The 144,179-nt window shown below is 33.7% G+C and overlaps 6 protein-coding genes and 3 long non-coding RNA genes across 14 annotated transcripts; 4 read left to right on the top strand and 5 right to left on the bottom strand.

The window, feature by feature from the left end:
• Nucleotides 1–9,289: 9,289 nt before the first annotated feature.
• On the bottom strand, nt 9,290–10,278 carry LOC127719016 (uncharacterized). Its single transcript, XR_007990101.1, has 3 exons — nt 10,263–10,278; nt 9,891–9,941; nt 9,290–9,355 (listed from the first exon to the last, which is right to left on the bottom strand). It is a non-coding gene; the product is annotated as an uncharacterized LOC127719016 (long non-coding RNA).
• A 9,525-nt stretch (nt 10,279–19,803) lies between these two features.
• LOC127719140 (ankyrin-3-like) lies at nt 19,804–22,551 on the top strand. Its single transcript, XM_052225164.1, has one exon. The coding sequence runs from the start codon at nt 19,842–19,844 to the stop codon at nt 21,852–21,854; it is 2,013 nt and encodes a 670-aa protein (XP_052081124.1). The 5' UTR covers nt 19,804–19,841; the 3' UTR covers nt 21,855–22,551.
• An 894-nt stretch (nt 22,552–23,445) lies between these two features.
• LOC127719028 (uncharacterized) lies at nt 23,446–26,718 on the top strand. Its single transcript, XR_007990112.1, has 2 exons — nt 23,446–23,504; nt 26,080–26,718. It is a non-coding gene; the product is annotated as an uncharacterized LOC127719028 (long non-coding RNA).
• A 19,278-nt stretch (nt 26,719–45,996) lies between these two features.
• Nucleotides 45,997–48,959, bottom strand: LOC127719139 (lactosylceramide 4-alpha-galactosyltransferase-like). The gene is made up of 2 exons (XM_052225163.1): nt 48,515–48,959; nt 45,997–46,460 (listed from the first exon to the last, which is right to left on the bottom strand). Exons 1-2 carry the CDS (start codon nt 48,957–48,959, stop codon nt 45,997–45,999), a joined length of 909 nt encoding a protein of 302 aa, XP_052081123.1.
• Nucleotides 48,960–54,344: 5,385 nt separating this feature from the next.
• On the bottom strand, nt 54,345–72,900 carry LOC127719018 (uncharacterized). Its single transcript, XR_007990104.1, has 3 exons — nt 71,866–72,900; nt 57,887–58,012; nt 54,345–54,566 (listed from the first exon to the last, which is right to left on the bottom strand). It is a non-coding gene; the product is annotated as an uncharacterized LOC127719018 (long non-coding RNA).
• A 2,363-nt stretch (nt 72,901–75,263) lies between these two features.
• On the top strand, nt 75,264–95,635 carry LOC127718993 (uncharacterized oxidoreductase YtbE-like). Of its 5 annotated transcripts, none has more exons than XM_052225083.1 (7): nt 75,264–75,393; nt 88,680–88,881; nt 89,274–89,402; nt 91,325–91,432; nt 92,704–92,922; nt 93,339–93,486; nt 95,335–95,635. In XM_052225083.1, exons 2-7 carry the CDS (start codon nt 88,691–88,693, stop codon nt 95,392–95,394), a joined length of 855 nt encoding a protein of 284 aa, XP_052081043.1. In that variant the 5' UTR covers nt 75,264–75,393; nt 88,680–88,690; the 3' UTR covers nt 95,395–95,635. The 5 variants fall into 5 exon arrangements, with proteins under 5 accessions (XP_052081043.1, XP_052081042.1, XP_052081041.1 ...); XM_052225082.1 differs by lacking the exon at nt 75,264–75,393 and adding an exon at nt 75,421–75,496; XM_052225081.1 differs by lacking the exon at nt 75,264–75,393 and adding an exon at nt 75,427–75,511.
• LOC127719138 (uncharacterized) lies at nt 77,835–84,143 on the top strand. The gene is made up of 5 exons (XM_052225162.1): nt 77,835–78,164; nt 79,365–79,460; nt 80,547–80,646; nt 82,228–82,980; nt 83,920–84,143. The coding sequence occupies exons 1-5, from the start codon at nt 77,835–77,837 to the stop codon at nt 84,141–84,143; spliced, it is 1,503 nt and encodes a 500-aa protein (XP_052081122.1).
• A 6,993-nt stretch (nt 95,636–102,628) lies between the features above and the next one.
• LOC127719137 (tereporin-Ca1-like) lies at nt 102,629–105,375 on the bottom strand (the record flags this gene model as incomplete). Its single annotated transcript, XM_052225160.1, has 2 exons — nt 102,629–103,228; nt 105,115–105,375. Coding segments are annotated over 2 exons (666 nt in total), but the record flags the coding sequence as incomplete, so codon positions are not given.
• Nucleotides 105,376–109,945: 4,570 nt separating this feature from the next.
• Nucleotides 109,946–131,526, bottom strand: LOC127718984 (tubulin delta chain-like). Of its 2 annotated transcripts, none has more exons than XM_052225063.1 (12): nt 131,349–131,526; nt 129,469–129,564; nt 128,266–128,318; nt 127,394–127,472; nt 126,034–126,092; nt 121,920–122,061; nt 120,301–120,453; nt 116,540–116,635; nt 115,838–115,910; nt 114,432–114,576; nt 113,122–113,282; nt 109,946–110,041 (listed from the first exon to the last, which is right to left on the bottom strand). In XM_052225063.1, the coding sequence occupies exons 1-12, from the start codon at nt 131,441–131,443 to the stop codon at nt 109,973–109,975; spliced, it is 1,221 nt and encodes a 406-aa protein (XP_052081023.1). In that variant the 5' UTR covers nt 131,444–131,526; the 3' UTR covers nt 109,946–109,972. The 2 variants fall into 2 exon arrangements, 1 of the variants encoding a protein (XP_052081023.1); XR_007990075.1 differs by having other exon boundaries at nt 109,975–110,041; nt 113,122–113,298.
• Between the last annotated feature and the right edge of the window lie 12,653 nt (nt 131,527–144,179).

Below are 144,179 nucleotides of genomic sequence, written 5' to 3'. Positions count from 1 at the left end.
TTAAAACACTGACATATTCAATAAATTGTCATTTATAGTGGTTAATTATTTATATATATTTTTTATTACAGTCTCACTGACAGTTACCTCAACAAATTTAGACCCGACTATATGTATGGTTATGTGCGTTTTTTTGAAAATTGCTCCATTATTCGAATAACATTGTATAATTAGTTTGATATAATATATTTCTGTTACAGGATCACCAGCAGTAACTTCAGCAGATTTAGACCTGACATTAATTGTTTGTCTACTGCGCAACATACCTCCAGTGTTGGCTGCACCTGTGAATGGATTTGACAATTTACCTGCTCTCCATGACATAAGCGACGGAGCAAACATTGCACGATTGAAATATTATAAAAACTTTCTGGTGTCACATTCGAAAGATGGTACATTATCTAATCCAGACTTTGTTAGAATATGGATTGAATTAGAACAGGTATTTATATTTGTCTGCTGTTAAAAACAAAGGAGAAGGTATTGACGAGCTTTCATATTTCTCTTGGCTATTATTTGATGAAGTCATCATTTTCCGTTGTCATATCGTATTGCTATTTCAAAGACTTTCCATAAGCACGAGATATTACCATGGACACAAGTTATTTTTTGTTTTTGGCTATTCATTTTCCAATATATTCCTTATACCATTATTTTCTTTTCATGCGTTGAAACAAAACCCACTTCCATATTGACAGCTTATTTGGCAGGCTAGACAAAGTGATTTATCGTACCTCCTATACATTTCTAGGAATATGATTTGTTGAAAGCAACCGCGTGGAAACCGTATATATTTCATATGGGGTTAGTAGGCGGGCCTTATTTCAATACACGGTTAGTAGTGGTGTTACGTCTCTTTGTAAAACCAACATGGTGTTGAGGAAACATCAAAAAGGTTTCAACAGACGAAGAAATTGAGTATGAACGATTGAAATAAATTCATCAAACACATTTAAAGCTAATAAGTTGTTATTGTTGACATTTGTTTTTGGGAAGTAGGTTCGTAATACTAAGTATTAAAAACGTAATCACTTTGATATGCCACGAGTCTAAATACCACAATTTAAGATATTCGGTAAGATAAATACGTTAGATAGTGTCCTAGTGACCTAATAATTTCGCTTTTATCCCATATGGAATTTACTGACCCAATATATATCGTATTAGGTCACTATCACACTATGTAACTAATAATATTGCGTTCAATTGAACACTCAGTGATCTCGTTGCAATTGTAAGGGGAAATAATTGCTTTTATCTTAGCTACTTTTTTATGCTGTTGACAGCAACAATTTTACACTTATTTCACGTACTGGTGGTAAAGTTTATTCTGGGTCTTGGGGAATTTTTATGAAAACTTAATTTGTGTTTGCAAGAGTTGTGAACAGGGAAGATATCCTGGTTCAAGTTCCTGATTTCAAGGCTCTTACTGGAAAAAAAAGTTTGTGCTTAATACCAAGAAACAACAGAGATTGTTTTCATTAGTGAGAATAAAAAAGTAACAAGAAATATAGAGATATACTTTTAAGATGTATCCTCTAGGCAGTTCTTAGCAAATCTAATGTAACAGTTGTGATTTGTCAATGTTCAATTATGTTTATTTTTATTTTTCCTAGAACACAAAACAGAGTCTCAAATTTTGAAAGCTGTTTCGCCTTTGAAACATGTCTCCAATTATGAGAGATAAGGATGATAAACCGTGAAACACTACGGCAACAACTTTTTGAAAACTGTATTTCGTATAAGAAATATTTTCAAGTTCAACCTGTTTAATTCCTTGTCCTCAGTTTATGGATGCGTTCAACGAATTGTATTGTTTTAGTACATTACTCAGATACTTTAAGAATAGGTGAACTGTATTTTGCATAATTGGTAGATATGCATGTTTATCTGTTATAATTCATCTGACCTTGACCTCATTCTCGTGATTTTTTTATGGTCAACTGCAATTGTGTGGTAAAGTCCATTTTCAAGTTACCGTGAGGACTAGGTCATCCATATTTGGGTTTATAAAATGAATGCTAAGTGAACATAACATGGCAGGTTGAATTTGACGTTGATCTCAGTTTATGGTTCATTGGTCAATATTGATGTTTCATAAATTAGTTCCTTTTATATGCAGAGACTACTAGCACTGGTCACCTTTATTTGATGGATATAATGAGTGTAAGGTGTTAGTTTGCTAGCTACTGATTTGTTGTATCGTGACCTCAATTTCATGTCCATTAGCTGATATGAAGACATTGTCTTGTCTGTGACAAAAGATCTAGAATACGAGATATAGGGATACTAATCTGACCTGAATGGGTTTTTTTTTATTCTGTATACCGATACCTTCTGCCGTGAATGTTCTGTCTGTCGTGTGTCCATTTTCTTTGAGATCATTTTCAGGATTAAGAGACTGCTGTAAAACAAAACATCAATGTTTTTATCGCTTGATTTTTTGGGATAATTGAGAGTATTAAGAACACAATATTTGGTATAAGCAATTCTCATAAGTTCTTCAAGTCACTGTGCATCTAATGACATTTGCCTATGTTCATGTATCAATGATAAAGTTTCAAGTTTCGTCATGTCATCTTTCTCTCAAAAACTAAAAGGAATAGATCAACAATATTTGAAATAGTTGTAAAATGTGCATGACTATTAAACAGGTGTTATCTGACCTTGACTCCATTTTTATAGATCATTATGATGTTAAATTCAAGTGATACTTTATGTAACTATTTATCTTAAAGAAATATTAATATGAAATGAATACTAATCAGTAATGCAGTGGATTCGGCATTTGACCTTATGCCATTATTTTGCATCCGTCGTCGTTGTTACTTTTTTTTAATCTTTTTTTTTTAATATTAAACACATTTCTACAAAACTGGATCTGTGAAATTCAATGCTATCTAGTATAAGTTTTGTGCTTTTATTCCTGTTAGTCAATCAAAATGGCCGTCATGGCCAAAAAAGAACAGAAGGATACTATATATAGAAATAAGAAGATGTGGTATGAGTGCTAATTAGACAACTCTCCATCTCAGTCAGAAATTGTAAAAAGTAAATAATTGTAGGTCTTTGTACGGCCTTCAACACGGAGCCTTGACTCACACCGCACAGTAAGCTATTAAGGACACAAAATGACTAGTGTAAGACAATTCAAACAGGAAAACCAATGGTCTAATCTATATAAATAAACATGAAAACGAGAAACACTTATGAACCACGTCAACAAACGACAACCACTTAACGATATCCTGACTAAGGACAGGTGAATACAAATGTATGCATTAATTGTCTTATGTATTGAAAACCATGATAGATAAGAACAAATCTGTCGGGGCAGAAATGTTCATGATCTGGCTACATTGTCACTGATTTGATGTCTCTTAAAGTGGCTCATTGGACGAATTCTTCAAAGTTTTTGCTCTAAAATTTACGAAAAAATAATAAACCATTACATAGTGACCTTGTTCATTAGCATTGTTTAGTCAGGTTTCGTGTTGAAATCAAGTTTCTTAAAACTAAAAACAAATAGGCACATGGACATAAAGAGTGAGTCATGTTTGACACTTGTGTATTTCATGCTGTAATTCAGTTCTAAATCGTTCTTATTTTTCAGGCCATCACAGGTATTGATAATTCACAAGTAACTGTTGTAAATTTAAAAGATGCAGAAACAAAAATGCTGGATAGCTCAGTGGCACAACTGCTGTCAATTCAAATACAACTCGACACAAAAGTTTCTAATTTGCAAGATGAGTTGGAACAAATTTCTATACATATTGAGAAAGATGTTCAAGAAAAAAAGGAACTAAAAATGATAGCAGATGATCTTGATGAAAGAAAGACAATAAATCGAGAAAATCTAGAATTAGACGTTAAAGAATGTGAAGAAAATGTAGATAGGGTATATGCACGACAGAATACCATGGAAGAACAAATGAATGAAAGAACGGAAATAATTGGAGAAAAGCTAGACAAATTATATAATTTACAACAGCTTCTTGCTTCACAAATTACTAGAATTGAAACCATTGTCAAAGAAAGCGAGAAGAAAAAAGAAACCTTGGTAAATGATGTGCAGTCATTGTGCAGTCAGATTCAAGATAATATCAGCAAAACTAAGGAAAGAATAGACACACTTGAGACAAAATCAGAAATTCTTCAGGAAGTGCAGAAAGACGTAGACAACCTTAAAATAAAAGCAGGTATATAAGTATGATTTCAACGAAATTCACTTATAATAATGGGGACTGTTGAAATATCCAGGTACTCCATATTAGTTTCTACACATACACAATGCATATGACAATAAAAAAACAATCAACTTGACAAACAGTCAAATAAATGCATAACGTTGATGTGTTTTTGCGATGGTTTTCGATTTCTTTTTGTTTAACGCTGGTATCTATGATGAGTTTATTATGGTCATTACATAGCTATAGTACTTCTTTGGGTTGAGAAAGAACTTCATTTCTGAACATGAATAGTGGATGAACAGTAAAATAAGTACAAGTTCGTTATAAGAATAGAAAAAGGCAACAATAGTTTGCTTATTTTTAATTCTCGTAAATTAATAAGGAAAAAACAAATCATGGTAAGAAATATAACCTGAGGATGGACTCCAAAAGGCGCAGAACTGGGTGCGTTTACAAGTAAGCGACTCCTGCAATGCTTGTCTCACCAGTCGAGCGAAATTATACTTAAAACAAACTTCATTTCGACAGTCGATTTTATTTGGATGAAACATTTAAAATCACTTAGGCTGTGTAACATTGTTGATTAACTTTAAATATTTCAGAATGCATAGAGGCAGAAATGAAAAAACAAGATGAAGATCATATTCCAAAGAATATTCGAGGTTTGATCATTTTAATGTTATCTAGTCTTGATTGTTAGAAAAATTCCATTGATACCAAGATGTTAATGATAGTCTTGTTATGTCAAGTAGTATCTCAACTAGAATCATTCAGTTAGTTTTGACCAAATATAATAATCATTTATCAGTTATTTTTCTTATAACTTACATGTATATACTAGTAAATGGTGGGTTAAACATATCCCACTTCTATAACAGTTGTTTATAATTCCGTTATAGAGACAAAATTGGTCGAGCAACCCAAAAAGACATAATAGGTTAATATGAATATAAACATACAACGCCGGATTTGTTTTAGTTATAACACAAGGTGATATACATTGTATAAATCACAGACTTTTAGATTATGTGAATTTTATCTGTAAACAAAATTGTTATTTTCTAGCAATACAATGTTTGAATGCCTCAATATATACTAAAATATTTCTTAGGGTGTGATTGCCTCGTTAAATTGATTCCAATTGTCTAACACCTTGATATACCAAAGTGCCAAAACTACTGTCGGGACCTATGTAAACACATTTCCGATTTTGATATGGTTTATACATGTGCACTCATAGATGAGATCCTGCTTTTCAAAGAAAATTGAAACTGAAAAAAAAGATGTTGCAGACATGTTATTTCTATTTTAATGCTGACCATAAAACAAAAAATCTATATAGCTTGAAGCACTCATAACATTTAAATGAAATAGAATTCCAGGAAATTGGATGAATAATCTTGGCGCATGAACATGATAAAGTTCAATTAAACAGGAAAACATTTAAGCTAAAGTTTATTCCGTTATTTGTACACTTTGAACGCATTGCTCACAAACTTGTTTCTTTAATGATGTCCCACGTCAGGAGCCTGTAATTTATTGATTGTATTGTGTTGCTTTTTGTCATATGTTTTGTTGGTTCATTATATTATTATAAATCCTTTTAAACTTGTTTCATATTTTGTCATTCTGAGTCTTTAATAGCTTACTATACGGAATGGGTTTTACCTATACTTTCTTTAATCGACGTTACTTGGTTTCAGGTGGATAGTTATATCATTTGAAATCATTGCACATCTCTGTAAATTATACAAATTAAGTAAAAACCCATCAGAAAATAGCCGACTTTCAGTTTTATATCCGAGACGCGAGTTTTATCTACATGTAACCCATATTGTATATATTAGACTCACCAATCAATCTGCTCAAATACGAAGTTGTAGAGCATTCAAAACCAAAACTATGACATACAATTGAAAAACGTGCCGGACTATGGTCACATATCTTTCTTAACTATTTCCTTGCGATTCATACGATAGTCTGATTAGACCGTTGGTTTTCCTGTTTGAATTGTTTTACACTAGTCATTTTGGGGCCCTTTGTAGCTTGCTGTACTGTGTGTGCCAAGGCTTCGTGTTGAAGGCCGTACTTTGACCTATAATTGTTTACTTTTTTACAGATTGTGACTTGTATGGATAGTTGTCTCATTGGCACTCATACCAAATCTTCTTATTCAAATTTCCAATACGCTAATATTTTGACACTTTTTTGGGATAAGTTCTTGACATAACTGCTAAATCATATATACGACTGAACACATTTTTTTAGATATGTCATACTCAATTGAACAACAAACATAATTTTCTTTTTTTTTTCTCTTAGTGACCATATACATTGAAATGTTATCGCATATTCTAATCCTTTTTACAAAACATAATTAAACATAAAAAGCCCTAGTAGTTGTCATTGCAACCACGATATTTTATGTGGAACACGATACATTTTGATAGATCTCAAATGCAAGAACATTTTTACAAAGTGTGAACCAATTCTGTGACATGTCATCACCATTTTGATGATTACCAAGAATTACTCTTAAAAACCTCCCTTGTTAATAAAATTTGGTAATCATGTAATAAAATATTATGTTTCATAATTTCATTTAGAATATTTTGTTGTATAATTTGAATAAGTTGGTGATTCATGCAACATGTACAATTAGTGTCTCCTCCATGACAATAAACATATAACTCAAATGTTGATACTAGTCTGATATTCAGGATGGCTGTCACTGTTGGACACAGTTTAACATAGAACACTTTGGAAAAAATCAACTGAATTATTGGGTCAGAAAAACAGTGTCAAACATTCAAACAAACTATCCACACTGATATATGTCCACACTTGTATAATTTGAATGATTAATTCATATGGTGGTAAAATTTAACAATCAGGGTATTGCGTTGTTATAGCCAAACGTTGAGAATAAAAGGATAAAAAAGCAAATATTAATCTTAATCAATAATTCAGGCAATCCAGTGTGTCTATAACCAATGCCAAATATAAAATGTATCTTAATTTCAATGACCAGGAACATTTAAACTTTTAAGAGAAAACAAAAAAAAGTTGAATCCAAGATACCCTTTTTCGCATAACTTTGATGGAACCGTGTTTCGCTTTTCGCTTTTTTGATTTTAGAAATAAAAAAATAAAAAAAACACCTCTGTTTCAATCTATTTTTAGATTCTATTATTGTTACTACTAGAGGGGGTATGTGTATTGATGACCTCGTTATCAGATTGACAAACTTACCAACACATGCATCCTATGTATTTTAATCAGCTATTAATCATTGTTTTCGAACCATATTCGAAAATCTATTTAATATTCTTATATTAACAATTAATTGACATGGATATACGTTTCTTTGAAATAGTGATTGGATATTGTTTATTTGATTGAGTAATGATTATCTCCTCAATTATCTCATATCCAAGTGTGTGCCATGGGTAACGCCCAGTTAAACAAAGACCTTCGCCATATGATCCAGAACTTTCGAAACTGGAATTAAACTAGACTTCGTGCAGAGCTGAGAACAAAGAACATTAAATGCCTAATTAACGCTAGGAGAATGGCTTATTGGCTTTAGTTCGATTTTTAAAACCTTCGAGTGTCGATAACATAATCTGCGGCCATGACAGCATGTTAGAAGTAACATCACAAATGACAAGTGCGCAATCCCACAATGCACCGCAAAAATGTAAACAATAGCACATTATGGGGATATAGAACGGCAATTTAGTAGACTTAGCGTGTAAACTTTCGTCCAATGTTTAAATCTACAGCTTTGAATAGTAAAATAACTGTTTTGTCAAACAATATTCCAAAAATGACAGTATCATTACAAGTTTGCCCGTACTCTTAAGACCGCCAGTTTTGGGTCGACCAGTTTTAACTACTTTTGTCGGCGGTAGTCAACAATTCCAAACACTACTCCTGCTACATCAGTACTAATCACAACTCCCAGCTCTACAGGCAACTATTCGATTGTGTCGGCTCTTCAACGCTTCAGGCACTGTCTGTGAATAAGCATGTTCCTACCGCCCAGGCTCGGGAAGTCAGTGATCGTGATACAAGATGATACATACGAACCTGTTACGGTTATTCTGCAGAATCACTGACTTTGGTGGAAACTTTTCGCCTCAACGTAGACAAAATATTACAGCAGCAACCCTATGACTTTATTTAACCAAAGAACATATATTTACGTTATTCAATGGAGAAGCCTCCTTTTTTACCGAGCGGAATTAGTAAATCACTTAAGTATGAGGTCAACTCTGTACCAGAAGAAGAAGAAGAAGAGGTCGTCATACGGTAATCATCAGTAGACAGGTGTGAATTCAGTAGTTCAAGATATAGTCGTTGCAACTATATATGAATTCCGCAAGTCCTTCCAAGCACGATCATCACTTGTCCAACAGCACCGTCGGCACTCTTAGATCATACATAAAACATTGGGGTTTACCATACTACTGCAGCAGGGAGTGAAGAACAGCATGGAGATTCGAGGACACGTTTAGGATATACATATATACGTCTGCACTTCTTAAGGATATGCAACTGAATATATTGTATTGGTGGAAACTTTGCCTTTGTTAAGTATAAGTATTATTTATGTATTTTAATGTGTTTGGATCTCCCCAGTTTGTTTGTTCTCTTAGAAAAGATTACAGGAAAGTAATCTTTATTTAATGTCGGGTTGCTTATATACAATAACAAGGAACATGAGCTCTTAAAAACGACTGCTATGATAAACAAAACATACATCTTCTTATATCTATGTAATAACAGCAGATACATAGTATAAGTAATAATATGTATTATATGTATTATATTGTAGCACATAGTAGCACGCATTATTTATATCTCTATTCTAGATTACTCTACACCTTCCGGGGTCTCCCCAGGTGGATATTTCGTACAGTATAAGTAATAAATATGTATTTATATGTATTATATTTCAGCACATAGTAGCACACAGTATTTATATCTCTATTCTAGATTGCTCTAAACCTGCCGGCATCTCCCCAGGTGGACATTTCATACAGAAAAGTAATAAATATGTATTATATTTCCGGTCGTTCATTCTATTTATATATATTGCACTACACCTGCTGGATCGCCACAGGTCATTCATTCTCTTTATATATATTGCACTACACCTGCTGGATTGCCACAGGTCGTTCATTCTCTTTTTATATATTGCACTACGTCATTCAGTCTCTTTATATATAATGCACTACACCTGCTAGATCGCCACATGTCATTCATTCTCTTTTTATATATATTGCACTACACTTGCGGGATCGCCCCAGGTCATTCATTCTCTTTATATATATTGCACCACACCTGCTGGATCGCCACAGGTCGTTCATTCTCTTAATATATTGCACTACGTCATTCATTCTCCTTATGATTATTGCACTACACCTGCGGGATCGCCCTAGGTCATTCATTCTCTTTATTTATATTGCACTACACCTGATGCATTGCCACAGGTCATTCATTCTCTTTATATATATTGCACTACACCTGCTGGATCGCCACAGGTCGTTCATTCTCTTTATATATATTGCACTACGTCATTCATTCTCTTTATATATATTGCACTACACCTGCTGGATCGCCACTGGTCGTTCATTCTCTTTGTATATATAACACTACGTAATTCATTCTTTTATATAAATTGCACTACACCTGCTGGATCGCCACAGGTCATTCATTCTCTTTATATATATTGCACTACACCTGCGTGATCGCCCCAGGTCATCCATTCTCCTTATATATATTGCACTACACTTGCTGGATCGCCACAGGTCGTTCATTCTCTTTGTATATATTGCACTACATCATTCATTCTCTTTATGTATATTGCACTACACCTGCGGGATCGGCCCAGGTCGTTCATTCTCTTTATATATATTGCACTACACCTGCTGGATCGCCACAGTTCGTTCATTCTCTTTATATATATTGCACTACACCTGCTGGATCGCCACAGGTCGTTCAGTCTCTTTATATGTATTGCACTACGTCATTCATTCTCTCTGTATATATATTGCACTACACCTGCTGGATCGCCACAAGTCATTCATTCTCTTTATATATATTTCACTACATTTGCGGGATCGCCCCAGGTCATTCATTCTCCATATATATATTGCACTACACCTACTGGATCGCCACAGGTCGTTCATTTTCTTTATATATATTGCACTACGTCATTCATTCTCTTTATATATATTGCACTACACCTGAGATCTCCACTTATATCTCTCTGGAGTATTGTAGGACTGCTGGGACTTCCCAGGTCGTTTTTTCTTTTCTTTTGTTTACAGTAAAAATACAGATACAGGTACAGATACAGATACAAATATAATAACCTATCGTATTTGGATGCAGACTTCAGAACTATATAGCACCGGAATATAAAGGAAAGTAATACCTTGATTCCTGCCATCATAGTATTAATGTGTTAAAACGACAGTCACGCTACTATGAACTTTTGTTAAGCATTAAGCGCAACAAACTTGTATCAAATGTACAAGTTTGTATCATTTCTGAATATGGGCATACATGGTTCCATGAACTGTCTTCCTACTATCAGAGAGAACCATTTGATATACTTAATAACACACTGAAAGAACCAAAAAGAATTGCAATTATATATAGCTATGATTTGATATCATTATTTGCTTGTCATAATAACTACACCACATCAGGGATCGACCGATTACCTTTTTTTTCATGGAAAAGATGAAGCAACTTACATGTAGGCTTCTATGAACAGGCCAACATTACATCAGCCTACAGTGTGTGTACAACTTGTTATCAACAGGAGTTTTCCCCACGTTTCATAGATAATGTTACACTGTGCAATTTAACAGCTTTCGTTGGTTCCCTTTTGATGTAAAATATTCACTTCTGGAATTAGGGATGCAATTTAAATTGCCTAGTGATCAGTGATGTTGATACCAGTGTAGAACTTTACTTTTTGTAAAAAAGAATAGAATACCAAAGACTGATTCTTTTAGAACAGGAGTGAATGTAACAATTAAAGAACAGTTTTGAACCAGTTGTGACCATGAATAAGTAAAAAAAAAAAAGAAAAAAAAAACTTTTAGAATGGGAGTCGTATAACTTTTTCCTCCATTCTTTGAAGTGACTTTAATGCAAGGCGTTTATTAATTATTTTGACAACTTAGTTATGCCTTGTTTATAACATAAGCAGTTTCGATGTCATTCTTGAGACATGGTCCAAAAAGATGTTTGTGTTTAAGATACAGCAGGACTGATAAGAAGTTTATCTGTAAAGATCATGATAAATGTATCTTTGAGTCTTTGTCATAGTTTTCATATAACTAGTTTATATTTTTATATGGCATTATTTCTTGGGGGCTTTCACTCATTCATCATTATGAATTCATTCATTTGGCCTTTGTAATTCAAAGTGTATTATACTCCCCCAATTCAATAATACATCAGATGGGTTAATTCCTGACAGGTCGGTAATTTCTCTAGTCAAGTAGCTCACACCTGCCGGGATCGCCCCAGGTCACATTTCATACAGTTAAGTTTGCTGCAGGGATCTCCCCATCATAGTTATGTATTTATGTTAAACTTTTTTGTACAAGTATTTACATAACTTGACCATTAGACATTTTCAATTTACATGTATTTTATTAGGTTTAAAAAATTTAAAAGTTAAATTTTTAAATGAATGAGTAGCCCCAAGAAAGCCAATAATGTAACATTTTAAGTTATAGAAATGTTTATTGTTATGTAATGGTATTTAATTTAGATAATGATGTTTAGAATTATGTTATATAATAAAAATTTTCACTAAAAATGTGTTGTGTATAAACTGAAAGTGTGTACCCACTGTCAATTTACATTATGGTTTATCTATTTTTTTCGTTTCTGCTAATTACCGGGAAAAAAAACATAAGTTAGAGTGATGATTGTACAGTGTATATACTTCTTGACAGGAATTCACTGACCATGGCATTACTTGGATCATTGATCATTGCTAACTTTTGATAATTATTCAATACCTCGAGTCAAATTAGTAATACATTTAATAGATCAATACATGTTGTAATCATAGTAAAGTGTGAAAGAGAAAGTCCATATAATAAAGTTGTACTTGACTAAGCCCTCTTTTTTCATTGTTAATCATTCATCACCATCGTGTTGATGGTAAGATCAGTTCTGAAGTATTCTCATCTGATCAGTTCATTTCATTGTAAGGTATGCATGGCATAGATATCATTTTAATTGATGTTTTTTTTTTATCAATGTGTCTGTGATTAACATAAACATAAGGAGATGTGGTATGGTTGCTACTGAGAAAACTATCCTTCAGAGTTCAAATAAAGAACATAAAAGTAATTAGAGGTCACGGTAAGGTCTTCAACAATGAGAAGATCTCATACCATATATTAAATATGTATCTGAACGCTCAACCCTCCCCTTATCTTGGACAGGGTTGTTACAGCACTACATAGGAACATCCTGTAAAAATCCGATGCAAAAATCTTAACTCAGTAAATGAGGGACGAAAGATACCAGAGGGACAGTCAAACTCATAGATCGAAAACAAACTGACAACGCCATGGTCAAAAATAAAAAGACAAATAGACAAATAATAGTACAGATGACACAACATAGAAAACTAAAGACTAAGCAACACGAACCCCACCAAAAACTGGGGGTGATCTCAGGTGCTCCGGAAGGAAAAGCAGGTCCTGCTCCACATGTGGCACCCGTCGTGTTCCTTGTGTTATTACATATCCGGTAAATAGTCTAATTCGGTAGGTCACATTCGTGAAAAGGGAAGGGTATTGTAGTTACGACATAAGGAACAAATCCGATATCATCTGCGAAACGGTTATTCCATAACGGTCAGCCAACTCGTGATGGCTTCCGTAAAATTTACGAAGTGATGATTTCAACTTAACCATTTGGAACTCTTGGTTTAATAGCTTCCATGTGAGCAGCAATCCTCTATCAAGGAAATCATGATAGGAAATACAAGCCCGGGAATATCATAACAATTGGGAGATATATACTCCGTATGCAGGGCTGCTGGTATGTTGTTACATAGAAATGGAAAGTTCAGAATTGGGTAGCTGAAATCATCTCTTTTGTCGTAAAGTTTTGTTTTCAACCGACCCTCACTGTCAATTTCTAGATGTAAGTCAAGATATGAGGCAGACGTAACTGTATCTGTAGTATCCTTTATCTCTAGTTCGATGGGATAGATTCGTTCAACATAGTCACCAAATTTTGTATTATTTAGTGAGATAACATCATCTATATAGCGGAACGTAAAGTTAAAGGATATTGCTAACTTCTTATCTTTCTTCCTAAGAAGTTCCATTGGAATTCCGACAGTCTGTTGAAAAGCACGTCCTCCAAACGTAACAAATATGTTGTCAATTAAGAAATCAAACATCTTGATAATGTCAGTTTCAGAGAATTTTTTGTTTGAATCAGAGTGATTCTTTACAAAGTAGGATTTATCCCGGTATAAATCGGTACGAAGCACAAATAAACCAACTAACATCAAAATTAAGTCAGTTTTTCTATTCTTACAGGCCGGCTATCGTAGAAACAAATATAATGTTTAAGGAAGGGATGAATCATTCTTTGTGAAAAAACAAAAACAAACTTGATTGAAATAAAAGATACTCTGAAACTGACATTATCAAGATTATTGACAGTTTTCTTTAAAACATAGTTTTTACGTTTGGGTGATGTGTTTTAAACGAGCAATCAGCTTTCTCGTGGGCATTGTGCCCGTCTTCTAAATAGTCTAAATTTGGAAACATCGAACTTGAACTTAAAAAAAAAATTTCATAGATACAGAACAGTCTGTATCATATCTTGACTTACATTTAGAAACTGACGATAAGGGTTGGTTGAGAAGAAATCTTTACTACAACTGAGATGTTCTCAGCTTCCCAATTGTGAACTCTCGTTCTTGCTGTTCCTGTAGTATATACCTCCCAGTTGATTCTATTCCAGAGCTTGTGTTTCCTATCATTTTTTTTAAGAACAAGGGTTGCTGCTTTCATGGAAGCTATTGAACTAAAGGTTCAAAGTGGTTAAGTTGTTCCTTGGAAGGTTTGCCGGACACCCTCACGAGTTGGTTGACATTGATGAAATGTCTGTTTGACACATGGCCGCTGATAAGTTACATCTGTCGTAACCTCAATTCCGACCTATGTTCCTCACTAGTAACATCCCTGAATCTATACTTGCAAGATCAACACAACGGGTGTCATAAGTATAGAAGGAACTGCTTACCCTTCCGGAACACCTGAGGTTCATGTTGCTCAAGCTTTAGTTTTCGATGTAGTGTTTTGTGGATTTGTTCGGTTTTTTTTTCGTAAGTTTTAGTTCATTGTCATGTCCATGTCGGTTTCTCTACGGCTATTAGTGTTGACTGTCCCCTTGGCATTTTCCGCTTCTTTTTTTTCATGGTTGATTTGTCAATATTTTGGGAGTAGCGCAGTTTGTCAGTTTGTAAATTTAGACACTATTAAGAAACTAAGGATATAACTCCTTCAGACAAAGCTGACCTTAAAAGAACTTATTTGTTATCTAAAGGTCCTTTTTGGTCAAACAGTTCTGGAAATGTTTCGTTGTTTATCTTTAGCTTTCAAATATTCGATTTTGAGCGTTCCTGATCAATTTTGATCCAAAAAAGCGCTTCGGAGGCATGAAAGTGTTGTTTTCATTTTTGTATTATTGCGAGTAATTACATTTGCCAATGCAAAACTAAAAAAAAAGGTGTCTTTTTTTACATTTTTTAATATAAACCAATTAGTCAGTAACGCATCAACTAAAAGACACTTAGATAACATTCAAGTTTTCAACAACAAGACATTACCTGTCTGACATGGTTCATAAGAACTCAGCTTTCACTGGTCGTTGATTAATTTTTTATTACAGTGATAAGTTAGTATCTTCGTTTGCTTTAGTAACATGCTAATATGGGGACGATCATTTGATATTCAAAAGGGGGGAGGGGGTGAAGAATGTGTTGACATTGTAGGAACAGCACATCAATAATATTGCCCAAAATTGGATGATGTAAAAATACTGTCTGATTGGCATGTCTGTATGATACATGTAATAAAATTGACCTAGCAATTCTTGGTTCATTTATCTACTTAAAGTTAAAAGTTTGGATATGTTCTAATTGTCGGAACTACAATCCAGTCCCCTTTCACCCGAGTATGACATATCGAATTATTTTTGTTTTTGTTTTTAGAGGTATAGAGGAAGGGTTGAGATCTCACAAAACATGTTTAACCCTGCCGCATTTTTGCACCTGTCCCAAGTCAGGAACCTCTTGCCTTTGTTAAATGTGGATGTTTTTTTTTAATTTTGCTTCATTTATATCTTTCGAAGTTTAGTGTGACGTCCATTTTCACTGAACTAGTACACATTTTTGTTTAGGGGCCAGCTGAAGACCGCCTCCAGGTGCGGAATTTTCTTGCTGTGTTGGAGACCCATTGGTATCCTTTGGCTGTTTTCTCCTCTTTGGTCGGGTTGTTGTTTCTTTTACACATTCCCCGTTTCCATTCTCAATTTTATTAAAATCGGATGGAGCAGATTCTGCTTACCCTTCCGGAGCAACTGAGATCACTCCCAGTATGTGGTTGGGTTCTTGTTGCTCAGTCTTTGGTTTTTCAATGTTGTGTTTTGTGTACTGTTTGTCTGTTTGTCTTCTTCTTTTTTAGTCATAGCCTTGTCAATTTATTTTCGACTTATGAGTTTGAATGTCCCTTTGGTATCCTTCGCCTCTCATTGGCTTTGTTTTTCTTATTCTAAGCAGACGCAAATAGTTAAATTTTACCTTCGACTTTGATGTGGTCCACCTTCACACATTTTTCATAGTTGAGTTATATTTCATGCAATGGAATGTTTTATCGACATGATTTATTTCAATCTTATTTCAAAATCAAAATAAAATATTTTAATTACCTGAAAGTTTAATACTAGGTTATCTTATATATATAGTCTGACAAATAGCGTAAAGACATAGCCAGTTAATGTAAACGGTATTTTTAACGACCATTTTGTAAATGAACAAATTCATGGATATTTTGATAATACTGAACCCCCTCTTATTTGTTATATTTACAAGAAATCTACCCGGAAATTTGTGTTTAATTATAGCCAAGTCTGTAAAGATGTAAATATCAGTGAAAATACACCTACGTCATGTAATTGTAGTAATTCCGAATACACTTATGGCCCCATTTCCCATGTTATAACAGGAGTCCTTAACATCGTTCGCGACCGAGAGTTAAAATCATTCCTCAGTAAATATCGTTCCCCGTCAATTATTAATTGGAATGAGTGTCGTAATATCATCCACGACTCACTTCGTGCTTACTGTTTGAAATGGATAACACGGGAAAAAGCTGACAAAAAATCTTTGGACTCTTTTTTTAATTCAGTAATGAAGATAGTTGATATACGTATACAACATTTTAAAGAACATTTTACTCTTAACAACAACCATAAAAATCCTATTTCTTGTATCAAACATAAACTAAAAGAACTAGCCAAGGAATTTGTTTTTGTCCCTGCTGATAAAGCTGCTAATAATATCATTATAGTTTGACGTTAATTTTACATTGAGGTTCTGCAAAAGGAAATCACCAATTCACCATCATTCCAACTGACTTCATTTTCAGAAAACAATATCTGTAACAAACATAAACTATTAGCTACAACTATGTACTGGCTTCCGAAGCTACACAAATCACCTTACAAATATAGATTTATTTCGTCTTCAAGTCATTGTTCCACTACTAAATTGTCTATTCTACTTACTAGTACACTTGGTACAATCAAAAACCTGATAATAAATTGTTCAAATAAGGCCTTTGAAAATAGTGGAATTAATTACTTTTCGAGTGTCAAAAACTCGTTGGAAGTACTTGATAAATTGCATGCATATATTGGTGATTTTAAATCTGTTCAAAGTTTTGATTTCTCTACCCTGTATACCACTTTGCCTCATATTCTTATTAAGAAAAAATTCACACACCTAATTAAATGGGCATTTAAAAAGTCGGAATGCGAATACATATGTTCAAACTCTTTTAGGTCATTTTTTAGTAGCAACAAACAAAAGAACTATGTCAATTGGACATGCTTTGATACTATATCTGCCCTTGAATTTTTACTTGATAACATTTTTGTTCGCTTTGGAGATTCCGTATATCGTCAAGTTATCGGAATTCCAATGGGGACTAACTGTACACCACTTATTGCGGACCTATTTTTGTATTGTTATGAGTTACAATTCATGACTAAAATCAGCAAAGACCCATCGAAACAACATCTTATACAAAAATTTAACAATACTTTTAGATATTTGGATGATATATTGGCTCTCAATAATGACGACTTCAGTATGTATGACCACTGTCCTTTGCTCGATCTTGATATCTATATCATTAACGGGAAGCTTAATACAAAAATTTATTATAAAAGAGATGATTTTTCATTTCCTATCGTTAATTATCCATTTTTAGATGGTGACGTTCCCTTGTCACCAACTTATGGTGTTTATATATCTCAACTTGTACGATTCGCTCGTGTATGTAACAACGTATTAGATTTTAGTGAGAGAAATTTATGTATTACTGAAAAATTATTACACCAGGGTATTCGATATCATAAACTAGTCAAAACATTTACTAAATTTTATCATCGGTATAAGGACATCATTCGTAAATATAACTCAACATGCAGACATCTTATACGTTCGGGTATTTCACATCCAATCTTTTATGGTAATATTCTTTACAAAGCACAAAAATGTCAGTCTTCACCTCAAAAGCTAACAAAACCTTTAAACAGACTTATTAAGAAGGGATGTTGTTACGATACTGTTGTCAGTTCATTAAAGATTGCATATTTTGGCTTTAATATTGATTCACTTATAGGGTCTTTGCATCGGAATTAACACATTTATTCTAAAACCAGTTGTTGGCATGACACGGGTTATGTTCTTCTCATATATTTTATGACGGTATAATACTAAACCGCTAACAGGAGGGATTGTGCCTGATATTATTATGATGACGACATAATCTTTCAATCAGTTTAATTGAGGTCTGGAGCTGGCATGTCAGTAACTGCTAGTAGTCTGTTGTTATTTATGTATTATTGTCATTTTGTTTTTTTTCTTTTGTTTCCTATTCTGACATCGGACTCGGACTTCTCTTATACTGAGTTTTAATGTGCGTACTGTTGTGCGTTTGTTTTTTTCTACATTGGCTAGAGGTATAGGGGGAGGGTTGAGATCTCAAAAAACATGTTTAACCCCGCCGCATTTTTGCGCCTGTCCCAAGTCAGGAGCCTCTGGCCTTTGTTAGTCTTGTATCATTTTTAATTTTAGTTTCCTGTGTATAATTTGGAGTTTAGTATGACGTCCATTATCACTGAACTAGTATACTTATTTGTTTAGGGGCCAGCTGAAGGACGCCTCCGGGTGCGGGAGTTTCTCGCTGCATTGACGACCCATTGGTGGCTTTCAGCTGTTGTCTGCTCTATGGTCGGGTTGTTGTCTCTTTGGCACATTCCCCATTTCCATTCTCAATTTTATGTAAAAAGAGGTTTGTTAGAATGAAACTGCATTTCTTCTTTGTAGTCAGATATACATTGTTTTCTTCAGTTTATGGTCAAAATTATATTTACAAAGTTGAACATCAGTTGTTATTATTTCGTTTCTTTGTAGCTCAACATAGACGAGAAATAAGAGAATGGGAGCAAGACCAAACTACGTTTGTAGAAATCAGAGCAACACATCACATACTAGGATTATTATCCTTAAATAACTGTATTGTTGTGACAGGGACCTTGGGTTGTGGTAAATCTTCAAACATACACCATGCTGCCTTACAATTACGTGACAGTTTTAGATATGAGATAATACCGGTTTTAACGGGGCCAATAGACATTATAAATTATTATGATGAAAACAAAAAACAAGTCTTTGTTGTTGATGACATCTGTGGAAAAGAAACAATCAACAATCAGACATTGCAGATATGGAGAGATTTTGCAGACAAGATGAAGAAAATATTTACTGTTCGAGAAAAAGAAGTTGCAAAAACAAATGATGGCACTGTTTTAGAGGTATCAAGTCCAAAATTACTTATTTCTTGTAGACTGCATATATATAAAGAACCCCAATTTCAACGTATTGCATTACTCACGCAAAATGAATGCAATTTACTCTCATCAGAGTTGTGTTTGCTACAACAGGAAAGAATGCTTATGTTGCATACGTACCTTCCAGATGACGTTATTGCCAAAGTGAAACTGAAACACGTCCTTGAGAACCATAATTTCTTTCCCTTGCTTTGTAAACTGTCACAAAACAAAACATCGGAAGAAGTCGACAAACTTTTTACTGCTCCTTTGGACAGGATTAATAGAAACATAAAGAACATTATTAAAGAAAACAAGGAACAATGTTGTGCTCTTGCTCTGTGTATCTTATTTGATGATGGATTCAATACAAATTGGCTGAAATTAAGATCAGTTCAAGAAAAGAACAAGAACAAACTTGAAGACATTGTTAAAGTATTTGACATAAACTTAAGCAACGAAATGCATAGAAATTCGTTAAAATCAGGGTTTTCGACGTTACATGGCACATATTTAAAACTGAAGGACCAGGTGTATAGAATCATACATGACAAAAACTATAAAATGGCAGCCGTAATCTGTGGACAGCACCTTACAGAATGTTTTATCAAATATGCTCCTTCTGTATTTATTCGGGATCATTTCATCTTTGACTCTATACCAGATATTAATGAAAATGGTAATTCAATTGTACTATTGAAAGACCAAGAAGAAGATTACTTTGAAAGACTGTTATGTGACTTAAAAGAGAGTGACATCACAAGTACATTCCGCAATAACCAGTTAATATATCAGTCATTTATTGATAAATTAATCAGCTTTTTTGGAAGAAGTCATGATGCAAAATCAGTATTAAAAAAGCTTGACAAATTAGGTTGCAAAATAAAAATTGATGCTGATAAACATGAATATTTGTTTCAAACACACTTTTATACAACACCTTTAATGGAAGCAGCATCAAGAGGTTACCCAGATATTGTTCGCTTTTTGATAATTAATCTTAAATGTAATGTGATCGACACAGAGAAAAAGGACATGTCACCTTTGTATGAGGCATCAGAAAGAGGACATTCAGGAGTAGTAAAACTGTTATTAGAAAGCAATGCTAACATACGTTATTGTAACAGATATGGGCAGTCTTCATTGTATGTGGCCTGTGAAGGAGGACATACAGATACAGTACAACTGTTACTGCAGTACAATGCGGATGTCTCTCAGTGTGAAAAGAATAGAATGTATCCTTTACATGTGGGTTGTAAGAGAGGATATACAGATATAGTGCGAATGTTACTGCAGTACAATGCTGATGTATCTCAGATGAACAATAATGGTGATTTCGCATTGCATATTGCCTGTAAAGGAAAACATACAGATATAGTGAAACTGTTATTGCAGTTCAATGCAAATGTCTCTCAATGTGACAGTAGGAGAGAGTCTCCATTGTACATGGTCTGTAAAGAAGACCTTAAAGATATAGTGATACTGTTACTGCAGTACAATGTTGATGTGAATCAATGTAACAGCAATGAGGAGTCCGCATTGTATGTGGCCTGTAAAAGAGGACATACAGATTTAGTGAAACTGTTACTGCAGTACAATGCTGATATCAATCAGGGTAACAATCATGGAGATTCTCCATTATATATGGCCTGTGAGGGAGGACTTACAGATAAAGTGAAACTTTTACTGCAGAATAATGCTAATGTCTCGAAGTGTAATAGTTATGAAGAGTCACCCTTGTATGTGGCATGTAAAGGCGGACATACAGATATAGTTGAAATGTTATTGCAGCAAAATGCGGATGTATCTAAGTGCAATAGTTGTGGAGAGTCCCCATTGTATGTGGCATGTACAGGAGGCTACACAAATATAGTAAAACGGTTACTGCAGAACAATGCTGATGTCTCTACGTGTGACAGGTGGGGAGATTCACCATTGTATGTGGCATGTAAAACAGGACATACAGATACAGCAGAACTGTTACTGCAGAAACATGCTGATGTCTCTCAGTGTAATAGTTGTCGAGAATCTCCATTGTATGTTTCCTGTAAAAAGGGGCATGCAGATTTAGTAGAACTGTTATTGCAGTACAAAGCTGATATCCTCAATTGTAATCAAAATGACGAATCTCCCTTGTATGTGGCCTGTCATAGCGGACACATACATATAGTAGAACTGTTACTGAAGAATAAGGCTGATGTGTCTCAGTGTGAACAAAAAAGAGGACAGTCACCTTTACATGTGGCTTGTCAAAAATTTTCATTCTATTACCTTCGAAAGGATCACTATTGGTATAAGGACAACTATACACGTTATATTGAAACTATTAAACTATTACTTGCATGGAATGCAAATATTACACTGTGTGATTCAAAAGGTCAGACACCACTTGATATTGCCTTCAAATCACAGTGTATGGCATTTGTAAAACTTTTTGAGGACAATCTGCAATTAAAAGCATCACAATCAAATTAAACGTTCATCAATTTGAATTTCATAACCAGGAATTAACAATAACAATGTAAGAATAGTTAAGAAATAATTCATCAATTGTATCTGTGAAAAGGACCTATGTAGATAATATAAAATGTTGTGCTGATGAGTTTATGTATTTTTTTTAGAATATGTAAAGAGTGCACAAGCCTGGTGTTGCTTTAACAAACTAATCAATTTAACATCATATAAAGATAACTTTATTAGAAAATATAACAAAAAATATTCAGAAGAGTTTTTTAAGATTTATCTTATCATAGATACCAGGATTGAAATTTTGTATTTGCGCCAGACGCGCGTTTCGTCTACAAAAGACTCATCAGTGACGCTCGAATAAAAAAAAAGTTAAAAAGGCCAAATAAAGTACGAGGTTGAAGAGCAGTGAGTAAAAAAAATTTTGAGACAAATTGGCAATTAATGTGCAAGTCTGTTTATTTAAAAATAGAAAATAAGTAATTTATTGCATTATTCATACTGTTTAAACAACATGAACAAATACCAAATATTTGTTGAGGTTCTAACACATACATTTTTTTTTCAATTAAGCCATTTAAGGGGAGATAACCGAAACAGTAAAATTTCTAAATATGAATTTTAAAGAAATTTTTACCATTTACGTGTAGCAAGAAAACAAATTTGGTGACACCATTTATATTTTTCTTTTCTTAAAGCATATCAAAAAACCTATCTTCGCATAATTAATTTCAAAAGTTTGTCTCATTGATTGTCTATTTATTCGCTATAAAGTGTTTATTCATGAATAATATATGCACATTTAGACAATTTTTCACGCCTTGTAGTTTGACAGATAACACAGTGACCCGTACTTTATATTATGATATTGAAAACAAAGCATGATAAAATCTATATTTTGGCAAAGTATCAGAACATTCTATCGGAGGAAGCCATACCGATGATCCACCTTAAAGATAGTTGTCTGATTGGCAATCATTCCACATCTCCTTATGTTCATAGTAAAAATTGGTGTACAACAAGAAAATACAAAATATTCACATAATATATAACACGGAAAGTTGCTGTTGTAACTCGTTAAATATGAAATTGTTTTTTTTTTTTTTTTTGTGAACACCTTATATCTTAGTGTAGTTATGGCAAACTTAAGAATATATTTTGAAACTTTTAATTTTCACTAATATTTGGGCAAAAAGAGGCTTTGTTGCCTACTCCTTTGACGTTGTTAAAAGTGCATCAATTGTTTTGGATTTTGCAAATTATATTAAAAAAAAAATAATTCAAATAAAGAATATATTTTTTTTTATTCAGCAATATATTGCTTGCTGTTAACAATTTACTTCACTAGTCCAGCGTTCTAGTGAAGGGTCTCTTTATTTTTACAAGAAATCCAGGGTTTCTCTCTGTTTATCAATAATACATTACAATTCATCTGAACTATGTTATAAATATTTCATTTTCAATCGTAAATAAATAAGTATATATGAAATTCTTATTTATCAATTTGTATCATCTAGCTTGTTTGGAAAGAAAAAATTTCCGGAAATAGTTCACATTTTCCGTTATCGATTTCCTATTATTGTATTGATATCTCTTCCTGGTTTGGAAATTACCAGTTTTAATAGTGATTTAAATATGATTAATATAAGCTATTCACAGGTAAAAATTTCAATATGTTTGTTTCGATTCTGAAATAAATTAGTATGTAAATATTTTCATTTTTTAACGATAAAAAAAACTGAGGATAACAAATACCGTTATCCACCACGCTTATCGGTGATAGGTAAAATTATTTCTCTAAATCAGTTCCGGATCTAGAATTTTCATATTTTATTAACCTTTTCCTTTTTATTTTTTGCTAGATTATACATTTTCAAACATAAAAATTATTACAACAATTTGACAACTTTATCAAGTAGACATTTATTCTTAGTATGTTTACTAGTTGCCTGCATTTTGTAGCTGTACATGAATTCTGCTTTAAATACAGAATATACATCTAAAGATTTTGTTTTCTGTTCAGACATATAATTTGCCTTATATATACAAAAAACATTATAATTGTAATCAAATAATTAATTTCATAGTATTGCTCATCATTTATTTTATAACCCCATACTAAATTTTTTAATGTTAGAATATTATTATTAATATTCAGTTTTTCTAGGAGTTTTTTTACTTTACTTTAGAAATAATCAAGAAAGTGGCATTTAAGAAACATGTGATCATAATCCTCTGTGGTGTTGCAATAATGACAATTTGAAATATCGCAGATCTTCCACTTTTTCAATAAAACTTTACAAGGTAAAATAAAGTGTAACAATTTTGCACTTATTATCTTTTAAAAAATGATGAACAAACTTAAACATATTACACGAAAGACTATTAATGTTTTCAATGTTAAGCATTGTCTTCCATTTTTAAAAACCAACAGGTATTTCAATGTCCTTCTGAGTAAATATATTATAAATTTTTCTGGTGTCTACATTTTCTAAATTTTCTTTTTTATTACAATTAATATTAATATGTATTGCATAGGATGTTTTTACTTTAGTTTTCTTTGAGTTTTCCTGTTTTAAAATCTTTAACCATTCTCTCGGAAAAGCTTTCTTTAATTGGAAAAATTCTGACATCCAGTTACTTTTTATTGTAAGCTTTAGTAAAATAACATTTCTTCTATAATACCATTTTCATCAATGATGTCATTAACAAAGATAATATTACTATTTATCCATTTTTGGAATAAAAGGCATTTATTTATTATCTTAATGAAATGATTTCCCCAAATAAATTCTTGACGTATAGATCTAAAGTTTTTTGGCTGTTGTACTTTTTATAAGTTATCCATGCTTTAACTATATTCAAATAAAATTCTGGCAGCTTCTTTAACTCTGGAATAGAATCAGTGTTATCAATATTCGTGTGAAAGATAAGGAAATCTTTTCCAAACTTATTAAAATAAAATAGTGGAATAATTTTCCAATTTTTTAGATCTCCAGTAATTAACCTTTTGATCCACCCAATTTTGATAGATTCTATGTATTTATCTATGTTAATCATTTTTAAACCCCCGTCTTGTTCACCAAAGCTTAGTACTGTTCTGTTAAACCTTTTCTCTTTTACTTTTCCATAAAGAATTATAAATATTTTTTTTTAAATTTAACAATATATTCTTTTTCAATATGTGAAACACATCCTTAAAAGGTAATATTTGGTATAATCAATGATTTGATAACTGTTATTTTACCTATCGTTGTTAAATGTCTTTTATCCAAATGTTTGATAAACTTTTCAGACTTTTCAATTTGCTTTTCTGCATTAAGTTTTTGACATTCATTTTTGTTACAACCGAAAAAAATTCCTAAACATTTCACTGGTTTGTTTGTAAAGTTGATGTTTTCATATTTTTCTTTGCAATGTTTGTGTTTTCTATCAACTTTTGTGTTTTAATTAGATTTTTTAAACTGTTAACTGGTTTTTGTGTTTTTTTTATTTGTGCTGTAATTTTTTCTGTCAATATTTGATAGAGTATCATTCATATCTCCAGCAACAATTACCATTCCTAAACTATTTTCTGATATCATATCCTTTACTTTTTTGAAGAAAAAAAAAACCATTTCTGTTTTTTGGTAAATTTGGAGCATAAATATTCACTAAAGTATACATGCTATCTTTAATTTCTATGTAAACCAAAATCATTCTCCCTTCTTTGTCCTGAAATTTATCAATAAATTTATATTCTATTTGCTCATTAATATAAATTGACACCCCTCTTGATTGTGAATTACCATAGCTATGATATATGTCACCTCTGAATTCTTCATTTAAATCTTTCTCTAAATTAACAGTGAAATGGCTTTCTTGTATAAATAAAATATTACAATGTTGATGCTTGATCCACATATGAAGCCTTTGTCTTTTGTCTTTTGATCCTATTCCCTGACAATACAATGAACATATATGTATAGTTTAACTCATTTTTTGTCATAAGTGTCATAATGAAAATACAGTGTTTACTCAAATCTGATGTTAACAACATAATATTAATAAATGCATAGTCAATATGTATTTTTGTAAATCTATACATTATACACCTTCTACGTTCACTTGTTAATTTAATAAAAAATATATCATTATATAAGTGATACATATACAATCTGTAAATTATCATTTTAATGTGTATCTCATAATATTGTGACAATGTAATAATTGTTGTTTGATTATCTAGTTTCAGTCGATGTTCGACCTTGACTTTAATAATAGGTTGACACAGTTTCACCTCATCGAACTGACGTGATAAATTTAAATACCACATGAAGTTTACAATTGGTTTGATCGAAAATTTATGTGATAGTGGATTTGTAAGATTTTGTAATCCATGTGTTATAGGAACTTGAAATTTGCACGTATTATTCATGGATTTACCTAGGAATACTAGTACTGTGTAAACACGTGTTACTATATATTGCCAGTCGTTGACTAAAAATAGAATTGGACTTTCCCTTGCTATACATCTTGTGCATAGCGAAGACTGGTGAGACATACTATCACGTTTTATAATAAATGTGTTTTCAGTGGATATTTGAATTATTTTCACAAGGAAAAGTAGATGTTGGAAGAAGTGCTTAATTATTAACTTCACATCAAGAATAGTGTTTTTACCAGAAAAAGCAGATTCTATTGTGCTATTTATAGCATACATGTACCATAATAACAAGTGACTGGAAGGAATATTTTCCTTTTTCACAACAAACATATATTTGACTTTCAATTTGTCATTTCTTTTTAGATGTATGCAATCTATAATCACATCACATTCATGTTTTTGTTTTTTTTCAATAATTATAATAAAAATAATAAAACTTATATACATTTTGTACATTGGTTTTTAAATATTATAATGCATAATTTTGATACATCTATACTATGATACAGTCTTGCACTACTTTTTACTTTTCTTTTGTGCAGGACCTGTACGTTTGTGGTATTCATCTGTGGGAGTCGTTGCATTTCTTTTGTTGGTTTATTTGTAGGCGTATGATTTTCAGGGTTTACATTACCAGGTGTTCCATGGAAATATTGGCTAATACCTCCTTGTGGTGTATTTCGTCTTGGGTTTCTTATCCCCGTTTTTTTTCTAGGCCCTTTATTTTTTTCACCTTGAGTATCTTCTGCTATTGAGTGGGTTTTTTTTTTATCTTTTTTGCTATCGTCACTGGTATTTATGTTTGTGGATGTCTGGTAGTGGAGCAATAGATATTTGGCGGACTGCGTTTTGGTTTGGTTGCAGTACAGATTGGGATTGCGGCTCTTAATTTCTACTCCAGCTTCATCGCCATCTGAATTTTGGTCATGTGTATCATCAACTTCACTAAGAGGAGAATCACACTCTGCCTGCCGGTGTCCCTCTTTATGACATTGACGATACACCCAATCGTTCGGACATTGTGCATATTTATGCCCCTTCTGAAGACATTTATTGCAAGATATTTCATAATGTCCTGTATATTAATCTTGCCCTTGATGTTGAAAGGGAACGAACTGTGCGCCTCTCCTTGTCGACCTCTTCTTATTTTCATATGAATCGGAGTTCCTTCAGACACTTGTCAAAAACAAGAAGATCAAAGAAGCCAGGTTATTTAATTTCACTTTCAGATATATTGATGATGTTCTTTCCATTAACAATCCGAACTTTTCTGATTGGGTTCCATTAATATATCCAGCAGAACTAGAAATTAAAGAAACAACAGACACAGCTTCCTCCGCCTCATTGTTAGACTTATACCTCGAGTTTGACATACAGTCATCTCAGTACCAGAATCTATGACAAACGAGACGATTTTAATTTTGAAATTATCAATTTCCCCCACCTTAGTAGCAATATACCAACTTCACCTGCATATGGGATATACATATCCAAACTTATTTGGTATTCAAGAGCTTGTTCACACTATACGGACCTCATATACAGGAGTGTGCTCCTTACGCAGAAACTGCTCCAACAAAGTTATGAGGAGGACAGATTAAAAATGACACTCCGTAAATTTTACGGACACCATCACCAATTGGTTGATCCATACGATGTGTCTTTGTCAAAACTAACTAAGGACATTTTTACCACGTGTTAGATTGTGGTTTGTCATTACGTCGTCTGATCTTTTAATTACCGAACGTGACTTATTCCCGATTGTGACTGTTTTGCTGAGTGTGAAACCGCATTGCTATAAGACGTGTCACGGTACCTTTCTATCCCAAATTCATGTATTTAATTTTGATGTTATATTTGTTGTTCTCGTCGGATTTTGTAAAATGTCTTAACATATTTTCTGTTATATTTGTGTGTTATGGTATAGATAATTAATCACCCCCTTCATTTATTAGATTTTAGTTTGGTTCAACGAAATTTATACGATATATTTGGTTTACGGTTTGATTCTGAGGAAACACTGACATAGCTGGATGATACAATTAGTTATCTAATTACTACCACAATTTGTTATTAAATAATATTGTAATTTTCATTGTTATTAATAAATGTAATGGCAGTATTGCAGATCTGGTCTTGGGTCAATCCTGATCCTATCTTATTTTTGGGAAATATTTTTACAAATTCATATGTGACGTCATTTTGTGTGTTTTTTTAGAATTTCAAATGTGACGTCACTTTGTGCGTTGAGGCTTTAGCTAACTCGGCTGTGTATTTTTATATGTTGGATTAAGTTGTTTTATGTAATGTATCCGTTTTTATTCTGTAGTTAGTCCCCACTTTGGTTTTATCATGTATATCTATTATATAGTCATTTTATAAAATTTACTGTTTGCAAAATTATAAATTATTCTAAATAATAAGGATGTTCTTGTCCCAGGCAGAAAATCCTGTCCGTGTTAGGCGCAACTTTTTGGAAGTTTTGGTCCTCGGTGCTCTTCAGCTTTGTACTTGTTTTGGCTTTCAAACTTTTTTTATCAGGGCGTCACTGGTTGGTCTTGTGTGGACGAGACGCACGTCTGGCGTATTGAATTTTAAGCCTAGTACCTTCTGCTAGCTATTATTCGTGTGTTTCTTTGTCCTATATGTTCTCCCATTTATTTGCATTGTGGTCCTGTCATGTGATGTTGTCGTTTTGGTGTTGTGTTTGACGTTGCCATAAAAACGGGAGGTTTGGCATGCCAGAAAACCAGGTTCAACCCACCATTTTTTTCTTTAAATGTCCTGTACCAAGTCAGGAAAATGGCCATTGTTATATTATAGTTCGTTTCTGTGTGTGTTACATTTTAATGTTGTGTTTTTGTTATGTCGTTGTTCTCCTCTTATATTTGATGCGTTTCCCTCTGTTTTAGTTTGTAACCCGGATTTGTTTTTATCTCTATCGATTTATGAGTTTCGAACAGCGGTATACTACTGTTGCCTTTATTTGCAGCTCCTACTCAGACTTTGTAAAACGTCACCAGTGTCTGAGCAGAAAGTTGATGAACCAGAGGTATGTCAAAGAACGTCTCGTCCTTTTTCTAAAAAAGTTCATCGGAAGGTACCAAGAACTTGTTGATAAATATTCCGTATCAACTTCACAAATAATACACGATGGTCTTGAAGTATAGATGTTGCGTACTGACGTTGTTTATCATCTTAATAACGTGTTATAGTATTCTTTTATCTGTTTTTTTTTAGATATTCATTTGACGTGACTCTGTGCTTATGTATCCCATCATACTTTGATCGCCACAATTATTTGATTTATTAACATTACTTTTACTGTTGAGTCTGTTTTTTTGTGATATACATTTGACGTGACTCTGTACTTATGTATATCGTCATACTTTGTACCACACAATATTTTATTTTATTTATTAATATTACATTTACTGTTAAGTCTGTTTTTTTTGTGATATCCATTTTACGTGACTCTGTATTTATGTATCCCCTCATACTTTGAACGACAAAATTATTTTATGTCTACCTGTGCAAATTTCAAACGCGCGATTTTACGCCAGTACTTAAAACCTTCCATCCTTGATGGGTGGATTTTACATAGATAAAAAAAATCGTATAATATAAGCAAAATGAGGATGTTAAATTTGATGTATGCCATTTTGTGCTTCTTCGTTACATTTGTTTGTTTTTATAGTGATTATGATGATAACACAATGTTGACTGCTTTACCCCTATTTTTGACAATTTTGCCTATTGTGTCTGTTTGTTTTGTTCACGCATCGTTGTCAATATGGTGGAATTTGATGCGACTGTCATACAAGTGAGAGGTTTATCTAGCTATACAACCAGGTTCAATCCACCATTTTCTACATAGGAAAATTCCTGTACCAAGTCAGGAATATGACAGTTGTTATCCATTCGTTTGATGTGTTTGAGCTTTTGATTTTGCCATTTGATTATGACTTATATCTAGAAATTGACTATGAGGGTCGTTTGAAAACAAAACTTTACGACAAAAGAGATGATTTCGGCTTCCCAATTGTGAATTTTCATTTTTAAACCAAGAGTTCCAAATGGTGAAGTTGAAATCATCACTTTGTAAATTTGACGGACGCCATCACTAGTTGGTTGACCGTTATGGAATATCCGTTTCACAGATGATATCGGATATGTTCCTTATGTCCTAACTACAATCCCGTTCCCTTTTCACGATGTGACCTACCGAATTAGACTATTTACCCTTATTTGTGACATATTTACCTTTTGTTTTTGTTTGTTTTGTTCACACATCGTTGTCAATATAATGGAATTTGATGCGACTGTTATACAAGTGAGAGGTTTAGCTAGCTTTAAAACTAGGTTCAATCCACCATTTTCTACATAGGAAAATGCCTGTACCAAGTCAGGAATATGACAGTTGTTATCCATTCGTTTGACGTGTTTGAGCTTTTGATTTTGCCATTTGATTATGACTTATATCTAGAAATTGACTATGAGGGTCGTTTGAAAACAAAACTTTACGACAAAAGAGATGATTTCGGCTTCCCAATTGTGAATTTTCATTTTTAAACCAAGAGTTCCAAATGGTGAAGTTAAAATCATCACTTTGTAAATTTTACGGACGCCATCACTAGTTGGTTGACCGTTATGGAATATCCTTTTCACAGATGATATCGGATATGTTCCTTATGTCTTAACTACAATCCCGTTCCCTTTTCACGATGTGACCTACCGAATTAGACTATTTACCCTTATTTGTGACATTTTTACCTTTTGTTTTTGTTTGTTTTGTTCACACATCGTTGTCAATATAATGGAATTTGATGCGACTGTCATACAAGTGAGAGGTTAAGCTAGCTTTAAAACAAGGTTCAATCCACTATTTTCTACATAAGAAAATGCCTGTACCAAGTCAGGAATATGACAGTTGTTATCCATTCGTTTGATGTGTTTGGTTTTTTTTTTATTTTGCCATTTGATTGGGGACTTTCCTTTTTGAATTTTCCTCGGAGTTCAGTATTTTTGTGATTTAATTTTTTACCAAAGCTTTGTATTTACCTATTATTAGTGTTCTAGGTCATGGTTTACTAAGTGGAGCAACTATTGCAATTCTGTCGCCAGTTTGGCAATTGGTTACTAATCCATCTACCCTCAAACGTTCTCTATACAGTTTAAAGATGTCACATCCATTATACTCAAGACAGCGCTCTATCTGTCCAACTTCTGCTGAACATGGAACATTTTTACCCTAACTTTAATGTACTCTGAATATTCGTTTTGGGTTATTCTTGGGTTTCGTGTGTATACTTGGATTAATTTATTGCGAATAGAAATGCCAGATATTATCAGCGATTCTCTATCTGTCTCTGAATCTAAATAAATCCTCCATAACCCTCTCACTCTCTGCAGCCCTCTCAAATGGCTTGCTGGGCAAACTGTTGCATCAATTATTTTGTACAATTCTAAATGGGTTAAGAATTGATCTCTACTTGGCTTATTGCTGCCAAACAAATCACTTTCTAGTATGAAGACTGGTTTAACATCTTCAATATCGTAATTTTTTTTTTTTGGTGTTATGTGTTTGTAAAATAGACGAATATGTCTCACCCTGTTCACTGGTGTCCGCCATATTGGATTTGTCTTTGTTTTCTTCTACGTTTTCTTTTGAATTATATTCAGAATTCAACATAACTGACTTCTTCAACTGTTCTACACTTTTCAAAATTCATATACAACTTTAATAATATTTCTAAGATCCTAACTTTTAACATAACTTTTTACGGTAATTCTTGTTTATGTAATATCCTTGACGGCTATAATGTATATAATATTGAAACAGAATTGCACGGACTATATGTAATTATACGTCAATTAATGAATGGAATATATGTAATTAATCAATTTATGGTTTAGGTAAAGGTAATTGGTTATAATATGTGTGAGTGTTTTCAGTGTATGTAATTGGTTTATATATCCATTAAGAGTCCATAACTAGTCAGTATATGTATTGAGAGTATTGATTGGTTATTGTCTTTAAGGAGTGTGTTTTGGTGGTCATTATATCTTTTGGGTGTAATTATTTATTTATCTATGTAATAGGAGGATGTTATTGGTTAGTTTTTGGAAGATATGTGTTTCGATGGTCATTATATCTTTTGAGTGTTTTAAACTTATTAATATATGTATTGAGAAGATGTAAATGGTTAGTTATTGTATGGAATGTGTTTTGGTGGTCATTATATCTTTTGAGTGTATTTAATTTATTTATATATGTATTGAGAGGATGTAAATTGTTGGTTTATTTATGGAGTGGATGTAATTGGTCATTTTTGTAAGAAATTGGTTAGAGAATGTTTGAAATGTAGAATTTGTTAAGTACATGTTTCAGTGTATAAATCTACTCATGTATGTATCGAGAGTAAATAATTGATCATTATTTAAATGGAGTTTACATTGTATGTTGTCGGTAAGCATTATATGGAGAGTATGCTATCTATAATTACATGAACGGAGTGTTTCTAATTCCTTGGTGTATGTATATATGAATGTCGATATATGTTTGGATTGTTTGATCGGTTGGTATATGCATTATTGCATTTGATGAGTATATGAATTTAGTGCATTTGTGTGCAATTGGTTAATATGCGTATGGAGTGCATGTGTGTGTATGTGTGTGAGTGAGTGTTCAGTGTATGTATGGAATATACATATATACAATACACAGTGTATGTAAATAGTTATAAACTCGATGGAATGTATGTAATTGGTCTGTGTACGTAATTGGTCCGTATATTTAAAGAGTGCATTGTATGGTTAGTTTATCCGTGGAAAATTTATGGTTATTTGGTATATTTATAGAGTGTATTATAGTCTGTTCTACAAGACTCGCGTTATGTTTGTTACGACATACAATAACATGTGTAATATCGTTCGTTTCACTTCTATTTATTAGTTTTCGTTTTGAATGTAAGTCTGTTACACTATCAAACTTACCTAATCAAGTATTTAAATTTCAAAAAATAAAATTACATTAACACAGAGGCCTTGTGGGTTACTTCTTTTAATAACAGACTAAAGCAAACCAAATTAGTGACACTTCATATATATGATAAGTAAACATATATCACAAAACAAACTGTTGCTTTTTATGTCAAATTACAAGCCTTAGGACATTCTCGTTTCAAGGTTCACTGAACATTTCACAGTTTTTTTTGTAAATGTACTAAGCAATGAAGTTCATGAAAGTTTTGGTCACATAAACTTGAGACGTAGTATATATGTCCACTGTAATGCCCACATTTTTTAAGGATTAATCCGATTATGATTGTGACTCAACTTTAACTGTTCGGATTGTTTTGAAATACAATATTATGAAAAATTATTAGACATTCCAAACATGACTCTCAAAATCTAGCATTGGAATTTGCTTGACTATCTTATTTCCTTCATAAGTTAGACAAAATGAGCCAGTGTTCGAAACGTGGTCAAAATTATGCCTCTGGGAATAAATGTAAGCATAGAATTTGAAACACCCAACATGATACTATTGTTTCTCGTATACGAACATTATTTTTTGTTTAACCAACTGGTGTGTGTTATACATGTACTAGTATTTATTCGCAATCTTTTAAAACTATAATTTATTCAAAAGGGTCCTTTTTTCGTACTCTGTTTTTTAAATAAAAGGTAAAATCGCATAAATACCTGTTTGAGACTCAGAAATTTTGGTACATTACGCATTATCTTATACAATGATAATGAACTGAGAGTGAAATGAAGCTGGTGGATATGCTCTATATTGGACATCAAATCATGGTATGTACCTGTATTCTTGATTAACTAATAGCAGCATCACATGTTATTGTAGATGTTCCTTAATTACTCCTAAAGATTGGTAACTTTACATACGCGTCTTAACAGTGTATTTTTGAATTAAGTTGCTTTTACCATTCATACTAACACTGATTATAAATTGAAAAAAATACGTAAGTACCGTATAGCTTTCTGCGTACTGTTTTTGTTATTACATGATTTCTAGATGATCTGCAAAAAAAATAATGAGGCATACATGAATAAGACTGCAACCAAACATTACTTTTATGTATATGACTGAAGATGTAGAATCATGACACAAATTTTTAATACACGTCTGACGTTTTCATAATAGAGAGAGAAAAAAAACAACAAACAAAACAAAACAAACAACACAGTTTCTAAACTGGGAAATGGAGAATTAGACAGTTCAGCTAGTATTTACTACCTTAAAACAATTGTAGGTGAACAGAAAAGTTTATAATGATGTAGTAAAATAAAAACTTTTTGATACCTCATGAAACATAGACATCACAGTTCCAGAAAACAAGCCTAATAAGTGTCTGCAGATATATATTCATATTATTATGGTGTCTGCCTTTATTTCCAATTGACAAAAACACACGACAACTATCAAACCAATTAAATGTTTAAGTAAATTATATATAAAAAAGAAGATGTGTTATGATTGCCGATGAGACAACTATTCACAAGAGACCAAATGACACAGAAATTAACAACTATAGGTCACCGTACGGTCTTCAACAATGAGCAAAGCCCATACCGCACAATCAGGTATAAAAGGTCCGTAAATGAGAGGACCTAAATTGAATTGGATAATAATTGTTTAACTTTGCGTAAATGTAGTTTATAACGTGACCTTTTAAGAATTTAGAATACAAATAAGGGTCACGAAGCTACAGGTTGTGCAAAATTATCCATGTTTGTATAGATTATACAGGGAAACAATTTATATGTGTGAAAGAAAGAAAAATAAACAGTTGAATGTTACGATACAATATGACAATTTAATTCATATAAGATGGTTTCCGAAAATAAAACAGAATCAGCAAAAAGCTGATTGCTCTAAAGGAGAAGAAGATACATAACAGGATAACAAGAATTACATCGAAAGCAAGCCACACCAACTAAACCAACCGTGTGTCATTGTATCTTTCGACATATTTTTTTTCTTCCAAAAATGATATACATGTACTTACACATGTCTCCACCAAAACAGATTACACTAAATATAAAAATCACCGAAAACTGTTGATTCAAATTAAATTTTCTATAATTCTGTACATTGCATCTCAACATGTTCAATTTTGAGGAAGCAATATTTCAGGAATTCATTATGATTCACCTGAAAGTTTTTCTGCCGAAGGTAAATAGCGTTCTTTGGGCATTCCGGCCTCCTTCGTCAATAAAAACCAGCCACCACGAGTTTCGTCATATGCACTGAAAGTGGGGTTTAACGCCAAGATAAATCAATCAATCATGAATTTTTATAGCTGTTCACAGAACAAGTTGTTACAATGAACTTGGTCTTTTTTTTTATTTCATTCACATATATTATAAGCACTAAATATATCCAATACAGATTTTGAAAGTTGGCAGGAATTTCACTTAAGTCTCCTCGATAACTAACATTTGAGCAACACTAACCAAACAATAAATCGTGAACTGTTATATTTGTTATCAGTTAAGTTCTTCACATTGGCATGTTTGGAAGTGGTTCAAAATCCCTTATCAACTCTTTGTTTTTATGTTTAGCTGTTACACAATTGCCCCTGGTCAAGGGTTGGGTTTTGAACACTTGTTAACATTTTGCAACCCTTCTGTTTTATGTACTTGTTCCAAATCAGGATCCTTTTTTGAGCCATAAAGAAAAACACTGAACTTGATTATTTTAACATAGGATTTATTTCAGGGACTTAGCCTACACTCCTAATCCCGAAAGGAAATTGCTGGCTCCCCAGAACTGATAACATTCTGTTTCTATAAATAAAATGCATATGCACTGAATTAGAAAGTAGAAAAAATTCCACATCAAAAAAATGCTCAGGGTGTGGGTTTTCTACTTGTGAACTGAATATAAAGGTATTACTCTCAATGTACCTTTTTTAAATTGAATTTAGTGGAATTTTTAATGAACGGTTAAAAAAAAACAAGAGCAGTCACATATGTAATAGTTTACGTCTCAAATGTAAATGATCTGATCATCCTATTTTCTTATTTTTGCATAGCTTTAAAAAAAATAGGTCAGTGGTCTTCAAAGTTCATTGTTATAACATGCAACTTCAAACGTTTGCCAAAAAAAACCCCTGAATAATGCTACAATAACAACAACAAAAACTCTAGAAACAAGTACACATTGCCGACATTTCTATGAACTCCGATTGTACATGGAGAACGGCAAGTCAGCCAGGAGACAACTTGGCCACCCAAAAGAGAAAGATAATTATCAACGAAGAGAGTAGTGTCTGTAAACTGGTTCCTAATGTACAGTGGTTGATTCTTGGGGAAGGGGGGGGGGGGGGGGGTGAGGGCATACGTTTCTCCTTTGATATCATTGTTTAGAATCAAATCATTCAAGAAATCTTTAATCTCGCTACGCTGGGCGATATTGCTTCTGTTTCATGGAACCACCCATCCCCAATCCCCCCCCCCCCCCCCCCCATTTTCAAAAATCCTAGATTAGTCCTTGATGTACAATAATGACGTTCTCTTTTTATATTCTTGAAGCTATATATAAATAAGAAGATGTGGTACATTGTATGAGAGCCAATGAGACAACTCTCCATTCAATCACTATGTATATAAAGTTAACAATTATAGGTCAAAGTACGGCCTTCAAACACCGAGCCTTGGCTGACTATTTTAGCGGTAAAAGTTTGATGTTTATTTAGAAAAAAAGGATCTAGTATTTTTTTTTTTTTTTTTAACGACATTATATATTTATTCACCAAATATGCTTGTTACATTGTTACACCAAGAAACCAAGCTTTTCTTGATGTATCCTGTTATATTCCACTGATTACCCAGGTTAGTAATCTAGTAATCAGCTGCTGGTATATATGTATATATTATAATAATATGTATAAATTTCTTGAAATACAATTGTACAACATTTTAATGCATTATGGTTTTTTCTAATAAATCGTCTAAACTTCTTTTTAGTGACTTCAGTAAAGGATTAAATTTCATTGTTTTGTTTTCGTTATATCTTTTAATGTATTCTTGAAAAAAAAATTGATAAATATTTACATTTGTCAATTTCTGATTAGATACATAATATGATTTATATATAGAAAAACCTAAAATTATTAGGAAATAATTCAGACCAAAAAAATGTTTGTCAAAAATTTTATATCCGAAGACTAATTGCTTTAACGATATACTAAAATTTAAATTTGATTTTTTCATTAACTCATAAATACTTTTCCAAAAATTTTCTAATAATCGACAAGAAAAAAAAGTGGTTATAATCTTCTTCTTCGTTACAATCGTAACATAGATCGTCTTTCTTCTGTTTCCATTTAAACAATAAGTGTTTTGTTGGTAATATGAACTGTAAAAGTTTCCATCTATATATTTTTAACTTATTCTCTTCTAAATAATGAAACATGAAAACATATAGTTGGTTAATACTAAGGTTCTCATTAATTTGTAAAATACGCATCCATTTGCTAACACCAATTGATGGTTCAATTTTATCTTTACAAATTGACTTATATAATATATTTGTTGAAAATCTTGAAGCCTCAAAGTAATTACCTTTCCAGATCAGTTTCTGTCTAGGAATATTTAAAATACTTTTAATAGAACTTTCAGACTTTAACATCTGAAGCCAGTCTTTTGGGATGGCTTTTTTTTAAATATTTATTTCTGCAATTCAATTATTCTTTCAGAATAAAATGTTGAGATATATTAGCAGTGTCATCTAAAATTTTCATTGACAAATATCAAGTTACTCTTAATCCAATTTTCAAAAATAATGGATCTAGTATTAGTCGGGCCAAATTTTAATGTTCATGTTTAATCAACGCATGCGTTCTTTTAAATCTACCTCAAGAACACCCGGTTACAGTAAATAGAGGATTAAGAATTACCAACGATTGAAGACAAGTAAGAAGGAATATAAAAATTAACAAAAAATAAAAAGGGAAATATCAGAACTTAAAAACAAGAGAATCTAAAAAACTAATGTTAATATTGTACAATTGTTTATCTTTGTTTCATAAAATTAGACATACGCTATTTTACAAACTTGCAACCGATCATGTGTACAAATTGGTGTCGAGATGAGGCATAGAAGTTATAAAGTTACAAAGCACATCTTGAAACGGTTCAATTGTTCTAGAAACAACCAGCAGTAAAGGATTTTAGAAGACTTGAAAGTCTTCTTCTCCCAACAAATGGAGGGCACGAGACTTTATTTCATGTTCCTGTATAAAGTAAACTATCTCCCCTTATATGACGAACTTGAACAGCGTTAAAGAACAAATATTCCATTAAAAAAAAAAACAATCTTATTAAAAAGATAAAATTCCTACATTTGAATGAAAGTCTGACATATGAATCACATTTCTTTCTCAGTGTATTTTAGTATAGATCTGAAGTGATTGTGTTCTGCTATTGATGGCGGAAGATACCCGATCTACCTTAAGTTCTAGACAAACTTGTGACTGATTATTTGTGTTGTAACAAGAGAGATTTTGCGACTTAAAATCCTTAAAGATATACTTAAGAGGTGAAATTAAAAAAAATCTAGATTTTTAAATTGATACTATAAGCCAGAAGAACATTAGTTTAGGAACAAAATAAGCTAAAAATACTGATAGGTTATGGAGCTCCTTTTCGAGATATTTGATTTTTCAAAAATGGCGGGAAAAGGCTGCACTCGGACTTTTACCTTATATCTGCATTGGTATCATTTGGGTCTCAAATCAAAAGAAAAGAAATCTAGAATCTGCTTAAATTTTGGTAATGACTTTTAATGAGCTATTGAAGTCTTATATGAAAAGAAAAAAAGGATGTTATGGGGCAAAATATTTTACCCTGTATCGCAGGAAAAAAAACCAAGGAGTCAGAACATCTGACAAAAATTCCAAGTACATCCTTAATAAACTTAAACAAAAAAATGTCTTATTTGTGTGACGTTCCCTTGCATGACTTTGTAATGCATTCGTACATTTAGAAGGATATCGAGATAGGGTGGAGACACTTACTATGTAATCAATTAAACGGATTGGCTGCTGTAAAAGGTCACTATTTCAAGCTTCATGTTTAGGTCTAGGATTTGAGGTGAAATATATTAAAATATAGGCTAAGGTGTGGAAGGAATCATAAGTATCTAAAACCAGTCAGTTGTCGGGTTTTTTTTTCCACAGATGTCATTTAAATTAAAGTCGTAAATGTATCAGATATTTGTCAGTGTATGTATCTCTCCATGAAATAACGTAATTATGACAGGTATAGAAAAAAAATATATTTATATATAATATGTATGTATAGGTGTAACACGTCTTTGGATAAGGAATGCATTTTCGCAAATTAAAAAATATGATAAGGGTGGTAGACTGGATGTCTCAGTTACATGTAATTACCCTAACCATAAAAAGATTAAAGTGTCCCCTCTTTCTCCGAGATCAGGAGACGTTTGTCTTGTCGCTACACCGTACCTCGCTCCATTCATACGATCCGCAAGGTTTTTGTTTTCTTGTTTAGTAACTTCCAAGTGGATTTACGAGGTTTGAACATCAGCCAACTAAAGTTGCGTTTCATTCATGTGAATAATCCGATTTATAATTTTCTCCAATCGTACCAAGATAAATGATTAGAACTTCAACATAACTTACCAGCGTCCCCATCAACGGCATTCAGACAACAATCCAACAAAAACTACTTAAAACGAAGACCAGATCTAACTATTTTGTGCATTAGAGCGGTAACTATCCTTCATTCTTCCGATAAAATTAATCAAAATTGATGTCTGTTACAACAATGTGAAAACCAGAAACTCCGCAGCATATAACAGGGTAGGTAACAATATTGGAAAATAAAGTATATGATGTCTTGAAAGAACACAGAAGTCACTCATAAAACGCTGATAGAACACATATGTTAACATTACTTTTGTCATTCAGATAAAACTTGTTTCGGCCTTGCAAATAGTTACTAATTTATCAAATAATACTATCTGCACAAATGTAAGATAGCAACGGTCATAAACAGAGTGGCCATGGACAGTTTTAGTATCATTTTTTAACTTTAATCTCTCTCAAGTTGGTATCTCAGAATACGCCTCATCATTAGTGCATTAGCGGTAAGTAGAAATACTACTAAATACGTGCGTTTTACATTCAACACTGCGATTTAGCTGACTGGTTCGTTCGTCTTTATAACGTCAAAATAGTGTTTGAATTTTACAGAAATAGTAACACAAAAGAAAACCCTGCTGCATCTGACTGCATCTATATAAACCCTTTTTAGCTCACCTGGCCTAAAAGGTCATGTGTGCTTTTGCTATAACTAGGCATCCGTTGTAAACAATTATTCTGTCGAATTCAATAAATTGTGTGATGACACAACTGATAAACTGATCATGTTTTTTAATGAGTATTTTCATGTTTTTAAGTCTTTGGTTTTCTATGTTGTGTTTTGTAGACTCTGTTTTGTCCTTTGGTCAATTTTTGTTTATTTTTTTTTTGTCTTGGCGTTGTCAGTTTGTCTGCGACTTATAAGTTTAAATATCCCTTTGGTATCTTCTGCATTATAAGTTTACGACATATAGTTTATACAACAACAACAACCTAGAATTTGTGACTTTTGGACATCAATATCATTAATTCTTTTTTCACAGAGATCTTAACTCTCACACACAACTTGTCTAGCAACTGATCTAATTGTTTTATTTAAATGTTTGATATCGTGCAAATCATGTGTAAAGCTATTAGAACGTATATATGTAAATGTATACTATATGTTTTTTACCAATCGAAATTCTTTTCAAACAGCAGCGGGAGCTGTTCCAAATTTGGTCGAATACGAATACAAATACTTTATTAAGGTGGATCATTGGCATATATTTCCTCATATAGAATTTTCTTAAACTCCGCCAGAATGTAGATATTTCCATGTTTTTTTCAAAAATATAATAAAAAGTATGTGTACCCGTGCTATTTTTCAAGCTGCAAGTCGTGCAAAATTGCCCAAATTTGAATAGATTGTTTATGAAAAAACACTTTTTTGTGAATAAAAAGAAATCTATGAAAGAGAATTTTGAAATAAAATATCAGAAGATAGGTTTTGAAATATGCTTTGAGAAAATAAAAATAAAAATGTTGTCACTGACCTTGATTTCTTGCTACAAGTAAAAATTGAAAATTTCTCTTTCATTCTTTTATAAAAAAATATACTATTTGAGCTATCTTTTCCTAAATGGCTAAGTTGGCCATTTGATTCGAACAAACACAAATATTTGGTATTTGATAAATCAGTCTGAATAATGCAACAAATAATGCTCGGAAAGTTGTTTTTTTTCTCCACAAGAATAAGACCATTACTTAAATTCTAGTCATATTCATGACTCATTGTAAATGGATGTTTCCAGAGAGGATCCATCTGTGAAACAGATATTCCATAACGATCAACCAACTTGTGATGGTGACGGTCAAATGTTTGAAGGGGTGACTTCGACTTCAACACTTTGACTCCTTAGTCTAATAGCTTTCTTGTAAGCAGTAACCCTCTTTCAACGAAATCTAAGACAATTAATCAAAAGATGTTGTTATCAATTAACAAATCACACACAGTTTACCTTCAAATTAAACAATAATTTAACCTTTAAATGATAAATTACTAATAAAGCTAACGCTAGCTGACAACAACCAACCAATAAATTAATAAAAACAAAAAATCCAATTGTCAATTCAAATCCTTTACGTAAAGGGACACAATCCAAATCATTTTTATGTAAGGAGAGATACGTTATTGGTGCTTAGGGTGACAGTCGTTTAACGATTTTTTCCAAACAGGTTCCTATATAAAACAGTTTTTGGGTGAAAATAACACTTGGAGGTGAGGGCAGATGACTCTTAGTTATTTTTGCTTGTTTATATATATGTTTTCAAATCTCTTTCGTTTTTGTTGTTGTTTATGATTTGTATTTGTCACAAGTATAATTTTTATTCTTGTATGACAATGAAAAAATTAAAAATATCAGGAGAGACATTTCACACCCTTTTTATGAAGTGAAACAATTCATTCAAAACTTTTTGACGTAAGGGTAAGCCATCTTTATGGATTTATATCTGGAGATACTATTAACACCCTTTTCTTAATATGTAAGGCAATACAGTTCAAATCTGTTGTTGTAAGAAGTTACCATCTTTAGGATGTATGTCAAAAGTAACAATTTACACACAATCTTTTTATTACAGAGACTCAAGGGAGATACCCTTAAAAGACTACCATGAAGGCAAACGTAACCGTTTAATCTTGTTGATCAATTTTACAATATATATAAATGGGGAGATGTGGTATGATTCCCAATGAGAAATTATATACCAAAGTATCCATTACAGGTATGAGCAAGCATGTACTCACTCTATTCACCAAAGACCAAAGGACAAGGATGTAAACCAAAACAGGTATTTTCCGAAGATTTCTCGTCAATCGAAAACATAAAACAATTACTGTTTTCCCCCAATTTGCACCGATTATAAGCTAGATTTTACTTCTTTTAGTCGCTCTTACTTGACCGAGTACCAGAATGACCTACCACAGAGTAGGTAACCTGTCGAAAAATTACATACTCAGGATTCAAAAGTCGGTAATATAAAAATCATCTATTAGTAGCAATGTATGAATTTCATGGCTCCTTATTGAATACCTCATTTTGAATTTGTGATGAAAACAGCAACAAAAGCGCTGTTACTGTGCTTTGAAAATTTATGTATGTCGATTGATGCCTCATTGGCATATATAATAATTATTTGTTTTCTTAATTTGAAAAAATTACGAAAATATTCAAAATTATTTGGGAGTTTTTAAACCTCATTTGAGATCCGATTTGAAAAAAAAATAATATTAATGAAAGAGATTTATTGTCTATATCAATGACACAGTAACCAAACGACATAAATAAGCAAAAAACATCTAGAAGTAATATATATTGAGATTAATAAAAAGAAAAATATGAAATTGAACACTTTATGAATTTTCTTCACGTGACGTCATATCATGTTGACATTATACATCTAAATATACAGTTTAAACCAAGATAGAACTGTGACTCGATCTTAAAATATGTATTCCTCAGAAATGGTATTTGGATTTTCATCTTTGACGGGGTTCATGGAATCTTGTAATAAAGATTGACCAAAGCACCATAAATTGTAGATGAATCACCAAATGGCGGAATAATATGTTTTGATATTTTTGGAAAGAAAATTTCATTAGGCACCGGCCTCATCAACAGGATGTAACCAGTTAAGCCACTGAATATATACGCAATAAAATGTAGTTCCCAAAATATATATTTCTCACGTCTTAGTAAATATGTACAAATGAAATGTCAAAAGTTTGGTAATATCCAAGCAGAGCGTTTAAAAAAATGAATGTCATTAGTCTTGAAAATTTACTGGCTAGTTTTGTCTATATTATTTAGTAAGAGTTTTGATACAATACCAGTATAATTGACTATTGTCATAATCAAAGAACAATTAAACACAAACGGTGGACTTTTTAAAAACAACCATGACTTGGATGAAAACTTGGAAGAATTCATAAAACACCTGCATATCTCCGCTAGTACAAAATGCATGACTATATAGATTCGTCCTACAACCAAAAGATGACGTATTAAAGTTGTTCATCACAAATTGACCCTTTAATAGAGATTTCAAAACAGGTAATACTTGTACCTGCAAGATATCATATTAGACATTTGCGGAAACTGTCATACACCTACGATTAGGATTACAATTACACTTTCAGGTAGCATTTAGATCTTGGGTCGTCTCAAAGTGTAAATATAAACCTTTGTTCCAAAACAAATTCTAGCTCATATGATGTTTTTCTATAGTTGAACAACTGGATTTTTAAGAAATATATGAAGTAATATGTACACATTTATTATTGTACATGGTGTTGTCCAGTTTCAACATGCTGTAAATGTAAGGAGTATGATAGAATGGACAATCAGCATTTAATAAATTTTACAAGAGACATTAAAAAAAAAATCGTATTGTCGTTGGCTAGGTTGGGACAATTAGAAATTAATTTCAACAAGACTTAGAATAAAGAAATGACGATCAACTAAGGAGCATTTTGACAATATTTAATGTTTATGCTAACTCATATAGTTTCCATATTTTTTGAAAGAAAGAAAATGAGGGTATGCAGAGGTTGGGTGCTTAAGCACCATTTATTCTTGATGGCATTATACTTGGCGTTCGGTATATTTCTATTATCTTTTATTTTTTCTGAATTAGGCAAACACTTTTTGTCCACGTTTTTAGTATAAAATAAATCAACAATATAAAAAAAAGCACAACATTGTTATCAATGAACATCTTTGTATTGAATTTATAATTTAAAATATTCGTCAGAATCTACTGAAATGCAAAATAGGAGTATTCAAAGAGTTGGAATTTTACTATCTATCTTCTCATATTGAACAAAACCAATACCGGGTCTAGACCTGCATTGAACTTTGACGAAAATTTTCCCTGAGCAATAAGACTTATAAAATTTCAAACTATCAGCTATAGGAAGTGGCTGCACGACAGATGTACAAATAGCTTACACGCTGCAACTCACTAATTATTAAGTTGCAGACCATTTCTTTCTCTAGAGGCGGCCAGGAAAACGTTGAGGAAAGTTTTGTACGCAAGGTCTTTCGAACAGATGGACGGACGCACAGAACCGAGCAGTTACTAGACCTTCCTTCGCCTTCAGCGACGCAGGTAAAAATGACTACCAGGTTGTGAGTTGTTTGTTTTTTGTGCAGTTTTTATAGAGATATTGGGAATCAATTGAGTATAGACGTTTTTTTTTAAAGGTGTTGATAATTATTTCTCTCCCATAAACATGGGCGGGTCTGGTCTGATCGACTAAAGTGCACTTATGACACAAAGTTTATCCGCAAAATTATTCCGTTGATTAAAAGGGATAAAAGGTGCAAAGGTATATCAGGTGTGAAGAAATTGTTAAAAAAATCGTAAACTATTCAAATCGGTTAGGGAGCAGTTTCGGATACAAATGTAATCGTGAAAACGAACGACATTGATATTTCAAAAGCACTATGCTACGGCGGGCTTAATAATTATATTGTTTTACTTGCTTATCGCATATTCCCTGATTTTCAAGTGCACCGTTTGTAGAGTACCCCCTGAACGATTTTTTGCTGATTTTGCTATACTAAAACAAGGTAAGACACAATTTTAGAACTGAAACAAAAAGATTATAATCCATATACAAGACAACAGATTGTTCGCAAAACCCAGGATACGAAGACGAAGTCTAAAAAATCATATAGACTTATTACACACTATATGGTAAAGCTTCAACACGCCATCGGAGAATGAAAAAAGTATACAAAGTTATGGGTATTTTTTGGTGACATATCCAATACAACGATTCAAATATGTTGTGATCATTTGTGCTGCATTAGTGTGTCGTCGAAAAGTTTTATTTATATAACCAAAAACATCATTTGGTTTTACTTGGTATCTCTATTGTTGTTTTTTTTTTGTTGTTTTTTTTTTTTTTTTTTTGAGATGACTCCTTGTTTTTCATCAACTGTAATCGTAAGTCTAAGTGTAATCCTAGGTATAGATCGACGTAGTTTCCGCAAATGTCTACTAGTACATCTTCAAGAGCAACATCAATATCGTTTTTTTATTTTTCACAGAGTTCTTTACTTCCATACAAAATATGTCTGGCTACTGATCCAATTGTTGTATTCAGATATTTGATATCGTTAAAATCATGAGTAAATTTATAAAAACGAATATATAAATGTATACCATAGTTTTCTGACCAATTAAAATTCTTCTCAAACAGCAGCGGGAGCTGTTGCCAACTAGGTCTTACAAACGTTTTATTTTCAACATGAATTAAACCCGGGTACTTTTTAGATAACAGATACGGCACAATTGTTGAATGATATCCCCACTGACTTTTATTGTACGTTTTGTATTCGGAATGCCAAATGTCCAGGAAAGTAGCGTTTTTCTCTGCAAGAATGAGACCATTACTGAGATTCCAATCAACTGCACGACTCAAGGTAAATGGATATTTCCGTAGAGGATCCAGAGATCTAAGTATAATCTCATCTGTGTCAATGTAAATTCCTCCAAACTCTGCAAAAGAGAAGCTAAAAGTAAGTGTCGAGTGCATACACTTATGCAAAGTAGTTTCAGCAGAACAAATTGAATATTAAAATGGGGTATAAAAAAAATCAATAAACAAAACGATCAATACATAAATCAATCAATACATATATCGATCAATAAACAAATCAATAAATACATACATCGATCAATACATATATCAATCAATGCATACATCGATCAATAAACAAATCGATCAATGCATACATCGAACAATAAACAAATCGATCAATACATACATCGAACAAAAAACCACATCCTGCACTTATCAAATAAATAATCAATTATCTATACCTAAAATAATCATCCAATCAATAAAGGTAGCTGACAAGAGGACAAATAACAAAGAATAAAGCAGGTCCCAACAAAAATCATACTAAACAAATATAATAGACCTATTTGTATTAAAGGGGAGACAATTCAATCCTTATACGTAAGAGGAGACAATCCAAACTTTATTGTATTATAAAAGAGGATACGTTTTTCTAGGTCATCGTCTATGGATGAAAAACAAGAAAGACAACTGAAAACCTTTTCACGGAAGGTGAGGCAACTCATTCAAAAACTTTTTGACGTGAAGGATTTTATGAAAATGACAATTTCCACATTTTTTAGTACAGGGTCCAAAGAATACAACAAGATGAACGCAAAGACAAACCTATTCCCTCTATTTGATCAATTTTACAATAACCAAACGGGAAGATGTAGTATGATTGCCAATGAAAAATTGTCTACCATCGACCAAAAAAGGAAAGTTGACCACAACAGATTTGTACAATGTTGTACTCACTATATCTAGCAAAAACCAAAGGACACGGATGTGAGGGCCACTGCATAAATGTACAATGATGTACTTACTCTATCTATCAAAGACCAAAGGACAATGATGTGAGGGCCACTAAGTGTATGTACAATGATGTACACACTCTATCCATCAAAGATATAAGGACGAGTATGTGAAAGTCACTACATATATGTACAAAGATGTACTCACTCAATCCATCAAAGATCTAAGGACGAGTATGTGAAAGTCACTACATGTATGTACAAGGATGACTTTTGTACTCACTCTATCCATCAAAGATCTAAGGACGAGTATGTGAAAGTCATTACATATGTGTACAAGGATGTACGTAATAGAGTGTACTCATTCTATCCATCAAAAATCTAAGGACGAGTATTTGAATGTCACCACATGTACGTAATAGAGTGTACTCACTCTATCCATCAAAGATCAAAGGACGAGTATGTGAAAGTCACTACATGTATGTACAAGGAAGTACTCACTCTATCCATCAATCATAATAGGACAAGGATGTAATACAATACACCTTTGTACAAGGATGTACTATCGTTATTCTTTAAATAACCACAGGACAAGTATGTTTGGGCCACAACAGGTATGTAAAAGAATGTACTCACTATATCCACAAAACACAAAAGGACAAGGAGGTGAGGGTCACCACAGGTATATAAAAGGATGTACTCACCTTATCTATCAAAGACCACACGGCAGGGATATGAGGGTCACTATACGTATATAATCAAGAATTTACTCACTCTATCCACAAAACACAAAAGGACACGGATGTTAGGGTCACTACAGATTTTTACAAGGATGTACTCCCTCTATCCACCAAATACCAAATGACAAGGATTAAAACAAGTATAGGTATGTAAAGAATGTATTCACTCTTTACACAAAACACAAAAGAACAAGGATGTGAGGGCCACTGCAGGTACATAACAGGATGTACTCACTCTATTCACAAAATGCAACAAGACAATGATGTGAGGGTCACTACAGGTATATAAAAGGATGTACTCACTCTATCTACCAAATAAAAAATGACAAGGATGAAAACAAGTACAGGTATATAAAAGGATGTACTCACTCGATCCCCCAAAGACCAAATGACAAGGATGAAAACCTATATAGGAATGTACAAGCATGTACTCACCTTATCTACCAAAGACCAAAGTAAAGGGGTGTGCTGCATATTTATGTGCGAGCATGTACTCACTCTGTAAAGCCTGTATTCTGCCGATATCAGCTTTGTGTTCAATATTACCAAGGGGTTTTCCGAATACATCTTCTGGTGGACTTCTTTGAACATGCATTATATTTGGCACCAAAGTCAATAGATATTCCCAGTATGTTCCGAATGGAAGGCGGTCTCCATGTACCAAAATAAGACACGGTTTCAAAAATCTACTGGCACTAAGAAAACTAAGAAAATGATAAAAATTCATTTCTCGTTTAGAAAACCAAATGTAATGAACTAAGTTTGGGACCGGTTCTTCATCATGACAATTCTCCATTACAAATGTCCGGAGGCATTCAGAATTTTCCTGGAAAACCTGAACTGTTGCCATTCGCTTAACATTCATAATTTCTATATTAGGTTTTATAATCTGACAATTGATATGAGCTTGCACGTGCTCCGACATATTTGTTATATCAGGCATATCTGCGCATGGTACTTTACAATTGAAATTCCAGTTGTCCGAATTTTCCACCGGACATCTAAACGAAGTTTGATTTTTTGTTCGTTCTTCATGAACATCATTGGTTAAAGTAGTTTCCCTTGTTAAATGTGTCCTGTCACTTAATAAAGCATGGTTGTGGGATATGCGTACAGGACTGGAACCAACATCGAAAGCTCTCTGGTTATCTAAAACCAGAAAAAAATATATATGAGAGAGAGGAGGAAAGAGAAAATAAATATAAGAGATAGATACGAAAATAGACAATCTAACTGATATATTATACAAGATTTTCAACAATTTGACATATAACCATGAAATAAAAAAGGTTACTCAGCTTGAAGACAATCCCGATGACATGGTTTTTAAATAAAACCAAATCAACAAAATTGGTTTGTTGTTGTTGGCTGAAGGTCATGGGGCAATTTTTTGTTATGCATATTCATGACTTTACTAATGAAATTCTTTTGTATTCACATTTTTTTTTTAGATCTGCAATCAGTTTTCGATAAACGGATTAAATTTTTGCCAGTACTGTCGAGTTTTAAGGATTTGGTCACATGTGTGTGTATACTCACGTCATTGTGTTGTTATTCTTACGTCATCGTGTTGTTATACTTACGTCATCATGTTATAATACTCACAATCGTGTTGCCATACGAACAGCATCGTGTTATCATACTTACGTTATCGCGTAGTCCTTCTTACGTCATCGTGTTATCATACAAACGTCATCGTGTAGTCAAACTTACGTCTTCATGGTGTCATACTTACGTCATCGTGTTGTTAGACTTACGTTATCGTGTTGTTATACTTACTTTATCGTGTTGTCATACTAACGTCATCGTGTTGTCATACTTACGTCATCGAGTGGTAATAGTGACATCATCGTGTTTCCATACTTACTTTATCGTGTTGTCATACTTACGTCATCGTGTTGTTAAAGTTATTTTATCGTGATGTTATACTTATGTATGAGAAAATCAATGCATCAATTTCCACTTTTGACGATGAAATTTATCATACATATCCTGTTTGAATTAATTTTCACAAGTCATTTTTGGGCCCTTTATAGCTTGCTTTTCGATGTAAGCCAAGACTCCGTGTTGAAGGCCGTACTTTGACCTATAATTGTTTACTTTTACACATTGTGACTTGGATTGAGAGTTGTCTCAATGGCACTCATACCACATCTTCTTATTTCTATATATGAATTGAAGATTGATTAAGTGTTGTGTGTTTAGCGTCCGCTGGCAGAACAAAAGTTTAGAGCCACCTCAAGGCGTTTGAAAAATATGGCATGACTTGTTGAATGAAAGGGCATACATTTTACAGTTTTAAAAACTGTGATTTATTTTTAAATGACACGTCCATTTGTATATATGTATATAGCTGAAAAAATACAGGAATATAAGAGAGTTCCAAGAACGTTGTTGTTTCAATGTTGAGATAGCAAAAGTCGTATCACGTGACATATTTGTATGCACATCCCTAACGTTTTTTAACACAGGCAAATTAATAATGATTTTAATAGATTTCCACTATAACAAGTTAACCACTTACGTCATCGTGTTGTTATACTTACTTCGTCGTGTTGTCATACTTGCGTCATCGTGTTGTCATACTTACGTCATCAAGTGATAACAATGACGTCATCGTGTTGCCATATCTACGTCACCGTGTTGTCATACTTACGTCATCGTGTTGTTTAAGTTACGTAATCGTGTGTTGTTATACTTATGTCATCGTGTCGTCATACTTATGTCATCGTGTTGTCATTCTTACGTTATCGTGTTGTCATAATAACGTCATCGTTTTAACAAGGTGATCTTGTTGTTACACTTTCATCATTGCGTTATTATACTTACGTCATCGTGTAGTCATACTTACGTTATCGAGTGGTCACAGTTAGGTCATCGTGTCGTTACATAAACAAGAAGTTGTTATTCTGATTATTAGTAGAACAGATTGAAAATCTTTTTGGAATCGGCCCTTGTGTGAAATAAATTCAGGGGAAATTGGACATTCATCTTTTCGGATGCGTAATCAGTGCTCTTCGCTAAATAATAATGGACATGTTGGCAATTATACTATAACACATTAACTTCACTCTGACATAATTATTTACGACTTTACTTAAATAAAGAGGAATGGCGTTATTTAGTTCTGTTTCTGTGCTTTAAGGATATTCGCTTCTCCTGTATTAGAATTTTTGCCAGATATTCGGAATCCTCTGGTTTAATCCATGTAGTGCTATTAAAAAAAATTGCCCACTAACCCCTAATTTTCTTTTCATAATATTATTACATATAGTTTTAAAAGCCGTATTTAAAAATCTTATAAAATCCTTGTTATTTTTTCATAGTTTTTGAAAGAGAAAAGGTGCCAATGTTAAATGTAAGAAATATCTAGAGAGAATAATTTCCCGCCAAATTTTCAATGGCTTATATATCGTAAACAAGCAAATTGACCCTTAATTTTTTTCTGCTTTTTTAGTTCCTTTATTCATATACTATCAATTTTTAACTGTGTTTTAAAAAGCTTGTTATTTTGAAACAGAGTAACAAACATCATTAAGCATGATTTTTACATCTACAAATAATACAGGAATTTACAAGAGTCTTTGATCAACTCTGAATCCTGTTATTTAAAAAAAAAATACTAATTTTCATTACATAGACTTAGAAAATAAATAATGTGATGAGAAAATCTGATTCCTCCTTTGGAAAAAACAATAGATACTTACCACTACTGTCAAATATGGGTTGTTCCACCCGTGCATAAAGTTGTTCTAAATTATATACTATGTGTTGGTTTCTAAACATCAAAAGTAGGCCTAAAACTAGAAAAATAATTAAATTTCTCATATTGTTTCACATTTGTTCCTAGTATATATGCAATTGTGTATGAAAAAGAACTCCAATCTGCTGTATTGATATATCTTTAATTTATGCAAGAAGATCACCAGTGATGACCACGACACATTAACCGAGTGTGAGAAATAAACTGGACAATGTAAATCAATGCATCAATTTCCACTTTAGACGAGAAATTCATTATACACATCAATAAAATGAATGCTTTATTGTTGCTTGTTTAGCGTCCACTGGTAGAACAAAAGTTTAGAGCCACCTCAAGGCGTTTAAAATTTGAACACATGTTGAAAATACGACATAAAGCTGGTTGAATTTAAGTGCACATATTTAACAGTTGAACTGTGATTTTTTTTAAATGACACGTCTATCTATCTATATGTATATATATATATATGTACTAGAACACACCTGCGACATCGCGGGTCCGTGACTGAATTACAGTACCTACGCATTATTTTCAGCCTGGATGTTTAGTTTTTGTATTGTCATTTGATGAAGTCATGCTTATTATAAGTTGCACATTTTTCTCTGCTTTCAAAATCTTTCTGTTTGAAATCGGCCTGGTTTTCTTACTACAACCGGAAACTACTTGTTGATACATGTTTATTGTTTTGGTCAATGATTGAATTTAGTAGTGTCAATCCCTGTATATATAATGACGAAGTTCGTGTGTGATTATGACCCATGTATATAGCTAATCCAATTTACACCGGTGGTGGTTGAACGTCCAGATTGGGTAACAGGTAACATGTACTATTGGTATCGGTGTTGGATTCGACCTGGAACTTGTTAATTATTGGTAATATTAATATAAATTTTCATCAACACCATTGTCCTATATTAGTTATATATGAAGTTGAATTATTTGATTCGTCGTGTTTACATCAAGCGGGCTAAAAAAGTTGGACCTCGTTATTTTAGAAGTATGGATAGTTAAAAAGATACAGTAGATTGAAAAAGTGGTATCACGTGACATTTTTTTTTGCACATCCCTAAAGTGTTTTTAACACGGGCGAGTTAAGCAAATGTAATGATTTTAAAAGATTTCCACTTAAAAAAAATTGACTATACGCTTTTCTAGTTCAACCCCCTCACCCTGATGGAAACCTTTTGTATGGTAACATAGCCGATATGTAACACAGTTGATGTTTTGATACAGACGATGTTGTATTGATAGATTGTGTGTGTAAAATAAAATCGGAAACGGTAAAACTAACTATCTCGGAAATAAATTAGTTGCTCTATCTCGTTTTTAAATTAGTATATGGCATGCATATGCATAATTTGAGAACAGTTTTTAAAATCAATCCACAAAATTCATTAAACAGTTTATCATGTATACATGTATATGAACATAGGTGACGTGTATTACAGTCTTAGACGTAACTTCATAGGGAAGAAACAATCGCTTTTATTATACTTCATGTTCAAATGCTAGATTTTGTTCGATTTATACGAAGGAGATAATTTACTCATTCCCATGGCTTCATTTTCCTGACATTAGGTAGCCTTTTGTGTACGCAGGCAAGTAAAGGAAGTCAACTTTGAAGCGCTGTGAATAGATATTTGGGTATATATATAATATATATTTTATTTTCTATTTATTAATAACTGAAGTGTGTATAATTACAAGATAACTTTTGAAACACATGGAAATATTTTTGGAGTACTCGAAAAAGCTTTAATTTTTCGTTAATTCTATGTAAAATGACGGTGGTCATGGATACAATAAACAAGCTCCGTTCGAAGATGGTCATGCTACCATTTGACTTCAGTTTCTAAAACTAAATAATAAGGTTCTAATATCTCGCGTAACTGTTGTGCACTTTTATTTTAAAAAGTGGCAAATTTAGAAGGTTATTATTGTTACCTATGTAGGAAAAAATACTACCGCTTTCCCTTTTACTCTATTACTCTTCTATTCGCGGAGACGCGTTATCAATTGTGCGCCATATCAAATACGGATTGTTGTAATGTACAAGACGTCATAGTTTATAACTTTCAATTTTTAAGGTAGTAATAACAGAGAGCATTCAGTAAAGTAAATTGAATAGCACATAGATTATAGAGAGTGAGAGAGCTGCAAATTGTTAATTTTTGTATCTATAATAAAACAGGGGCGAAAGATACCAGAGGGACGTTAAAACTCATAAATCGAAAATAAACTGACAACGCCATGGCTAAAAAAGAAAACGACAAACAGACAAACAATAGTACACAAAACACAACAAAGAAAACTAAAGACTAAGCAACACGAACCCCACCAAAAACTAGGGGTGATCTCATGTGCATTAATAATCGAGGGAGCTCTATAGCATTTAGCCTTAATCTACAGTAGCAAGTCTCATAGTAAAGGAGTTTAGTTGGTGCCAATAGGAAAGCGTATACGTTTTATAATGTCGTATCATCTCACTAGTACCTTTTCAATTTATATTGGTTATTGTGAAGTTACAATGACAAAGACAAAGTATATTTTATACAATACATTTAATGTATAAATACAAAAATATATTCATATATGACAGAACGGATGAAAACGACGCTTTACTAGGCGCATTGTTTAAATTACATGCGTCCTCATTACAACAGGTGGTGCATATCCAGCTACTTCCTGTTTGATCACATGGGTCGGATTCCGAATGTTCTTTTATTTGCAGGTGACACGAGGAATTTTTCGTACAGGTCTTGATTATTGAAAGCTGTTCGCTCACCTCTGTAAAAAAGAAAAAAAAAATAACACATCATTTAAAATTATAAATGCATGGTAATTGATAATAATTTAAATATGTCGTATCTGCTTCTTAACAAAATATCTACAAGAGAATGAAATACGTAGTATATTCCTCAATGTCTTCTGTTTACTTGTGTTGATCGGTTGCTGACTCATTGACGCACACTCCACATTTCGTCCGTACAAAATAAATAGGACCACTTAATTAAATTGTTTACAATATATTTGTGAATAAATTAACGAATAAGTCATCAAATTCACATTAGTAATAGCGAACAAAACTGACATGATTCGAAGAGGTTTCTAAACACAATACCTCTTACTAATGGACCTTTCGGTAATTGAAGCAAGGTTGATTATATGTATCAACGGGAAAAAAGTATGACAAATAAAAAGTTGGTACAATGTAATGCCCAAACACATAATTAACAGCACATGGTGATGATTGAATTCCGCAACCTGTTCCGGTCGTTCGTGGCTTTTGGCATTACCTACTGTTAAGAAGTCATCGCATTCACTTTCGTAGCAATAACGTCATTATTTAAATGTATAAGAACTTTAAACGGTAGTGAAAAGAAACTTATTGAACAATCGCAAAAACAGCAACCAGCAGGAACCCGATATTGTACAGACGTTGCTATTTGGTTGAAAATAGGTCGCATTGTTCTAATTTAAATTCGTTTACAGATTGCAACGGTGCAGGATTCTTTGATTTTATTCTATTCATTTTAGAAGAAAACAATGTGGTCGATCGTATGTTAGAACTTCTGGCGTTCTCGATCACCAGGTTAGCTGCGGTGAATTTTTATGATTCATAAATTAATAACAGACTTCTCATGTGTTCATGCTTGCTTCGGACCCAGTTAGAAATTAAACAACTGTACCTAGATTGCAATCGTTTTAAGGTATGATTAATCGCACAGTTACGTCCAATTTATCATGCAGGGCCGATTTCCTTTGAATTTATTCCAGATCAGGGATATTTTGTTAGAGTTCTTAAATCATATATTGTGATTGGTAAACGCGACAAAAGGGCATAAATTCCACAATAGATGATTTGAAATTGTATTCTGTGGTATTTTAGGCTATTTTTCTCTATTCTTTATATTTCACCACTCCATTATTCTCTATTCTTTGTTTTCTTGGCCCATTTTTCTATATTTTAATTATCTATATCATTTGCCCATTATTCCCTATTCTGTAAACCCCCATCCACACACTCAAAATTGGTTAAAAATCCAAAGACAATAACATATTGTATTGTCATTCATTACAAATGCATACATTCAGTTGGATAGGGGGTCTTCATTAATATCCATAGAATTTTTTAATAATTTGTCAAAATGTAGTTTATATCATGCTTTTTTCAAAAATATAAATGCATACACTAAAAGAATTAACGTTGATTTTTCTTGCTCGTCACCAGTAAACAAAATTTGCAACCAGCAAATTATTAATTGAAGCCCGCAAATCCCTCGAAACAATACCTAGTGTTATCTTAATAAATTTCAAAGCTGAATTTCATGACTTCTGGTTTACTTCTGATTATTTAACAAAAATATTTAATTTCTTTAAGATAGCTTAAAAGATCAAATTTGAATAATTCAGACAAATGTTGAGCATTTTCCGTTTAGTTAACTATGTCCTTATATGTAGTTTTTATCCAACGCCATCATAGGTTTGAACGTTTGTTTTCAATTTAGACCTGTTTATATTTTTTCGTTTGGGCTTGTATTATATTTGCCTTCGGATTTATATGATCCTATTTCGACTCTTCAAAATTCAAGAGTCCATTCTAAAGTGAGATAAATTATATGGCCTTCCAAATACCGTTTCGATTCCTAACATCACTGAAGAGATATTAATTGTCGAAATCCGGATATGCTGTACAAATTTTTGCACCTCATGTTTACGGTATACCATCTTTTCCGCAAGTTTTTTGTTTTCTGTTTGGTATTAAATTAATAATTAAGATCCATTTTGTTACATCTGGTGATACGTTTATTTGGCAATCGCCATGGCAGTCAGCAGTGTTTGAGAACATCCGTTGTTTGACCTGCTAGTCAAATGCGTTTTGTTCAAATATACTTTTTCACTTTTTTTGGTCTTTTGGAAAATGTTGTTTGTGCTGTATTTAGACCCCCTCTACCAAGAAATTTGTTTTGCATGCACATCTATAAAAATTGCGGATTTTATCCAACGCAATCATAGATTTGAACGTTGTTTTCAATTTAAACTTGCTTATATGCATTATATTTATACTATTACATTATTTAGCGGTACATGTTGTTTTGAAGTCTTTTTGATACAAATTGCAAATTTTACATTACTTTGAATATACCGTTGTTTGACAAGTATCGAATCCTGAATCACATGACTTCAGATTACATTCTATATAATTAAAACCTGAGTATGAAACTGTTGTCAAACAAATATCGAATCCCAAATCACATGACTTCAGATTATATTCTACGGATTATACCTGGGTATGACACTGTTGTCTGCCAAGTATCGAATCCTGAATCACATGACTTCAGATTGTATTATACCTCAGTATGACACTGTTGTCTGCCAAGTATCGAATCCTGAATCACATAACTTCAGATTTTAGTATACCTGAGTATGATACTGTTGTTTGACAAGTATCGAACCTGTATCACATGACATCAGATTATATTCTGTATGATTATTTATACCTGAGTATGACTTAGCCGTCTTACAGGTATCGAATCCTGAAATACATGACTTTAGATTATATAATACCTGAGTATGACACCGTCGTCTGACAAGTATCGAATCCTGAATCACATGACTTCAGATTATATTATACATGAGAATGACACCGTCGTCTGACAAGTATAGAATCCTGAATCACATTACTTTAGATAATATTATACCTGAGTATGACACTGTCGTCTGACAAGTATTGAATCCTGCATCACACTGCTTCAGATTATATTAAACCTGAGTATGACACTGTCGTCTGACAAGTATCGAATCCTGAATCACATTGCTTTAGATACTATTATACCTGAGTATGACACCTTCGTCTGACAAGTATCGAATCCTGAATCATATCGCTTCAGATTATATTATACCTGAGTATGACAATTTCGTCTGACAAGTATCGAATCCTGAATTACATTGTTTCAGATAATATAAATTATACCTGAGTATGACACTGTCGTCTGACAAGTATTGAATCTCGCATTACATTGCTTCAGATTATATTATACCTGAGCATGACACTGTCGTCGGACAAGTATTAAATCATTAATCACATTGCTTTAGATTATATTTACCTGAGTATGACACCGTCGTCTGACAAGTATCGAATCCTGAATCACATTGCTTCAGATTATATTCTCCTACACACAGAAAGTTGTTTCGTTCATTTTCACATTTATAACACATAAGTCCATGGCTTTCTGAAGAAAAAAAAACGATAATATTACTGTTACTGTCAATTAATCAATTTAGTTTTGAAGCATGGGAGATAACTCTCAATGTTCTTAGTTGAATAACAGAGTTCTCCTTTCAAGCAATAAAGATGTGAGTTAAAACATGTTTGATCTCCACGTGGGGAATGATTTATGTACATATGATCTATATATATAAAATACAATAACAGCCTTTGTATAAGGTCGACAAGTGGGTATATCGACCAAAAACACACTATAAATATTATTACCCACAATACAATACTGCGATTCGGAAACTGTAATACATTCATTTGTTTGTATCGTTGAGTTGCTGTCTTTTCTACATTTACCTTACATATCCCTTTATTTAAATTGGGTTTGTTAGATCCCTTTTACACTTGTACGAATTTGAACCGATCTTTATTTGAATCGATCTTAGAGAGACCAGTTCGATTTACATATGCACAAGCAAGATCGATCGAAATCGATCTTATTTAATCTAGTGCGTTTACACTGCAACTTAAAAAGAACTGGTTTGATCTATTGACTTAACATTTCGTAAACAAATAATGGTAAAAAAGAATAGTAGAATAACGTGTGCATTTCGCGCGGACAATGAGACATTGCAAAACGCATGTAGAAAATAGTTGGATCATTGGAATTTTGTATGCAGATATTAATTCTTTTTGTTTCATACGTCAGAAGTCATTAGGTCTACGTCTTTGAAGACGAGGATTTGCAGCTAAGAAATAGAATGTATCGATTGAGAAAAATGATCCGACAACGGTAGAATATATGTTTAATTTTATTATCCCATCCATCGTTTTTTAAAACACGTGTGTTTTTGTCGCCGAATGTGCGCAGATTTATTTTTCATATCCAATTAAATATAAAATTCAATTGAAGAAAGTTCGATCGATCCAAGCGTTGACACTTGAAGAAAGATCGATTCAAATAAGATCGATCTTTTTAAAACTAACTCTGGAGGTGGATTTTTTAATTCTGATTGAAGATCGATCTTTCCCATTTACATTTTTACAAGTGTATAAGGGGTCTTTGTAAAGTTTACTAGTATATTATATTTACATATATCTATCATACAATAGATAAAAGAAAATTTCATTTAAAAAAAAAAGTCACATGCTAGGTAAACTCAATTTGCGATAGTAAAACTTACGTTTTACGTAGACCAAGCTTAAAATACAATACACATATATCAAATTAGACACCAATTAAACGAAACAAATAAACATATATTTGATTTGTCGCTATTAATAGAATCAAACGATTATGTTCAATTTCTGTCAGTGGACATTTTCTAATTTTATTTTACCCATCATTTATTTTGATAGCTTACAACAGCATGTATTCCCTGTGGAGCCTCTTCGTGACACGGGCAATTAAGACGTAGAGCGTTGAAGCTTACGTTATGTGTTATATCCAATTACCTAACTGTTACAAGTTATGTAAAACTATAAGGGACTATATTCCAAAGCATTATTGTCAAACTAATCTAATTTTAGATTTAATTGTCAATTACATTAAAAAAACTGAAGCATTCATCCCCCGATATGTCATTGGAATTTCTTAACGTTATTTATTGAGCTTCCTTAAGAAGTAACGATTTCTTGTATGGAAAGAATACTACATATAGAAATGATACTGTCTTCTTTTTTTATTGATGATATAACTGTGTAGGAATCTGATAGTAGTAGTTCTTCTGCTAGCTGAAATTTAACTACAGATGTATTTTAAAATATCTAACTCAAAACTGAGCTTGTCTATTTTTTTGAATGTAAAATAAGTTCAAGTATTGTGATGATTATGAGAGAAGAAAAAAAATAGAAAGGGCATGTCCTATCTATACAGAGACGGAATCATAACTTTTGAAAGGGGACTTGAATTGCATAAAACGTAATAGATACTGCCGAGCTGAGCAAGGCGGAATGTTTTTTGGACAGTTACTGACAGCTAGTTCAAAATCAATAACAACTAACACAAACACAAAAGACACAAAGTACAGATCTGAGAGTACTCGCACTTACTGACAGCTAGTTCAAAGTCTATAACAACTAACACGAACACAAAATACACAAAGTACAGATCTGAGAGTACTCGCAGTTACTGACAGTTAGTTCAAAGTCAATAACAACTAATATAAACACAAAATACACAAAATTCAGACTTGAGAGTACTCGCAGTTTCTGACAGCTAGTTCAAAGTCAATAACAACTTACACGAACACAAAAGACACAAAGTACAGATCTGAGAGTACTTGCAGCTACTAACAGCTAGTTCAACGTCAATAACAACTAACACAGACACAAAAGACACAATGTACAGATCTGAGAGTACTCGCAGTAACTGACAGTTAGTTCAAAGTCAATAAAAACTAACACGAACACAAAAGACACAAAGTTCAGATCTGAGAGTACTCGCAGTAACTGACAGTTAGTTCAAAGTCAATAAAAACTAACACGAACACAAAAGACACAAAGTACAGATCTGAGAGTACTCGCAGTTACTAACAGCTAGTTCAAAGTCAATAACAACTAACACAGACACAAATGACACAATGTACAGATCTGAGAGTACTCGCAGTTACTAACAGCTAGTTCAAAGTCAATAACAACTAACACAGACACAAAAGACACAAAGTACAGATCTGAGAGTACTCGCAGTTACTGACAGCTAGTTCAAAGTCAATAACAACTAACAAACATAAAAGACACAAAGTACAGATCTGAGAGTACTCGCAGTTATTGACAGCTAGTTCAAAGTCAATAACAACTAACACTAACACAAAATACACAAAGTTCAGACTTGAGAGTACTCGCAGTTACTAACAGCTAGTTCAAAGTCAATAACAACTAACACAGACACAAAAGACACAATGTACAGATCTGAGAGTACTTGCAGTTACTGACAGCTAGTTCAAAGTCAATAACAACTAACACAGACACAAAAGACACAATGTACAGATCTGAGAGTACTCGCAGTAACTGACAGTTAGTTCAAAGTCAATAAAAACTAACACGAACACAAAAGACACAAAGTTCAGATCTGAGAGTACTCGCAGTTACTAACAGCTAGTTTAAAGTCAATAACAACTAACACAGACACAAAAGACACAATGTACAGATCTGAGAGTACTCGCAGTTATTAACAGCTAGTTCAAAGTCAATAACAACTAACACAGACACAAAAGACACAATGTACAGATCTGAGAGTACTCGCAGTTACTGACAGCTAGTTCAAAGCCAATAAGAACTAACAAACACAAAAGACACAAAGTACAGATCTGAGAGTATGTACTCGCAGTTATTGACAGCTAGTTCAAAGTCAATAACAACTAACACGAACACAAAAGACACAAAGTACAGATCTGAGAGTACTCGCAGTTACTAACAGCTAGTTCAAAGTCAATAACAACTAACACAGACACAAATGACACAATGTACAGATCTGAGAGTACTCGCAGTTACTAACAGCTAGTTCAAAGTCAATAACAACTAACACAGACACAAAAGACACAAAGTACAGATCTGAGAGTACTCGCAGTTACTGACAGCTAGTTCAAAGTCAATAACAACTAACAAACATAAAAGACACAAAGTACAGATCTGAGAGTACTCGCAGTTATTGACAGCTAGTTCAAAGTCAATAACAACTAACACTAACATAAAATACACAAAGTTCAGACTTGAGAGTACTCGCAGTTACTAACAGCTAGTTCAAAGTCAATAACAACTAACACAGACACAAAAGACACAATGTACAGATCTGAGAGTACTCGCAGTTACTGACAGCTAGTTCAAAGTCAATAACAACTAACACAGACACAAAAGACACAATGTACAGATCTGAGAGTACTCGCAGTAACTGACAGTTAGTTCAAAGTCAATAAAAACTAACACGAACACAAAAGACACAAAGTTCAGATCTGAGAGTACTCGCAGTTACTAACAGCTAGTTCAAAGTCAATAACAACTAACACAGACACAAAAGACACAATGTACAGATCTGAGAGTACTCGCAGTTATTAACAGCTAGTTCAAAGTCAATAACAACTAACACAGACACAAAAGACACAATGTACAGATCTGAGAGTACTCGCAGTTACTGACAGCTAGTTCAAAGCCAATAAGAACTAACAAACACAAAAGACACAAAGTACAGATCTGAGAGCATGTACTCGCAGTTATTGACAGCTAGTTCAAAGTCAATAACAACTAACACGAACACAAAATACACAAAGTTCAGACTTGAGAGTACTCGCAGTTACTAAAAGCTAGTTCAAAGTCAATAACAACTAACACAGACACAAAAGACACAATGTACAGATCTGAGAGTACTCGCAGTTACTGACAGTTAGTTCAAAGTCAATAAAAACTAACACGAACACAAAAGACACAAAGTACAGATCTGAGAGTACTTGCAGTTACTTACAGCTAGTTCAAAGTCAATAACAACTAACACAGACACAAAAGACACAATGTACAGATCTGAGAGTACTCGCAGTTACTGACAGCTAGTTCAAAGTCAATAACAACTAACACAGACACAAAAGACACAATGTACAGATCTGAGAGTACTCGCAGTTACTGACAGCTAGTTCAAAGTCAATAACAACTAATATTAAAGAAATCATGTATTAAAAACTAAACTTTCAATCAATACACATCCAATATTCAATGGATTTGTTGCAAAGACGTCATTAACAGTCAAAGAAAAGTAAAACAATTCATTCATAGAACTTTGAAATACAATATTGAATTTTGACACTATGTCTTCTAATTCACAAATAGTATACCAGAAATTCTTGGCCGTTAATTTATACTTTTGCGGTGGTATGTGACTTTATGAAAACAGTATTTAGCTATGTGAAAATTCAACGGTAATTCTTTCGATATAAACTTTGTAAGTCTTTTTGTGTTTTGTGATATTATATGTCATATGATTTATAATATTGGATGTAACACGTCTTCTGATAGGCTGAAAGTTTTTTGTCTATCAGCCCAAAGACTCTATCAGCTCAATTTTGTCATGCGACTCTTTAAAAATGGAATTTCGAATTAAATTATAAGGAATGACTGTAATATTTGTTCTATCTATTCGAAATAACCCCAAAAAAATGTGTGCATACTTTTAAATAACTCGCTACGCGGGTTATTCAGACGTGTACACCACATTTTTGAAAAAAAATATTACAGCCATTCTTAAATACATGTACGTGTTTTTCGTCGATCCAAATGAGTGTAATTGAAGATATGAATATTAATAAATGCTGATATTAATATAAGACAATGCTATGACAACCTAACAACACAAAAAAGTCATCTTAAATTTGTCATTATAAACATTTTCAGTTCTTAACAGCATCCAAGCATATATATAATCGTCTGTTTGTCTTTCCGTCTTGTCGTTTTTGAAGTTGTTTAGTCATGGTGTTTTCGGTTTCTATTTGACAAATGACTTTTGATTGTACTTTTGGTTACTCTCTCGCCCCTTTTTACGCATTGTTTTCGGGGTTACTCTCTCGCCCCTTTTTACGCATTGTTTTCGGTTTCTATTCGTCTTATGAATTTTGATTGTCCCTTTGGTATCTCTCTCGCCTTTTCTATCGGATATATGTTCAGAATGGAATATTGAACAACGGTCGGCATTAAGAATTTAGATCACACCGCGTGACAAAGTTACTGTCATGGACACTTAACAGCTGTAATTGATTCGGATATATTTGTCAATATCTTCTAACCCATTGATGATAAGTATCTCTATAACATAAACATGATAAAACAATGAACTCTTCCGATAACGATCGATTGGAATGTAAATGGCAAAGACTCGATTTTATAATTAAATTATTCATATTCACGGACTTCAACTTTGACCTTCCGTTAACTTTTAAAAACAAGGTTTAAGAAGACATTTAGCTGACGATTATATAATGTATTGTTTGCTGACATACATTGTTAAGTCTGTATTTCCTCCAATCGTCGAAATATAAAACACATATAAAGAGACAAAAAAAAAAAGAGACAATGAAAAACGTTCTCGATAGCGCGTGGGAACTTTAAAAGAGACGAATTGCGCATCAGTAAATTGTGTTATGTTAATGTTATTGGATTGGTTTCGTGGAAACAGGAGTTTTGTCTTACAACTGTTCAGCTCTGATTCTGAATAAAAAGTCAATGTTTTGTCCTTATATGAGGAGCATGCGCAACCAACGTTGTTTTTTGTTTTGTTTTTGTTTTGTTGCATTCATAAGTAACGGACACGTAGGATTTATTAAGCAATAGCTGAAAATCTATTATATATAATTTTGTGGAAAAGACGAGTCACCCTGTTGAAACATTTTACAATTTGTTTCTTTATCAACAAAAAGTGTGCTTCTATATGCTCCAAATGTATGTGCATTAGTATTGTAAAAGCGACCAGTCGAACTGGTATCGGACTTTCCAATTTGTTTCTGTATGCTCCAAATGTATATGAAATAGTATTGTGAAAGAGACCAGTCGAAATATTGTGGGACTTTACTATTAAATAACGCCTCAAATGTTTGTGAATTAAGATCGTGAAAAGAAACGGATCAGTCAAATGTTGATGGTTATAACAATTTGAATAGTTTAAACATGCCTGCATTTGTTTGCACCTGTCCTAAGTCAGGAATCTGATGTTCAGTAGTTGTCGTTTGTTGATGTGGTTCATAAGTGTTTCTCGTTTCTCGTTTTTATATAAATTAGACCGTTGGTTTTCCCGTTAGAATGGTTTTACACTAGTAATTTTTGGGGCCCTTTATAGCTTACTGTTCGGTGTGAGCCAAGGCTCCGTGTTGAAGACCGTACTTTTTTACAAAAAAACTATGTCAATTAGACATGCTTTGATACTATATATGCCCTTGAATTTTTACTAGATAACATTTTTGTTCGCTTTGGAGATTCCGTATATCGTCAGGTTATCGGAATTCCAATGGGGACTAACTGTGCACCACTTATTGCGGACCTTTTTTTGTATTGCTATGAGTTACAATTTATGACAAAAATCAGTAAAGACCCATCGAAACAACATCTGATACACAAATTTAATAATACTTTTAGATATTTGGATGATATTTTGGCTCTCAATAATGACGACTTCAGTATGTATACTAAAGAAATTTATCCTGTTGAACTTACTTTAAATAAAGCTAATACTAACAATGACCACTGCCCTTTCCTCGATCTTGATATCTATATCATTAACGGAAAGCTTAATACTAAAATATATGATAAAAGAGATGATTTTTCATTTCCTATCGTTAATTATCCATTTTTAGATGGTGACGTTCCCTTGTCACCATCTTACGGTGTTTATATATCTCAGCTTGTACGATTCGCTCGTGTATGTAACAATGTTTTAGATTTTAACGAGAGAAATTTATGTATTACTGAAAAATTATTACACCAGGGTTTTCGATATCACAAACTAGTCAAAACATTTACTAAATTTTATCATCGGTATAAGGACATCATTCGTAAATATAGCTCAACATGCAGACTTCTTATACGTTCAGGTATTTCACATCCAATTTTTTATGGAAATATTCTTTATAAAGCACAAAAATGTCAGTATTCACCTCTGAAACTAACAAAACCTTTAAATAGACTTATTAAGAAGGGATATAGTTACGATACTGTTGTCAGGTCATTAAAGATTGCATATTTTGGCGTTAATATTCATTCACTTATAGGGTCTTTGCATCGGCACTAAACACATTTATTTAAAAACCAGTTGTTGGCATGACACGGGTTATGTTCTTCTCATATATGTTATGATGGTATGATACTAAACCCCTAACGGGAAGGATTGTGCCTGATATTCATATGATGAAGACATAATCTTTCAATCAGTTTAATTGAAGTCTGGAGCTGGCATGTCAGTTAACTGCTAGTAGTCTGTTGTTATTTATGTATTATTGTCATTTTGTTTATTTTCTTTGGTTACATCTTCTGACATCAGACTCGGACTTCTCTTGAACTGAATTTTAATGTGCGTATTGTTATGCGTTTACTTTTCTACATTGGCTAGAGGTATAGGGGGAGGGTTGAAATCTCATAAACATGTTTAACCCCGCCGCATTTTTGCGCCTGTCCCAAGTCAGGAGCCTCTAGCCTTTGTTAGTCTTGTATTATTTTTAATTTTAGTTTCTTGTGTACAATTTGGAGTTTAGTATGGCGTTCATTATCACTGAACTAGTATATATATTTGTTTAGGGGCCAGCTGAAGGACGCCTCCGGGTGCGGGAATTTCTCGCTGCATTGAAGACCTGTTGGTGGCCTTCTGCTGTTGTCTGTTCTGTGGTCGGGTTGTTGTCTCTTTGACACATTCCCCATTTCCATTCTCAATTTTATTTGACCTATAATCATTTTTTTTTAATTTTATAAATTTTGACTTGGATGGAGAGTTGTCTCATTGGCACTCATACCACATCTCTTATATCTACTAAATGTTTGTTTTTACAATTTGCTTCTATTAAAGACAAAAAGGTTAGAAGTAGCATTGAAAAAGATATCTGCCGACTGCTTACACATGTTACAACATTTTAAAATGTACTACTATATGCTCAAAATGCATCAGAATTAACATCGTGCAACAGACCATTAGAACTGTTGAAACATGTACACATTTTTGTTTAGAGGCCAGCTGAAGCCCGCATACGGTGCGGTTTTTTTCTCGCTGTGTTGAAGACCCATTGATGGCCTGGGGCTGTTTTCTGCTCTTTGATCGGGTTGTTGTATCTTTGACATATTCCCCATTTCCATTCTCAATTTAATCATTTGTTTCTCTTCCTCAAAAGCATCTAAGTAGAAATTATGGAGGAGATCAGCTGATCTGTTGCAACATTTTCCAGTTTGCTTTAATTCAAACAAAAAGTATACGAATTACTATTGTGGAAGAAATCAATTTGACTCTTCTCTAGGGAGGTTTACAAATAATGAAAATGTCAGATACGTCTCATTACCAGCTTTCAACAGACGTTGTCTTCAATTATATAGATTTATTACTGGAGAAGAAAATAAAGTGTAGAATATCATTGATAGATGAATCAAGGAAAATAGAATCGATGGAAACATTTTCTTAGCAGAATGCGCACAGAATTTCTTCTTTGATTGCAATTAATGCACCAATATTAATTAAGGTTTAACTACACATGATCAAGCAGAACGATATTATTGTCAATTCTGCGAATTAAAACGAACTGTCAAACGCATTTTCGGTACTAAGGAACTGGTTACTTCGAGCTATTGAGTATAGCAAAGAAAGTTGATATACATATAGGATTTGTCAAAAGATGTTTGAAAAAATGGACCCTTTGAATATCACAGCGTTCTGTTTGGAAGTCTATGAAATATGAACCGTAAAATGATTTCCGTTTTAGAGTCGTACATTTTCTTCATATCGAGTTTTACGAATTGGAAAGAGTACGTGACAGATACATGTACAATTCAGGGGTTATGGTGGTTAGTTACATTTATTTTTACCGAGACATCATAAAAGAGGGGCGAAAGATACCAAAGGGACATTCAAACTCATAGATCGAAAATAAACTGACAACGCCATTGTTAAAAAAGAAAAAGACAAACAGACAAATAATAATACACAAGACACAACATAGAAAACAAAAGACTGAGCAACACGAACCCCACCACAAACTGGAGTGATCTCAGGTGCTCCGGAAGGGTAAGCAGATCCTGCTCCACATGTTGCACCCGTCGTGTTGCTCGTGTTATTACAAACCCAGTAAATAGTCTAATTCGGTAGGTCACATTCGTGAAAAGGGAACGGGATTGTAGTTACGACATAAGGAACATAATGATTTTAAGGTATATGATCAAGTTTTGAGAAATTTCACGCAAAACATACAATAGTAGGTATATAACATGTACAATTAGGAAAAGAAATGAAGTGGAATGAACAATATAATAAAATTACGTGAAGATTATGAAGTTATTTCCTCATTCAGACTTTCATAGTGTATTTCATATAATTTACATCTGCCATGACCATGGGTAAAAGTAAAAATCGTTGGTAGTTTTAAATATCACTTTGCATTTTGGACAAAATATTAAATATAAAAAAGTTTAGGCTTCCCATCTATGAATCACGATTCTTAAGCGGAGTGGCACTTTTAAGTTTCTGTCGACAAACATTCTGTTTTCATTACTTGTGTCAACATTATGGTGCAAATTGTAAGCGACTGTATCGCTTTATTTAGAATCTAATACTTTGTTAATACTAATTAAATAAGTTGCAAAGTAATGTGAATTTCTGTAGACTGCAACTAATTACTTGTTTCAACATTACCATGCAAACTGTCAACAAATGTATCGCTTTATTTTGAATCGAATACTTTGTCAATACAAATTAGATAAGTCGCATAGAAATGAGAATTTCTATAGCATGTATACACTGCAATCTATCATTTGTTTCCGATAACTGACGACCTTACGGTTGTCAAGGATTTAAATGAAGGAAAATACCTTCGAGACTTTTAACATTATTGCAAATAAGGGTTTTATTCCGTTAAATGGTATTCATTGTCTACTGGCTGTTATATACCGGTTTACTTTAATGTTGAAAGACCATATATCGGGTTTTCAGACATTAATTAATCTTATGTAGTCTAGTGCCTAGCGCTAGAGCGTAGCTATGTTCTGCGTGCAGTGCACGCATAATCTGTCTGCAGGCGGTCTTGGGCCGATTAAGGCCCCGAATGGGTCCAGGGCAATACCCTGGTATTGAGCAAGGGTCGAATCCACCCGGAAGCTCATACAAAAAACAATTTTGTTATGTTGGAATTTCATTTTTTCTGTCTGATATTTTTTAGAATTATATGCAATGACAGGATCTAGTTATATATCGATAAAATGTTGGACTGGTTTATTGACAACAATTTATTTATAAACCAGTATAATGCTACGCTAGTAAGTTGCCTTTTGAGTATGCTAGATAACTCGACGGAGACACAAACGACTTTTAGGGAGTGATGCAAACCGTATACTATATAAAGTAGGCCATAACATAAGGTTATGAATTATATAATGTCATTGATCGATTTAGTCATATGCTCTAGCGTTGTAGGTTTGACCGCGATGATGAGACCAACGCAGTCGGCTGATAATGCAAAATTCAATACAAAAAAAAAAGTGCACCAATGAAGCCGATATTGTTGTACATTTGTACAATTGATTAGTATGGGGGAAAAGGGTCTGGACAACAAATCATGGGTCCAGGGCAATACCCTGGTATTGAGCAAGGCTCGAATCCACCCGGAAGCTCATACAAAAAACAATTTTGTTATGTTGGAATTTCATTTTTTCTGTCTGATATTCTTTAGAATTATATGCAATGACAGGATCTAGTTATATATCGATAAAGTGTTGGACTGGTTTATTGACAACAATTTATTTATAAACCAGTATAATGCTACGCACGCATAATCTGTCTGCAGGCGGTCTTGTTAATTTTACTTATATATTATGCTTGGCATACCGATAAATATAAAAAAAAGGAATAAAGGGAAATTGTTATACACAAGCGAGTCAGCAATCTATCGACTTAGATAAAACAAAAAGTAAAAAGGACATCTAGATATAAACAAACGTCCTTCAACAATGGACACGTGTCTATATATCTAGCTTTAAACCGGCCTGGGCAAGACAGTTTTGAAAAAAATGTAACAGAGACTATCAGAGATCTGTCTTTGACGCCAAATTTCAAAATTGACTAAATTATACGGACATAACAGCTGACTTCCTGATTTCGTCATGGGTAAAGCGCACAATCATGTACATGTAGCAGGGTGTAACGAATTGTTGAAATCTGTATACTGTTCAGTTCAGTTCAGTTTCTTATATGTTCCTCCATTAATTGTGGAGCACTACCCATTGGGTATAATTGTAGATCCTATATACACCTTAAAACAGAAGGAAACATAAACTAGCCTCCAGTTTTGTTTAATGTTTTGTAGGGTATATATGTAAGACTCAGATCGACGTCCGGTCTCTAATCGACGTTCGTTCCTCAAATCGACGTCCAAATCTGACGTCACAATAAGATAACAATCCAAATCGACGGCCAATTTTATGTCTCTCTAATCGACGTCTTTTTTGTTTTTCTCAAATCGACATCCAATTTCGGACTTCTCTGATCGACGTCCGTTTTCTGGAATTGTCGCAGTGAAATGCCAATTTTATTAAATGGTGGGTTGAACCTAAAACTCAAAAGATATTGAAAAAGATAATTCCAAAAAATTATACTTTTCATCAATTGGCTGTACGTTTTAATTCTTTCTATTGTTTAAGTCAGAATACTGCCCTATAGATGTCTTTCGGTTATCTTTGTCTTTGACAAAACGAGACAGATAATATAAACAAAGATCAATTCTAATATAACGTTCTTCTTTTGCTATGGAAACAAAGCCATGTTCTTATTCCAATAAAACATGGACTCCATGAAAGTGCAACTGCAGAGATCAAAATTGACATTTGTATTGCTGTTGCTCGCCAGGAAATTAAATAAACCATTCTAAATTTAAAGTAAATATCTGTTTATTTTTTAATCGTGAAACGGTTGGTTCTCTTTAACGATTTGGCTTCATCAAATCAAAATGGATGCCTTTCCAACGCTTATTATAGGTCCTGTTCGAAATACAAAAGTTCTAAATTTTCCTATTAGAATCGATATAGTTCTATCATATCATGATGTATGCTCATTTTAACATGGGTAGGCATTATATTTGTCAACATTTTACACTTCGCTAACGCTCGGTTTAACTATATTGACAAATATAATGCCTACCAATTTTAAACTGAGCATAGAGCATAGATTAAAAATTATTTCTTAATTTAAAAAAATAGTGATTGCATGAAATAAGACAACACGATGAGAGTCTCCTTATCGATCAGACGTCGTTTTTTTTTATTCGTTACGTTACATTAGACGTCGGTTACAGGATAAGAATATTGGACACCGATTTGAGAACATGACGTTAGATTTGGACGTCGATTTGAGGAACGGACGTCGATTAGAGATCGGACGTCGATCTGAGTCTAACATATATAAGACGGCAACCAAACGACACAAACAAATAATAAAAGACGTCTAGGGGTCAACATATATGGTTTTTAACTTGTTAACTGATAAGTGATATGCAAATAACATTAACTTACTGATTTCATTAGTGTAAGCATCACAAGGATGAAATTGTATCTTATATGACAAACACACATGTCGAATGTACTATAGTTTAAATCACACCACCATTTAAATACTAGAAAATGGTTTTGTGTGTTGAGAAGTGCAGAACAAGGAGAAAACGCGAACACAAAACACCAACAAATACATTAAGGAAAATTTTGGAGGCCTACCACATTTTCTGTACAACGTTTGTGTTTGTTTGTTTTCTTTTTCGGGTTTTCGATATGTGTTTCATTTTTGTTTGTGTATTCGGCATACCTCGACAAATTATACATAAATCTTTCGATGCTTGCCGAATGTGTTATTATCCTAAAATAATACATGTATTTATGAAACCTGATGTTCAGTGGTTGTCGTTTGTTGATGTGGTTCATAATTGTTTCTTGTTTCTCGTTTTTTTTTTTAAATAGATTAGACCGTTGGTTTTCCCCGTTTGAATGGTTTTACACTAGTTATTTTTGGGCCCCTTTATAGCTTGCTGTTCGGTGTGAGCCAAGGCTCCGTGTTGAAGACCGTACGTTGGCCTATAATGGTTTACTTTTACAAATTGTGACTTGGATGGAGAGTTGTCTCATTGGCACTCATACCACATCTTCTTATATCTATTTAGTACAAACCTGAACATAAATAGGCCAGGACCACGGCAAAAACGACTAAAACTTCCATTCTATTCAAATATTTTCATTCACTGTCCTGCACTCATATTGTCATTTCTACATTTTTTAAATATTCAACGCCAAGTGAACTGTAATTAAAAGTAACTACAATGGGATTTTAGTTACATAAGTTAATATCGGAATATTGACAGCTATAATTGTCAAAGTCACATGGGCTGCAGCAAAAAAAACGACATCAGATATCAATACTTGCTAACGGCAAATTCAACTTTCACACCTTGATCGTAACAATTATTACGTACTCTTTATATCTGTTTACATTATACAGACTATGATCTTTTGAGGCATCGTTCCTGTAAATGGAATTACGATAATTACATATATATTCCTTTATTGAAATCACTTTTGTATTGAATACTTTTCGAGGGAGAGTAGCTGTTCCTTTTAATGGTTTATCATTGGTCAATGTTATTTTAATAAAAACATTGAGTTGATTAAAGGAATAAAAGTTGCAATAGCTGTAACTGTTAGATCTCCTGAAATTTTACCTTCCGATTGTTCAAAACTACCATACTCTGTAAAATATAACAGATAAAAACAGAATAATGGTACAGGACAAATTTAAATAACTGCTTCTCGACAAATCTGTTACATGTGCTTACGACCAAACAAATTCATTTTCATTAATTTATTGAGTACACAATGTACATGTACGTAATAATTTCGGTTCCCGTTATTTGGAATTCATTTCTAAAACACCCGTGTTGATCATTTGAAAGTCATACACCATACAAGTCGTACACATACGTAACTTAGTGAGAAAATGCACTTCATAAAGTATGTTGGCACGTCAATTCCTGTATTAATTTGTCTGCAGTTTTTCAATCATCTAATTTACAGAATCTTGAAATTAGTCTGGGTGCAATATCAGTGTTAATTGTAAGCTTCTAATTAGTCTGAAGTTTTTCCAATTTCTAAAACACATTTAGGATAAAGATTATTTCCTTTCCAATACACAAATCATTGATAGTTCATCGCTTGTTATCTGCCAAATGATTGGTTTTGATCTTTACGATGAAACAAATTAAGTTTTCTCTGATCGATTTGGTCCCAAAGCTGATGTAAAGTAAAGAGGAATTATTGGAATGTCTTTCAATTGATTCGATTTGTTTGCTATTAGTAGTGTACACTCGAGGCATGATCAATGAAAGGAAATATCCGTAGATTATAACCCGGTGTTATGTTACATGTATTGCTGATACATTTCTGATTTTTCACAACGGTATAAAACGCTTCAGGTGCGATGCTTTTTGAAAGAAACTTATGCATATGCATCAGTCTCAAAAGACTCACATAAATATATCAACGTGGGGCTCTGTTGACAAGGCATGTCAGATTTCGACTTTAAATAATATCTTCCTACATCTACAAAATCAATTGGTAGTGACGTTCAATTGGAAATCGGACAAATAAGAGTTTATAGTGTGTCTTTCTATGTTGTGATGTTACACTATTGTTTCAGAAAACGGGTGAAGGTTTGGTACCATTAAAACGTTTAAACCCGTTGCATTTGTTTGCACCTGTCCTAAGTCAGGAATCTGATGTTCAGTAGTTGTTGTTTGTTGATGTGGTTCATAAGTGTTTCTCGTTTCTCGTTTTTTATATAGATTAGGCCGTTGGTTTTCCCGTTTGAATGGTTTTACACTAGTAATTTTTGGGGCCCTTTATAGCTTACTTTTCGGTGTGAGCCAAGTATCCGTGTTGAAGACCGTACTGTGACCTATAATGGTTTACTTTTATAAATTTTGACTTGGATGGAGAGTTGTCTCATTGGCACTCATACCACATCTTCTTATATCTAATTATAGTGTAGAATCAGTGATTTTCCAAATGAGAGAAGGGGCACAAAAACGTATGCATTCAAATAAAATTCTGATCCCACTTTTCTTATACGGTGACAAATTATCAAAAAGATGTGACATGACTGACAATGAGACAACTCTCCATCCAAGTCACAATTTGTAAACCATATTTCGTTAGGTGTAATACGTCATCTCTAGCTGTTTTAAAAAGTTAAAAAGAATTTATTCGTAACTAGTTGATTATTTTTCTCGCTTGGTTGCTATTTCATTGGAGTATATCCCACAGTTTCCAGATCATCCTATATATAATATGAAGTATTTGCCGAATGAAGTCAAGAAGCTATCAATCGACCAATCATTAAACGGTTTCCTGTGGTTGATACAATACGACAGAAAGTACCAACGTTATATTTCATTACGCTGATTCTAAATCTGGTATTATTGTTCGCGTTGAAAATTCAGTCGGACACCAACTTGAAGGCTATTTTTTTTTAATATATGTTAGATGCATGATTTTTTATTATTTTTTTTGGCTTCGTACTATCTGTCAGTCACTGTAAGTTCTCTCAGATGTGTACCTAGTGTCTTTTTGTTGTTTGGATGTACTAGTACCCGGCCACATGCACTCTGTGTTTTTGTTGGATGAATTTCTATTTGTATCCGTATGATGCCTTTTTCAACTGATTTTTATAGTTTGTTCTTGTGTTGTATTGTTACACCGCTGTCCCAGGTAAGGGAAGGGTTGGATCCCTTTTTATATGTTTAATCCTGCCACATTCTGTATGTATGTGTCCGTTCCAGGTAAAGAGCCTGTAATTATGTGGTTGTCGTTTGTTGCTGTGTAACATATTTGTTTTCTCGTTCATTTTTTGTACACTTTTAATTAGGCCATTTTTTTTCTCGTGACCTATACATGTAGTTGTTAACCTCTGTGTCATTTGGTCTCTTGTGAAAATTTGTCTCCTTTGCAATCATACCATATCTTCTTCTTTTTATAGATGATGAACTGGATGGGAGGAAGACTTACTGGAGGTGGGAAAAAAGGGGGTCGACGGTTTTTTTATTCTTAAGTTTATTTGTTTAAGTCATTTTTCTCTATTCTATATTGTTTGCATATTTCTTTATATTCTTTTTATTTTAGAACACCATAATTCTCTTTTCTCCATTATTTTTCTGCCTTTTTATATTCTCTATGTTTTGCACATCAAGTAATTCTAAGTATAGCCTACTGTAAACCCCATCCGAACCCTCTAAAATAAATGTCAAATAAACACCATTGCAAGAGTGATATTAACAAGGGTTAGATGTATAGTCAGTGTGGGGAATAGAGGTATCACGTTCTTAAGAACTAAAAATACAAACTTTATAAGTTAATTAATTATAATTATATCTTTTAAAATGACACGTTTGAATTACACAATCTCATATCAAATACATTGTTTTTAAATGCATTACAAATATGCAATAAAAAAAAATATGGTCGTTTGCAAATGCCACTTAGTGTAATTATCATGTAATTAAAACACCATACATCGAATGGAATTAAACGTTCTTTTTGTTTAATGTTAGACGCTATTCAATTTTGGTATTTAGGTTTACTAAAGATGAGTAATTTTGTGAAGTGAAAGTGAAAGTAGAATGTAAACAAACCAATTCATTTTACAAGGTGAGATAACACGCTACAGCCTACACTTTAATAATGATGCATGCTTGATAAGAAAATTAGAAACCTCTGATCGCTGTTGGCATGAAAATTTACAACTTCTACGGTATAATGAATTTTTGTACGTCTGTCTAGTATTTTTAAAAAAAGTTTCACTTATGTCAAAATATAGAACTGTTGTATCTTTACCCTAAGCCCTGGGTTCTCCAAGCTAGGAGCAGATAACTGACACCAGCGGGCCTCTTGATGGATGCAGCTGAGGACGGAGTCTGCGCACGCCTGCAGCGCCCTCTTGTGACTGACCTTCGAAGTGAAGAGACGTTACTTACGAAGAGACAGCATCAACGCCCGATAATAGAGGTAATTACAGTAATAGAGCCTTCTCTTGTCATATATCATAAGTCCAGGTCGGGTCCTTTCAGGGGAAATAGTCTTTCCCGAGACGAACACCACATTATTGGTAGTGCGGGTGGTTCGAACGCACATCGTGGGACCTGGGTAGCCATTTTGGTCAGGGAATTTTGACCAGGTGCAATCAAGCGTGACTTGCAGAATTTATTTGGCTATTATGTGACTTCGGAAGTCGGTTTAGGCTCAAATAAAAGCTTTAGAAGCAGTACCTCATTGAAAAAAACGTTTTGGGATAGGTTTTTCACTGTCTGTGAAAGTTTTCAAACTTTGTTCAAAGTATTGATTTTTTCAGATTGAGTCTCGCGTGATTTCGTGTTACCAGGTAACGACGACACTTGAGATCAATACCGGAAGTGATTTCCGTGATTTGTTTACATATGCAATACACATCTTTGATATTTGTTAACGGGATTTAGAATCAATAAAGACTTGTTTTTTCTTTGGTTATTGTCTTGTCATTTATTTATATTGAGAGTATCATTGCATATAGGTCATTATTAAAAACAATGAGTGGGTATAAAATTAAAATCAACTCCAGTCCGGAGTCTGTTCTCCTACATGTACCTGGCATTGGTACGGCTACCGCTCATAGAATCATGGTTATGAAAAATAATGGCATAACAATTACACCTGAAATATTGGCCCAAATACCATATATGAGAAATAAAATGTCCCAGGTGTCAGAGATGATTGATTTTTCCCCATGTGAATTGAATGACATGGACAATGTTGATGCAAGGTATCAAGGTCAGCCACATGTGTCACAAGACTATGAGACAGATACCCAGGTAAAATCACATGAGGGAGGGGGAGCCAATTTTGAGTCAACACCCTGTACTCCGCGTACTATTAGGCAGGAGATTGCTCATTTCCAACAATTTAAGACGGACACACAGAGGTGGATAGACCAACACGGTTCTACGTACGCACCTGTCCAGGGGGGTGAAATCTTTACAAAACCTAAATTACATCAACCGGTTTTTTCTGACTCTGAGATTGTCATGGATTCGACACTTGCAGTGCAACGTACAGTGTGGAACTCACAGGTTGATCACAAGTCGACAAGATCCATGCCATCATGCATCGACGAAAATGAATATCCTACCCAGGAGATGGACCGTTGTAGAATATCAGATGATATTCTGTCCTGTTGTGAGGAATCACTACTTCACAGTCAAACATTACAACCAGAAGTAATTGGCTCTGGACGTGGATCACAATATGATAAACAGGAAAATGTCGAATATGAACCATCAGATAAGCCAGATCCGCCAAGTCAAGATCAGGCCTTTAGGTGTCAAGAAAACAACCAGTCTGTAGGTATTCAACATGACAATAGTGAAAGTATGATAGAAGTTCAGCTGAACCAGCAACCCAGGTTTGTGGGTGGAAACTGTAAATCATACGAGCTATCAACTGTTATGATAGAGCGAGATTTAGAGAACCCTAATCTCAATGATAGGTTTCAACAAAGTCAACCGCCTACTGAGCAGGACTTCTACAGCCAGAATAGGCAAACAAGCAACCAACACAGTCGGTCGTTAGATAATTCAGTCAACTATATTCAACCGCCTCAACAAACTGTTCAACTCCCTGTTGAACATACCATCAACTTCAACCAGCAACGTCAACAAACTGTCCAACTCCCTGTTGAACATACCATCAACTTCAACCATCGTCAACAAACTGTTCAACAGCCTGTTGAACATACCATCAACTTCAACCAACAACGTCAACAAACTGTCCAACTGCCTGTTGAACATACCGTCAACTTCAACCAACAACGTCAACAAACTGTCCAACTGCCTGTTGAACATACCGTCAACTTCAACCAACAACGTCAACAAGCTGTTCAACTCCCTGTTGAGCATAACGTCAACTACTCTCGATCACATACTCGAGCCATTCAACTACCTGGTGATCACACTGTCACCAACACACACCCAACTCAACATACAATTCAACAATCTACCCGGCATACTTTAAGCAACATACAACATCAACCACAGGTCACATCCATGTCGAGCAGACAAATGCCTACTCAACCAACTTTCAACAGGTCAATTCTGACAACTGTCAATCAACCAGTCAACCATAGGGCTACAGGTCAACAACCACCTCAACCCACCATCAACAGGTCAAACCCTATAACTGCACATAGGTCTACTCCACCAGTCAGGGAAAGGAAACCTTGTCAACAACCTCAACCCACCGTCAACAGTGCCCATCAACCACCCTGTCCCAGGTCAACAAGACAATCAACTAGTCAACAGAACTATACCATTCCAAGTAATACAGCCGAACGACAAAACTTCATCAGGGTGATTGATAATCCACAACATCAACCACCGATCAGCCAACCTGTACCTATACCACCTATCAGCAGCCATGTTCTATCGACACAACAATTTTTTAACAGACCAGGTCAACACCAACCTAACACCAACCAGTCAGGGTTTCAACAACCCCTCATCAACACAATTGGTCAACAGGGGCAGCCGCCTCAGACCATCCTGCACCAACAAGAATTTTACAGACAACAGCCGGTGCGACATCTCCACAGTGTTACTGCACCTCTACATCAGCCTCAACAGCCATTTGGAAATATACCGTATCAACAAGGGAGGCCTGATCAGCCTTCAACAACACAAAATCTTGCTCAGGGAACAGCTCAATCATGTTATTATGGTGCAGCTCCACACTTGCCAGTGTACCCTCAACAACAACAACAACAGATGTACAACAACCGACCAGAGGCTCAGTTTCAGGACCGAAGAAGTATATCTAGGGTTACAAGCTGCTCAAATAGTGATTCAGATTCATCTAGTACTACATCAGGGGTAGTGTACCGTCGGAGTCGTCACAAAAGTAGAAACCACAGAACACATTCTAGACAAAGTGTGTCAAGTAGACATGATTCTCCCGTTGAGGAGGATCACTCATCTCCACACCACAAGAGCTCAGGCAAAAAGCACGCTAAAAGGAAGTCAGACAGACATAGTCAGTCAGACACAGATGGTCACCATTCATCGAGCAACCGTCATAAAGCTAAGCCAGCTCAGATGAAACAAGATAATAAATTTTTCTTTTCTATGCCCAAAAACCTAAAGTATACAGGAAAAGGCAACTGGAAGGCGTTTTACACAAAGTTCACCGGGTACGCTGAGGCTGCAGGTTGGACAGACAAACAAAAACGAGACCAGCTTTGCTGGTGCTTGGAGGACAAGGCTAGTGATTTTTATACAGTGCTGCTGGACTCTAACAAAGACATTGCTTTTAGTGCAGTAGTGCCTAAAATGGTGAAACGCTTTGGATTTCAGGAACCACAAGAAACTTCACAGATACAGTTTCAGACGATAACCCAAAAGAAAGAGGAATCCCTGGAGGACTGGGCAGATCGTGTGTTATCTTTGGCAACACAATCCTTCAGAGAGATCTCTGAAGAGTACATGACAAAACAAGCAGTAATGAAATTTTGTCAAGGTTGCAATGATCTAGAGGCTGGCCAACATGCATGTGGATTTAAACCAGTATCGGTTGAAAATGCAATTGATATAATTAAGTGGTTCCAACATTCAAGAAAAGCTGTACAAGCCCACATTGCTCAAGGAAAAACACCAGAGGTGAAACAAGCAGCAGCTCCAACACCAGTAGCACAAGTAAGTGATACACCCTCAGTGCATGGGGTAGGCTCTTCCAAATCAGCCATAGACACCCGAGTGTCGCAGATGGAGCAGCAGCTTTAACAACAACGAGAAGAGCAACAACAGAGCATGCAACAGATGCAAAGCCTACTATCCTCAATGGCTACACTAACTGAGGAGATGCGACAATCAAACAGATCTAATGGTACTTCGCCCAGTCGTGACTATAGAGTAGATACCTCTCGTGGACGTGGACAAGGCAGGAGAGGTGGTTATAATAATCGTTCCGGTAACCGCAGGACACAGATTCCAGATGGGGCGTGTTTTTATTGTCACAAGCAGGGACATTACAAAAGAGATTGCCCAGAGTTAAATAATTCACCTGGCAGGCAGCCTCCCAAACAGAACAATCAAACAGCACGCAAATCAGTTACAATTAATGTGCCAGAGGACTCAGTTACTGAGGGGCCATCTAATGGGTTTACAGTTGTAGGAACTATTGGGACTGCTCGACTCTTGAGAGTGAAGGTACAAGTCCAGGACAAGCTAGTGACTGCCTTGATTGATACAGGCTCGGAAGTTACTATTATGCAAGACAAGGTTTTTGATTCCTTACAAGAACAACCGTATGTTATTAAAGAGACACTTATGCATGGTGCAGGACGAGACATGCAGATGACCTGCCGGATTACTAACCCTACTCTTTTCAGGATAGATGACTTACTTTTCAGCCATCAGCTATATATTGCTCCAATTGACTGTGAGATGCTTCTTGGCCATGACTTCCTAGCTAGTAATAATGTCATACTCAACATTGGTCAAGGATACATGTCCATCAACGACAAGACGGTTAAGCTAGTCTTAGGAGGAGAGACACCATCTGCTCAACCCTCAGTAAACAGAATTACGATACCAACCTCGGTAGTAGTCCCACCGAATTCAGTTATGCGAATGAATTGCACAGTACCAGTACAAGATAATGATTTTGTGATAGAACCAAACTCAAAGACTACACTTTTGATTCCCAGATCAGTTTGTGCTAAAGGACAAAGTCCAGTGGTTTGTTTTATGAATGTGACGGACAACCCTGTCCGACTCCAGAGTGGACTAGAAATAGCTGAGGCACATGCTGTGGCAGTAATTGAATCTATGGAGGATCCTCAAGAGCCAAGTGTTGGTACTTGTTCAACCAGTCAGCAGGGTACCAGTTCAAATGGGTCACCACCCCAACAAGAGGACCTACCACACCACCTCCAAGAACTCTTTACTACATCCAGTCAGGATTTGACAGTAGACCAGCAATCAAAACTGAGAACCTTGCTTTACACCTACAGTGATGTCTTTGCAAAGACAGAGTTTGACCTTGGTAATTTCAGCCATGTAGAACATGAGATTGACACTGGCGATGCCCGACCTATTCAGCTGCGTATGCGGAGGACCCCAGCTTGTTTTGTTCAGGAGGAGGAGGCGCACCTCAAGAAAATGTTAGATGCTGGAGTTATACAACCCTCAACATCAGAATGGGCTTCAGCACCAGTCCTTATCAGGAAGAAGGATGGGGGAGTGCGCTGGTGCATATATTTTAGAAGGCTTAATTCAGTGACATCACGTGATCTCTTTCCTTTGCCACTAATAGATGAATGTCTGGATACCTTGGCTGGCAACATATGGTACTCCAAACTGGACGCTAATAGTGCGTACTGGCAAATCAAGATCAAGCCAGAGGACCGTAAGAAGACGGCATTTGTTACCAAGTATGGGTTGTTTGAGTGTGTCAAGATGGCTTTTGGACTGTGCAACGCACCAGGGACTTATGCCAGAGTGATGAACCTTGTCCTCAGGGGATTAACGTGGAAAACTGTCTTGGCTTTCCTAGACGACATATTGGTTTTAGGACCATCTTTCGATGAACACCTCACAAACTTAGAGAAGGTATTTACAAGATTTAGAGAGTACGGACTTAGATTAAAGCCTTAAAAGTGTGCTTTGTTTAGAACGACTGTAGAATTTTAGGGGAGGAGTGTGAGTAACCAGGGCATCAAAATAGGTCAGCAACATTTGCAACCAGTTAATGGTTGGGTGGTGCCTACATGCACAAAGGAAATTGAACAATTTCTGGGATTTGTGAACTACCACCGTTCATTTATCAAGGACTATGCCAGGATCTCTGCTCCACTATATGAAATAACAGGAAAAAAATTGTTTTCATGGAACCATGAACGTCAACTTGCATTCCAGACGTTAAAAGACAGCTTGTTAACTGCACCGGTATTGACATTACCAAACAACAAAGATTATTTCATCCTAGATACAGATGCCTCCCAAAATGCAATAGGCGCTGAGCTGATTCAGGTGCAAAATGGAGAAGAACGCACCATAGCATATGGTAGTTTTGTACTTACAGCAGAACAAAAACGTTATTGTACAACTAGAAAGGAGTTGTTGGCAGTAATTAGATTTACTAGACAGTTTAGACACTACCTTCTGGGAAGACAATTCACGGCGAGGACAGACCACAGTAGTTTGACATGGCTTGTCAATTTCAAGGAGCCCCAGGGACAGCTGGCTAGATGGTTGGAAGAGCTCAGCCAATATGACCTTGTTATAAAGCATAGGCCAGGTAAACAACACATTGATGCTGATGTCTTGTCCCGTCTCCCGGATAGGTTGAAAGAATGTCCACATTATACTGCAGACACCATACTAGCAAGTTTACCTTGCAAGGGCTGTAATTACTGCCAGCGAGCACATCAAAGTTGGGCACAGTTTTTGTGTGATGTAGATGAAACAGCCCCACTGGCTAGAAAAAGAAAGCAGAAGCCAAGATTACTTAAAAGGGTAGCAACAGCAATGATGCTGTTATTTGAAACACCGGAAAAAGTTTCAACCTTGGAACAACCTGCAGTACCAGTTGAACTTGCAGTTATTGAAGATTGCTGCCACACCAGTAGCTTGGACTCAATGGAGCCAGTAGCCAGCCAGCCGACTCCGGAATGTGATTTACTCCCGTTCAGTACAGGAATGGAATTGATTTTTACTCCTTCGACAGCAAGAATTGTAATGGACAGTCATTCTGATTGCGTCGTGGCAGCAACCGCACCAGAAGAGGGCATAACCATCTCAGGTTTCAGTGAGGAGGAAATCAAAACGGGACAGGAGAGTGATCCAGACCTGATGTTCATCCTACCTTATTTAAAAGATGGCAGTGAACCTCTGTCCAATGATTTGTTCTTGGCATCACCAGCAGCCAAGAGTCACTGGATTAATAAGCAAAGATTTTTTATGGACGACAATGGTGTTTTAAAGAGTCAACCCAAGACGGAGGGAGCCAATACAAGGCTGGTTGTACCTGCTTCTTTAAGACAGACAGTAATGGAGCTCAGTCATGAACTGCCAAGCGCAGGACACCAAGGTGTGTCAAGGACAATGTCCAAGATCAAGGATAAATATCACTGGTATAACATGACCAAAGACATTAACGTGTTTGTACTTAGTTGTGATACCTGCAACAAGAACAAGAAAGCAAGCAGACATGGTAAGTGTCCTCTCACCAAGTACCATGCTGGGTACCCTATGGAGAGAGTTCACATAGACTTTATGGGCCCTTTACCAAAGACAAAACAGAACAACGAACATATCTTGATGAAGACAGATCAATTCACTAAGTGGACAGAATGCATACCACTACCGTCACAAACAGCTGAAGTGACCGCTCAAGCTGCCATTAATGAGTTTTTCACAAGATTTGGTTACCCATTCCAGTTGTTCTCAGATCAGGGACGTAACTTTGAGAGTGCACTCTTTAAAGCAGTATGTGAATTGCTGCAAATTCATAAGGCTAGAACAACTCCATATCGTCCTCAGTCAAATGGACAAGTAGAGAGACAAAACCGCAGTCTCATGGATGCAGTGAGATGCTTTGTTGACTCACAACAAGATAATTGGGATCAACACCTTGCTCAACTAGGGGGAGCCATGAGATCTAGTGTCAACAGGAGTACAGGGTACACACCGAACAAGCTCATGCTAGGCAGAGAGACCAATCAGCCAGCAGACCTTATGTTCGGTAGTCAGAGTGAAAAGAAATATGAGGGTGCTGACAGCTATATTGTAGATCTAGAAAAAGCTATCAAAAGTGCACATACCATTGCACGCGATAAGCTTAAGACCTCCCAAGAAAAAATGAAAAGGGACTTTGATCTGAGAGTATTGGAAAAATCATACCAGCCGGGGGATCTTGTATATGTCCTCGATACTGCCCAGATAAAGGGAAAATGTAAGAAATTGGGGTCACCATGGAAGGGGCCAGGTATCATTATTAGTAAGGTTACTGGGTATGTGTACAAGGTGAAACTCCAACGGGTGGTTTTTAATACTAACCATGACAGGTTTAAGCCATGTGGGGATAGAAAAATTCCTGCTTGGTTAGAGACATGTAGGGACCAATTTAAAAGGGGTGAGGATGTCTTGGCAGGCAATAAGACCAAGCCTACTACTCCCCAGTACTGTGTGTGTCGGGGCCCAGACACTGGTGAGACAATGGTTCAATGTGATAACTGTAGGGAATGGTTCCACCTGACCTGTATAGGTATGTCAATACAGGAGGCCAATGAGATAGATCCCTACATCTGTCCCAACTGTCAACTTGTTCGTACTACTCCACCCTCAAAAGACAAAGGAGGGGGAGAAATCAAGTAGTTTAACAAACTCACTAAATTGTCAGGTTTTCTAATGTTTGTTTTTTTTTTAATATTTTTCAGAATGTCAGACTCTGAATCCTTCAGATCGTGCTCCGACGAGGGCAGTGAGAATGAAACAAGGTCTTGGAGGCCAAGCAGTTGTAACTCCCAGCCGGGAGTGGGCATTCAGCCATTTGACACTTTGGTGTTGGATCCAGCCACCCACAGGAGAAGGGTCAGGAGGGAAGAACCTGTCCAGGAAGGACCTGTGGCCACCACAGTATCGCTGGAGGTACCAGTGATACCAGAGGTAAGTGTCTCTAGAGAGCCGGAGGCACCTGTTCTGGTACAAGGTAATCCAGAAGAGACACTGGAGGCTCGAGGAGAGATACCAGCAGCACAGGAGGAGGCACCTGTAGATAAGAAGGGGGAGCAGTCAGCTCCAGTGCCCGCCAGCACTAAACCCATGGCTTTCAAGAAAGAAATACCAGCGGCCTGGAAAGGGAAAGAGGACCAAGTGTGGACTGGCCCCTACAGCGGGTATAAAGAAAGGACCTGGCGGGTGAGTGACCGGGATGTGGCCTGTCCAGTACCAGAGTGCCCTGTCATCACCAGGCACCTCAGAGAACATGCCCTGGCTGACCACTTGTCTCCCATGTTCGAGACGAGATTCTCTCGAGAAGTTATGCAGGACCAGCGGTTCCAGAGATTTAGAGGCCACATGGTTAACTTGCTGGCCAGGTGGCTCACTGGGCAGGAGGACATTACCTCAGGGGAGTTTGTGCTGTGGCTCCAGCAGCGAGCAGGCATTCCCAGGGGATGCAGAATCCAGGGACCAGACATGCCACCACTACGAGCAGTGTGTTCCGCTATGAAATGGCCACAGATTAGCATCTATTCATTACATCCAGTGAATAGCCCTGTCGTTATCTTGTATTGGAGAGTTATCCTGTCGGTGCTGCGTCACCTGAGCCCTGCCCGTAGAGCTTGCGTGGCAGTGGAGGAGTACAGAGGGAACAACGGCCCTTCTTATGATGTGATATGCCAGATGAACTGGAGGTTCCGCAGTTCACCTAGTGTGGCAGAGCCCGTCGTGGCTCAGTCCATACCTAGTGTTCCAGTGGTCCAGCCAACTGTTCAGGCCAATGTTCCAGTGGTCCAGTCCACAGTTCCACCCAGCACTCCAGTGGTACCACTTACTGTGCCAGAGGTACAACTTGCCCCCAAAGAGGATGAGAGGAAGTCGGCTGGAATGATAACCCCAACAGTGGAGGAGCCAGTGACAGTGGCGGCACCTGCCTTCCGGGAATCCTTGGTGGTTCTGGTTTACCAGAACACCAAGAAGATGGTCACAGTGACCACGATGGAAAACGCAGTGGCACAGGCAAGGGATCTCTTTGACCTGGAGGAGCAGGAGGTCGTGCTTACCTACCTAGGAGCGGAACTGACACGATCGGTGAAGATGGAGTTGCTGCCTGCCATGTTAGAACTCGAGGTCGTTGTGAAGGAGTGAATGTACAGCATCGGTGTATTCAGAACTCCATGAAAGGATCTTGTTTTTTTTGTTGGCTTTAGCCTCCGCTTCCTGTCTGGAAGCTGTACTCCACAGGATTTGAAAGCCAGGCCAGTGTACAAATTGTAGTATAGTAGAATAGTGTTGGACATTTTTTTATATTATCGCCATATTGAAGAACGGTATTGGTGTATACTTCGTTTTTTGTGGTCATGGTTTTCCTTTTTTGTTCCATGCTGGAACAGGTGCTTTGATATAATTATGGGGATTTAGTAGAATAGTAGTACGTAGCTTAGATTAATTGGAAATTCGAGGGGAGATTAATGAACTGGCGATTACAGATATCTATGTATATTTTGATTATTGGAAATATCTTTTGTTTTATGCGTTTTTGAAATATTGTATATGCAATCAATAATTAGGACGATTCTGGGTTGGACAACACCATTTATATCCATTATGTATTGGACTCAGTTCTTAGCAAGAACAGTGAGCTATCGTCTCATGGTGAGATGTTTCCAGGACTAGGTCTTGAGGGGTTGCTTGCACCTATGGCCGGTGCGGAGTTGTAGCTCAGAGTTATAGTGGTTAAGGGAAAGGAAAGATGAGTGAAAATTTTTTTTTTTTTTTAATTAATTTTTTTTAGTTGTCCAATGCCGAGTTGTCTATAGTGATTTTTATATGCCATGTTTTTAGGGAAAGGTTAAAGTTAATTAGAAACCCCATACCCAGGGAAAAGGGGGGTGGATTTTAAACAGCAAGTTTTATGATATTTGCTGGGTTAGATAACCCATTCGTAGGTTATGTTAATAATTAAGGATTTTGACTTTTTATGAAATAGGGGCGTCTTCAGTTGTCAGGCCTTTGTCGGAACTTACAGTTCCTCCTTTTTAGGAAGGAGGGGGGTGTTGTATCTTTACCCTAAGCCCTGGGTTCTCCAAGCTAGGAGCAGATAACTGACACCAGTGGGCCTCTTGATGGATGCAGCTGAGGACGGAGTCTGCGCACGCCTGCAGCGCCCTCTTGCGACTGACCTTCGAAGTGAAGAGCGTTACTTACGAAGAGACAGCATCAACGCCCGATAATAGAGGTAATTACAGTAATAGAGCCTTCTCTTGTCATATATCATAAGTCCAGGTCGGGTCCTTTCAGGGGAAATAGTCTTTCCCGAGACGAACACCACATTAGAACAAAGGAATTACACACCAAAATTTGACACGTTTTTGGTCGTGCAACCACAGGGGCTTGTTTAGTGGGTCAGATGAGGTTTTACTGTCAATGACAGTCGCTATCTTATATAAAATGCCAATGTAGGATAGCGATTGCCATTCCCAATTCAATTGGCAGTAAACCCTCGTCTGACAAAAATGTCTGATCCACTTAATTAGCCCCCATGCTGCAATTCGGCAATTATTTTTTTTCAAAACGATATACTTTATATTGTACAGAGGTATTGGAAACACCGACGTCACGAGGGCGTTAGCACAATTATATGTATGATCTATGATCATCTATCTTACTTGTATCAACATGATCAAGAGATTATGGTTAATCAGGGACTTTCTTTACTAGTATAGAAAGTCCCTGGGTTAATGCAAAGATACATGTATAGATTGCAATAATTAGGGTATGTAGGAGGGGACATCCAGTATCTTGACTTTATGTTACTGAAAAGCTATTTAAATACAGGATAACCAATTACATTTAATGAATGGTCGTTTGAAAAGGCATTTATGTATGTATAACAGCTAGAAATATTGATCAATTGTTTGTTAAAAGAACATGTACCTGTAATTCAATGTACACATGTATCTCATATATATATCCTTGGAATTGGTGCATGTCGTGGACAAAGATGCAAATGATGTTTTATTCCAAAATAAAAATATAATTGTATCCACCAGTTAATGTACCTGCAACAAAAACATCACTGCAGGGCAGGTTCGCACATCATTGAAGTATATATATCGTATTTTATTATATATAACTGATTGAAACCCAAGCAAACACTTTGGAAGATCTATCAATCTAGCCAGAATGCGACGAGGTTTGCCGATTGAGACGAAAGTAAGTTGTGTGTGGCTTAATTTGTTTTGTGTCATTTGCTAGTTACAATGTAAGTTTAAAGTCATCCGGCACACCTCGACAGAACAATCAATTTAAAGTAGTGGAATTAGCCGTGTTTTGCCGATTGAAGTGAACATACTTTAATATAAAAAAGAAGATGTGGTATGATTGCCTATGAGACAACTCTCTACAAGAGACCAAAATGTCAAATAAATTAACAACTATAGGTCACCGTACGGCCTTTAACAAGTTAAGTTTATTTCTTTGTGTTTGTGTCGCCTTGATTGTAAGTTTGCTTTTGAAGATCTGAGATAATGTTGCAGTCATTTTTGTTTGCAATTTTAAACCACTTGGTCATAAAAAAAGAATACCTTTATTGCACTAACCCTTAGGCTACCTACCGAGAAAAATCACAATCTGTTATTGTCCTGATAGGCACGAAGACTAAAAAAACATAATGCCTACCTACCTATAATACCAACTGTCTCTTCCTTTGGTTAGAGTTGGGCAAACCAAAATATGTTTAAGTGTGGCCTTGGTATAAAGTGTTTCTTAATCATTACAAGTTGAGATGATTTTAAGATTCTCTGATTATTAGGATAAATATTAATAGTCAACAAGGCGAAATGTGAACTTTGTAGTTGTAAAGAAAAACTTTTGTCAAGCGTCGAACTATCATACCACATCTTCTTTTTTATATATAAGGAAGGAATTAAGAAACAAGAAATATCACGATAAACCGATTATCGGGGCAATATGTATAGATATCGTAAAATATCAATGTGCAGAAAAAACACCGATCATCTATAAACATTGCTCACTAACTTTTCGGTACATTCAACGACTGTTGGAAATATTATATTTACTTTAATAATCTACACGGTAAATTTTGCGGTACGTTCTGTCGAAATATCACGCTAACTTAAGTTACTGATATCCTTTTTTTCAATAGTTGTTTTTTATGTTGAATTTTAGGATAGTATATTATGACGAAAAGAATGGTATCTATAGCAACAGACATCACCTCTAGATTGACTTTAAACGATGGAGTTTGTATGCCGATGTTTGGTCTTGGTATGTATGAAGCATCTTCTGGGAGCGGAGGAGTGGCAGAAAAAGCAGTCCAGTATGCCCTATCGAAAGGATATCAACTAATAGATACCGCAGAATTTTATGGGTTGGTATATAATTATTATTCACTGATGATTAAAAAAAAACATTTCTTGATATTTGGCACCACCCACTAATCATCTTTTGTTGGCGAGATATCCACACAAAACAATTTTAAACATCTAGGGGATCTATAGCGCTAGATGGGGTACACAGAAAAAAGATTAATTGTGCACAATAAATGCCAAAGAACTAAGGATAAAGAAAAAAAGGCAAAACAAAAAGAGTTTAGTATAATGGGTAGCTAAAATATAAAGAATATAAAATAATTGACAAAATAGATCAGAATAAATAAAAAAAAAGTCTTTTTGAAAAAAAGAATAAGTAATAGAGACCCTCATTTGTTTGTCTGAAATAAATGTGCAGTACACATTTATATTTGAATTTATTGCATTTTAGAAATGAAGCCGATGTCGGAATGGGTATAAAGAAATCCGGATTTAATCGAGAAGATGTATTCGTTGTCACCAAGTTATGGGATAATGGATACTGTCGGTGTAAGAAAATATTTCACCGTAGCTTAAAAATGTAAGATTTTCTTTTCTTCACGTTGTAAATTGTTCTTATGGGTTTTGGGAGTCAATATAATTTAAAAAGGAGAAACACAAATCTATTATACATGTATATCAATCATCATTTATAAATCGAATAAAAGGAAATCTGGGTCATACGTGAATGAAACAGTAACCTTGCAAAACATGCGAAACAAAACATGACAAATTGAGTCTTAAACAATTATTCTATATTAATAGACAGGTGTCATACTATACATGCGCAGTAAGCAAACATGTATAGCTCTAAATCGCCCTGATCAATATACAGCTAACAGAAACAATGAAAAAGTCAACCAGTTTAAGCCGAAGGCAATTGGGACACAACGTGTTACACTTGACCGTTCGTCCGTCCGTCCGTCCATCCTTCCACCCGCCCACCCTTTCGCCTTTCTGTCCTCAGAAACATTCATCTTTTATTTTCTATAAGAATCCGCGCACGATCAGGACTGTGACAGTATTATAATGTTTTTGTTCTGAAAAACTGAGTCGGATTGAATAAGCCTTAAGGGTTGATCGCGCGCCAGATTTTCAAATTATATGTGAGTCAGTTCAAATTATAAATTATGAATGCATTATAGAGGCAACATACTAATCATACCGGATGTACATGTAAAATCACACACATTATTCATAGATTGCATAGACTAGTAGCGTTGTATATGGCAGTCTAACATGTAGAGCTGTAAACAATTATTCTTTGACACTTGCCAGTATTATGCAGAGCTAGCACACAGAAACATGCGTCAACTGTAAAACTTTTTAAATTTGTCACTCATCTTACTTATGCAAGACTGTTGCAAAACGTGTATGAACTTTAATAAAAACTTGAAATATCTTTTAATGAAAATGTTAAAAACTTTTGAACATTTTATAACTTAAGACACTTGATTCAAGTGAATGTCTTGAAACAACATTTTGAATCAAAATGAATCGTATATGCCAGTTCCATGCTTGTTATATCAGACTGATTTTTACCGATTTTTGTGTTGTGCTGTCACACCCCTCCCTATGGTACGGAGAGGGTTGAGTGCTCACACTTATGTTTATCTCTGATGGATAGTTGTGTGATGGGTAATCATACCACATCTTCTTCTTTCAAATTAATCCCGCAATTTTTGTATTTGTACATGACTGTCCCAAGTCAGGAGCCCGTAATGTAGTGATTGTCATTTGTTGTTATCTGCCATATTTTTTCCCCTCATTAGTTTTGACAAAATTCGGACAGTAGTTTATTTTACTTCAATTTTTCTGAAGTCAGGGCATTTTATAGCTGTCTATACGGTATGGCTTTTTCGCATGATTGAAGGCCGTACGATGACCTATTAGTTATTGTGTCCGCTTCATTTGTATTCTGTTTGATAGTTGTGTCATTGGCAACAAATCACATATTTTTATTTCGCTTTGGTAAGTAGAACTCAAGGAAATGGTTTGTTTATTAATCAAAGAAAGGCAGAAGATACTAAAATGTTATAAAAACGCAAAAGTCAAAAACACACTGACAACGCAATGTCAAAAAACGAAAAAGACAAAATGACACAAAACACTTTAAAAACAGTCTACAAAACACAACATATAAAACTGCAGATTGAGCAACACGAACCCCACAAAGAATCAGAAATGATCTCACGTACTCTTTGTCTCAAATAACCTAGATTATGTTTTAATTATAATGTTTGACAAAGATATTTTGACAAAAATGGGTACCCTTTGTTAAACAAAAATTTGCAATTCAAACCATTATTGCGTTAGTAATCACCTGTTTGAATACGTTCATGTCTCTGCTAAAAAAGCTCAGAACGTATTTAGGAAAAAGGCTGAAGTAAATGTTCCATTGATTTTTAGGGGTTATGTCTCTTTCAACTATCTAAATCCTAAATATCATGTTTTATTTAAAAGGCTTGATTTACAGTACGTAGATCTGTATTTGATACATTCACCAAGTAGTGGTCAAGTTGTGGAAACATACAAAGCTATGCTAGAGTTAAAACAGAAAGGCCTTGTCAGGTAATGGATATTATAAATGGTTATAGCAACTCGTGACACAGATTTAAGTTTGACAATATCGTTTTAATTTTCTAAATTTTATTATTACAACATGAGGCAGTAATATTGAAGATACTAAATTGGAAGAGATGAAAAACGAGACAAGAATACGTGGAAACGTCAGTTCCACGTAAATGATAGGAAAATCATACGAGCAAACCCGTTTTTTCATATTATTCTTAGGCAAAATTTGCAAATTAAATAGGTAGGTTCAGCTAAGTGGGTCGACCAGGACTAAGGGTAGAAATGTCGACTGCTACTAGAGAACAAATGCACGTTGAACAAGGGCAGAAAGTTTTCTGACGCTACGTTGACATGTAACATGGATATATTAGATAAGATTACCGCCTGCGCATATTTTTTTATAATATATAAAAGCTTTAATACCAGAACATATATTTTATCGGGGGTTAAAGTACGTTACGAATATCATTTTAATACTATTAGGGACTTTAGGGGACCTTACGCAAGTTTTACATAATAATTCATGTTTTTTACGTTTTCGAGTTCATATTACACGGCATTAACTCATGTCCCTACCGAAAGCATACTTTTTACTAGATTGATAAGATGTGGTTCATTCTTCAAAATGTATCTTTTTGATAATTTTGCATCAATCAGTTTTCAAACTCATTCATGGCAAAGTATTTGACCTTGTGAATGTTATGCCGGAAAGACGCGTTGTGCTCACATAGATCATGTAATAAGGTTTGGTGATAAATTATTTTACAACTTAATTACTTTTTTTGGTAAATATATATGAAGGTGGGGGAAATATTTGAATTTATATTTATATTATGATGCTATAAAAAACGGCGGAGATTTCAAAACCTGTAACTTACAATATCAATGCAGAACTTAAAATGCGAATTATATCACCGTACATAGGATCCCACTATTATGACAACATAGAATATTCAATTATCAAATTACCGACTTTGTATCCAATTCTAGTATTTATATTCGAAGCAAAGGGAGAACAAACTCTGTTCGCTCTCAATGCAAATCTGAAAAAAACAAAATGAAAACGCAAGTCTTATGGTACATAAGAATTTTTGTTCATTCTTATATCTCATACACTTCACAATGATTGTACAGCTTGTTTTGTGTAGGCTGGAACTAAAGTTTGTCCTACTTTTCTATTCTCCAATGAGTGAAAAATTATGAAATGGAAATCAATGTCGGCAGTTTGAAAACGTCTTTCTTATTCTATTTATCTTTTACATTTACAGATCAGTAGGTGTTTCTAACTTTGGGGTTCAACATTTGGAGGGTCTAGAATCTGCTGGACTTCCAACACCATCAGTAAACCAGATTGAACTGCACCCATGGCAACAGAAACCGGAAATAGTGAAATACTGTCGAGAGAAGGGAATTACAGTAATGGGATATTCTCCTCTGGTTAAAGGACAACGATTTGATGATCCTATTCTTGTGAAAATTGCAAACAAGTATGGGTTGTTTTTATTTTGTAATTTAGTTTTCAACATTAGTAAAATAAAATATAAATTTGTCATGAACAAACATTAAAAGTGGTTTAAAGATATTTTAGCATTCAACTCTCAGATCTGTACTTAATGTCTTTTTGTTGTCGGGATGTACAAGTACCGGTCCACGTCTACTCTGTGTTTTTGTTAGATGTATTTCTATTTGTATCCATCTAATGAGTTAAGCCTTTTTCAACTGATTTTTATAGTTTGTTCTTATGTTGTACTGTTACACCACTGTCCTATGTTTGGGGAGGGCTGTGAAATTTTAAACAATTTATTTTTTATTTTTGACTTGTGAGTTTGAATGTCCCTTTGGTATCTCTCGCCTCTCTCTTTCTTGAAAAAAAAAATGATAAACATCCAATTTTTTTTTATAGGTACAAGAAATCACCAGCACAAATCCTTATTAGATGGAGTATACAACATGGGTTTATTACCATACCAAAATCTGGAAAAACAAATCGAATAGATGAAAACATGGAAGTATTTGATTGGGCTATAGCGGATGAAGATATGGATGTCTTAGTAAGTATATGAGTTCACAAATGTACTTGTAATTATATCAGTGAGAAAAAAAAACTTCTTGGAAAAGATGAATAATCGGAGTGTGAAATGGAAACTAACTTGACTGAAGCATCTCTTTTGAAGTTTGAAATTCTGTAATACATATGAGGACTTAAGGCTCCGTGTTGAAGACCGTACTTTGACCTATAATGGTTTACTTTTATGAAGTTTGACTTGAATGGAGAGCTGTCTCATTGGCACTCATACCACATCTTCTTTTATTTAATTAAAACCGTTATCATTGGTAGTATAGGTATCGTGATAAAAAGAAAAAAAAACTGCACAAAATAATGCAATATTTTTTATCAAAATCTTGTCATGCTGTATTTTTCTTAGCAAGATACTTCAAAGTATATATCATTAAAAATATATACCAGCACATCACCAAGATTTCACAAACACTAGTTAATCAAGCTCCCCAAGGATAACTTGGAAATAGAAATATTGTCACTCTTGCTCATCTTACGACCGGCAGTAAAACCTTGCTAAAGTGGAATTTCCGTTTGGCTGTGCGGGATGTATAAGTACGCAGCCACGTCCGGTCAAAATGCGGACATTTAATCCGATTGCATTGTGAAAGAGAGCAACACGCTCTCTATACGTTTAGAATCCTTGCAACAACTCTTTGGGAGGTCTATAGGTGGTCTGTTTCAAGACAAAATGTGTGTCCTTATCCATTATACCCTAATTTTCCAGTGGCAGTCCGAATCCCCCCGACCTTCATCCCAGACGGCTTCTTTTACCTATTGTATGTATTGCTAATTTGTTTTCGTCCTGAGCATGCATGAAATATTTGCCACTTGACGTTAAGCAACCAACAATCAATCAATCAATCTATTTAGTAAAGAAAAGAAAATGTGCACATGTTTAATGTTTAATGTATAATGCTTAGCACACATGGTATTGTTGATAAAAATACAGCATTGTTCATCTTTTTGCAAAGTTACAGCATTAACAACACTAATCCCAGAAACAAAACATCGATGACTACATTTTCAAGATCATGATTTTCTCATCAACAGCACATGTGTCGACTTTGTGAATTGATATTGATCATTAAACTCATATCATAAATACCAAGATTAAAATATTTTATACACCAGACGTTCATTTCGTCTACAAAAAAAAAATCATCAGTAACGCTCGAATCAAAAGAGACAAAAAGACAAAATAAAATACGAAGGTGAAGAGCATTGTGAACCCAACACACAGCCTGTATTCCAATTGATACCTTTCTGACCAATTTGTATTCATTTGAAACAGATTTCAAACATAAACTTTTTTAGGGACAAAAACAAAATTAATGCGTGCATTGTCGTGCTATGAGAGACGCTTTCCCGTTGCCTAACCCAGTCTATCTTCGTTTGGATTTATGTGATTCATGTAGATTAACGAGTACTTAACATAAGGTAACTATATTCACCAAGAAAATTGTATAAAGAGGAATAAAAACTTGTTCAATAGATACCCATATTAAATTCATCAACAGAACACGAACCTCAGCTCATATATAAATAACAACAATTCGACGTTGCAAAAACTAATGCCGTGTAGGTCATATTTCTAAACGCGTACACCAAATCGTTGTGATTAGTTAAAACAGTCTGTAACAATGAAAATTCAACCATTGACTTGATGTTATTTTCATTTAGGTGCTCCTTTTGATTTTGAAACGACTAATTGAAACTTAAGGCCAGTTGTTAAGAAAGTTTATTTTTTAGTTTCAAAGACAAAACATATACCTGTTTAAATCCTAAGCATGCCAAACCAAAAAAAAATGAATTTATGTGTTTCCAATTTATTTTACAGAACAGTTTCCCTGACAAGTCATGTACCTGGAATCCTTGTAAAATGCCTTGGACAGGCTAAAAAAGATGATGTTATTAAACTGATATTGTTTAAAATATAGTTTAATATGTATAATTTGTAATTCGGAATTTAGAGTTGATAAACTACTATTCAAAAGTTTCTTCATTTGTGAGAGACTATTTCACAATTTCAATAGGTGTTTGACAATTAAGGATAACTTAAATGCATGCTTTATTTTTAAGAATGTTGTTTATGGTTGGATTAGATCAATGAATAACATTAACTTGCATTTTTTTATTGATTAATCTCAAAACTTTTCCTGAGTGGAAATAAATTGTAGTAATTGTTTAAATTTTAATACTTCATCAATTTTACCGATTGACCGATTAAAGGGACATTAGCTGTGAAATTTATGTTTATCGGTCGGACAAAACTTTTCATATTTTATAAATATCATACTGAAAAGAATATCCAAATTACGTAAAGTCTAAAGATACAATTTACAATGCATGGACTCGCTTTAACTTTTAAGCATTTCGTACGTATTTGTTTTTACCAGAAGCCATCTAATTATCCGTCGAGATGACCTCCGACGACTGCTGACGGTCACACAACACGACATAACATATATGTAGACACAAACATAAATGTAGATATAAACATATTAGCGAAATTTAGAAATATAATTTCTTTATTCTGCTCCATAAATGTTTAAAACCAAGAAACAAATATATATTATTGTTTGTCGAATTCGTAGCTAGTGTCCATTTTAATTTAAAAAGATACGAACTTATTCATCAAATACATTTACACAGTTCTTGAAACATCGAGATGCAACTAACGTCATACAGGAAAACAAGTCTGTTGTCATTTTCAAGTTGTTCACAAAACAAACGTATGTAAGAACAATAACACACTTTGATTTTGTCTTGGACGACTACGCAAAGAAATAACTCTATAAACCCATCATGATATAATTCCTTGACAACTTTCGAACCTCGATCGGATTAATAAACGCAGTCATCTGAAATACTTTTTGTAATTGTTTAAGATCTTTTGAAGGTAACACTAACATTCATAATTTTAATTTTTTGTATTAATATGATATCAGCGTTAAATTTTATATTTATTGGACCGGCGCTCTCTCTACTCCATGTTGTTTGAAATGAGATGTGTTTTGAATCAAAGTAAACACATATGGTAAGCACGCACCGTCTTTTAAACACTTTTTACAGTTTTGTATTTCACATGTTTCATGTTCGTTTCATTCTCGTTCACTAGTCTAATCATAAATTAAAATCAAAACGTAATTTCCAATTTTGTCGGAACTACAATCCCGTCATCGTCTTCACTCTCGAATGAAACCTACCAAATTAAATGTATCACCGGGTTAATACTTATAGTAGCAACACGACGGCTACCACAAATGGAGCAGGGTTTGCCTACCATTCCCGCGCACCTGATACCATCCCCGGTTTTTGAAGGAGTTTGTGTTGCTCAGTCTTTAGTTTTCTATGTTGTCATTGTATACTGATGTTTGTCTTTGAGTATTTCTCTTTATTTGTCATGGCGTTGTCAGTTTGTTTTCGACTTATGAGTTTGAGTATCAATCTGGTATCTTTCGCCTTTTCTCCCATAACATGTCAGTGAGGATTATGGCGGCATTTTTCGAATTACGGAAAGTGGCAGAACTTTCTACAAGCCATTAGACGAACTTCAGATCACTTCGATTACGTTCCGTTACTATTTGTTTACGAGAGGATGTTTGAAAATTAAACAAATGGATCCCGCTTTGGGCTTGCGAGAAACCTTGTTATACTTTTCATCAGGACGAAAGAAACACAATTTGTTAAGCTTCTACTATGGAACATTAAGGAAGTTTGTCAGCTTTTGACAGAAAAATAAATAAGAGGAACATTTGTCATATCTTAACTTTGAAACTTCAAAACTGACATACATGGATGTCTGTATTCTGTTATTTTAAAAGCTTTTCCCCCTTTTTTATATGCTTATCCATTAATCTCTATGTTTTTGTTGTTTAACAGACCACTGTTTATTTTCCAATCTTTATTTTATTTTTACATTATTTTCTATCTTTAATTTGTTGGACTATTATTTGATATTCTTTTTTTTCCCTTTATTGTCAATCTTTAGGGTCGAATCTACATCTTGTTTACGGGAGGGACAAATCATACTTTATCAAACGTTCACTCATACTGATACTATCAAAATACTGAATTTATAGATACAAGTTCTTAACATATTTGTTTTGCTTGAAGAAAGTGTTTTTCATGGGAATATAATTTTCCTTATCCCAGTTCCGAATTTTAGCTATTTGTTATTTAAAAAATGCGATCGATTTTAGACCTCTAGAAATAAATGTGTCCATGCTTCTTTGAAGCTTTTAAACCAAAGGTTCCAATAGATGAAGTTGCAGTCATCCATTAGGAAAATTAACAGTTGTCATCACAAATTTGATGGCGTTATCGAATATGAATTCCATAGACCATCACTGATATTTTCCAATTATCACAGTCTCGTTCTCTTTTCTTCATCGAATATATATTTAACGAGCAACACGGTGGGTGCTACATGTGGAACAGGATCTGCTTATCGTGCTGAATTACATGTGATCAGCCATGTTTTCGTTGGGTCCGTGTTGCTCAGTCTTTAGTTTTCTATGTTGTATTTTGTAAAAGAGAGGCAAAAAATACCAAAGGATTTAGTCACACTCATTAGTCAAAAACGAACTGACAATGCCAGGACAAAATACGAAAAACGATCAAAAGAAAAGAAACAGACTACAAAGCTAAACATAGAAAACTTATAGACTACTAGAACACACCCGCGACATCACACGTCCGTGACTGAAATACCAACGCTTTTTTTTAGCCTGGATTTTTAGTTTTTGTATTGTCATCTGATAAAGTCATGCTGATCATAATGTGCACAGTTTTCTCTGCCTTCGTTTTTTATAAATAATAATTGGTATTGGTATCGGATTCGACCCGAAACTTGTTAACTATTGTTAATATTAATTATGTGGAAAACAAAAAGGCCTGGAATGGTGTAATTTTTATCAACAATATTTTCCTATATTAGTTATATATAAAATTGAATTCTTTGAATGATTGTTTTTACGCCATGACGGCTAACAAATTGGACCTCCTTTTTTTAGTATTATAGATTGTTTGTCTGTTGGGAGGTTTTCGTTTTTTCCATTGTGTTGTCAGTCTGACATCGACTTATGAGTTTGAATATCCTTCCGGTATGTTTCGCTTCTTTTTTCCACATTTTTTCGACATATAAATAACTTTCCAAAACGCATGTCATATGCATTAAAACAATGTGTTTTTCTGGCTCCGCAACAAAGTTGTCGGGGTCATATAGTTTTACCCTTGTCCGTCATTCCGTCATTCCGCAACAAACCATTAGACGCATGTTTTTTTTTCTCAGATATTTGGATGATTTTTTGGTATGTGTGTTAACCATGATGAGTTACAGATCAAGTTTAAGTTTCGTTCCGCTCTGCTAATTTTTGGCGAAATGACGGGCTTTGGACTTTGATAAATTGTTGAAAAACACAGTAATACGGACTTTTATTTCCAAACGCCTTCAGATGTTGGGCTGAATTTTGGTATGTTAACCATTATGAATTACAGATCAAGTTTAAGCTTCGTTACGTTCTGCTAATTTTGCAGAAATTACTGGCTTTGGACTCTGATAAATTGTTGAACATCAGAATTTCGAATTTGTTTTCTTAACGCCTTGCGATATTGGACTGATTTTTGGTATGTGAGCTAACCATGATGTGTTACAGATCGAGTTTAAGTTTCGTTTCGCTCTGCTGATTTTTGACGAAATTACGGGTTTTGAACTGATAAATTGTTGAAAATCACAGTTATACGGATTTTTTTCTAAACACCTTCATAGATTGGGCTGAGTTTTTGGTACGAGAGTTAACCATGATGAGTTACAGATCAAGTTTGAGTTTCGTTCCGTTCTGCTAATTTTTATCGAAATTACGTGCTTTACTACTTTGATAAATTGTTGAAAATCACAGTTATACTTTTTTTTAAACGCCTTCAAATATTGGGCTGAATTTTTTATAAGTGAGTTAACGATGATGAGTTACAGATATAGTTTAAGTTTTGTTCTGCTCTTCTATTTTTTTCGAAATGACGGGTTTTGGACTTTGATAAATTGTCGAAAATCACAATTATAGGGACTTTTTTTTCTAAACGCCTTCATATATTGGGCTGATGTTTGGTATGTGAGTTAACCATGATGTGTTACAGATGAAGGTTATGTTTTGTTCTGTTATGCTGATTTGCATGTCGTTTCAACACATCTTGTTTGATCTGAATTATTTACAAGATCCGAATTGAAAAACCGTCAATGTATAACTATAAATTAAGAATATGATATGGAGTGAAGCGTTGATTAGGTAATTATTTGGAAAAAAAACATGTTGATGTGGGAATTTCTCTCTGTCATATAAAGGCACTTAGTGTAGAATATCTAAAAATATCATTGGTTTAAAGCAAACACGTGGGAACTGTGTATATTAAATATCAAATCTGTGTATATTAAATATCAAATTATTTCTAATGAACACGGTCAATGGGCGTAGTATATTTCAAATAGACGGTAAGTAGTGGAGAAACATTTATTTCAAAAAATAATATATGAATAAGTTATAGAAGAATGGTAGATCGTTGTGTAATATATACTAACGTCCCAGTACCCAAATTGCACCGAGTACCCAAATTGCACCTATTCAACAAAAATAGCTTCAGAAATCTTACAAGTTTTCTTTGTGACTAAACCATTTATAATTTTATGATTTGACACTATACACGTCTTTTAACATAGGTTAGCATGTTTAGATATTCACAAAACTTTCACAGTATATATCAATAGATGATCCATTCACGGAAAAAGTAAAACATGCGGAAACGTCGTCATGCGACGTTCACAAAAAGTCATCTTTTAAAAATGAGCAAATGAAATATGTTACAAGCATCCATTTCTAAAAAAAAATGAATATTAAGCGTGGACTAATGTCAAATTGTTCTAAATATTTGAAGAAATAGAACAAAACATCTGTTATTCAATTTTTAAGAATGTGACTTTAAGCATGAATGCGATTTGGGTATTCATCATTGCAGAATCATGGATCGTTTGGAGGTCGGTTCAAGTCTAATTTTCTATGAGTCACTGCGGATTCAAAATTAAAATGGTGTTACTATATAGTAAATAAGGATAGGCCTACAAAATAAAAACAGAATGGACAATTTAGTCTGGATCATAAAAAACGTAGTTGAAAAAACTGTCAAAATTGGTGCAATTTGGGTACTCTCACGTTAGTGTGCGAAAGTTAAAGATTATGTCATACTTTTTCACTGTCGTATAATATAGAAATGTATAGGTAACTGAACGCGAGCAATCTATAGAATAAGTTTGGTTTTATCTACAGATTTGACGACACTTCATTTGTCAGAGGGCAAATGTTGGCAAATTATTAACAGAATGAAGATCAATGTGTCAAATTTGGTCGAATAAGTTGAAACACCATCATACAGTCGACACTTGCGATTTATCAAATGTTTTATGTTGACCATTTCACTAATATTGTATAATTCATAAAAAAAATCTGAGCTGTAAACTACTACTGCCTCAAATTGAAAAACAAGTTTGTAAAGTGTGTGCGTTGAAGCAATTTTCTTTTAATCTTCACCAATAACGCTCAAACCTAAACAGATTAGTAAGAGTTATCTAAGGTAAACTTTGCATGAACTAGAAAGAACCTTAAGCATGTTCTCTCCTCTTGTTTTTGAATTTTTGCCACATCTTCGGAATCCTCTGGTTTTGTCAAAGAAGTGCCATTAAAAATTGTTGCCCACTAACCCCTACTTTTCTTTTCATAATTTGATTAAATATAGTTAAAAATGACATCTTTGAAAATCTTATCAACTCCTTGTTTGTATGAAAAATCTAGAGAGAATCATTTCCAGCCAAATTTTCAATGGCTTATATCTCGAAAACAAGCACACAGACCCTTCATTTTTATCTGCTCTTTGAGTTCCTTTATTTATATACTATCAATTTATAACAGTCTTTTAAAAAGCTTATTATTTTGAAACAGAGTAGCGAACATCCTTAACTTTTAATAATCATGTCTTAGATTAGAACCGGGAATTTTTATACAAGTAAATATATATATATATAAGCATACAAGTATATATATTCTAGTGCTGCATAATATTGAATAAAATGAATACACTTTTACATCATGCATAATATATTCACAGATAGTGTAACCTTTGAATTAGCTCAAAATACCCACACCTTAATCGTGAGCGGGAAGATTCGTTTAGAATAAAATTAATCACGCATACACAAATATGGTTCTTCTACAATACCAGAGCAATTCACCAAAAACAAAAGTGTAAACTTAAAACAGCTTTGTTGAAGTTTTCTCACTAAAAGAGGGTCGAAAGATACCAGAGGGACAGTCATAGATCGAAAATAAACTGACAACGCCATGGCTAAAAAATAAAAATACAAACAAACAAATAATAGTACACAAGACACAACATAGAAAATTAAAGACTAAGTAACACGAACCCCATCAAAAACTGGGGGTGATATCAGGTGCTCCGAAAGGATAAGAAAATCCTGCTCCACATGTGTATCCAACAAACCTTATATATAAAGACAAGAGGATATAGTATGATTGCCAATAAGACAACTCTCCACAAGAGACCAAATGACACAAAAATTAACAATTTTAGGTGACCATACGGCCTTCAACAATGAGCAAAGCCCATACCGCATAGTCAGCTTTGAAAGGCCCCGAAATGACACATATAAAACAAATCAAACGAGAAAAATTTACGGCATAATTAATGTAAAACAAAGGAACGAAAAACAAAAATGTAACACAGCAACAAACAATAACCAATGAACTACAGGCTCCTGACTTGGGTCGGGGACGTACATACATAATGCAGCGGGGTTAAACATGTTACCAGGATATCAACCCTCGCCTAACCTGGTACAGTGGTGTAACAGTACAACATAGGAACGGCCTATCAAAATCAGTTGAACGAGGTGAACGAGGCTTAACTCATCAGATGGATACACATAGAAATACATTTAACACTACACAGATTGGACATGGCCGGATACTTGAAATCCCAACAACAAAAAGAAACTAAGTACAGATCGGAGAGTACTCGCAGTTACTGGCAGCTACTTCAAAGCCAATAACAACTAATAAACAAATTCATGCATCTAACACTGTTTTTATGTTCACTTTGCCCTGGGGGTGTTATTTGGCGTATTACATGTATTAAAAAGTTGACAAGCATCCAACAGTATTTCTACAATTCAATAATTTAAAAATTTAGTATTTGAACAATCAATAGTTTTTACAAGTACAAGAAACAATCGATAAAAAATCGACAATTGTACAGTATTGAAGCTACCCAACAATAGGTACTTTCTCAACCTGCACTTTCAATGAGTCTGCAAGATCATTTAACTCAAATGGTCGTACGATGATGCGAGCTTTAGCTTTATGGCTGGTCCCCATAATGCCAGTGACTTCAAATTGGCTGTCCTTAATAGATATTGTTTTAGTATGTAAGTAATATTCTCCACGTCGGAAATTTAAACCAGAGCCGCTTGTCCCAGACTCCATTTGTTGGAACCAGTCTTTATGTTGTGTAACCCCTTTATCTGTTAGCCCGACGCCTAGTTCGTTGATGTGTAAATCAAAACTGTATGGACAACTCCACATGACGACTGCTCTCTTACTAGTAGACGATATTAACCAGGATGCTGTTCCGTATGTACCTGTAGCGGTATTCCCGGTTTTGTGTGCTACCTGCAAATAAAAAATAAAATGTAATGTATATTTCTATTTGTCTCATTGTCGCAAACTTTCTTTTGAAATATTAAATACCATAAAGATTAGAATTTAATGGAATCGATATAAAATTGATACCAGGTGGTACGACATGGTAAGATAAAAAACTCTAAATGTTAATGTAATAAAACGATCAATGCGAAATTCAACATAAATGAACAAGTCTATGTAGAATCATTTCTTTTTATCGGATTTTATTTTCAGTCATTATCTTACCATCGATTGCAATATAGCATGTCTGTCGCGTGGGTCAGTACTTACACAAGAAAATATTTACTTTGAAAAATTACTAAGAAGATCTTTTTTTTGGCTAAGCCTTTATAAATGGTTTTCATATTTAGATGAACAATTAAACATTTTGTGTTTACTGTTGTTTTCTAATGTTTTGCTGTTAAGTACGCTACTGTTACATGTGTTATAAACATGATATACCAGTCGCATTATTTGTGACTGACTAAAATTATGAACCTGCAATTCAGTAGGTGTCGTGTTTGCTGAATGTAATATTTGTTTTTCGTCCATTGTTTAGAACTTTAGTTTTCTTGTTTGAATTTGTTTACATTGTTTGTATGTCAGAGACTGCGATAGCTGATTATACGTTATGTACTTTATTCTTTTTTGAAGGCCATACAGTGATTTATTGGTGTTTTCTGGTGGATAGTCACCCCATCGACAATCATATATATATTTTTTGCACCTCATGTTTGTGGTTTACCATCTTTGCCGCAAATTTATTGTTTTCTGTTTGATATTACATTAATATAAAGATCCATTTTGTTACATCTTCTGATCAAATTATTTGTCAATTGTCAATGGCAGTCAGCAGGGTTTGAGAACATCAGTTGTTCGACCTGTTAGTCAAATGCGTTTTGTTAAAATATATTTGTTCACACTATTTGTCTTTTAAAAATGTTGTTTGTGCTGTATTTGAACCTCTCTACAACGAAATTTGTTACATGCACACGTATAAAAAATGCGGTTTTTATCCAACGCAATCATAGGTTTGAACGTTGTTTTCAATTTAGACTTGTTTATATTTATTTCGTTTGGGCTTGTATTATATTTCCCTCCGGTTTATATAATCCGTTCATCCTATTTTGACTCTTTAAAATTTAAGAGTCTATCCTAAATTGAGGTAAATTTAATGGCCTTCCGAATACTTTTCGATCCCTAACATCACTAAAGAGACATTAATTGTCGAAATCCGGATATGGTGTAAAAAATTTAGCACCTCATGTTGTGATCAATTTATTCGGAAATCGCCAATAGCAGTCAGCAGGGTTTAAGAACATCAGTTGTTCGACCTGTTAGTCAAAGGCGTTTTGTTAAAATAAATTTTTTCACTCTTTTGGTCTTTTGCACGTATAAAAATTGCGGTTTTTATCCAACGCAATCATAGGTTTGAACGTAGTTTTCAATTTAGACTTGTTTATATATATATATATACATGTGGTATGATTGAGCATGAGACAACTCTCCACAAGAGACCAAAATGACACTGAAATTAACAGCTATAGGTCAGCGTTAGGCCTTTAACAATCAGCAAAGCCCATACTGTATAGTCATTGACGGGGTTTAACATATTAGCGGGATTTCAATCCTCCCTCTAACCTTGGACAGTGGCGTAACAGTACAACATAAGATAAACTATCCAAATCATTTGAAATTTTTTTTGTCATTTGGTCTCTTGTGGTGAGTTGTCTCATAGGCAATTATACCACATCTTCTTTTTTATATTAACTTATCAGATGAAGACAAATAGAAATACATATGACAAAAACACATCTTCCTGTGTTAATAGTATATGGAAACGCTTAAACCGGTCATGAGAGTCTGCTACTTACGAACTGCTCCCTTTGTCCTGGTCTCACTACCACCGGTGGAGCTTGAATAATGCCACCATTGATGTATGATTCGGGGTAAATCAAAGGGTATTTGGTCCAGTTTTCTACTTCTACCGTACAGGCAACACTATAACCGGAACCACCTAAAAGTCCATTAAGTACACTTGCACCAGAAGTGACAGCACTGGCAGCCGATCCAGCCGCCGCTATAGCAGCTGCCCAGTCTATTAAACCAGTCACTCTGGCAAATAGCCCTGAAAGTTAGAAATATCTAATTGTGTTCAAAGTAATATATAACTGTTTTCAAAGAATTTTGAAAATAGGACTTTGTGAACGGATTTAAATTTTATAAATCACTAGTACGTTTATGCCAATCATTTTCTTGACTTAGAAATAACACAGATTTTAGATTCACGTTAATGCATAACAACTTTAATTTCAAGATTATAGCTATCACAAATGCCTAACAATCATCAGCAAACCTCGGCAAATTCCGCTTCCGTTCATCTAAGATCTGCCAAATGAAAAGCATAGGATTTTTAAGAGTTTTCTTCCTTATCAATGTTGTAACAAACTCCTCAAGGATAGAGCAATAACTAAAGATTTCGACAATTGTTGGTCCTCAATGCTCTTCAACTTCGTACTTTATTTGGTTTTTTTTTCAACTTTTTTTTATACGAGCGTCACTGATGGCACAAATACAAAATTTTAGTTCTGGTATCTTTGACGAGTTTATGTATCAATTCAATCCGTCTGAATAGCTTTTCTGAATTTACCGGCACCTTCAACTACGGAAAACTTATTTTCAAATTTTGCTGTTGTTCCTGTCTGTGGGTCATAAAAAAGATTTTCTACAAATTTAAAAGAAAGTTTAACAAAGGAAAAGATTTCTAAAAATGTTTCTTAACAACAGACTGAACCTGGTATACAAATATGTACATAAAAGCATAAGACTGCCCAAACATTTTCAATGCAAATATTGACAAAAAAAATGAGTGCACGTACATACCAGTAAGACAACATAGTAGAAGGTCAACTCTCATGTTTGTGGACGTTATGATTAAGTTTAAGTGGCATATGTTGATAACCTTTTGCTCTAGACCTGTTCTTACTATGTTGATAACCTTTTGCTCCAGACCTGTTCTTACTATGTTGATAACCTTTTGCTCCAGACCTGTTCTTACTATGTTGATAACCTTTTGCTCCAGACCTGTTCTTACTATGTTGATTAACTATTTGATTTATCCTGGTAGATTACAAGCAAAGGTTATACGGTTAATGTGTGCAGGTGACATATGCATGAATTTAAATATTATTATCAAATGAAAAGTATGGAATGGACAAAAGGACAACAGCAAGAATAAAATAGTCGTACCAATAAAAGATCATGTCCAATTGTGGACTGTTGTTGATCCATATAAACTACCCAGTAACATATGTGCAACGTTCATCATTTCAATAATAACACTTTTTTAAATGACCAATAATTTAAGTTTTCAAGGACATACAATTGCAAATTTCGATGTTAATAAACTGAAAATAAAATGAAAGTATAAAACCCTACCGTTCTTCACTGCACGATACATCAATATGATTCTTTGGTGTTTGCTTTACGCCGCATGAGCGCAAAAAGTCTATATCGCGGCGAGAGCTAATTCGAATATTTTGAAAATTTAATACATCAAGATGAGACTGACTACCAATCGAGTAAGAGTTCAGGTTCGAATAGAGCGATAGTTGAAATTCAAATAAAGGTTTTGAGTAAATCAAGAATCAAGTCAAGTTGGACCCTAAGTTCGACAAGTAATATAATGTGTACTTCCCAGAGCAACTTGACAGGTGCCACTAGTGTATCAGGATCATCTTACCCGTCCGTAGCATTTCATGCATCCTAGTTTTTTTTTTATTATTTTGTTCCACAATCTTTTATTGTCTACGTAGTGTTTTGTGGAAATCATTTCTCTGTAAGTCGTCTTTCGGTATTTTGCTATGGCTTTGTCAGTTTTTCATCGGTGAAATCTGCAAGACGACCAAGTACACCATTTAAGAGATTACTGTATCGTATTTGAAGCTTTGCGGACGTCCATCGGTAGTTTTACTGTCGCACATTTAGTTTACCTGGCGACGCGTAGCTGAGACAGGTAAACGGGTATTTGCGACATTAAAACTACCCATGGACGTCCGCAAAGCTTCAAATACGATACAGTTATCTCTTTTATAATGCAAAACAAATTCGTAATTAAATTTCAATCATGATTTCAGTGTTAAATTTTCATTAAAGAAATTCTGCGAAAAGATGTTATCTTCTTTGGTCCCTTTAGGTGCAACATGTGAGTTATTTTGCTCATTATTGTAGAAATTACATGTCAATACATTCCGCAATTCAAAATGTCGGCTTCCTTAGTTACAGACAAGGAGATAGAGAATTTTACGCTTACTGTCATCCAATCAGAACCATTGATACAAAATAATTGCACTAGAAACAGTCTTCCATACACAAAACACAACTAAACATTTGCTAATATTACTCCATAGTACTTCATAGTACTTGAGAAACGGAGAAACAAATCAATCCAATAAAACTAAAGATTGACTTTTGAACCATAAAAAGTAGGTAAAAGTCAGCTGAGCCCTTCAACAGACAAGTACAGCGTACAGTCATTACATGCACTAAATGCAGTTGGCCTATTACTCATAATATGAAAACAAGAGCCGAAAAGATGAAATGTGTCGCCTGTTTTACTTACCATGAATGATTGTATGTTGATAGTACTAACGATAAAGTGTTATATGTATCATTTAAACTAAACATTATCAAGTATCCATGGAAATGAGGTCAAGGTCAGATAAACCAAGTCAGACATAAACATATACTTTTTAACTATTTCATACACCATTAATGACCAGTTACTCATAGTATAAAAGAAACCGACCAAACCGAAAATTTTTAATATTAATTAATGCACCATGAACTTGATGTTAAGGTCAAAGGATCCCTGTCAGACAGACATGTACACATAATTATCATTCCACAGACCAAATATAGTTGACCTATTGGTTATAGAATTTAAGAAGAGGACATAACTACTTGCATGCAACACTGATCAATGAAAAAAATGAAAATCGTCAAAAATATCGAACTGGACCTCCATTTTAGATCAGTCACAACATATTACAGTTTGACAAAAATGCACACGCTGAAATGGCTCACCTGCTCTATTAACCATGATTGATTTTATGTTGACAGTTGTAAAGGTCAACGTTTACTACATGTATCACATAAACTTAACGTTGACAATGAACCCATGAAAATGAGGCCAAAGTCAGAGAAACTAAGCCTGACAGACATTTAAACCTTGTGATCATTTCTTACACAAATTAAAGAACCTTTCTGAGCATGCTCACATACCCACCACCCCTACATTGTCACTGGACAAACAAAATCTCACCATATGTGGATATGCTCATTAACATATTATGTCCTCATAAAATACAAAGTTTCATGAAATTCTGTTGTGTGGTTTTAGAGGAGTTGCGATTACAAACTGTTGCAGTAGTATATTTAGGCCAAAATTCTAACTTCAAAGGTCATATATAACTCCTAGAAAAAAAATCATAATTTCCTGTCCATATACATATCTACATAGAATGTCCTTATTATCTACAAACTTTCAAGAAATTCGGTTTCAGAGGAGTTGCGTTCACAAACTGTTGCAGTAGTATATATTGAGGCAAAATAGTTCAAAGGGGTGTTACTCCTAGAACAAAAATTCGTAAGGGTTCCGCGGAACCCAGTGTCTCGCCTACTTTTTCTGTTAACTGCAGGCTCAACAAAAATGAGGAAGTAAATCAAATAAAAATATTCCACTTGATACTATCTTTTGATTGTAAGAAGCTTCTATCCTAAATTGGTAAAAATCAAGTATAGTTTATGAATCTAATAAATGTTAAAAAACTTTTAACTGCAGACTGAATGTAATGTTAACTGGAAGAAAACAAAATTTCTTTCTAGATACTAGCTTTTGATCATAAACAAGCTTCTGTCCAAGTGTGGTACAAATCCAGGATAGTTTAAGAAAGTTGTTAAAATTTTAAAAACTTTAACCACAGAGTGAATGTTATGGTAACTGGCAGAAAAACTAAGTCCATTTTTAAGTAAAATACTGAAAAAATGGAATTTTTATCTTACAAAATTAACTACTGGATACTATCTTATGACCATAAACAAGCTTCTTTCCAAGTTTGGTAAAAATCCAGGATAGTTTAAGAAAGTTATTAAAATTTCAAAAACTTTAACCACAGAGTGAATATTTGTGAACGCCGCCGAGGACGACGCCGACGGAATGTAGGATCGCTATGTCTCGCATTTTCGACAAAAGTCGAAGGCTCCACAAAAATTGAATCATAATTTCCTGTCGATGTGCATATCTACATAGTATGTCCTTATTATCTACAAAGTTTCATTAAATTCTGTTGTGTAGTTTCAGAGGAGTTGCGATGAGGACTGATGGACAGACGGACGGACGGACGGACATAAGACGGACAGGTCAAAAACATTATACCTGATGCAATAAATAACGTGGGGTATAAAAATTGGTCTACATAGTATCTTAAAGACAAATTTACTCATAATAAGTGAGACATTTGCGAGTTTGAATGTTCTTTGGTAATTTTAGGCTCTCTTTTTTATAAACCAAAAAAACATTTAAAAACCACAGTGCACATAAAAACAACAGAAACTTTGTCATATATGTCTATATAGAAGGTTTTAAAAAAAAACACAAATAACATAAAAAAAATAAGACACACATTTGTTTTGATGATTATGAATATTAAAATCATCAATTTTATTTATATTTCATGAAAATGCACTTTTATAATTCTGTATAATGTCTTCAACAACATCAAATGCTTCTTTAAAATCCTCCTGAAAAAGATAAAAATCAAATCTTAAAATAATTACACTGTTCTGCTATTTCATATTTTAGCTTTGAATGTTGAATTTTAAAATGCATTTAAGGATGTACTTAGGTGAGGTTTAGGAATTTGTGTCAGATCTTCGGACTACTTGGTATTCTTCCTTCAATACTGGGTAAAATATTTTGCCCCATAACACCCATTTTTCTTTTCATATAACACTTCAATAGCTCTGAAAAGGTCATTTACCAAAAATTAAGCAGATTCTAGATTTCTTTTCTTTCGATTTGAGACCCAAATAATACCAATGCAAATATAAGGTAAAAGTCCGAGTCAGCCTTTTTCCCGCCTTTTTTTAAAACTCAAATATCTCGAAAGGAAATCCATAAGCTATCAATATTTTTAGCTTATTTTGTTCCTTTACTAATGCTCTTCTGACTTATAGTATCAATTCTAAATTCTAGATTTTTTTAATTTCACCTAAGTACATCCTTAAGTGTGTTCATAGATATAAGAATGTGGTATGAGTGCCAATGAGACAACTCTCAATCCAAGTCATAATTTGAAAAAGTAAACCATTATAGGTCAAAGTACGGTCTTCAACACAGAGCCTTGGCTCACACCGAACAGCAAGCTATAAAGGGCCCAAAAACTAGTGTAAAACCATTCAAACGGGAAAACCAAGGGTCCAATCTATAAATGAAAAATGAGCAACATTTATGAACCACATCAACTAACAACAACCACTGAATATCAGGTTCTAACTTAGGACAGGTGCAAACAAATGCAGTGGGTTTAAATGTTTTAAAAGGTACCAACATTCACCCTTACCTGAAACAATGGTGTATCATCACTATAAAATATCAATAGAAATGGTATAACTCAATCAAAAGACATATGAAAACAAACAAGTGAATACTGTAAAAGCAGAAATTTTCGTGGAGGATTTAATTTCGTTTATTTCATGGAAAGAATATATCCACGAAATTAAAACCCCCACGAAAATTTAATCTACATATAATATCACTTCCATTTACTGGAAACCACGAAATTAAATCCCCATGAAATATTATAAAGAGACAAAACCACAAAATTTTAACCCCACGAAAATTAATGTTTCTACAGTATACACTGAACGAATAAATTAGATCTGTGACACAATGTAAATACAAAATCAATAAGCGGTGAGATAATAAACAATTTCAGAAAGTCAACCATATATCCTTGAACAAAATGCCGCCATATACATGATATAATGATGTTAACCTTGAACAAAATGCTGCCATATACATGATATAATGATGTTAACCTTGAACAAAATGCCGCCATATACATGATATAATGATGTTAAACTTGAACAAAATGCCGCCAAATAGGATACATGTTATATACACAGGTAAATGAAAATAATTTTGTTTGCTGCTGAAAATGATTTCAGACCAGGATTTCAAAAGCAATTACTTCTTTATTCTTTGTTTTTTCCTTGACATCGATGATTAGCTGAATATCTGTTACCATTGATTAAATATTTAAACATTAGATTTGATTTTTGATTTTTTTGCGTTTTAACGCCAGTTTTTAGCACCGCTATGGGGCTATTTCGTGATGGCCAGTTTTTATTGGCGGAGGAAGCCGTAGTGCCTGGAGAAAACCACTGACCTTCAATAAGGAAGCTGACAATCATAGTCAATTAAGATTGGAGTCTAGTGCACCAGTTCCAACTCACAACCTCAGTGTTGACTGGCTAGTGATTACGGTATTTACTACTTATAACACTTGGCCAACGAGGTCCCTTTTAAACATAAGACATGTGTGAATCCACTATTGTAACTTTTTGTCATATACCTCAACACATGTTTCCATACTAAAACATCTATTGGTTTCAAATATTTGACTTTGAGCATTCAAAAGTGAGATCATAAAAACACTTTCAAGTGGCCTAGGCTGTTATCTGCCATTTGGTCCAGTTGTTGTCTCTTTGACATATTCCCCATTTCCATTCTCAGTTTTACTTTGAACCGATACAATTAATAAACTACTATTTATAGAATAACTAATTGAAAAATTCAACTAGAGAAAAATATTCAACGAGTGCATAGATGCCAACCCCCTTTTGACACAATCAGTAACAATCTATCAAATTTTCAGTAATTTTGAAAACTTTTCAGTTATCATTCAAAAATGTGCATTTACCAAAGAAATTACTGACGAATGGTTGCAAAGTGATGTGCAATAACATGTTTCGTTAAACATGTTATCTGTAGTATGTATTCCATTCATTAGTTGTTCATAATTGGGCTTTTTTCTTGTTTTCAATAGATACCTTGGTTGATATTTGTGTACCATTGTTTATTGGAATTTGTTAACTGGCATGTCCTTTCAATTTATATAGTTTTGTATGTCCCTTGATTTTTAGTACATCTATATCAATGACAATACTTGGGTGTTGGAAGTTTTTTTTTTAAAAAGAATAGTAAAGTTAAATGGTTTAATGTGACAAATACATAATCCTTTATGATTTCACACTCAATGTTTCATTCAAATGTCAGTTAAACTTAAACTAAACACCATCTTACTTACATTGGTTACTCCGTCTAAACACTATCCTACTTACATTGGTTACTCCATCTAAACACCATCCTACTTACATTGGTTACTCCATCTAAACACTATCCTACTTACATTGGTTACTCCATCTTAACACTATCCTATTTACATTGGTTACTCTGTCTAAACACCATCCTACTTACATTGGTTACTCCATCTAAACAGCATCCTAATTACATTGGTTACTCCATCTAAACAGCATCCTACTTACATTGGTTACTCCATCTAAACACTATCCTACTTACATTGGTTACTCCGTCTAAACACTATCCTACTTACATTGGTTACTCTGTCTAAACACTATCCTACTTACATTGGTTACTCCATCTAAACACTATCCTACTTACATTGGTTACTCCATCTAAACACTATCCTACTTACATTGGTTACTCCATCTAAACACTATCCTACTTACATTGGTTACTCCGTCTAAACACTTTCCTACTTACATTGGTTACTCTGTCTAAACAATATCCTACTTACATTGGTTACTCCGTATTTGTTGTACCAATGGAGATAAGCTTTGGCAGCAAATTTGACCCTTGACCTTTCATAGACTGTCTCGAGGTATTCTACTATTGACTCTGAATTTGATGCTACTGTTATCGAAGCTGTGTCTTTCGGTCCAATACTGTTGGTCTTGGCTGAAACAATAAAAATCTGAAAGGGAGTGCACTATTGTCTCTCACCCTGGCTACTATTTTCCATAGTCAATGTTAAACACAACATTGATATCATTATTATACTGACTGTTTACTATTTCAAATAGTGCTAATAGTGTATTTTTATGTAAAAAAAAAAGTTTTATACTATGAAAAGAAGCCCTTTATGTAACTCTGCATATAAATATGCTGTTTTAAAGAAAGTTGACTTTGTCTACTTGACTGCTAGAAAGAGTTACAAATGAATAGATTCAAAAGTATGTGTTTTGAGGTGAAATGATTTATTTTAACTCTATATGAATATAAATCATTATTGACTGGTTAAACAAGTAGAATTCTTCTTAAGCTTGTGCTAGAGGTTGTCTTAAACTTGCTGTGAGGTACCTATATTTTGCTCATTGTTGAAGGCATGAACTCATGTTGACTTCAAGATGAAGAAGTTCCAAAAGGCATCGTGTCATATAGCTTTGATTGCCCAGTATTGTTTTGGATTTTGTCTAAAGAAGGTTTACTCCAGTAACAAATGACTTCTAAAGTATTCAAACAATCTGGCTTCAACGGCAGTAAACAAAACTTTAAAGTAAACAAAGAACAAAAACGTTTTAACAGACACTACAGTACTTTAAAGTCTCTCAAAATGTCAGAAAACTTTAAATGATATCTACTATTTTCCCTTATAGTTTAACTGTAATAGTTGATTGTCAGGCTAATAAATCCAACCTAGTTGTCTGTCAAAGCAACTAAGCTCCGCCTTTGCACATGAAATTGAAAATGATTGACATGAAAATCAATAGTCTGTTGCAACAGCAATGCATACTATTTTCGCATATTGCATTTAACTCTATATATTTCTTTTAAAAACTATGCAAAAATAGAGCAATTTTACTATAGAAGGACATTCTTACAGGTAGTATAATAATTAAACATATTCTTTAAGGTTTAGCTAGCTATAAAACCAGGTTTAATTTATCATTATCTACATATAAAATGCCTGTCCCAAGTCAGGAATATGGCATTTGTTATCCATTTGTTTGATGTGTTCAAGCTTTTGATTTTGCTATAGGCTTAGGACTTTCCTTTTGAATTTTCCTTTGAGTTGGGTATTTTTGTTATTTTACTTTTTACACTTACCAGTCCAGATATCTATAGGAAAGGGATTCCAGCTGACAGTGTTGAAAGATTTACGGAACTTTTTCTCCAGCCCCTGTGTCATCTGAGGATAAAAAGTCTCTGTGCTATCACCTCGTGCTATCACTACATTACCTATACTACCAAACTGATGCTGTATAAGGAAAATATATGTTCCTCTCCTCTTGATTCATTAAATAATTTACAATGAAACCTGTTTTAAGAAACCACCCAAGGGAGAGTCAAAAAGTGGTCTCATAAGACAGGTGGTCTTTTAATACAGGTTCAATCTATAGATATGAAATGCATTACAGAGAGACCTTAAACTAATGGTCTTTTAACACAGGTTTTTGCTTCATACAGGAAGTTTCTTAAGCAGGTTTGACTGTATATACATGTGACAGATGAAAACAGGGACAGATAACTGTCAATATTTCAACCAATGAACTACCTTAATAAATGTAAACAGGGACAGGTAATTGTTTATAATTCAACCAAAAAACTAAAAGATGAGAATTTTTAATATTTTCTTTTTTTTTGTCTTTTTGTTGTTTGTCTGTTCTTTATGCTGATCTGATTAACAAAGCCTTTTAACTGATGTTTATTCATTTTTTTTTATTGTTACGGTCACATCACTGTCATAGTGGAGGGGATACCCAAACACATTTAAACATGCCAAAGGGAGTATAAAGGTGACATATAGTTGCTTACATCCACAACAATTTTTCACTTGTGGATAGTTTACTCATTGGCAATCATACAACATCTTTTTACTTTTAAATTGAAAGATCATGATCATTTTCAACCAACAAATTGTGTTAAATGCACACCTACGTTATTTTTGAAATACATAGTGAATATTCTTGATTAATATATTTTTCTGTTTAATTATTAAAGTATCATTTCCATTTACACTAAGGGGTATGTTCTTCTTTTTTGTTTTCTTTAATTTTTTATGCTGTTCTCTTACACTTTAAGAGGCCTCGGTGGCCGAATGGTCTAAGTAGTTACTACTGTAATCACTAGCCAGTCAACACTGAGGTTGTGAGTTCGAACCCCGCTCGTGCAGGTGCACTCGACTCCAATCTTAATTGACTAGGATTGTCAGTTTTCCTATCAAAGGTCGGTGGTTTTCTCCAGGCACTCCGGCTTCCTCCACCAATAAAAACTGGCCGCCAGGAAATAGCCCAAAAGCGGTGCTTAAAAGTGGCGTTAAAACACCAAAAATCAAAATCAAATCAAATCTTACACTTTATATTTAGCTCATTGTTTTCTATTCTATATATTTTAGCACTACCAACAAAACAGTCCCTATTTGTTTAGTTTTTTCGGCCCATTTTTCAGTATTCTCTTTTCTGTAAACCTAATTCTGACCCTGATACTAATTACATATATATATATAAGGATACTACATTTCCTTTGCTATCATGACGCCTAATGCCTTGACTCATCTGTTTCTGTAATCCTGCCCAAGACAGCTTACTGTAACAGAAAAAATAAAGCATATGTTTGATTACTGCAAATTCAGAAATTAATTCGTGCTTTTATTATTGCGATTTTGTCATTTTAGACTAAAATACGATTTTAATTGTTTGCGATATTGAAAAAAATCCTGTTCAATTCATATAAAAATTTTCAAATTGCGAGTTTAAGTTATTGCAATTATAACACTGTCGCAATAATTTCTAAAATTTACAGTAGTATCTGTACATCTCCAATAATTTGGAGCACCACTACATGTGAAGCTAAAACTACTAAATAAAAATCCTTTTGCAATAATTTTAGACATCCTTTCAAAACAAATATTTTTCAAATGTTATCAGATAAGTTTTACCAGGTCCAGAAGTTGCTTGAATATACTGTAAATAAAAAAAATATTGTGAGGTTTCAATTGTGAGGTATTTATAACTGCAAATAACGTGGCTGGGTTGGATTCCCAATTATAAAGACTTGCATTTTGATATCAGATACATGTATTTGTATGCAGGTTATCCTGAAATAGCACAGATTATCTTGTATTTGTGTCCATATTTCAAAAATTCACACCAATAAATGAACTAATTAATTCCTGAATTTACAGTACCATTTTTTACTTAATTGTTTTAAGTTACCTTTTAGCTATATGATGGACCTGTATAAATTTATTTGCTGGAAGAGGACAAACTGATCTTATCATCTCCCAAGGTTCCATACCTATACTTGGCCCACTACAAAACAAAAAATATGAACTTGCAATTAGAATACAAAAATGTAATTCATACATTGATTAACTCCTCTTAAGCTTGTAAACTCTAATCTACTGTCTGGTTTATCATATGTTCCAGGAAGTAAGTTATAACGGAAAACTAGAGGCTCTAAAGAGCCTGTGTCGCTCACCTTGGTCTATGTGCATATTAAACAAAGGACACAGATGGATTCATGACAAAATTGTGTTTTGGTGATGGTGATGTGTTTGTAGATCTGACTTTACTGAACATTCTTGCTGCTTACAATTATCTCTATCTATAATGAACTTGGCCCAGTAGTTACAGTGGAAAATATTTTGTAAAAATTTACAAAATTTATGAAAATTGTAAAAAATTGACTATAAAGGGCAATAACTCCTTAAAGGGTCAATTGACAATTTTGGTCATGTTGACTTATTTGTAGATCTTACTTTGCTGTACATTATTGCTGTTTACAGTTTATCTCTATCTATAATAATATTCAAGTAATAACCAAAAGCTGCAAAATTTTCTTAAAATTACCAATTCAGGGGCAGCAACCCAACATTTGCCTGATTGGTCTTTAAATTTCAGGGCAGATAGATCTTGACCTAATGAACAATTTTATCCTCGTCAGATTTCCTCTAAATGCTTTGGTTTCAGAGATATGAGCCAAAAACTGCATTTTACCCTATGTACTATTTTTTAGCCATGTCGGCCATCTTGCTTCGCGGGCCTGGTCATCGGACACATTTTTTAAACTAGATACCCTAATGTTGATTGTGGACAAGTTTGGTTAAATTTGTCTTAGTAGTTTCAGAGGAGAAGATTTTTGTAAAAGATTACAAAAATTTACGAAAAATGGTTAAAAATTGACTATAAAGGGCAATAACTCCTTAAGGAGTCAACTGATCATTTTGGTCAAGTTGACTTATTTGCAGATCTTACTTTGCTGAACATTATTGCTGTTTACAGTTTATCTCTATCTATAATAATATTCAAGATAATAACCAAAAACAGCAAAATTTCCTTAAAATTACCAATTCAGGGGCAGCAACCCAACAACGGGTTGTCCGATTCATCTGAAAATTTCAGGGCAGATATATATTGACCTAATAAACAATTTTACTCCCTGTCAGACTTGCTCTAAATGCTTTGGTTTCAGAGATATAAGCCAAAATCTACATTTTACCCCTATGTTCTATTTTTAGCCATGGCGGCCATCTTGGTTGGATGGCTGGGTCACCGGACACATTTTTTAAACTAAATACCCTAATGATGATTGTGGACAAGTTTGGTTTAATTTGGCCAAGTAGTTTCAGAGGAGAAGATTTTTGTAAAAGTTAACGACGACGGACGACGGACGCCAAGTGATGAGAAAAGCTCACTTGGCCCTTTGGGCCAGGTGAGCTAAAAAAGCCATAAAAAAATCTTCTATCAATTTAATTTGATGTAGGAGTGATCACTTTTACCAATTGTTGACAAAGGTGATAACGTACATGGTTATTTTAACATGGTGAGACAAAACAAACAATGTGTATGTAAGGGGCACCATTTCTTATGAAATCATGTCACGAGTTTCTACACAATTTTAATGTAAAGGGAGAAATTTGTTTTTTGGTTTGATTGGAGACAATACAGACCTTTTTAATGTGAGGCCTGACTGTTTGTGTTATTGTCATTTAAGGGCTGACTACTATATCTTTTTCTATGGAAACTTGCTGTTTACCCAATTTGTCATGTAAGGGGAGTCAATTCAAAGTTTTTTGGTGGAAGCAGTGATTACTTTCATAGCTTTCTAGAGACTCTCTTTTATGTTATAGGAGACAGGGTGTAAGAACAAGAATAAGAATTTTATTAGTTTAAAATCCAAACAATAGGATTGTTACTAAATAAACAAACCAATACAAAACCAAAAGAAAACAAACAGACGATAGACATTAAATAATACAAACATGTAGCATTGAAAAAAAAATAAAGATTATTAATATTAATTATAATACTATTTTTGACAGCATGCCTCCTCTATAAAATTATCAATTCAAATATTATGATTATATATAACATTATAAGTTAATTATATATATATAAGCCACCAATCACACACAGTTCATATATTGACATTATAATTGTTTCTCTCATTATACATTTCACTTATATTGTTAACAATGATAAGTAAAATATCACATTCTTCACAAGAAAATATAGAATCAAATTTGTTTTCTTTACTCATTGAATTAAAACTGAGGACAATAAAAGAAATTTCATTAAACATTTTGATCCTAGTTTTATTAATTTCTGTACATGTTATGATAAAATGGAATTCATCTTCCACCACTTAATGGTATAAAGGACATATTCTATTTTCCAAGGCTGTTTTATTGTATCTACCGCATTCAACAGCCAGCATACTATTACTTATTCTTATTTTGGTATATTTTTTTGTAACATTTTTATCTAAATTCAATAAAAGGTACTTTTTTATTTCATACTTTACTTTAAATTTTCTGTAGGTTCTTAGTTTATTTCCATTTATTGAATTATCATCATTAAAGAGACAATTTTTCCAAAATATAATGTTATTTTCATTGAGCTTCTTCACAAGGGCTAAAAGTAATCGTTTTTTAGAAAAAGTACATTGATTTTCCCAAACATGAGTGAAATTCAATTTTGATAGTAGCATTTTAATTTTTGAAGCAAATCCATCATTTAACTGCTTGTTAATTTTATAAACATTATATAATAAAGACTCATTTTCATTTGAATTTAAAATATGTAACCAAAATCCTACAGAAGACTTCAGTGTAAGAGATGACACATCATGTCTGAATTTAAACTTGTGGCAGAGAGTTAATCAACATTTTTCAGGAAATATGTTATATTTTTATTGTAGATTTGAGAAAAAAACTTTAAACACCATATTTTGGGTCAACCAATAGGGGTCAATCAAAATTTTTTTTAAACTTTTTGTAAAAGAAATCAAATCTCTTTTGAGAAGGGACAACTTTTTTTTCATTTTTAGTGCCAGGGGATACAATCAACATTTTTTTATTTAGTGTAAGCAAGTGACCATGTTTTACAGTTTTGATATAAAAAAGAAGATGAGGTATGAGACTATTTACATCCTTTAACATAAGGGAAAGCAGTCCATTCCTTGTTTGTGAAAGAACTGACAGTATATAGCTTGTTTTTAATGGGTTATTATTGGCTACACATTTTTTATATAAGGGAGGAATGCATCAAAACTGAAAGTGTAAGCATATGACTATGTTGTATAGATTTAGGGAAGAAACTATGTATGCCCCTTTGTATACATGATGGGACTATTTTTAAGAATTTGTGTATAGTGTGATTTTTTTATTACTGTATTATGTAAGGTGAAAGATATAAATCTCTATGGTGAAAAATTGTTTATTTTTTAATCTTTAAAGAAGGTACCATAAAAATAACATTTTACGAGTAAGGGGAGACAATTCAAGCTATTTTTCATGTCAATATTATACAAATTCTTTTCTATTTTAAACAACAAATCTAATCTTTTTGGTACTTAACCAAATTAACATTAGGTATTTGTATACTTAATGAAATTATAGTGTTTTTTTATATACATATGTAAAAGTGATATTCAAAAAATCTGAATATATAATTGTAAGGGGAGACAATCTAACCTTTTTGATGTCATGGTATCTGTTGGCAGGAATACTCCACCTAGAGCAGAGGCTATAGAGGTGTTCATGGCATCAAAAGATACACTCTCCATCTTTCTCTGCAGTTTTCCGAGAACGTCATCGTTATAGGTCAGAACAACACAGTCTGTATTCCTGAAATAGAATCGTCATTATAGGTCAGAACAACACAGTCAGTATTCCTGAAATAGAATCATCGTTATAGGTCAGAACAACACAGTCAGTATTCCTGAAATAGAATCATCAATATAGGTCAGAACAACACAGTCTGTGTTCCTGAAATAGAATCATCATTATAGGTCAGAACAACACAGTCTGTGTTCCTGAAATAGAATCATCTTTATAGGTCAGAACAACAGTCTGTATTCCTGAAATAGAATCATCATTATAGGTCAGTACAACACAGTCTGTATTCCTGAAATAGAATCATCTTTATAGGTCAGAACAACACAGTCTGTGTTCCTGAAATAGAATCATCTTTATAGGTCAGAACAACAGTCTGTATTCCTGAAATAGAATCATCATTATAGGTCAGAACAACACAGTCTGTGTTACTGAAATAGAATCATCCCGATAGGTCAGAACAACACAGTCTGTGTTCCTGAAATAGAATCATCATTATAGGTCAGAACAACACAGTCAGTATTCCTGAAATAGAATCGTCTTTATAGGTCTGAACAACACAGTCAGTATTCCTGAAATAGAATCATTGTTATAGGTCAGAACAACACAGTCTGTGTTCCTGAAATAGAATCATCGTTATAGGTCAGAACAACAACAGTCTGTGTTCCTGAAATAGAATCATCGTTATAGGTCAGAACAACACAGTCTGTGTTCCTGAAATAGAATCATCGTTATAGGTCAGAACAACACAGTCTGTGTTCCTGAAATAGAATCATCATTATAGGTCAGAATAACAGTCTGTGTTCCTGAAATAGAATCATTGTTATAGGTCAGAACAACACAGTCTGTGTTCCTGAAATAGAATCAATATTATAGGTCAGAACAACACAGTCTGTGTTCCTGAAATAGAATCATCATTATAGGTCAGAACAACACAGTCTGTATTCCTATAAAGAATCCTCTTTATAAGTTTATTTCTGAAATAGAAACTGTATTTGTAAAAGATCATTAAAACTAAAACAAATATAACCATAGTGTGGTTCTAAATTTGACTAAAATAATAAGGAGAAGTTGAAAAAATATATTACAATGTAGAAAACTAAGAAGCTGGCAAAAAAAAAATATATATCACCAGTTAGTGTTGGGACAAATTAGAAACTAATTATTAATTGAATGAGGTCCCATAAATAACATTAATTCATAAAAGACTTGACAGCAATTCATGTTTTAAGAAATAATATAAAAATTACGCTGATGAAAATAAAACCCTAAAATTGGGATCACAAAAAGAATCTCTAGATTTAAAATTGTTTATCTTTTTTTGTATCTTAATTTTCTTAACTTCTAGGACTAAACCTAATCCCAGTTTTTTCTTGTTCCTAAATTTCCTTTAAGATCAGATTAAGTGAGGTTGTGTTAGCAGGAGATTGTGTATGTTAATCATAAAATTCCCCACATTATATTACTTGTGATTTTACCTTTGAAGGTATGACAGTGTTAGCAAAGCATTATAGTTCTGTAATGGACTTTCTCCTGTCAAACATGGTGCCACTGTACAGGATATCAGATGGTTCATGGGATATTCCTCCCTCATGGCCTCACACAGACGAGATCCTAATCCTAAAAATATACAAATGTATGTAAGGTTCTACTTTGGAGTGAACCCCAGAGTACAGGAAATCAGATGATTCATGGGATAATCCTCCCTCATGGCCTCACACAGACAGATATGAACCCCACAGTACAGGAATTCATATACTTCATGGGATATTCCTCCCTCATGGCGTCACACAGACGAGATCCTAATCCTACAAAATATACAAGTGTATGTAAGGATCTGTTTAGAATGATCCCCACAGTACAGGAAATCAGATGGTTCGTGGGATATTCCTCCCTTATGGCCTCACACTGACACAGAAAAGATCCTAATCCTAAAAATACTGTAAACTCAGATATTATTGCAAGGTTTTTATTATTGCGAATAATGCGACTTATGTGAGTAATGAAATAATAAGAACTTGTTTTCTGATATCTGATACATATATCTGTATGCAGATTTTTCATAAAATCGCAATAATTAATCCCACATTTTTTTTCATTCCTAAAACCACAATAATAAACGCAAGCAATAGTTTCTGAATTTACAGTATAAAATATATAATCATGTAAGGTTTTGTTGGGAATGATCCTCACAGTACAGGAAACCATATGGTTCATGGGATATTCCTCCCTCATTGTCTCACACAGACAATCAACAAATCCTAGATATAATAGATATAAGAAGATGTGGTATGAGTGCCAATGAGACAACTCTCCATCCAAGTCAAAATTTATAAAAGTAAACCAATATAGGTCAAAGTACGGTCTTCAACATGGAGCCTTGGACTATAAATCTATATTCAGTTCTGCATTGCATTTTCACAAACCACAAAAAGATAACAGAATTAAATACTGTAATTCAGAAATTAATGCAAGGTTTTTATTAATGCAGATAATGCAACTGGCTGAGTATCGCAATAATAAGAACTCTATTGTCTATAAATATATCCTATTGCCATGAAACTTTGTAAGCAGTCTTATAGTTTAATAAGCTTTGGTCATACCAAGTTTCATTAAGATTGGTCAACTTTTTCTACCCTAAGAGGTGAAATCAGGAAATATAGAATCTGTACTTTGGCAACTTCCCTGAATGATTTGATGGTGTCAATTTATCAAATAGCATAAAACTAAAGGATTTAGACTGTTATTTGATAGAATTTCTGCAAAAATGACCAATTTTGGCATTTTATGGTCAAAATAAGCATTTCATAGCTTTTTCAATTTTGATGCATAAGTGACATTCTGACTTTCTATCTGACAGGTTTTTATGTGTCAATATTTGTGTTTCTATGCTTCAATCCAGTTGTATTACTCATTTGTGAACTCTGAATCTACAGAAAAGAAGATTATCTCTGACAATATGTGCAAAATGTGTTGTATATATGATCCTTGTCTAACGCCCTGTTTGGATCAAGTTAAATGTGAGGAGCTTGGAACATAAAAGTTGAAGTCCATTATAAAGACCTCACTAAATTTGTATAAAAAGCACTTAACAATGTCCATTGTACCTGTTTTATGTCACATAATATCTTTTTTTTCTTCTGTAGGATAGCAAGTGGTTCAAATATAAGCCTGTTGAGACTAAAATTGCATGCATGTTTTTCACTAAAAAGTGAAAAATCTTTGTATCAGACCATACTGTCTGCAAAAAAAGTTGAATGCAAGAGTCTTTTTGTGCTCAGATTTATTGTATCATGTCACCTGAGTATAAAAATGATAGAAAAGACACAAAATTTTATTTCCTATAGCTTCAATATGCATTTTTAAATGTAAATATGTGACACGGCCTACATTGACCCTAAATTATTTTCAGTCTTACTTGGCCTAAGACCCTTTTAAACTAATGTGATATGTTATTTGTAAGTTTTCTTTCCATTTATAGTACATTAAATACATATGTAAGGATTATTTATAACCAAAAAGCTTTACAAATTTAAAATTGCTGGAAAATATTACATCTTCAAGTAAGGCCCCCCTGCATTGGAAAACCTCCATTTTTAGCCACAGGCTCATATAAATTTGACTTTTTAATAATTATGATAAGTCTGATAAATCAAATGAGTACTCTATTGCTTTTAATATATAATATATTATATATTAAGGCATTTCAAAAGTATTTTTTTGCAATATTTTAATTTTTTAAGCCCCAAATGTTGATAGTTGAAAATTTTCAATTTTAACGTCTAAATTTAACACGCAAAGTTGAATATAGAATTAGTCATATTGTCTATAATATATATATCCTATTGCCATGAAACTTTGTAAGCAGTCTTATAATTTAATTAGCTTTGGTCATACCAAGTTTCATTAAGATTGGTCAACTTTTTCTACCCTAATAGGTCCGGGAACACAGTTATTGTCCTTTGATTTTCGTTGTCCACGAATATAGTCCCTAGTGTGGACAGTGTGTTACTTGTCGATTTTTTTTATACCCCTTCCAAATTTATTTCTCCATGTTTTATGACTCAAATAGTAAGTAGGGGGGTGAAATGACACTGTAAAAAAATTTGGGTCATGAATTTTAAAGTAAAGTAGTGATTTGGTCCAGCTGAAAAATGTTAAAAATTAGCACTTCGGAAGCTGTCAAAAGATTTGAAGACCCCCTTAACATGAAATTGTCCATATTTTGAGTTAGAGCCGATGAAATTTTCTATAATTTTGATATAATTTGTCCCAAAAGTAGTACAACACTCTGTAAAAATATTATTGAGAAAGCGCAGGTGGGATTTTTTTTATTTTCATTTATTCTCTAAAAGAAATGCACTACGAAATAACTGTGTACTCGGACCATAGGAAACAGGAACATCATAATTCCTTGTAATTGGTTTGGGTTGCCTCCCTTAGCCCAATAACTTTATATATATATATATATGGAATTAATGTTAATGAGAAAACAATTGCGCTGAAGCATTTTCTTTTTTCTTTTTTTTAATTCAAACTCAAAAGTTCAAGTATATGACTATGTGGATTATGTTAAAAACAAGTGATACTTAATTTTGCAGATTGTTAATTTAAAAACTAGTTTCAGCCAAAAATATATCCAAGCATTGATGAAACTTAGAAATGTCAAAAATTACATTTAAAGGACAAGTGATGATATAATTTGTTTTTAACTCATTTATGTAAGCTGTAGTTATACATACATTAAGTTGACCTGTTGATACTACTTGTAATGCTTTTTTGTTATTTAATGTTTACTTATTCAGGGTTATATCTGGTCAATATACCAGCTTTGATAAGTGTTTGGTATTACTATAAATGTTCACTTCTTCGAACTATGAACATGGGCTGAACATCAAAATTATTTATTTTGTAAAAATATTTCCTTTCTCCTTTTAAACGGTATACCTAACAACAAAATTATTTTCATTTACCTGTGTATAATATTATTGTAAATGGCGGATATTTGTTTAAGGTTATTGTTGTTTTTCTGAAATTGTTTAACATTTCAAAGGGGTATAATACTGTTGCTTTAATTACTCATCCCTTATTTTATTGATTTTGTATTTACATTGTATCATAGATCAAATTTATTCGTTCAGTGTATGTTCACTTGTGTTAATATGTCTTTTGATTGAGTTACGCCATTTCAATTGATATTTTATAGTGTGTCTTTCTATTTTGTGATGTCACACTATTGTTTCAGATAAGGGTGAAGGTTTGAAAACATTAAAACGTTTAAACCCGCTGCAATTGTTTGCACCTGGCCTAAGTCAGGAATCTGATGTTCAGTAGTTGTCTTTTGCTGATGCGGTTCATAAGGGTTTCTCGTTTCTCGTTTTTTATATAGATTAGACTGTTGGTTTTCCTGTTTGAATGGTTTTACACTAGTAATTTTTGGGGCCCTTTATAGTTTGCTGTGCAGTGTGAGCCAAGGCTCCGTGTTGAAGACCGTACTTTGACCTATAATGGTTTACTTTTATAAATTGTGACTTGGATGGAGAGTTGTCTCATTGGCACTCATACCACATCTTCTTATATCTATATACTGACCTGACCCTGTACCACCAGTTAAACTGTGCATCATTATACAACCACTGTACATATCACATCTGTATAGAAAATAAATAGTTCAGTAACAAGGAAAGTTTGAGCTTGACACACTAAATTTGCACACATCTATTGTTGCAGATTGCATGCTGACGTCAAAAGGTCTTTGAATTTTCTGTATTGTTGGGTTATTTTGAGCTACTGATGTAAATAAATGAAGCAAAAAGTAAATACTGTAGATTTATTCATTTTTGTGAGTACAATTTTCATGAGAACCAATTTTAGTGGAATGAGGAACACTTTTATGTTAGTGGATATTTGATTTCATGATTTTTCAAGTCAGCATAAAAGCCTATAAAAATATGTATTGTTTTCAACATTTTAATTCTTGGTTCGCCTTTACCCACAAAATCCACTAAAATGTGTATCCCATGCAAAATAAAAAATCCACAGTAATACAAATAATTCCATTCATTTAAATAACCAGAAGAAACTGTCCTTTTATGTAATTGATTTTGAAGACAAACCTATATTTTTCTTTGATAAATCATTTACTTCATGTTTATTCTGATTCTTGGGCATCAGACTAGTGGCCGACTGTGAAAACAATAGAAAGCAAAAATAAGTTGAGATGTTGAAAATTAGTTGATAAGAAAAGGAAAACAATTTATGGTTTTCGATGATGTGTTGTGTGTACTGTTTTTTCCATGGCCTCGTCAGTTTATTTTCAATTTCTTAATTGAATATTCACTTGGTATCTTCCACCACTCTTATCTTATATCAACAGTATTACTTTGATTATTTCCTTTGACCAATACAAGAATATATGGCGTTAAGCAAAGAATTACATTTTGCTTCCTTTTTTTTTTTTTTATAGTTTTGGCCTTGTGTTTGAAATTCACAATTAAGTCAGTAACTTAAAGCTTACTTTACAGTGCAGTACTTGTCCAGTCTGTACTGTTAGCCACTAGTCTGATGCCCCAGACTAGGAAAATTTTATTCGTACTAGTAAGCTTTAGCAAAACTTTGTTTAAACACAGAAGAAAAATGTCGGAATATTAGTCTCTGGACTAGTAGTCAAGAAAAGATTTTGGTGCTGACTGCTTGTCCATTGGGCTTAAAGACTGTAGAAAGAATTATGAAGGCCAGCTACTTATGTATTTAGTTGTACTGGATGGATGCTGTCAAATTCAAAATGACTCCACATCTCCTTTTATCAATGCAACATAAAAAGTAACTGTAACTAAAGAATACAATAATTAAGATTAATGAAGATAATGTGATCAGAATTTATAACAGTACTAATTGAATCACATTTTCTGAAATACAAATAAAACATCATTAACATAACTATTATTGTTACCTTTCAATTTCTTTCCTGACTTGGTTGGCAGTATCCTCTAGTATGTGATCCTCCCCACTCTTCTTCAGTCCATGGTAACCTATAAATCAAACAAAAAACATGTGTGCGTCTCCTGAGGAAGAAATGTGTTGCCCGTCATCCCCAAATAATATATATGTAAGCAAAAATCCCTAAGTCCATTTTTTCATACTGGAATCCTCAAAAAATAATTCAAATCAAAATTAAATAGCAGATGCACACTTTCATGTCCTGCAGAGAAATATGTTCAAATTTTGGTTGAAATCACTTCAGAAGATTTTAGCCAGTTATTATTCAACTATCATGACTATCACAAAATAAAATGCAAGCATCTATTTCTGAATTTCCATGAACAGTCTATCATATCTGTTTCCAAAATGATGACAGATATATATGTTCAAATTGACATACCCACAAGTCCTCTTTTCCTACAAAATGACTTACCATTGTATACTTATCACAGGGTTCATGCTTACATGAGCAACACAACAGGTGCCACATGTTGAGCAGAATCTGCTTACTCTTACGTAGCACCTGGGATCACCCCAGGTTTTTGATGCAGTTTTTATCAGTCTTTAGTTGTCTATGATGCGTTTTGTGTAGTGTTTTGTCTTTTCTTTGTGTTTCTTTTATTGCATTTCTTTGTTTTCGACTTGTGAGTTTGAATATCTCTTTGGTATCCTTTGTCTCTATTTATCAAAGCCTTAAAAATTATGTTAATTGTAATCCCAACCCCTTTCGATTCACAACCAATCACCCTGCTTCATGGTGATTTACGGTACACAAGAAACTGTAAGAGACTTAAGAGTGATTGAAAGAAGGAAGATAACTCAAGCATTGTCATGACAACAAACCTAATGCCCAATTTGTTCCTCTTCCTCTCTTTCCAGATACAATATTTCCATCTCTGAAAAAAATCAAATATTTATGAGCAATGACAAAGTCAGGAACCTCATCAGTGGCAATGTCTTCCTTAGAAAATGTTAAAGAATTTATGTTGATTGAAAGGATAGTGGTCATGAATTTTGATGGATGGAGCATATATAGAGTAATAGTGAATTAAAGTTTTAAAGGAAGAGGGCCTAAATTAATGCATGAGGGTACCAACCGGTATAATTTTATTATCTTACCTCCTATACATTTCTAGGAATATGATTGGTTAAAAGCGTCCGTGTGGAGACCGTGTATATTCCATATTAGGTTAGTAGGGAGGCGGGGCTTATTTAATACACGGTTAATAGTGGTGTTACGTCCCTTTATAAAAACAAAACGGTACTGAGAAAAAATCTTAAAGGTTTCAACAGACGAAGAAATTGATGATGAAGATTGAAATAAATTCATAAAACACATTTAAACCTAACAAGTTGTTATTGTTGGCATCTGTTTTTGTAGGATCAATGGAAGTAGTTTCTTAATGCTAACGGTATTGAAGACTTGCTCATTTTGATAGGTCACTAGTCTAAATTTCACACGTTAAGATAGTCGGTAAGATAAATTCGTTACATAGTGTCTCTCACCCCATATGGAATTTACTGACCCCATATATACCGTATTAGGTCACTAGCACACTATGTAACTAATAGTACATGTAGTTGTCGTTTGTTGCTTTTTTTCATTTTCTGTTTTAAATACATCAGGCTGTCAGTATTCTCATTTGAATTGTTTAACATTTGTCATGCTTAGGCTTTTTATCATGTTTATAGCTTGCTATGCAGTTATGGGTTTTGCTCATGAAGGTCGTATGATATGGTGACCTATAGTTGCTGTTTTTATGTCATTTGGTCTCTGTGGAGAGTTGTCTCATTTGCTGTCATACCACATCTAATTTCAATCTATCATTTTGTCTATAGCATCATGTAGTTTTGCCATGTTTTTATTATTGCAAAAATTGTGATGAAATGGTCCTAAAAATAACAACTTGCATTTTAATTCTTGATAGCATTTTTCTGAAATCGCAATAATAATAAATCTCCCATTTGTCTGTGTATGTGTTTATTGTTCACCAATCACAATAATAAATGCAAACAAATATTTCTGAATTTCTAGTTCTTATTTACCTTATTTTGAGACCTTTACAAGCCTTTTCTACAACTTTTGGCTCACTATCTACATGTACAGATCTTTGTTTTCCATCAGGGTGTATAAAAGTGTGTCTGAAATAGAAGAAATAGAGACATACTGATACATTTAGGTCATGGTGATGGTAAAACAAAAAAGACAAATCTATTATCACAGCTTAACTCCTGAAAATTTATTAAATTTTAATCATGCAAAAGATATATTTCTTGGCACCATGAAGCCGTTTAAGTACCAACCCACTTTGACATTTTGTTTTCATAACAATTATTTGATAATTATAAATACTTTTTTGTATAAATTTTGTTTACAACGTTGCTTTATATACTAAAAGTTCAAGAAAAGTACAAAAATGTTTTTTTTTAAATATCCTCGATGATTGGAAGTTCGTTACCCTAACTCGAAACAGAAGAAAAAAATCACAACCTTGGAGCAAATTTTATCCACTGTGTATGTAAATATTCTTTACTTATTTGCAAACAGTATGATAAATTTAATTAATGAATAGCTTCAGAAACATGGTCAATCTTTCTATGTTTCGTATTGTGACCCGATTCCGTAAAATAAGTAGACATGCTTGTACATTTAAGTTCGTGACCTTTGTCTTGGACGGTGGCTTTTGCGCATGTGCAACATTGAACAATATATAGGTCAGGCCTATTGTATTATGTATTTGAACATTACAGAATAAATTTGAGATCAAATAACAAATGAATATCTCGAGAAAAAAAGAGAAATTGGGACATACTAATTTTTTATTTTCCCTACAAAGATTATTCTAATTTTTACACGTGACTTTCAATTGTCAATTGGAAAGTCCAGAATGAAACACTTAAACACGTTTAAGATAACTATAATGATGTCACAATGTCATTAATGCATCAAAATATTTTTTCATTCAATTTGCATTCAATGGCATAGGATTAAATTACTTTTATGAGCCAATGTTCGGCAGGCTTTGTTTTATCAAAATATATCAAATCATTTTCTGATCTTAAGAAATCCGCTCACATACAGACTTTAAAAAATAATACTCTTGGCCTTAAAAAAAGGAACAAGGGGCCACCTAACCTAAAAATAGATTATGACTCATTGTTGAGATGTCAATAACATTGCTGAAAGGTTTTTCCCAAGAATTCAACGAAATTCTAGGAGAGGAATAAAACAGTAGTAGTGGAAATAGACGTTTAAACAAATAATATGCTAGAACACACACAACCTCTCTTTTTCAAGCCATTATTAGTGAAAATGCAATGAAAAATATTCTGTTAAGTTTTTTGAAGTAGCACGTTGCCGATGATAAATACTTTTGCATGACGTCACGATTAAGTGGAAATCCCCAAATGTCACGAACTTGCAAGCATAACGAACTTGCAATCATCAACGATAAGTGTTGTCTTGTTAAAGAAAAATAATCTCAAAACTGAATTGTGACTTTTTGTCTCTCAGAAAGTCACAGGACAAAAAGTCATGGACAAAAAGTCACACGACAAAAAGTCACAATTCAGTTTTGAGATTTCTGTCCTACATTCATATAGTATGGCCATGTTTATAACAAAGTTTCCATTGGAACTTCTGTTATGTCTGACAAAATATGTTGAACTTGAGTGAAAATATAAAAAAAATTGGCAAAACAGTCTTCCATAGTTTACTGTCATGTCAGACTGGCAAAACATAATTATTTGTTAATAATAGCCTAAATACACAATGAAATAAGTGCCGAAATAAGTTTCTGGTGCCGAATCAACCAGGTCCCGATTTGACTGGGTGCAGAAATGACTATACCAGGTGTCAAATTTGATCAGGTGTCGATACAACCAGGTGCCGCAGTGACTAGAAAAGTAGAATTCTTTTTGTATACCCATCATGAACAGCTTTGTCTTGTAATGTTTTCCTCCAGAATGCCTTTCCTATTTGGTTTCCGCATTGACCGACATGAAGAAATACTGCTGACATCGTCAGATAAAATCTTCATTGTTCAAAACATTGCCGTTGTCTAGCAAAACACACTATAAATGAAAACAGACCAACATCTCAATTTCAACCGGAAGTTAAATTATACATGAAAAATAAAAAATCAGTTTGACTCCGGTAATTTTTTCCGTGTTTTAGTTTAAAAAATTGACAATTAATAAGGAGATATGCATTTTCGCTAGCAGAGCATAGGGACTCGGTTAGCAGATTTAAAAATGAAAAATGTTGTCCTGCACTATATCAAACTATTGCGGTCATCACGTGACTTTTACACTTCAGTTGTTTATCCTTAATGAGGGGCCTGATGGGGGGGGGGGGGGGGGGGGTCTCATCACGATTCACGAGTTGATTTTTTTGTCAATCACGATTCACAGAAAATAAATTTCCATGATCACGGATCACGAAAATATAAAAAGAGTATAAATCTGTAGAAAAACGGATCACGATAGCGAAAATGCGCCGATCACGAAGAACGAAAATAACCCATCAGGCCCCTCATTAATGGCCGATTGATTATCAATGAAAATGAACGGGGTACATAGATTAAACGGTCATAACTTTTTTGTTACATTGTGTATTTTACATCCCAACAGGAACATATATATTGACTGTTCCCAGATCCCAACCCCGCGTTTTACAGTATATATATTCATTTTTACGATTAAAAATGTTTTAAGTTTCAGTTCAGATATATGAGTTCTTGCTTCAAAATAAGTTAGAAAATTGGGGTGACATAACCACACAGTCTCCGTTGACTTCTTCGTTAAAACTCTGACAAAATTGCAATGGGACCTTCTTATATAATCAATTTTCTCAACTTATTTATTGTTACTAATATCCTCCCAACCCCTAAAAAGATCGACAACATATTCATTTAAATGAAATCGAAAACCATATCAGTTTAGGTATCAAACTTCTTGCTTCAAAATATGATTGAAAAGTTTACTTTTTGGCATTCGTTAGCAATATTTGAAAGAATGGCGGCCGCTGTTGGAAGTATACAACGACACTACATGCATTCATTTAGTTATTAATCAAAAAGTAATATTTCAAATATTTATTGAAAAGTATCTTATTGTATTTAAGAAATTTCTTATTTCAGCTTTTCCTTTATATATTTATTGGAAACAGTCTCTCGCACTCAAAACAAGGACGTACATGTATAACTAACATATATATACGAATTATAGTCATTTCGTACCCTCTATATATATAACCATTTCGTACCCCCCATTTCGTACCCTGACCATATCGTCCCTTGACCATTTCGTTCCTCGTTGAATATTTACATGTATACCATTTCGTACCTCATGAAAGTTTATATGTATGCCATTTCGTACCTCATTTAAGATTATATGTATGCCATTTCGTACCTCGTGGAAGATTTATATGTATAATTACCATTTCGTACCTTATGGAAGATTAATATGTATTATACCATTCCGTACCTCATGGAAGATTTGTATGTATGCCATTTCGTACCTCATGGAAGATTTGTATGTATACCATTTCGTACCTCATGGAAGATCTGTATGTATACCATTTCGTACCTCATGGAAGGTTTGTATTTATTTCATTTCATGGTTAAAACAGTCTCATTAACCTTTTACTGTAAGGCGGTAGAGGTCACGAGAAATGTCTATATTCAAGATTAAAGCACCTATGAGATAATATATAGGAATAAAGTCAATAAACTAATTTTTTTTTGAAATATGTAAAACTTTGTATTTAAGATATTTATTTCAAATATTAGCTAGCGCTTTAGTTACTGTTCATATTTCTGCCGATAACATTGATTTTGTTACTTTTGTATAAACTTGTAACTAAAGGCACGTGCCGTACTGGCGTATTGTTTTAAAAAGGTAGCATTCTATCTAATCGTATTAAAAATGTTTATTGAGTACAAATATTGAGATATATTCAATTTATTATCGTAAGGTGTATTAATTATATATCATATGCATGGATTTAAAAAAAAAAAACTTTTAGAAAATATGCAATAGAAGGTTAGATATAAGGATACAAAATAAATGAACTTGTAATTTCTCAAATTGAAAAAGGCATGATAGAAAGTTCTTTGAATGGTCACATAAAGTGCAAATTCTTATGCAAACATTTTTATTCATGGCTTCCTTCTTGGGTGAAGATCAGCGTGTGTTCCTTTTCACTGCATTTCCTGACAAAAAAAAACTGTTAATAACTATAAAAACAGTTGCAGATAATTATTCCTTTGTTGGTTAATTATAAAAAAAAAATATATAAAATTTATGTTATTTTAAAAAAAATCAAATCAAATCAAAATGTTTTATATCTTAAAAAAATGAGAACTTTTCCAAATATATGATACGAAATAGTAAACATGTTTATTATAACACATCTTTTTATATCTATTTTGTCCATGAGGTATCATGTATAAAATTTTTTATGAAATGGTAGATACATTTGGCCCATAGGGTACGAAATGGTTTTTATCGTGGGTACGAAATGGTAAATGTTGGGTACGAAATGGTAATTTTGGGTACGGAATGGCAGAGGTACGAAATGGTCAAGGTACGAAATGACTTGCTACCATATATACGTCCTTGCTCAAAATAAAGATTTATATGCATTAACCATGCAGTTTACATCGACAGCTTGGGCCGACTTGTGAAGATATATTTTGTAAGATTTTACGGTGAAAATCGAATAAATGTTGGATGCATGCGTTTTCAGCAATTGTCTTACCTTAAAGCAGCATAGAATCAAACATTGTTTCTCTTTGATAAAGTGAATACATGCTGTTTGTTTTAATAAAATTTCGAAGTTACGTAAAACATGGCGACCAAATAATTTTCAAACGTAGACGATGTTCGACACTAATTGGTATGTTACCCATGCAAATAATTCAATTTGATTTCACTGTTGATATTGCAATTAAGTATGACACGTTATTGTCACTTTAATAATACCCAAGGACATAGCTAGATTAAGGAGATATTAATTAAAGTCATCAACGTGATCAAAGAAAACAAACATGGCACCTAAATATATATATGGAAAATGTTGTTTGTGCTGTATTTAGACCCCTCTACCAAGAAATTTGTTTTGCACGCACTCGTATAAAAATTGCGGTTTTGATTGCGTTGGATAAAAACCGCAATTTTTATACGTGTGCATGCAAAACAAATTTCTTGTTAGAGGGATTTAAATACAGCACAAGCAACATTTTCCAAAAGACCAAAAAAGTGAAAAAGTATATTTTAACAAAACGCATTTGACTAACAGGTCGAACAACAAATGTTCTTAAACCCTGCTGACTGCCATTGGCGATTGCCAAACAAACGGATCACCGATGTAATAAACGGATCTTAATTATAAATTTGATACTAAACAGAAAACAATAAACTTGCGGAAAAGATGATATACCGAAAACAAAAGGTGCAAAGGTTTTTGTACACCAAAATTAAACCTGTGATTTTTTTTTAGTTGTAATTTCTGTCCTGCCTTTTTATTTTTCACTCTATTCGATCCAGCCTTTTTTATTAGTTTATCCTGACTTTTTTTACATAAATTGTCATCCTGCCTTTTTTGTTTCCCTAGTTGCCCATCCTGCATTTTTTTTTACTCAAAACTCCTGTCCTGACTTTTTTTTCAAATTTCATCTTAGCCCCCTCATAAAAATCAAATGGTAGCTCCTTTACATTATTAACGGTTTTAACGTTGGCATCAATATTTCTTTGTTTTCTAGCAATGTGCAGTTTACTATCCATATCCGTATACTGAAAAATCCTAATCAGTATGCAGATAATCATATGGATATTGATCGTAACTCTTGGCTAGCGAAGATGGAAGATGTGTTAATATATTGCATAGAGTTCACATATGCATGAAGCAATTATAGGTCATCGTATGGCGGCCGCCGCCCTCGACAATGAGAAACCCGTATATTCGGCTAAGGTTGACATGAAAAATGTGTAACCATTCAATCTGCTATGGATCGAGAAAACTAATATGACTAACAGCCTAATTTATAAATAAACAATTCATGAAAAAAATATGATAAACATGATCCAACGACAACTTTTAAACTACAGGCTCCTGACTTGAGCCCTGCACATAACGAATGTGGCAGAGTTAAAAATGGTTGTGGCCATTCAATAATCCCTCGATCTAATCTTAAACAGTGGTGTAACAGCATAACACAAGAAACAACTGTAAAATGGCAGTAACATTGGCTTAACTCGAACGATCTTTATGAATAAAAATATCAGGAATAGCATAATGCTATTTTGTTCCCGTAAATTTCATTTAAACTACTTCGAAGCAATGACGGATGAACTTACAATCAGGATGATATTCGTACTTTCTACAAATATGGGCATGTTAATTTGCAACTGCAATAAATCTTTCGGTTTGCTTATTCTTAAAATTGGAAAAAAAAAATGTAAGCTTATGTTCTAGTTTTTATTACGATTTTTGTTAAACTTTCAATTAATAACAAGTGTGGACACAGATCAGTGTGGATAGTATGTTTGGATGATTGACAGTGTTTCTTGACAGAAAGAGTTCTCTGTTTTTTCCCATAGGGTTATATATTAAACTGTGTTGCACAATGACAGCAAACCTGAAACAAATACTATAAACATTAGCAGTGTTGTTTATTTGATATTTAGAATGAATGTCCAAGACTGTCATGGAGACACTAATTGCATTGACTACCGAATGATTATGATAAAATATGTTCCACTATGGAACGCCATGACTGTCTTCTGGTGTTATATTGTTTAATATGTTCGGTGCTTTATATATGCATTATGTTCAGTAGTATTTATATTATGTTCAGTAGTTTTCATATTATGTTCTGTAGTTTGACATTATGTTTAGTAGTTTTTACATTATATTCGGTGCTTTGGTTATTATGTTCAGTAGTTTCATTATTATATGCAGTGGTATTTAAATTATGTTCGGTACTTCTGACATTATATTCAGTGCATTTTTCATTATGTTCAGTACTTTCGACATTATGTTCAGTAGATTCAATATTATTTGCAGTACATTATGTATTACCTTCAGTGGTCCCGGTTTCTTTATATTCGGTGGATTATTCATTATGTTCAGTAAAAGCATCAGTATTATACTCGGTTCAATGAACTATATGCTCAGTGGTTGTATCATTATGATGATGCAATAAAAGTCGGGAAATCAACAACGGAAATTGTCGAAATAAAACGAACGCGGATATTGTTGACGGACGTTTTCTTCATGGAAACCTTTACGGGATGAAATGAAAATGGAAGACATGGAAGCAGTATTGAATCGGTTTGGTTTACGTTCCCATGTTGGCAATTTTCACAAGGAAAAATTAACTCCTGACTTAATTTGTAAGATGTCGCTACAAGATTTTGCATCTTTAGGTTTGACCGACAGGAGCAAAATAATGGAATTAAGAACAGCGTGTGTTCATTTCAGCAGCAATATTTTGACTAAGACTAATAACAAGTGTTTCATTCCCAACGAAAACACAGACCGGACGTGGCAGAGTATTTATACATCCCACAACAAACAAGACACTAAGTGCAGATCTGAGAGTACTCGCAGTTAATGACAGTTAGTTCAAAGCTAATAACAACTAATAAAAATAGCATGTATCTAAGACTAGAACAGTAAAAGTGAAAGTACAAGTCTTATTATAAGCGGCATATCACATTTTTATATCTACGGTGATGTGGTTTATAGAGCCAGTAGACATAGATACAACTCATGTAAACTTACTCATCCTTATGTGTTGGCATTGCAAAAGGTCGTGCTTTTCTCAGATTGTTTATAACGTCTTTACACTAAATCCGTTTTATGTGACTGACTGATACTGTATTCAGATACACACATGTACAGTTTTTCATTGAATAGAATAAATATGTTATTCTAGTAAACTGGAGATAAACATGGTTTCCATTCTTAATAACAAATGCATTTTAGAGGGTCTAGATTGGATTTAAAGAATGGAGTATATTGTGTCAAAAGCACAGAAAAATGGAACAAAAAAAAAATAGAGAAAACTTGCCCAAATAATACAGAATTTAGAAAAATAGACCCAAAAATAATAACGGGCGTCTAAAATATAAAGAATAAACATAATAATGGGCAAAAAAGATTATGAATAGAGAAAAATAGGCAAACAAAATGAAGAATAGAGAAATATGGGTAAAATAAACAAAGAATAAAGAAAACGACATACAAATAAAAAATAAACAACAGTATTGTATTATAGAATCCTCTATCCAGACCATCATTAAAGGGTCTGCTCGATCCATACACACCTCCAGTAAGCCACACCGAAGAAAATATTTAGTCGTTCTTCGATCCTGATTTTTTTTTTGCTTGTTATTTCTTTGCTATGAAAATGACGTTTATACCAAAGCTTTTGTTCTTATTCACGCACCTCTTTTTGTCCCCCTCGTAACACGTTGAGAGTACATGGAAATACCGGGCGTCCGGTCTTGTTAGCGCTCTCACGGGTACAATTCTTACCAGATTTTTATAAAACTTAAACTTTAGGTTGATATCAGCAATATCTCGGACAAGTTTTATAATTGTAGACGACTGAATTATGCCCCTTGGAAATATTAAATTTATGGAAAATTGCCTCGTTAGCTCTACTAAAAAAAGTTTTTATTTAGTTATTGTCCTTATAGCTTGGATAGACAGCTAAAAAAAAGGGCGCAACGACAAAATTTATGTCAACTAAATCCTTCAAATAAATAAGTCAGGCCTACTGATTTCACTATCACAAATTTGTAAAAACCTTTCCAAAAACTTATTGATCCTTTGAAAAAACTTGTTTCACTGACTTTGATACAGAGTAGCAATCAAAATGAAAAACACATCATTCAACATCATTGCACAGAAATTTTGTAACGTAAAATTCAAATTCAATTTAGTTGAAAAGTAACAACTATAATTCTTAAAAAAAACACACACATTCGTACCACTCATGTAGCCAATATAATAACTTTACATATATTTGTATTTTGTCATCCTGTTGTTATCCAGTTTTATTTCCGATATTTCAAATCTATATATAGTTTTTCACTAGAAGGATTTTTGTTTGTTTGTTAATATGTAAAAGAGCAATCACAAGTTATTCATATTATTTCTTTTTCAACCAAATTCTGTTGTAATTTATTATGAATACTCTAAAACTAATAAAAGATTGTACAGCTGTAATGTAAATGTTTTCGTAAATTCTTCGCCGATTAATCGGAACAAGATCAAAATCATGTACGAAAATGTCAGTGTGTCAGCTCTTCGTTCGAATGTGAAGAACGTCTAATACATATTGTAACAGTGGTTTGATTCCGCCAGTGTACTTTATCCGGAGGAAGAAAATCCCCAGTGATTTTTATCCACCAACAAAATTCACTAGGTTTTTCTATCCGGGTCCAGTGTAAAACATCCACCAGTCATTATAAGGTTCTAAAAAGGGTTTTTTGAATGGGAAATATATATAACATGTGGCTTAATAGTTTTTAGTGTATTTGAAACTTGCATAGCTGATTTATATAAAAAGTGGAGAGTTGTCATCCAAGGAATGTTCACACTAGTGTTTTTGAACCAGGAATGATTACACTAGTGATTTTGTACCGGAATGATGGCACTAGTTATTTTATACCGGGATTAATTACACTAGTGCTTTAGAAACATACATTGATGAAGTTATTAGTACTCATTTTGAACACACGATAACACAATAATGCTTATTAACGAATAAGATTTAAATAATTTTTCTATGCAAATCTTTAAAATAATATGCTTTTAAATTGTCACTAATTGTAATATTTATATTTATTGGATTGCCGAAGTTTTTCTGTGTATTTGCTCTTCGGTCGACTTGGATCATATTTTTTTTTGTCGACATCAAAGGATGCTTCTATAATTGAAACTTTATGTAAGAACAAATCTGCTCTTTAAATTTGGTTATAACAAGTTCAATGTCCTGATCATTGATAAAGTATTTTGAGTTATAAAAATATCCTCCTCGTCATCATCAATATTTTTTACTAGATTGACTCAGATTAATTAAACTGGTTCCTTGAAAATTATTTTAATTTTAACCCATTTATTTATGTAAACAATAAACCGGTCTAATATAAACAAAACAACAATATCAAGATCGACGCTTTCACACTATTTACATCCAATATTCTCTAGTGAAAAACAGTTACCCGGAATAAATACACGGCGGAATGAAAGTACGCTTACAATATCAGGGCGAAACACAACCAATAAAAGAGCCGTAGGGTACTTTATGATATGGTTATTTCCTAGCTTATTTAGATATCCTTTTATGTATTCATCTATTCGTACACTGTAACCATTCTTTACTCGGGAGTATAACATAATACAAGGCATATAAACATAGCTATAATGAAAAGAAAAAGAAAAAAACCAAAAAAACCAAAAAAACAGCCGTTACTATTTTTAATATATTGTTGATGTTGAAATTGATGAACCTTGATAGCTTCTAGGGGCCCAGACCCACTGCCTCGGTATTTACAAGAGGCAAGCTACACCACTGCTTATAAACAGTTATGAATGTAACACTGTAGTGAGATCTTTGAAATCAGTAATACCATTTATTTTGTTATTAATACATTAAAACAAACTAAAATCTGTAATGCTGTACAGTTATGAATACTTATGGTCCAACATCCTGTTGATACGTATATATATATAGCTTTGCACATCATTAGGTCGTGCTTTTCTCCGACGGTTCACGTTCCGGCTTATACTCAGCATGGTTGATGTGTTCCTTTTTCTCTTAAGTCCAGGAAAACATGACAGATGTATTGGTTGTAACTAACTTTGAACTAGCTGTCATTAACTGCAAACATTATTAGATGTTAATGTCTTCGGCCTTTTTGTTAGTTGTTCTTATGTTGTGCTGTGACAGCATTTTCCGAAGTTATTGATTGTGGGAGAAGTTAGCACATTTAGTTCTTCTTCTTGCTATTACACCAAAGTCTGTCCTATCCTCATTTTTCATTGTAATAAATGTATGACTGTACAAAGAAATGGGACTGATTATCGAAAAATACCAATGGGACTATTGTCACCATAGCATGCTGTTGCTAGATTTTCCAATTCAATTTTATAAAGTCTTCTCCTTTGCAATACATAGTGTCGCGTGGTTGACGTGGCCAAACATCCGGGTGCCCCACACACAATTAGCTCATGCTACAATATAAAGAATGGAGAATAATTGGTTGCGTTGCTACAATATAACGAATAGAGAATAATTGGGTGCTACAATATAAAGAATAAAGAAGATTCGGGTGCTACAATATACAGACTAGATATGCGTGGTTTTGCTCATTGTTGAGGGCTGTGCAGTGACCTGTAGTGGTTAACTTCTGTGTCATTTAGTCTCTTGTGGAGAGTTGTCTCATTGTTTCATATCTTTCATTTTTATAGAGAATGATTGGGTAGCTACACTATAAAGAAAAGAGAATAATATGGTGCTGCAATATGAAGAATAGAGACTAATGGGTTGATACAATATAAATAATAGAGAATGATTGGGTGCTAAAATTTAAAGAACTAGTTATAGGAGCTACAAAGCAAATTAATGTTGTATCTTGATTCTTTGTAATTGATAAGTGATTTATATATATGTAGGACTCTAAAGTGCGATGGTACTCTAAAGTGCGATGGTCACGCTAAAGTGCGATGGTCTACGCTAAGTACGATGGTTACTCACGCTAAAGTGCGATGGTTTTTTGTTTGCTAAAGTACGATGGTATATCACGCTAAAGTGCGATGAACCAATAGGGTAAGATTCGAGGGCTTAACACGTTAAATTATAATGATGTTAAAAAAATAGTATTTTTGCAAAAGCTAGTATGCTAAGGTATAACATATGTGATAGGCTTTATAATTTACTGGTAGGCTTAAGTGATTGTTTCTAAATTTAGAAGACCGACCACGTAATAACTGCTAAAAAGGTAATTAGGTGTCACAAAATACTATATTTCCTGTAAATGAATTTTTAACAATTCGGGCGTATTAAATATTTTGATAATTTGTGTAGCTTGCCGTTCAATCAGTCTTTCACTAATGTGGGTATACTATTTTGTATCTATATGATCCTATATAGTAAAATGGTCGACTGCAGGATGCTAGTCCTGCATTCAGCACCCGAAAAAAAACACACATTTGCTTCAGCCGACAAAGCACGGTTAGGTTTAAATTAATTAAGTCATGGATATTTGGTTTAAAAGTTGTTATTCAAATATTCTTAATTTGTCTTTCAGCATGTTCATTTTTGGTTTGTATAAACGACTGTTAACGTCATAATCCAACTACGTTTCTTACGTCTATACTTTCGCGGACCATCGGACTTTAGCTTATGGAGGCATCGCACTTTAGCGCAGACCATCGCACTTTACCGTGACCATCGTACTTTAGCGCCCCCATCGCACTTTAGAGTCCTTCATATACATTGTTAGATTTTTTAAGAAACTCAGTATGGTTGATTTGTATGTGTGTTGTGAGCAATAATGTATAAAGCACGTTTTTCTGAAGTTTTTCAAAGTTAAAAAAGTAAAAACTTTTTGATGATTTTGCTTAAAAATAAATCGTCAATGTTGATAACGATTTTCAGTTAGAAATACCAGATATGGGGTGTTGTGTTGAATTTCAGTTAAAAACAACTCCAGGAAAATAGACATTGGACCAATTTGCTGGTTTTTTGTGTGCTATCAATTTGCTGCAATTTACTATAAAATAATTAATACTTTGGTTTGACGGTTACCCTTCATATAGCAAAACAAATGTTCACATTCACATATTTTCTGAACTGTTTTTTATTCTTTGAAATGCTTTATGTATTACATTCTATTTTTTTAAGTTATAATTCAACGTATTTATGCAATTATTACTGCAAAAGGATATTTTATTTTTGCAAAGTAGTTTCAGTGTATTGACTTACATGTATGTACTATGTAACAAGTTTATTGTTACTAGGATTTTTTCAACGTTTCAGTTTACGCTGGCCTATCTTCAACATTTATTGTATTTTAAACGCTTCGGTGCACCAACAACTTTGAAACGTGTAGTCGGTTATATTGCACTACAAACTTATTTAAATAGATTTTTCAAAATGTTGTGTTCATGTTACTTAAAAAATTTATATATAAATAGCATACACATCAAATACCACCTGATTCAAATGGAGATCTTTTCAAAATTTCTGATGTGTGTGAAGGATCGTGAATCACTTTTGGTGTAGAACATATCGAAATAGTACATTTCAAAATTATTAGCAGAAGATATTTGTGTTTGTTTCTTCTAAGGAGAACTTATCTCTGGAAATTTATTTCTCAAAAGAATGAATCGTTGAAAGTATAGGGTAAGTTATTTTCAAATTATGGTATACTCATCAATGCTTGTTCATGTTGTTGTTACTCTAGAATCTATTCCATAATTATATCAATGACAGTCTTGCTTGTTCAGTTTTACATCTTCATAAAATATATTTTTCCTCAAGAGATTGGATATAGGACGATTCAGGCTTGTATCACAAGTTGCATTTAAAAAAAAAATTATATAATATTTGTTTATTTATATATCTGTTTAGCTGCCTCTTCCTTTGATTTTGCATGTAAGCCGTACATCATACTCATGTTATTAATTTGTCTTCTCGTTCGTACAATACTCGCCTTTGTAAAATATACAAAAGAATATATGAAAACTCATATTGACAGGAATATATATCATGAGTTTATATTTGAATATTCCTACCAAAAGTGGACCAGTCCCACCAATCGTAGTCCAACTCTAAATATGAATTCCATTGTAGTATACGATTAAATTTGAAATTCAACTTTTCTTATTTACCTCCTTACTATGTGAACACTCACTCTAACACTGAATCTGTCAATGGAATATTATGCAATCAAACTTCAACTAAACTTTTCCCCTGATTCATTACTTATTAAAAAAACTAACATAAAATATTCCGTGTACGTCGTGGAATTCCGTGTTTCGTAGGACAAAAAAAAGGAGTGTATGACGAATCTCTATACAAACGAAATATGAGACATAAATGAAGTCAATTTTACAACTTAAGTTAACACGCAGATTATATTAGTGTTGTGTCATAAATAGGGGAATTTTGTTTAACTAAATGTATGTAATATCAAACTGGTCGATGTCTTTTACGCTTTAATGATCCCATCGTTGAACAGTTTTTTTCTTTCAAAATTAAATAGTATCAAACAGTTAGATTTCATCTTCTCTACAATGGTGTTCTAGTAACAAACATAATTTTAATATGCTGTAAACTTTATATATTCGTTGAATGTCCTCTGTAACTTTGTCATTGATTTGACCATTTTTAAAAATGATATTTTCTCGAGTTCTATTGATAAGTTTTAAGTAGATGAAACGCGCGACATGCACAAAAAGAGGCTAAAGAAACCAAAGTACAATATTAAATAAGCAATCGAAGTTAAGGCGACAGCGCCGCAGCTGAAAACAAAAACGAAAATCGACGAAAGTGTACAAAGCATTATGTATATAAATCTGAAGACTGGGCAAACAAAACCAAATAAAAACAAAAAAATAAAGAAAAAACAAAACGCGGGGATTTCAGATGATTTGAATAGAAAATTCCTGATTCACATATGGCGCCCGTTGTGGTTCTAATGGTACGTACCAATTTGGTTATAAGTATCACAAC

This window comes from Mytilus californianus, unplaced genomic scaffold (genome assembly GCF_021869535.1).
Source record: "Mytilus californianus isolate M0D057914Y unplaced genomic scaffold, xbMytCali1.0.p SCAF_10, whole genome shotgun sequence".
NCBI classification, from domain to species: domain Eukaryota; kingdom Metazoa; phylum Mollusca; class Bivalvia; order Mytilida; family Mytilidae; genus Mytilus; species Mytilus californianus.
This window is presented reverse-complemented; position numbering and strand designations above follow the sequence as displayed.

What these genes read in the sequence shown, in the direction of transcription:
- LOC127719140 (XM_052225164.1), top strand. Translation starts at nt 19,842, where the DNA reads ATGCATAGAAATTCGTTAAAATCAGGGTTTTCGACGTTACATGGCACA.
- LOC127719139 (XM_052225163.1), bottom strand. Translation starts at nt 48,959, where the DNA reads ATGCCTGATATAACAAATATGTCGGAGCACGTGCAAGCTCATATCAAT. An exon ending in CAGAATACAGGCTTTACAGA is followed by an intron (nt 46,461 to 48,514) that starts GTGAGTACATGC and finishes TCTCTTTTGCAG; the next exon opens with AGTTTGGAGGAATTTACATT.
- LOC127719138 (XM_052225162.1), top strand. Translation starts at nt 77,835, where the DNA reads ATGCCTACTCAACCAACTTTCAACAGGTCAATTCTGACAACTGTCAAT. An exon ending in CTCCAACACCAGTAGCACAA is followed by an intron (nt 79,461 to 80,546) that starts GTAAGTGATACA and finishes GTCCGACTCCAG; the next exon opens with AGTGGACTAGAAATAGCTGA. An exon ending in CAAGAAAGCAAGCAGACATG is followed by an intron (nt 82,981 to 83,919) that starts GTAAGTGTCCTC and finishes ATGTCTTGGCAG; the next exon opens with GCAATAAGACCAAGCCTACT.
- LOC127718993 (XM_052225083.1), top strand. Translation starts at nt 88,691, where the DNA reads ATGACGAAAAGAATGGTATCTATAGCAACAGACATCACCTCTAGATTG. An exon ending in GATACCGCAGAATTTTATGG is followed by an intron (nt 88,882 to 89,273) that starts GTTGGTATATAA and finishes ATTGCATTTTAG; the next exon opens with AAATGAAGCCGATGTCGGAA. An exon ending in AAACAGAAAGGCCTTGTCAG is followed by an intron (nt 91,433 to 92,703) that starts GTAATGGATATT and finishes TTACATTTACAG; the next exon opens with ATCAGTAGGTGTTTCTAACT.
- LOC127718984 (XM_052225063.1), bottom strand. Translation starts at nt 131,443, where the DNA reads ATGTCAGCAGTATTTCTTCATGTCGGTCAATGCGGAAACCAAATAGGA. An exon ending in GACAAAGCTGTTCATGATGG is followed by an intron (nt 129,565 to 131,348) that starts GTATACAAAAAG and finishes CTTCTATTTCAG; the next exon opens with ACACACTTTTATACACCCTG. An exon ending in GTCCATCATATAGCTAAAAG is followed by an intron (nt 115,911 to 116,539) that starts GTAACTTAAAAC and finishes TTTCTGTTACAG; the next exon opens with TAAGCTGTCTTGGGCAGGAT.